The sequence below is a fragment of the Podarcis melisellensis genome (assembly GCF_964234715.1).
Source record: "Podarcis melisellensis genome assembly, chromosome: 14".
NCBI lineage: Eukaryota > Metazoa > Chordata > Lepidosauria > Squamata > Lacertidae > Podarcis > Podarcis melisellensis.
Window position 1 is genome coordinate 17737550 of NC_138546.1, and position 117078 is coordinate 17854627.

Consider the following 117078-nt stretch of genomic DNA (forward strand, 5'->3'; position numbering starts at 1 on the left):
GCCTGACAAGGTAGCTGGGGGCCTTTTAAGTTATTAAGTAGTGTTTTCTTGGTGTGTGTGTGTGGTGTAGCATTAGTAGGAATCAGTTTTTAACCAGCAGGTTTCCCTTTCCCCAGCCCCACAGGCTCACTGAGGAAACTGCAGTTAAAGGACACACTTAAGGGAGCTTAAGATCCGTGTGCACTTCCCTCTCTCTGCCACTTTGCTCAGCAATCTCCAAAATCAATAGCAATTGAATAATTTCCTCACTTGCCTGCGGGTGGTGGGCAGGAGCAGAAATGCTGGTGAGAATCAGCATCACAGCAAAGAAACAAACAGTGCAAGCATCCTGTCCCTCTCCATTGTAGGAGGGCATGTAGAGGAGAAAAGGGATTGGGGTTTTTTGAGTTCATTCAGTGGCAAGCAAGGGAAACCCCCGTGTGATGAGCAACTTTCTGCTCCTACCCACCATTCACGTGTGACAGCTCCTTGGAAGGCTGTGCATGAGATAATGTGGCCCCTGAGCTCAGATAGCTTTTACTCCAGGGATGGGGGACTTACGGCTGACTCCAAAGGAAGCAAAGCTGCTTTCATGGAATTTTTGGAGGCAATATATGGGCTATATACCAGGAACAGAGCCTGCTCCGCTTATTTTTTATGACCTGCAGTTCCTTTGTGTGTGTGTGTGTGTGTGTGTGTGTGTGTGGATTGTTTTTATAAGAAATGCACTATGTTTAAAACACAAATACCTGTAGTATTACTTTCTAAGTATGTAAAATGGACTTAATTCGCTGTTCATATGTCTTGAGACATGTGCGGAAGGTGATTAATAGATGCTAATAAAGTTTCTGTAGCACATTTATCCAACACAGGCCATATTCCAATCATCAAATGTCAGCTTGATACGATGAGATAAAAATGAACTTCATGCACCCATATTCAGCCCCTTTGACCCCATTTTACTCCCCCTTTTTATGAGTGAACAAGACAGGAAGCTGAAGGTAACCACAGCTTCCTGTTACACCCAAACAAGAAGACTGTGGTTGGTGGCTTCCAAAAAAGCCAGGATCTAGAAGGCAACTTTATACCATGGTTTTGTATTCCAGCTTGTTTGAGAGTCACTAACTGGGTTCGGATGTAACAGGAAACCATGGTTAGCTGAAGCCTTCTCCCCTCTCAGTGGCGTAGCGTGGGTTGTCAGCACCCCCTAACCCGTGGATTTGCGCCCCCTAACCCTAACCCCCAGATGTTGCGCCCGGTGAGGCCGGCCCCCCCTGCACCCCCACACTACGCCACTGTCCCCTCTCATGCAAAGGGCAGTGGAGCGGGAGCAAAGGGTTCACATGTGGGTTCATGAAGCTTGTGCATGTTGCAGCTTATTAAGCCAAGATGTGATCACCCAAATGCAGCTCATGTTTGAGTGCTGACTGCAACTCATAAAGTGCCATTTTAGGGAGCGCAGCATAATGCAGTACAATATCGTCGAGGGGAATAATGAATTCTTCCTTCAAGGAGCAGAGACTCTCATAGGAAAAGCATGCTGCTTTAGGAACTGGAACAATACTGAAAGCACAAGCTTAGCAAGAAGCAAAGATTGCATATGGAATTTATTAGATAAAAAAGGAGAGTGTTGGGTTTTTTTTCATGGGGGGAGAGGTATTTCCCCTAACAGAAAAATAAAGAGCATTGGCAAAAAAGTGCAGAATCACCCTGTTTGGTCCAGAACCATGAAGATTAGAGGTGGAGAGGATTCAGGCTGGAGGGGCAGATACACAACACAGAAGGACGGACACACTCATCCCTTTCCTTGACAAAAAGGCTCAGATGGTAAACAGCACAGGCAAAGCAAAGGATGCCAAGGTTTAAATGTAAATCAAGCCAAATCTCTGTTCTTCCAGGCTGCCACTGCAGACAACGGTTTTGTGCCACACAAGGCATTCATGGGCATTCAAGAGAAAGCTTTTAGGTGAGAATATAATAGGCTGCAACCTCCTAGCCTCTGCGCCCAGCATCAATCTCAAACAGCACCATTACCACTGTTGTCTAAAAGTTATCTTGCTGCTAGAGGCGGCGAGTGGCTGACTCCTTTGGCTCTGCGGAGAGTAGCGTCAAAGTTGCAGTGTCCCATCCGTCAGGTTCCCAGGGTCATGTTTCATTTCTCTTTCTTTAATTCTGTAGCCCAGACGCCTGTAAGAGAGAGAGGAGGTTGGAGAAAAACTGAGATGGAATCCAAAGCAAGCAGCTGAAATTGTTGCAAATTTTAAATAACTTGAGAATCAGAATACCTTGTGGATCTACTGTCATTCCTCCAATTTATCTTCTGCTTCCCCCTGCACTGGAGGGGCACATGACAAAAATTCTCACCTGAAGACTGTGGCTTTCTTGACACAAGGACCTTTACAACAGGTGTGGGGGACCTCTGGTTCTCCAGATGTTGCTGAACTACAACTCCCATCATCCCTGGCCATTGGCCATGCTTGCTGAGGCTGATGGGAGTAGTGGTCTGACAACATCTCGAGGGCCAAAGGTTCCCCAAGCCTGCTTTATAGCTATCTAATCAGGGACGTTGCTAGGGGGTAGCCAGGCCCCAGGTCTTCTGTGCTGGGCTCTCTGGATAACCCTGCTCCTCCCTCCCCTTTTATTAAAGGACTATTTCTTTTTTTTTCTCTCCAATTCTTAATGGGCTGTTGAGCATGCTGCAAAGTGTGTTTGCATCCATACAGACACATGAGCATGTACTAATTCAGTGCAAATGTGTGCACTGCAGCACATGCACACCCCCGGCCCGCCATGGCCCCGCAGCCTCTTTATTTTTATTTTATTTTATTTGAGTACCTAGCAACGCCCCTGCTTCCAGTCCCACAGAGGGGGAAAGAAACGTCACCTAGAGCTTAGCAGAGTGTGAGGCAATACCCAACAGTGCGGGGAAGTTGTTCTCAGAGGTCATCCAGGCCCCGCCGTCCACCACCAGGGTTGTGCCGCTCACGTATGAGGCGAGGGGGCTGGCCAGGTACAGGACGCTATGGGCAATCTCCGTCTTGTTCCCCATCCGCTGGAGGGGGATATTCCGAAAGAGGTTTTGTGCTTCCGGGTGAGGCTGAACTAAAAACAAGGAGGAGGAAAGCAACGTCTTTGCTTCAAAATGGCATATATAATTTTTATTTATTGCATTTGCAGTGCACCTTTCCTTCAAAGAGCTCAAAGTGGCCTATGTAGTTCTCCTCCCCCCTCCTCATTTTATCCCCACAACAGCCCTGTGAGGCAGGTTAGGCTTAGAGCGAGCAAATAGCCCGAGATCACCCAGGGAGCTTCAAGGCCGAGAGGGGACTGCTAGGTCCTAGTCCAACACTCCAACCACTGCGCCACACTGGCTCTAAGTGGTGTACATCATAAACAGTATCGTTAAAACAAAAAATGCAACATGAAAACCAGCATACAGTGGTACCTCAGGTTAAGTACTTAATTCGTTCCGGAGGTCCGTTCTGAACCTGAAACTGTTCTTAACCTGAAGCACCATTTTAGCTAATGGGGCCTCCTGCTGCCGCTGCGCCGCCGGAGCACTATTTCTGTTCTCCTCCTGAAGCAAAGTTCTTAACCTGAAGCACTATTTCTGGGTTAGCGGAGTCTGTAACCTGAAGCGTATGTAACCTGAAGCGTATGTAACCCGAGGTACCACTGTAGAAGAATACAAATTGAAACCTGGTCCCAAGTTGTTCAGAGCTTTAAACGTTAACAACAAGGCCTTGTTATTGCAGGTCCCTCAGCACAGATGTGCCATCTAAACCAGGATTCTGTTTTCACAGTGGCAACCAGATTACTCTGGGAAGCCCACAAAAAAGAACAAAGCCCAACATCTCCTGAAGAACTCCTTCACGTTTCCTAAGCACTAAGACCTTATTCCAATGGTGGTGCCTCAAAGGGAGGAGAGTCCCCCCCTTTTAAAAATGGCCTTTCTTTTCTCTCCCTCCCTTTTGTACCTCATTGCTTAGCTGCAAAGGGGGAAAACCCCCATTCTCCTCAGCTGATTGGCTTACAAGCAGAGAGGGGGTAGTCCGAATGTATGTATGTGGTCTGCACCTCTGTTAGCCACCCCTATTGTAAAAGCAACTCCAAATGCTCTGTGATGTTTGAGTATAAATAACATATTGTCCGATTCCCTGCTTGGCACAGAAGATTGTTGGAAGTGTTTCACTACAAGTTCATCGAGACTCAATCTAACAAGTCTTGATTCAAGTCATCTACTGAATTTTATTAATTCTTATGAACCATCCACCCTGGAAATTCTAATGGATAGTATAAGGTAAAGGGACCCCTGACCATTAGGTCCAGTCGTGACCGACTCTGGGGTTGTTGCGCTCATCTCGCTTTATTGGCCGAGGGAGCCGGCGTACAGCTTCCAGGTCATGTGGCCAGCATGACTAAGCCGCTTCTGGCGAACCAGAGCAGTGCACGGAAACGCCGTTTACCTTCCCGTCAGAGCGGTACCTATTTATCTACTTGCACTTTGACGTGCTTTCAAACTGCTAGGTTGGCAGGAGCAGGGACTGAGCAACAGGAGCTCACCCCATCACGGGGATTCGAACTGCTGACTTTCTGATCGGCAAGTCCTAGGCTCTGTGGTTTAACCCACAGCGCCACCCGTGTCCCTAATGGATAGTATAGGCATGCCTATTTACTTAATTTATGCTGTGCTCTTCCCCCAAAGAGGTAAAGATGGCATGCATTCTCCCCCACTTTACTCCTAAAACAACCTTGTGATAGAGGTGACTGGTCCAAGGTTGCCCAGTGACCTTCATAGCTGGGTGGTCTCCCCAGTTGTTGTTTTTCCAGGTAAATCACACAGACAGCACTTCAAATTATATTTAATGCTTTACCTAAGCGGCGGTGACCCTCTGTACCCGAAATAGGACCTGGCGCCAAGCTATTCACTCTGATTCCATTAGGACCCCATTCCACAGCCAGATGTTTTGTCATTGAATCTGTAAGGGAGAAGACAGACAGAGAGGTTCAAGAGCAAATCTTGAAAAGCTAAGAACTACAGCGCTAGAAGGGACTGGAAAGTCATCAAATCTAAATCTGGTTCTTGCCCATTCATAAGGCACGACCCTCCCCGCATCAACTCTGCCCCTGCAAAAGCACGGTCTCTTGGTGATTGAAAGAGGCCCTATCCACAACAAGCTGGAATGGAATTCTCCTTTTGCACAGGGAAGAATTACATTGCATGTATGTGAGTTGAAAATATATATTATTAGGATAATAAACAGAAGCAAAACAAACAGAATTTCTCAAGCCATTCAGCACTTCACAAGAAGAAAAGAAATAGTGAAACCCACCACACAGAAAACAATGAATGAAAGCCAGCTGAATTTGCAAAACCCTTGACAAGACATTGGGCTGATTCAGATGTTAATGGTTAAGTGCAGGCTTCCTCCACCTCGGCCCTCCAGATGTTTTTGGCCTACAACTCCCATGATCCCTAGCTAGCAGGACCAGTGGTCAGGGATGATGGGAATTGTAGTCTCAAAACATCTGGAGGGCTGAGGTTGAGGAAGCCTAGTTTAGTGCCAGGAGAACGAGCCAAGCACTCATACACCTTCCCTTCCTCCTCCAGCACAGTTACAAGTTTGACTTCGGAAGCTTTTGCTTCTGTTTTTGATTAACCATTTTGCTTGAACCTGGACAAACTGTTGCAATGAGCTAATGTCAAACCATAACTGATGAAGCCAGCTTGTTTTCACTAACTGAAGTTAAGGTGAACCACTGTTTGGAGTTCAGACGACATGCTGAACTGCAATTAATCTAGAGCAGAACTTTCCCATAACTTCATTGTTGCCATGCCAGGGAGGGGAATCACTGCTGTAGGCTCACTGTAGTAGTAGTAGTAGTAATAATAATAATAATAATAATTTCATTACTTATACCCCGCCCATCTGACTCGGCTGATCCAGCCACTTTGAGTGGCTTTCAACATAATAAAAACACAGCAAACCATGGCTTAGCATTACATCCAGACACAGTCAATATGATAATACTATATGCATTTGCAGATGGCAACTCTTCTTTTAAAAAATCAGACGGGGGGTGGGCACCCATGGCCTAGAAGTGGTCTTCCCAGGACAAATTATCACTGTGGGCCAGAAGGCTTCTCTGTTGCTCAATCTGGAAGCTGCAACATCTCTTCCAGACTGTAGGTGGTGCCAGAACACCATAACTTGCACTTGGGTGGGAGGGACAGGGAGTGGAATAAGACTCGATTAAGGGTGTAGATGAGAAGGGGAGCCAAATTGCTTACGATACCTATGGCTGCCTTAGCTGTCCCTGCATGCACCTGGAGAGCCTGACCTCTGTAGCTCAGGGTTGCCGAGATATTGACAATGACTCCGCCATGGTCCTAGATCAACAAAATAAAGTCAGCTCTGGGAAAGAATTAACAGCAAATGCAGGAGACACAACCCAAAATGAACATTGCTGGCATAAATAGAAACCTTCCCCCATATTCTTTTCTTGAAGGGAACGTGTCCCTCAGGTGTTAAAAAAAAGCTCCCCTACCCCTGCCCAGGGCAATTGACCCTAGAGCGCAGGAGCTGAGGAACGTCTCTGTCCGCAGGGAGAAAAGGAGAGAAACTTACGCGGAGACACTTCTCATACAGCACTTTGGAGACGTTGAATGTTCCCAAGGTGTCGATCTCAATCACAGTTTTGTAGGCATTGAAGGACAGAGCACTGGCTGGGCACAGGAAGTTTCCAGCAGCATCTGGGGACAAGGGAGAGAGAAGTTGGAGACTGAATCAGCATGGCAAGGCAGGCGTGGCTGGTACAAGGGCATGCCATGGGCCTGCTGTGGCATCAGAAACCACTCCATTCCACTGCTTACTACAGGGGTGGGGAACGTCCAGCCTAGGTTCCTGATGCAACCCTTCAGGACCCCTTTATCCAGCCTCAAGCCACACCCTTCAATGGCCCTGCTTTTGCCTGGATGGGATGTTTTCTTGAACTTCAAGGATACCTCTTGCTTGCCTGGACAAGCAAGAGAGGGGTATGTGCATCGGTGTAGCCAGGATTTGGGGGGGGGCAGTGAAGGGGAAGGACAACCACCTGTCCTGTTCCAGAACTGAGCTATCTGCGACGCAATTGGCCAGTTTGCGGAAGCCACGCCTATTGCTCAGTCAGGTTTCCAGTTGCATTCAGTGGCGTAGCGTGGGTTGTCAGCACCCGGGGCAAGGCAAGTAATTTGTGCCCCCTAACCTGTGGATTTGCACCTCCTAACCCTAACCCCCAGATGTTGCACCCGGTGCGGCCGGCCCCCCCTGCACCCCCCACACTACACCACTGGTTGCATTGCTAGAATGCGCCACATCATTCAAGTGGCCTCAGCGAGCCTTTCAATTTCGAATGTTCTGGTTTTTTTCTACTTTTAGTTAAGTATTTTTTATTTATTTACTTGATTTACCGGGGGGGGGGCGCAGCTGGAGAGAGTGTATGTTTGCAGAGCAACTAGTTTATGTTCATTGCTCTGCCCACTTTTGTCCTTGCCCTCCGCCCCACCAAACACCCCTAGAATATGGCTCTCAGAAGGTTTCTCAGAAGGTCATGTGGCCCTTGGGCTGAAAAATGTTTCCTATTCCTGGCCTCCTACTAAAACAGCCCTGCCAGTACCCTCAAGGATCACCCTCCCAGAGCATGCAACAGTGAGCAGTTTTTTCCAGCTTGCAGACAGGTGGCTAGCAGAACGCCCCATGAATGTCCTCTGCTGACGCAAATAACTTACTGTTGACAAGGATATCAATCCTCTCAAATTCCTTGAGGGCCTCATCCACGGCTGCCATGATCATCTGTGGCTGCCTGACATCCAGAGTGAGGGGCAGGCATCGCTGGCCAGTGGCCCCTGACAGTTTCTTGGCAGCCTATAAAAAAAGGAAAAGAATATTCGGTAATAAATGACCACCCTCTTCTGTCTTTCTGCTGCAGCATGGCGAGCTGGACACACAACAGACTGGGAAAAGGGATTTGTGTCAAGAATTAGGGCAACATTTCCATGTTACGCACCTGCTGTGCTGTTGGATGGGGAAACCCTTCCTGGTTTCAGCAACATCTTGCATTGTTTAGGAAGGTTCTCCAAAGGCTTCTGTGAAACGTTTCAGGTACCTCTTACGTGGAAACAGAGGCTCACCTCTGAGAATCTATGATGTGGTATGCTAAGGGCTGTGCACCCAGGAGCATTTAAGATGACAACAAATATTCATGGGAGGGACCACATCTCAGTTGTAGGTAGACAAGAATGGATCTTGCAGTTTTTGTTCCCTACATTTCTTATTTCCCCCAATCTCAATTCTCTGCATTTCTGCAACGATTTGGGTGGAAGATGGGGAGACCAACAGTAGGTGGCGTCACAGTCAGTGACAGAGCCAACTAGTTTTAGTTTTGTCCTTCTGCCCACCGCTCAATTCTGCCAGGCCAACCCTGAGACTAAGGAGAAGGAAGCTGATTGGCTGTTCCATCCCTAGACTGAATGTAAGAAGGCAGGTAAGTAGGGGCTGGCTGGTGGCAGACTGAGGTTAGTGGGGCAGTTTGTCCTAAGAGAGAAACACAGTTTAGGATTTTCTTCCCTCCGTCCCCAGCTTCCAAGTTTTCTTCAGGCCTCACTCACAAGTTCTCCTATCTACCACCTTTTTCTTAACTTAAAGAAGAAGGAAGCCATTGTCTTGTGAAACTTTTCTTCCTTTGAACAGATCTTGCACAAGAGTGCCCACAGATCAGATCTGTCTTCCGTGTATGCCAGCGCTTGCCAAGGGTGAGGCCACATTGGAGAGGGTGGCAAGTGTGGCAGGAAGATTCAAAGGCAATCAAAGAAACATTTAAGTGAGGTGTGTTTAAACTTCATTTAAGTGAGGTGTGTTTAAACTTGCCAGTGTTGTTTTCCAATGTATTTCTCATCAATAAGAAATTTGGTGTGGAGCGAGCAAATTTTTATTCTGAAAGTGTGGCCCAGAGAAAAAAGTTTTAAGAACCGCTGGTCTATACCATCCTCAACACCTCCCCAATCTGTTGCTTGAGACAGGTGACTCCAGCAGAACTGCCTCTGCCAAGGCCTTGCTTTGCATCTGAAAGGGGTGACAGTCTCCCGTCCACTCACCTCTGTTAGCCTCTGAAGGTTCCTGCTGGCAATGATAGTATGGCAGCCATGCCTGCAAGCAAAACCTTAGATGGTGAGGGTGACACAGAACACCTTGTGCTCATCACTCGCTTGTCTACTCAGACACACCTCTGCTACTAGCCGTGGGGATTCAATATGCTTGTGAGGTCTCCATGTGTACCTGCAATCTGCCATCAGATTGGATAACCCAGAAACCATAAAGCTCAGGTATTAACACTGGCCAATACTGTACAGTTTGGATAGGTTGGCATTTGTACTGTATATTTGTCATTTGTACTGTATATTTAATTTGGTTATGCTTAGTGGGGCTTGTGTTCTTCTCCCAGGATGTGGAGCTGTGCATTCAGATTTTTCACAAGTATGTGTGTGTGTGTGTGTGTTTTGGGGGGACAACTCTCCTTGATAACATCCTGCCACCTTTCCTTCCAACCAGGCTGCTACATGGCAACTGGGCGTTCCATGCAAAGTGCAGAGATACGTCCTGATATATGCAGTGGAGAACCCCAAACGGCTGCAGTTCCATGGCACATCTCACCACATGTTGTAGGACACACATTGCAGAAAAGCTGCAGACAACACAAATGGCACGAAGCACGATGCAGCTGCAAAGGGAAGGAAGGACTTGCTTCCTAGGAACAGGCTGGCGGCTGCTGCAGGAGAATACAGCAGAGACCAAACGCATCGCAAGCTAAGTAAGGCCAAGCTGCTCCCGCACCAGAGTGTCCATACCTCATCAGAATCTCAGCTGTGCGGAACCCAATGCCGGAGCTGCCGCCAGTGATGAATGCAACTTTGCCCCTAGAAAGAAAGAAAGAAGACGTCTGAAACCAGTGGGATCCATATAGACTTTTCATAATGCACATTCAGAAAGAGCAGCATCAGTGAAAATCGTGACACATACAAAAAGGATGGATGAGGGAAATTCAGTCAGGTCAGACCACATCAATCCCAGGCAGACCAGAGGTTTCCTGCATCCTCCACTTAGTAGATGTCACTTGTACAGTGGTACCTCAGGTTACATACACTTCAGGTTACAGACTCTGCTAACCCAGAAATAGTGCTTCAGGTTAAGAACTTTGCTTCAGGACAAGAACAGAAATCGGGCTCCGGTGGCACGGCAGCAGCAGGAGGCCCGATTAGCTAAAGTGGTGCTTCAGGTTAAGAACAGTTTCAGGTTAAGTATGGACCTCCGGAACCAATTAAGTACTTAACCTGAGGTACCACTATACTATGAAATGCATGTCTTAAATGGGAAGACAGTTTACTAATATGCTAAGAGTCAGTCTTGATTTGTCACGCTTGTACTGAAAGTAATTGGGGCCTCACAGGAGTCTCGTGAAGTAGATTAGGCAAAAAGATAACCACTTGCCCAATTCAACTGCATGAGCCCTCAAAAGGCAAAACCATCCAACATTTTCACCTGTTTTGCTACAAGTAGTGGCATAAACACATACCTAATAGGGAATTCTGTTTGAGTGGAAAAATATGAACTCTCAGAAGTAAATAAAAAGCACACTGGATCTGCTGCTGGTAGAGGCTGTGACTAAAAATTGCACCTTTAGAAATCTTTAGAGATGAGAGCAATGTACTTTCAAGCAGGCCTAAGACATGGACATATTTCTACAAAGCAAACAACCATTCCAAGCTTGAAGGAGGCTTATACTAGCAGGGAATGAAGAGGATAGTATGAAAAGATAAACTGAAACTGCACGACATCCATCTTATGATGCATCAGTTTTGCCTCTGGGAGAGATATTTGAGCCCTTCGCCTCTTATGCCACGTGTACCTTATTCTAGTTTAAATGTGTCTCTGACAGTATTTTTAAAATGTTACATTTCCCTATCTTTGACAACATGTAAACTGTTGGTACAAAATCTGAAAGGAGGGCTCAGTAAAGATGATTTCCTGAGCTGTGAAGATGCATCTCACATCTTCCTAATATTTTATTTTATTTTATTACAAAACACACTGTTTTGTGGCTTCTCTGACTCCTACTCCTACTCGCTTTTTTTTTAAAGAACACAAGTTAAAATAAGCAACACACCACTATTAATACGCCAACACCAACTATAAATTGACTAACACCAAAGATCAAGAGGAGCAGATGAGGAGGTAGACATAGCAGAGGTGAGGAATGAAAATCGCACAGGGTAAATTAATCTAGATAAAGGTTTCAAAGCACTGTTTGAGTACTTGGTAGTACTCACTTGAGAATGTCTGGACTGAAGAGGTAGGAGTATTCCGGAAGACAGTCATCAGTGTCAACATCAGGAGGAGGCTGGCAAGCAAAGCCTAGCTGGGACATGACTTCCAAGACAGTTCTGCAGAAAACAAGACACAGCCATCACAAGTCCTGAGAGGGAGAAAGAACCAGCTATATTTCCATACAGCCCCAAATTACGTAATGATCACTATGCCCAGGACATGCTGCCAGCTGACCTGATCTACGAAGAAACAGCTGGGAGGCAAAGAGGCGTACTTCATATCCAAGATTACCCATGGCCAAGCAGCTTCATTCTTGACAGATAGAACTGAAGGCAACTTCAAATTATCATTTCTAGTCTAACATGCACACATACCCTCCAAATAATTAGGGGGAAATGTGAGCTTGTTAATGAAAAGATTGGAACTTAAAGTTATGCACTTAGCTTCTCATAGAAAAATGCTGTTAATAAACTGTAATAAAAACCATGTGCATGGATAAAGCACAACCCAGTGTTTCTCAATCTTTTTCCAACTCCCCCCCATCTTCCAACCTTGTTTCCTTCCTGTGCACCCCCCCATCCTACCAGTAGAAAGGTAGCTATCTAAATGTTTTGTTTGTAAACAGAGCATGTTTTATTTATAATTTATACAAATACAATTACATAAAAATTTATACTTTTAAGTATTTCTATATCAATGTGACCCTTGTGCTTGATGACAAAAAAAAAAAAGCTTTTTTATATCCAGTTCTATTGCCGGGAGGGATAAACAAAGATCACCTCTGTCCGTTATGTTAAGGCGATTCTGCGTTAGACTGAGTAAATAATTCACACGACTGAACCCTTATTCTACTAAATACAAAGTTGGAAATGCCACAAAAAACAATTTTGCTTTTTCCCAAAGTTGTGGAAACTTTTTAGATATTGTACTCTTTATCCAAAAATGGTGTTTTTCTTGAATGAAAGTTACTTTGGCTGCTATGTCGCTCTATGAGCACTTCTTGCAAAGAAACATCAACGTCTTTTTTCTTTTCTTCTTTTTTTCTCAGTCACTTCTCTGTTCTCTTTACTTCTCATTTCCCTCTGTGGCCCCCTAGTCTTGTCCTGTGGCCCCCTTTACACAATTTTCACCTGTGGTCCCCGCTGCTATACACATTCTCTCCCTGCCCCAATTGACTCTTGCACCAACCCCACACATACATTTTTAAAATTTAGGAGTGCTTTTTGTGTCATGCCTTCTAGACCGCAGGTCTGAAAGAGAGTGGCTGTCTTGGTTTCCTTCACTGAAGTATAAGCTGCTCTAGGAACCATATTGGCTGAAGAGTTGGGTAGAAATGCTTTAAATTAATAAACAGAGGACGAATTTGCTTTATCAGATATGTAACAGCCATTCAAATATTTGAAGGCAGCTAATGTATCAACTCTTAATTATCTCTTCCCCTGGCTAAACATTTTCAGCTCCCTCAGCTCTAACAAGCTTTCCCTGCCAAGCTTATCAGAAAATGGTTGGATATTAGCAAATAATGCATTCCAGAAAGCAGTGGCAGGTATATCTTTGGCATCCTTTTTGGTTTATTTGTCTTCCTCCACCACTAAATTATTTAATTTATATACTACCCTCTCATAAAATTCAGGGTTGTGTGCAGCAACACAGAAATATAAGAAACATCCAAAACAACCTCTAATATTGCTGGCTACTCAAAAATAAAAATAAACAATTGCATAGGCTCCTTGGTGTAAAAAACACTTCCAATATTTTTGGAAGTCAAAACTACACCTACCAGCCCATGAGAAAATCCTGCTCTACAAATTACATAAGAAGACTAACTTCCAGTGCATTTATGGAACTCCCCACCAAGCAATAATCACATCTAGAAGTTGAAGGCACAAAGGAGGTGGAAACTTCTCCAATATAGCAATTTTTAATCTGGGACTAAAGCTGAGCATTGACACTCATTTATCCTAATTATTATCTGAGCATGTGAGCCTGAACTCTTTACTACTCGCCAAACAACGGAACATTAGAAAGGAAAATGCTATAACCAGGAGGAAGTTTGGGAGAGACTGTACTGTTTTACCTCAATAATGTGAAAATATCTAATATATAGATTAAAAAAACAAAAGCAAGGATACCTGCCAAATATTTACTGGAAGAATGTACTACAGCATGGGACCAGCAGCCAAACTTCTAGTAGAGGCCAGTTAGCTCTGCAACACAAGGATCAACCCATAGTTTTACTCCAGGCAATTCAAGCCACTGGTCTTCTACTGGGTCACAGCCTGATGCAAGGTGGGTCACAGCAGGAGCACTACCATCATGCAAATATATGGCAAGATATTAAGAAAGGAGTTCCCAAATGCATGTTTGGGTTAAAAGTAAGTCTTGGGTCTGAAAAGGTTGAAGACTACTGATCTAAACAATCCAGCTGGGTTAGAAGGACTCAGGCAATCCTCATCCTTAAGGATGGCGTTGCTTAACTAATAGTAGATAGTTAATGAATTATCCAGCTTAATCTTTATATCACATCTGAAGCACCTCACAGGCTTCATCTAGTTGTGCAATCCTTACACAACAATCCAGTAAGGGCAAGTCAGTATCCTTCCCCCACACACTGCAAATGGGCTGCCTAGTAGTCAATTCATAGCACAGAAGAAATTCAAACTCATAGTTTCATTGCTCAGTATCTCAGCTTCTATGCTACTCCAGCAGATGTAACCAGGTTTTCAGAATGGGTAACTCCCCCATTAGTCTTTCCCCTTCAATGTGAGTCTATAAGCTCTTTGAGGACAGGGCTCTAAGTTTTCTGTCTGCTTTATAAACTTTGTAAGGCACCCATGTGCAGCAACACTGCCTAAGCAAACCCATCAAAACCTTTCTGCTTTTAAGAGTGCTTTTAAAACATTTCCTTTCAGCAAGGCTCTTTAGGATTACAGTGGTATCTCGGGTTACATATGCTTCAGGTTACAGACTCCGCTAACCCAGAAATAGTACCTCGGATTAAGAACTTTGCTTCAGGATGAGAACAGAAATCGCGTGGCGGCAGCAGTGGGAGGCCCCATTAGCTAAAGTGGTGCTTCAGGTTAAGAACAGTTTCAGGTTCAGAACGGACCTCCGGAACGAATTAAGTACGTAACCAGAGGCACCACTGTACTTTAACTTTTATTTTTTTAAAAACATGCATGCTTGCTGGCTTCTATAATAAACCCTTTCTACTGTGCACATTTTATTGTTATACCGTGGACATTATATTGTTATTTTATCTAGATCCCTGGGTAAATAATTTGTGAATCACTTTCTGAGAAGGCTTTCTAAAAGGCTGGGGTATCTAGGTCCATAAAATAAGAATAAAAATATTAATACGGCTTGGCTTTTATAAGAAATCTTTTTCCCCCCTACTCTGTTTTTAGCATGCTACTGTTTTTCTGTACAGATTAAACAATGCAAATCACCTTTTGAGAAGCCTTTCCAAGGGTGTTTGGTGGGGGAAGTCTATAAAACAAACAGTGACAATGCCTTTAAGTGTTACTGCTTTAGGATTAATGCTCCAGGATTACAGAGCATTGAAGCTGGAGCCCCACATGTTGTGGGGGGAAGGGAGCTGAATGGCTTTCTCAAATTTGGGAATCCGGGCCCCCCATAGAAACGCTGCAGGGGCGGCCTCTTCGCCCTCCTTTACTTATCTTCTTCTTTCTCTCTCTATTTTGGGGGCTCATGGCTGTCCTAATACCGCCGCTGCCGAATCCCCTCAGGCGGCTCGGCTCTCACTTACCTGGCCAGCCGCGGACTTCGCACGAACAACAGTATACCTGCGCGCAGCACTCACCCGCAAAGCATGCTGGGAATTGTAGTTCCCGGCCAGGAGGCGCTCGGCCACCCAAGGGCATTGTGGGATGTGTAGTTCCCTTACCCAGCGGCAGCAAAGCCACTCGTCGTCCCCATCCTGGTAAAGCTTTCCTGCCTTGGCATGGTCCTTCCACACAGCTGTGGGAGGACTTCTAGGCCTTGGCCGTTTCCCCCCTTTGTTTTAAAAGCCCCCAACCCTGCTTAAAGCCCGCTGTAAAAGGAGAAGCACATTTCCCGCCGCCCCCTCAAAGAATTCTGAGCAATGTAGTTTATCCTCAGAGGTACAATTCTGAGCAACTCTTAAGAAACTGCGGTGCCCAGGATTCTTTGAGGGGGGGATGGTGCTTTAAAAGTATAGTGTTGTGTACTGAGTTGAATAGGATCCGAAAGGCAGCAGTCTGATTGGTCCTAGAACAATAGGATCCAGAATGCAGCAGTCTGATTGGTCCTAGAACAACAGGATCCAGAATGCAGCCGTCTGATTGGTCCACAGGAGCCACCCAATCCCTCTCCAGGTGGAAGTGAATCCGCAACCTGATTGGCCTACAGGAGAATCCTGGAATTAACCAATCACGTGGGGCCCATTGTGTAAATAATGTATGTAAAGCAGACATTCTGGGGGAACTTCCATTCCTCCTCACCGCTATGAGCTGAATAAAGAGCATGAAATCCACTCTCGACTCCGAGTATATTTCATATAGTGTGAACCATAGCCCAACTAGTTTAATGTTGTCTACATTGGCAACAGCTCAGCCATGTGAAGAAACATATTGGGTGGTCAGGAATTAAGGAATTCTTTTAGAAGGTAACAGTAGGGTGCTTATGGCTGATAGAGGGTAGCCCATTTACTTTTATAAATTCTAACAATTCTAGAAGTATGTTTTTTGCCTTGGTCAGACCCTGAATGGAGTCTTGCATCCAGTTCTGAGCACTACAATTTAAGCAGGATGTTGACAAGCTGGAACGTGTGCAGAGGAGGGCAGCGAAGATAATAAAGGAATTAACAAAGGAATTCCTTATGAGGAATGGTTGAGGGAGCTGAGTATGTTTAGCCAGGATAAGAGGAGATGGAGAGGAGATATGATAGCCATCTTCAAATATCTGAAGGGAGGGAGCATGCTTGTTTTCTCCTGCTCCGGAGGGTAGGACCAAAACCAATGCCTTCAAGAAAGGAGATTCTGATTCAACATCAGGAAGAACTTTCTGACTGTAAGAGCTGTTGGACAGTGGAACGGACTCCCTCAGGACTCACAAGGTTGTGGACTCTTTTTCCCTGGAGGTTCTTAAGCAGATGTTGGGTGACCATCTGTCATGGATGTTTTGAGTTGAGATTCCTGCATTGCAGGGGATTGGACAAGATGACTCTTGGGATCCCTTCGAACTCTACAATTCTAGAATGCCTCTGAGTATGTGAAGAGTGCCTCTCTCACACATGCTTTTAAAAAGGTAATCAAAATGACGAGTCTGCCTAAGGATGCACAGATGTATACGCAAAACGTATTTGAAAACCAAAACCACTCCCACCTTGCTACATTCAAAATAGGTTGGCTGTAAATAAGGCTGCAAACACACAATACATTTAAAGAATCATGTGAACTGTAGTTCGTTAAAGATGCTGGGAATTGTAGCTTTTTGAGGGGTAAACTAGAGTTCCTAGGATTCTTTGTGGGGTGAGCTTTAGATATATTCTGCGTACACGCAGCCTGAAAAATTAGAGGTTTTGTTCTGTGAATGGCATCACTGTTTAAAGTGGTATCATACTGCTATAAATGCAGAATGCAGATGGGGTCTGTGACTCAACAAAAAACGCAACAGTGGTAGGCAACATTTGGTAATTGTGAGAAACAAATACGAGAGGAAAAACGCCACCTTGACAGTGTAGAAAGAGTTTTGATGCTTTTAGGTGTAATTTTATAAAGTAGAGAGTAACATAAGCATACAGGCGTGAAAACACAGTGACGCACGCAGAAAGACCACTCACTGCCCAATGAATTTAAACCCTAAATGTTGACAGTGGATTGGAGAAAAGAGAATGAGGACAACAAGAATGAAAGTAATCTGTAATCACCTAGTCTCAAAATGTATTGAAATTGGACTTCTCTAAGCTGCTACAGAAGCCTCAATTTTTGCCCATTAAGTAACTTTCAAGTGGTACTTGATATTTTGTCATCTGTAGATCAACTCTCAATTCTACCTGTGTCTTTATTATGGCTGAAAATGGTTCCCAATTATTTTACTTGAGTAAAAGACATTCAAGTTAGGTACAAAACCTCTTCAGGTAAGAGGCTCTTAAGCAGTACATTCATACTAGGAAATAATGAATCCCCTTTCTTGCACATCTTATTTTTAATTATGATCTGCCGCATTGAGCTTATATGTGTGTCAAGGTCTATTAACCAGAGAAGCAAAAATAGCTGCATTTATGTAAGCTGATTCTGTTCCATTAACAAGTGCAGAATCTTCTTAATTTAAAGGAGTTACTGACTCGGCAATTTGTGGATCAAGAATGACAGATTATTGTTTTCTCAAATCCTCACTCAGCCATGATGCTCACTGGAAGGCCTTGGAACAGTCACTGCCTCTCCACCTAGCCTACTTCACAGGGCTGCTGGGGGGATTAAATGAAGAGGGAGGAATCATAAGCTCCTTTGAGAAAAAGGTGGGGTGTCAATGCAAGAAATAGATTCCATTGTTTTCCCGGTTATTTATAATTTAGACTATAACGGCATTTTATTGGAAAATTGGAATTGGAAACAAATTAGATTGGAAACAGTCAAGAAATGGCAGCACTGTTTTCATTTCAAACATTAAGACAAATTATTTCACATTCAAAGTGCGAAGTCAGCTTTTAAATTTAGCATTCAGAATTTGCAGGTACAAGTTTGGAATGCTGCCAGGTTTTGAAATATTTGCAAAAGTTTCAGCTCTATCTGGGTCAGTTGGGGCTCCCCCCCCCCCAAGTACTTCATATTGATTGATGCTCCATCTATAATTCGTTCATCTTCAGGGGAGGAAACAGCTGCTTCTGGAGGGTCTCGTGAAAAACACATGTTAATTTGTTTTCTGTCAATTGATCCTTTTGTAGCAAGCGGTGAACAGAGAGTCCTCCCACAACAACCTCCCGACAAATATGTGGTTCTCAACATCCTGTCTGCAGGTTGGTTTGGTGTCATGCCATAGCCTGTGCAGTGCGACAACGCCTTAGAAAAAATGATGATCTAGAATTCTTGGTCCAGACAATGTGATGGGGAGGCCAGGCTGTGTGTGCTCCGCAATTTTATGTTTGCTTGAATTTTACAAATGCAAAATTCGGCATAGTTTGCAAAATTCAATTCCACTCAGCTGTTAAAAACAACAGTAGGTTGTTTTTAAAGTTCAGTGATTACTAGAAATGGGCAGGTCTGTCTCATTTTTTCCAGTCTTAAAATCTGTTTGTGATAGTATATTTTTCAAAGTCCTTTGCAACTGCACCTATACTTTAGTGTGCATTTATCCTATTACACACATTTTTGTATACAATCTTGCCTAATATACACATTTTTTGCAAAACATTCCCTCCTAATAGAATGCATTTCCCCAATATAATGAAACCGATCATTAAAGACATGGATGAGGATTCTGCAGGAGATCTCCTTAATGTACTGTGTCTCAAGTCCCTACCATTAGGCAGAGTGGGGCAGCAGATCTTAGGTGCCAGGAAAAGACAGCAAATTGTTAGTTATGTAGCATCTGCTTTGCATGTCGGAGGTCCCAGAATCCCCAGGTAAGGCTGGGAAAGACTCACTGTCTGAAACCTGGAGACCTGCTGCCTGTCAATGTTGATGCCCTTCAAATGATGTTGGACAACAACTCCCATCAGCCTCTGCTAGCCAGGCCTCTGGTTGAAGGTGATGGGAACTGTAGTCTCAACAACAACAAGAGGGCACCATGTTGGCTACCCCTGATGCAGATAATACCATACCCCTGTATTTCTGTAGCAGGTACAGAGAGAGTTGTTTGTGATATTTATGTATTTATTTTGGTCTGTTGATATATTGCATCTTGAGTTGGGGATAGGGAGGACACCAGGCAGCAAAATGTCTTGGACCAGCCCTGCGCCATGTGAATTAATCATAGGGTGGGGGCGGTGTGGATTTTCCCCTTTGGGTACCAAAATGCCCTGTTGAGCAAGCATGGGAAATTGTTTTCTCTGTGCCTGGTAGCACAATGCCAGACACTCATAACTTTTCTAGTTCCTGGCAAGTGTGGGCTAGGTCTTTTTTTCCTGTAGTGGTCACCCTTCTGCACTGGGTTGTCTTGCAGCTTTTGAAATGAACAGGAAGGAAGATCAAACGAGACCCACAGCACAGGAAGAGGTGAGTAGCATTTTTTAATTTATTTAAAAAAGAATGAGACGGAAAGAAAGCAACTCAACTGAAACAGCAGCAGCAGCAATACAGAGACAAGGAAATCCGTAGTTATCTGCATGGCTCAGTCTTCTTTATAATTCTACTTTCCTTGAACCGAGGGCGTTCAAAAGAGGCTAAAATTCATCTTTGCCTTATGCCAATTGCAAAATGTTTGGAAGGAATCCTAATAGATAGAAGATCTTACTGGAAACGACACATTCTCTTTCAGTTCAGGCCATCAAGACAAGTGCATTCAAGTTACCCAGGAAGCATTCTGGTTCTGACAAGGTAACCTTGAAGCAGGTTGCAGTGGCCTTTGCTGGAAGGCTCAAAATGTGACACCTGTCTTAACAGAAAACCCCGGGGAGTCTGCAAGAAACGGAGGCATTAAAAATATATGTATTTATGAATTTATAAGAGAGCAAAATACAGAACTGAAGAATAAAAAGGAACAAACTGAAAGAAAAGGAAGGGAAAAAAGGAAAACATTACATCAATCCATAATTCTATTCCACCGATTTTCCTTCCATCCTTCCATGGCTCCCTAAAATTTCCCATTCCTGCTGCATTTGTGGAGAAGGTAAGAGGGGGGGGGGGAACGGTGTGATTGATTTTCATAGGGTTGGGATGGGTTCTTGCCAATTTATTAAGGGGAAAAGAAATAAAAATCCTTCTCAGGTCCTTGGGTGGGGTTCATTCTTACATTTCCCTGAAAGTTGCACTTAAAAGATGCAGTCTCCAGCTTTTCATGCAGGTATTATAAATGTTGAAACTTGTTCTATAAACAGCAGACCTAAGAATGCACTTATGTATTGTTGCATTTTTTCATTTACATGATGCTTGCTTTGGTTTTTGTTTTTTTACACTGACCTTTTCTTCCATCCCTCCTCCGCCTCTTCCCCCATAGCTGTCTATTTATACCTAGGTTTTCCCAAAGTGGTTGATGCAGCGCCAAATTTAGGGCCGTGCTGACACTTCCCTTGCAAAGAGTGCTGAGCTGAGGGGGTGCAAAATCGGGGAGATCAATAATTGAGAAGATCCATTTGGGGGTCACCAAATTTTGGCCTTGCGCAGGGCGCCATATTACAAAAGATTACCAAAGCCTGCCCCTGGGTTGATGGATCTGTGCAGGGGGTGAATAAAGACAACGGGGTCAAAAGGGCAGATGGAATGAGCCTGGGGTGGAAAAGAAATTTATAGGGGTTGGTGGGAATTTTTTTATGAGCTTCAGATTGTTTTAAATGTTATTTAAATGTTGTAGCCCTCCCTGGGGCCTTATGGTGAAAGGCAGGTAATAAACAGACAGACAAAGAGACAGACAATATTGATACATTTCCCTTGCCAATGAGGAACCTCTGAATTCCAGCTCATTAGAAAAAACAAAATGCATAGTATCATTATTGATGGAATACTTGTTTTACTTCCTTCTTTTTTATATTTTATGATTCACATTAATCACAGTGATGGATGATTAACAAATGTTGATTATATATTGATATTTCTTCGCTTTATTTCAATTGCACGCCCAAGAATTTGGGTTGGGGGACGCCTCAAGCTTTGTTAGCTTAATAAGCTGATCAAGGGGTCAGTAAATTCCAGGGGTCATATACTCCAACCCCGTGTAATGCAGGAATCTGTGTTTTAATTTGTGTAAGCCAAATTGGTTCCCAGTCTGCAGCGTATATAAACAAATATAATAATAACAGCAGCCACTACTACCACTGGCAAACCGGCACTAAAAAGGCCCTGTCACTCTTATTTTTATTTTATTTATGAATTTCAGATTTATACATTTCAATAATTTTACAGACATTTTAGCATTTCAAAACTTGACTTCCTTCCCCCTCTTTCTGCGGTTCCTTAAATTTATTTTAAATATCTTTTGCATATCCAAATTCACTTAATTTGTTCACTCTTCTAGATACTTCGATTGCAACCCATTTCGGGCTTTCTATGCTAGTACTAACACCTTGAATTTGTCCTAGTAGTTCACTGGCATCCGCAATGCTTCTCGCCCTTTGTGAGAAGCGATTCCCCACACAGCTCCTGCTCTGTTGAACTCCTCTGCATAAACTGTGTAAAGAAAGCAGGGAACACGTCAGGGTCGTTGCCAAAGGAGCCACTTTCCAAATGCAGCCTGCCACACTGGAGCCGCCTGCTCATAGCCACGTTTTTGCAGAGCCATCCACGCCGCCAGTTCCAATTATGAATTGAGTCTGAGATACATAAAAACAAAGTTAAACTGTAGTTTCCCTGAATGAGTAGTAGGAACAAATTATATATAGAACCTATGTAAAGACACACACATTTCTGTGTTTTAAGAATGAGTCTGGATGAGTATATCAAAATTTTGCTGTCTTGCTGCTGATACCGGTATTTGTTTAGTCACTTGATGTGCACATGGCGCCTTTCCAGGCTTCTAAAACTGGGATCTTCTCCTACTCTTCCTGAAGATGCCACGGAATGAACCTGGGGCCTTCTTCATTCAAAGCAGATGCTGTTCTGTAGGGGGCAGGTGCTCCCTTGAGCTAGATAGTCAGGAGCACAGAATGAGGCATAATGGGGCTCAAAACCTGGACAGCTCAGTTGGTTAGAGCCAGGGCTGACTTCAGCAGATGTGGTGCCGGGGTGCAAATGTCCGCCCAGCGCCCCCAAATTACCACGGGTAATGTTGGGGTGGCCATAGCTGTGCACTGCCAGCCATCGGGGGGGGGCACAGCAGAGAATCCAGCAGCATGCAGAAGTGATGAGATTTATGGCTACATCGCTATGCTTTATTTCTTACTACGCAGACAGGAAAGGAAAATACATCCTCTCCCTATGAAAGCAGAGAGCAACTGAACAATAAAGGAACAAAGGAACAGGAAACCAGTAACGTCACATCCGTCTCCTCTCCCATGAGACTTCCAACAGTATGGAATGTGTCTGGAATGTAAACAGAGTCCTGTGACTCTAAGCAGCTGCACAGTGGCAAACAGAAACTAACACAACTCTCCCCCATGCCGCTGCGGGAGAGTGATTCCTGCAGAGGCTTGGGAGGAAAGTTGCGCCCCTCCCAAGCCTCTGCGGCAGGAGAGCGCAGCTTCCCTCCGAAGCCTCCTCAGGAGGAGAGCTATCCCTGCAGAGGCTTGGGAGGGAAGCTGCACGTCTGCCAGCCTTATGGTTGGCGGGGTGCAGCTGGCGGGCGTGCAGGGAAGGAGGAGGTCGCCGGCAAAGCTGCGCAGCTCCCCCACTTGCTGGGGCCCCCCTGAGAGGCCGGCGCCCTGGTGCGAGGCACCACTAAGTCCTATGGGAAAGATGGCTCTGGTTAGAGCGTGGTGCTGATAACACCAAGGTTGCAGGTTCGATCCCCGTCTGGGGCAGCTGAAGATTCCTGCATTGCAGAGGGTTGCACTGGATGATCCTCAGGGTCCCTTCCGACTCTACAATTTTTTTTATTCCCAACCCCCACTGATTTTTTTGTTTTGTTTGGCATTTAAAGGGAAAAATCTGTTGGTGAGAGAGATTGCGCAACAACCACTTTCCCCCCTCAACCCATTTTCTCATCACTGGGCTGGCTGCCAGGTGGGGCTGATAATGTGAACTGCTGGACTTAGATGAGGTCATCTCCAAAGGGGGCAGCCTTAATGCAAATAGGGCGCAGGGGATGTGATAAGTTAATCACATGCCAAGAAAACCCACAGCTTCCTGAACTTTGCAGGAAAGTTCAGTTGCATTTCCAAGCCAGTGGCATTTATAAGAAAGTGTTAAGGGTGTCTGATTATTTAGTTAGGTGATGCCTTGAACGGCATAATCTATTCTCATTTCAGAGGCCAATCACACGAACACTTGAAGGAATTATTTATAAGCAGTGGGGCAGCGTCCGTGGCAGGTAATTCAGCCGAGTCAAGTGTGATAGGTTCCTGAGTCATAAGCTGGGAGGGATGCCAGCCTTGTGCATCCATAGCAGACTCCCTGCAGGTTAGGAAAGCATATGTATTATCTAAGCTATGTGTATCTGAATGACTCAGCTATGCAACTTGCAAAATGCCACTATGAGCCGAAGCTGGATTACTCTGTATTTGTTTAAAAGGATTTTCTTTTTAACCCTGCCTTTCCCTCCATCTGAAACTGAAGACAGTTTAAAAAGAAAAAGGAAAAAAAAAGAATTTATCAGATTTTTAAAAGAATGAAATGACAAACAAACCAGGAAAACTAAGCAAACAAAAACCAACAGCATTTATCATTGCATCTTCCCTGTTCCTTGAAAAGTCTTTGGGTTGTACCCAATGCTAATGCTGCTCAGAGCAGACTCCATCCACCTAACTACTACATTGCCAAATCCCCCCATTTAATACAGATTTAGCCTTTCTGAGGGAAATCTGATAAGTGGGGAAAACCCAGTTGCAACGATCCGCTTGCGATACTTGCATGATCCAATTGCAATATCAAACCATTGTCTGAAGGTACCCAGTCCACTTCTGCTTTCTGTCTCTCTATCCATCACTTGCAAACTATGACCTCCCTTCCTTCTACAGCTGAACCATGGAGAAAGGCTAGCCCAGGGAATCTCCACATGCAGCATGGACAGAGCAGGGTGAAGTAGAATCTCTGACCTGCATCCCCCACATGCAGGTGCTCATTCAGGTGCTCCAGGTGATGGTCAGAGCAAACCCCCCATGGATGGTAAGTGGGCAGTCGGTCCTGCTAGCAAGGTAGGCAGAAACCCCTTTCCCCCAAATTTAGAGAAATTTATTTCCCCTCCTCCTGCTCCTTATTTTTGAGGAGGGTTTCGCTCACCAACTCAATGATAGAAAAAGACTTGATTTCTCTACCTCCAGCATCCTGGGGATCCATGCCTGTGTGAACAATGACATGGATTCAAGTTCCTCCTTTGAAATTTGGTCCCCCTAATTATGTCAACAAAACTGTAACAGAAATCTGCATTTCCCCACAAAAGCCTGTACTGGCACCACTGATTTGCCCTTTGGGGGTTCTGATGAGTTTCTGCACAGTTGTGGCGCCCGTGGTGGGTACTAGCCTGCCCAGTGTGGTATAGTGGTTAGTGAGTTGCACCTGGGAGACCAGGGCTCAGATCCCCACTCAGCCTAACCTACCTCACAGGGTTGTTGTGGAGATTAAATGAGGAGGAGAACCTTGAGCTCCTTGGGTGGGGAAAAGGTAGGATGTGAATACAATAAATATATAAATGATTTAAGGTGTTTGCATCCTGTTCTAATTCCTCTTCCGACTTCTTCCGCCGCAGAGCTGATGGTGCAAAACCATATGGAGACTCTGCAGAGCTGGTGTGGCGCCAGCACAGGAGGGACCTCCTTGGAGAGACTGACTGATCTCCTCCTGGTGGAAGGGCTGACCGATCTCCAGCAGAAGCAACATGATTTTGTGCAGATTGAAACGATCAAAGGAGTGAGGAACATCTCCAAGAAGATCCCCTTGGAGAAACTCTTCCTGCCTTTGTCCAAATTCACCATCCCCCCGCGGATTTCGGTGACCATTGGAGTTGCCGGCATTGGCAAGAGCACTTTGGTCAAGCTGTTTGTCCACACCTGGGCAAAGGGAGAGATTGGCAAGGATTTTACCTTTGTCTTGCCTCTCACCTTCCGGGAACTGAATGCTTACGACAAACTCTCTGCAGAGAAGCTGATCCGGTTGGCAACCCCCCAGTTAGCTGAGCCCAGCTTTCTCTCCATCGACACGGCCAAGACTCTCCTGATCCTGGATGGTCTGGATCAGTTTAAAACTCTGCTGGATTTCTCCAATGCCGTCGTTTGCACAGACCTCCGAAAGGAGGTCCAGGTGGATAACTTGATCACCAACATCATCCGAGGCAATCTGTTGCAAGAGGTTTCTGTCTGGATCACCTCGCGGCCGACGGCAACCACGCAGATCCCAGGAGGTCTAGTGGACCGGATGACTGAAGTGCAGGGCTTTGGAGATGCAGAGATCAAAGACCATTTAGATCACATGTTTGCTGAGAACCAGGGCTTATCCGATAGTGTCTTGCGGCATCTCAAGGCCAGCAGGTCTTTGTACATACTGTGCACAGTGCCAGCTTTCTGCCAGACCTGCGGGTCCTCCATGGGGTACTTTCTAAGGAGCGCCAATCAATCTCCAGAAGCATTGGCTGCTCCTAAAACTTTGTCAGAAATCTATTCCTGTTACTTTAAAATGGCGCTGTGTAGCGACTGGCCAGGGAAACCGAAGGAAGCCCTCAAAATAGACCAGCTGCTGAACAATGGCAAGAAAATGATGAACTGCCTAGGCCGCTTGGCGTTTTACAGCCTAATCAAGAGGAAATATATGTTCCACGAACAGGACATGAAAGCCTATGGCGTAGACCTCTCTTCTCTCCAAGTTAGCTTGTGCAATAGGCTCTTGCTTAAGGAAGAGACACCATTTTCCACCATTTACTACTTCCCCCACTTAACAGTTCAAGAATTCCTGGCAGCCACCTACTATTACACTGCCGCAAAGCGGGCTCTTTTTGACCTCTTTGTGGAGAGTGGCATGTCCTGGCCAAAGTTTGGCTTCCTCAACCACTTTAAAAACGCCTTCCAAAGATCTCTGCAGTCCCAGGATGGGCACCTGGACATCTTTGTGCGCTTCCTCTCCGGCCTCCTCGCCCCACAGGTGAACAAAGTCCTGTCTGATTGGTTCTTGGCGAGAGACGAGCACCACGGTTACCGAAGTCATGTGGTTGGCCTCCTGCAAAACCTCCTGGGAGCAGACCAAGCCGTCTCTTGTAGGTCCGTCAACCTCATGCGGTGTTTACATGAGATTCAGCACGTGGAAGTTGTCGCGAGCCTCGAGGAGGCAATGAAGAGCGAGGCTCTGGCTGGGATGTTGACGCCGGTCAACTGCTCTGCCTTGGCTTATCTCCTGCAGACCTCGGAGGTTTGTGTGGAAGAGGCAAACCTCTCCAACTGCCTCACCTACCATGCTTTCCAGAGCCTTCTCTCTCAGCTCCACTACTGTAGCAATCTCAGGTAGGTCACATTCAGTGCTTGATGGGAGCCAGGACTTGCCAGGACAGGAAGAAGAGGGTGAGGAGAGCTACCTGTGATCCTCTGCATAGGTTTTGCTGGACTGCAGCTGATAGCCATGCTGGTTGAAGGATGAAGTTCAGAGGTAGTACGCCTCTCTGAATAATGGTTATGGAGGGGAAGGGCCATAGCAAACAAATCAGGATGGCGGCTCAAAAAACAGGTTGACTAGGAATGTGAGAGACTTCAGATGGAAATGGAAAGATAACAGAAATCACTGGGTTAAAGCTGACCAAAAGTCCAGAGGTAGCGCTATTATCAATTTACGATGAGGTGGACGGTTCATAGGCTATGAAGGACTTGCTCACAAATTTATTGACAGCTGGAAGTGGAAGGGGCAAGCTGAATATAAAATGGAAGAATGGTATAAAGAGGTGTGGGATATAGCTATTAATGATGAATTAACATGTGCCATTAAGGTAAGACGGGGAATATGCAAGAGAAATGATTCTGAGGAGTTATGGAGGGTGTTTGTAGAATTTGTTCTGTTAAAATGGAAAGGGGTCAAACCATTGCAAGAGGTGTTGAAATTTTGGGAGGTTGGATAGTTACAATGGAATGGTCTTGGTGGTGGGGTGCGCATTTTTATACTTATTTATTTATGATTATTACTTTGTCAAAAATATATATAAAATGTAAATTAATGTGTAAAATATAAATAAACGAATGAATTTAAAAGGGAAGGGAGAAAAATGGAAATGGAAACAGGAGTGGAAGTTGCAGATGTTTGCTTATTTGTCCAGAATGGGAAGTAGATCCAGAGAATGTGATTAGTATTCACAGCTGCTGCTGCTGCTGCTGCTTTTAGGCTGCAAAGATTACTTGGTGGATTATGGGGTTCCTCCCTTTCCCATTCTCACTGTGGTTTCATCGTGATGAAACGAACTGGGTGGAATAGCGTAATGACGACATCATTTACACAGTTAATTAATTAGCCAGTTGCATAAATTTGCCATAGCAGACAGTGGGACAAATAACATTGGCTTTGGGAGGAAGACAAATTGCAGTGGAATGGAAACAGTGCTGCGTGTGAGGAATACAGGGCAGAATGGAAAAGTGTTCCCTCTGACATCCCTAGAAATGGCCTGTTTTTCAGCCACACTCACATGACTCGCCCACCTTTTCTCTCTCCTCTGGTTGTATGTACTAAGAATATGCTTTGTTCTTTCTCCTCCTGGCCCTCCCCACCCCCGGCCACAATTTGGCCCAGGCTAGACTACAACCAGTTTAAAGACAGTGCTATGGACCTGCTGGGCAGCGTGCTGAGTGGAAAGGACTGCCAGATTCAGAAAATCAGGTGATGCAGAATAGCTAAGTGTGCAGTACTTATTTTCTGCACAATGTGTACAGACTTATGGCTTCTTGTGGGACAATTGTGGTTGCCTCAACCTAGGTTGGCTGTTACATTCATGCTTGATTTGCTTGGGAACAACCACAAAAAAGGCAGAAGGGCACATGACTGTAGCAAGTGTATGGGTATAGCCAAGGGGTACGGGGGGATCTCCCCCCCCCATAATCAATAAAAATCAATATGAATCTGAGGTTCTGCCCCCTCCAACAAAAATCCTGGCTACGCCCATGAGCAAGCATATATTGATAAGAAGTTACAATAGAAAGACAAAATATTATTACAATTGCAAAGTGTGCATATCAGCAAAGCTTTCAAAAACAGTTGCAAAAGATATTGTTATTGTGTTGGAGAAAGCTGTAAGGAGCTGACAGCAGGCTTTTGGATAAAGCCCTGCTTCAGAAAATCTTCTTCAGTCATAATTGCAAAACAAAACAAAACAAAATTCCCCATAAGGGTTTACCAAACATTCATAAGCTACCATTATAATTACCAATCCGCATGTGAATAAGACACCACCTCAAAATACATGGTGGTGGACTCTCCTTCATGGAAGGTTCTTAAGCAGAAGTTGAATGGTTATCTGTCATTGATTTTTTAAAGTTGTGATTCCTGCATTGCAGAGGGTACCGTATATGGTCTTTACAGTCATGTGCCCTTCTGCACTTTTGTGGTTGCTATATACAGTGGTACCTCGGGTTACAGACGCTTCAGGTTACATACGCTTCAGGTTACAGACTTCGCTAACCCAGAAATAGTACCTTGGGTAAGAACTTTGCTTCAGGATGAGAACAGAAATCGTGCTCCTGCGGCACAGTGGCAGCGGGAGGTCCCATTAGCTAAAGTGGTGCTTCAGGTTAAGAACAGCTTCAGGTTAAGAACGGGCCTCTGGAACGAATTAAGTACTTAACCCGAGGTACCACTGTACTAGTATTGTGCCTTTGTATGTGATTTTCACTTGCTTGGGAACCAGATCTAGCAGGGTACCTCCAAGCCATCAGTTTGTTGTGGGAGGGATCCAAGTGCTTACTGGGAAATTGAGGTTTGCAAAAGTAAAGTGTATTAAATCGCTCTGCCCCACAAATCTACTTTAAAAAAAAAAACCAAGACAAAACTGACTTTTTGTGCTTGAGAAAGAGAAGGGGAAATGTACCGAAAGGTGTGTGATGGATGAATGATTAATGGGCAGGTGTGAAAACACCTGCAAACAAATCAGGATGAATACTCAATAAAGACTTGACCAAGTCTGACCTCTGTGTGAGCTTTGTGCTAGAAAATCAGGATAAACAAACAGCTCATCTGGAGGAGCTCGCAGTCTGATTAGGAATAAAAGGAGCTACAGTCCTTTTTGTAATATTTATTTTGAAGAGTGGGAGAAACTCTGGAACCAACATATCAAATTTACGGCCTGTGTACTATTAAAGGAGAACTTAATGAAAATGTTTTATCGCTGGTATTTAACCCCTGTAAAATTAGCTAAAATGTACGGATCCGATAACAAATGCTGGAAGTGCAGAGAAAAGGAGGGGACTTTCTACCACATGTGGTGGGAATGCCAAAAGGTTAAAGGGTTTTGGGAAAGCATTTACAATGAAATGAAGAAAATGCTAAAATATACTTTTGGTAAAAGACCGGAGGCGTTCCTGCTGGGTCTGGTAGGTAGAGAGATTAAGAAGAAAGATCACAAGCTGTTTCAATATGCAACAACGGCAGCAAGGGTCCTAATAGCGAAAAACTGGAAATCAGAGGCTATACCGACACGGGAGGAATGGCGATCAAAACTTCTAGATTATGTGGAATTGGACAGGTTGACAGGAAAAATTAGATACATCAAAGATCAGAGGTTTATCAAAGATTGGGAAAGTTTTACAAGATATCTGGAAAGTCTAACAGAGGATCAGATAACTCTGGTGGGTTTTAAAGATGCTCTGTAAAAGATAAAGGGTAATGTTCAAAGGAAATGCATAAATGAGATAGTTTAATGGCATTACAAACAAAGGAATGCAGAAATAATGTTTATTATGAACAAGGACGATTTGTGGTAAGACTGAAGGAAGTCACCATTTCAAAGATAATGTAAAGAAATGTAATAATTTGCTCTTTACTTTGATTTTGTAAACAATAAAGATTATGCATGAAAAAAAAAAGGAATAAAAGGAGCTACAGTTGCAAAGGAAATGCTGTGCACACTCCCCTTTGCAAGGCAGTGAGAGGTCCCCAAGGGTAGCGCTTGCAAGGGTTTTGCTTCCTGTGGTAGGAGAGATCGCCAGAATCTTGTGGCATTTTGCTGCATTTGAATTAATTGCAAATATAAAAGTAGAGCACAGTGGAGGAAAGCAGCTTAAGCGCTTCTACAAGGAGCAAACCTGCTGATCTCAGATCCCCAGACAGAGAGATGTATAGGTGCCCACGAAAGTAGGGAAGGCCATAGATCAGTGGCAGAATATTTGCTTTGCTTGCAGAGGGTCTCAGGTGCATTATAACCAAAACCTTTTGCCCATTTGATCATGCCTTCTTTAACCTTTTCTTCTTCAGGTTCAAATTTCAGCAAGGGTCTATATGTTTTTGCAATAACTATCAGGCCACACCAGACGTAGAGGAGAGCACTATTAAATTACTGCTAAGGCAACTTCCAATAGAGTTACAGGCCCAGTAAATAAGGAAAAGGGTTATATTACTTAGAAAATGCATTTAACCACCTTTGTTTTACATCCCTGGACAGCTTGGTGGAAAACAAGATTGGTGACAAAGGTGCTAAAGCTCTTGCCCGGTCCTTGATGGTCAACAGGAGCCTGATGGCGCTGGAGTAAGTATCTCAGAAGTTCTGCTTTAAAGGGTTTGGCGTTTGCCATGCACTGCAATAGGGATCAGCAACCAGCAGCCAGTGGGATGAACCTGCCCCTGATGGAACTGTGGAACTCACTGCCACTGGAAAGGCTGGTAGCCACCAACTTGGATGGCTTGAAAAGAGGATTAGGCAAATTCATGGAGGGGAAGACTCTCAACAGCTACTAGCCACAGTGGCTATGCTCTGTTTCCACAGTCAAGAGGCAGCAATGCTTCTGAATACCAGTTGCTGGAAGCCACAGAAGGGGAGAGTGCTATTGTGCTTGGGTCCTGTTTGCAGGCTTCCCACAGATGCAGGCAGCCACTGTGAGAACAGGATGCTGGGATAGGTGGTCCATTGGCCTGATCTCGCAAGGCTTTTCATGTTCTTAGCCCACGTATAGCAGATGACAGCCCAGGGACAAGAGATGTGCACAGAGAGACCTGTTGCCTGTGCCCAAGGGGGAATCATGTACAGTGGTATCTCGGGTTACATACGCTTCAGGTTACAGACGCTTCAGGTTGCAGACTCTGCTACCCCAGAAATATTACCTCGGGTTAAGAACTTTGCTTCAGGATGAGAACAGAAATCATGCTCCGGTGGCACGGCGGCAGCAGGAGGCCCCATTAGCTAAAGTGGTGCTTCAGGTTAAGAACAGTTTCAGGTTAAGAACGGACCTCCAGAACGAATTAAGTACTTATCCCAAGGTACCACTGTATGACTGCCTTGATACTGTCATCGTGAATAACATGATGAAAGGGACACTGTATAAAGGAGGTCTTGGTGAGCAATCTATAGGTAACCCCAGCAGCGGAGCTAGCCGCTCGGGTGCCTGGTGCAGGGGCGTGTCCTGCAGCCGGGGGGCGTGTCGATCCATGCCTATGGGGCGGGACGAGCCTCTCCGCCACCTCCCCCTCAGCTGTAGGGCGGCTGAGTGAGGGGCAGTAGGTAGACTCAAGTCCCACACTGCCATTTCAGGCAACGCAGAAACTGCAGGTGCCTAAACCACCAAGTCACTCCTAAAAAGTTTTGTGAGCCCAATTATTATTAATTTTTTTAAAAAACTCATTTTGTCACACACACACACACCCAGTGATGTCACCCGGGGTGGTCACACACCCCACACCCCCTTCTTCCACCACTAGGTAACCCTGGTCTTCTCTCCTTTCTTTACTTGTTTCGGATTCAGTCTTCGGAGTAATTCCATAGGACCCAAAGGAGCGAAGGCCCTGGCTGACTCGCTGAAAATCAACCAGTACTTGCTTTCTCTCAAGTAAGTGCTTGCTTTTCTTGGTCTCTAACCAACAGGGGAAGGCAGATGTCCATGTCGTTCAATATAGCACCATGCCACTGTCTGGTAGTTTGCTGCTTCTTAGCCTATACAAAGGCTCCCTCTAATACCAAACTTGAGTTGGCTGTGCCAATCATGAAGCATGCCCAGATGGGCCTCATCCACACGCACGAAAATAAAGGTCTCTGAATGATTAGGGAAACCCCAGGATTTTCAGCACTCGACAACATGGCACACTGCCAACTCAAAGCAGAAGTGAAAGCTTTCAGACTCCTTAGTAAGATTATGTTTAGCTCATGCAGACTAAGCCTGGCACCCTCCAGATGTTTTCGAGACCCATCAGCCCCCATCAGCATGGCCAATGAACAGAGAGGGGGAGGAGGAGGATGGGAGTTGTAGTCCTGCAGCATCTGGAGAGCCACACTAAACTATAGCAAAACACTCAAGCCAGGCCATTGTGAACTGTTGGCGAGAGACCTGAAAATTGCGGAATGGCGTAAATTTACCAAAGCCCTTGTCCGTGGCAAGGTCGGAACATTTGTCGCTTCCTTCCCCTCAACCGCTGGCTGGAAAAAGTAATGGAGTTCATTTTCCTCTTTCAGCCTCCAGAACAACGCCATCAAGGAAGAAGGTGCCAAATGCCTGGCCGAGGCTCTTACCAGCAACCACAGCCTGAGGACTCTGCAGTGCGTCTCTCTGGTCTTTGCTAAGCAGCATCCTGTTCCTTCCTGGGCGCCTGTTCTTCCAGTCTGTCCAATTGGCTGCTAATACTCTGTTTGGGTTGACATCTCAACTAGAGCTAGATAAGGGCCTGTGTATGCAATTAGCTGGGACGTGGGTGGCGCTGTGGGTTAAAGCACAGAGCCTAGGACTTGCCGATCGGAAGGTCGGCGGTTCGAATCCCCGCGATGGGGTGAGTTCCCATTGCTTGGTCCCTGCTCCTGCCAACCTAGCAGTTCGAAAGCATGTCAAAGTGCAAGCAGATAAATAGGTACCACTCTGGCGGGAAGGTAAACGGCGTTTCCGTGTGCTGCTCTGGTTCGCCAGAAGCGGCTTAGTCATGCTGGCCACATGACCCGGAAGCTGTCTGCGGACAAATGCCGGCTCCCTCGGCCAGTAAAACGAGATGAGTGCTGCAACCCCAGAGTCAGCCACGACTGGACCTAATGGTCAGGGGTCCCTTTACCTTTATGCAATTAGCAGTTAAGCAAGAAAAACTTTTCTCGGGTTGTTACACTGCGGGCTGAAGGTACTGGGGTGGGTGGTTTGGCATGGTTGAAGGCGTCCCTGCTGTTGGGAAGCAACAAACCCTGCATGTAGAAAAGGGGAGTGTCAATGACATGGCTCAGTTAAAAGCCTTCTCTCTGATGTGCTAGGTTTCTGTCTGTAGAGGTTTTCCCTCCCCTAACATTCAGCCCATCAGACCTGCAGTACAATCCAAGAAAAACTATGCCATTTGATTTTTCTCTGATGTACGTACTGATTTCTAAAACCTGTTTGATTGTGTTTCTGGGAAGAACAGGTATAACACCAAATGTGCAATTAGCAATGGTGTGATTGGCTTTTAGTTATTAATAAAAGTATTTGTATACTGCTATTTAAGTAGATATAAATATAGGTATACTGTAGATATGGATATCTCAAAGAAGTTTAGAACAAACATAATATATGCAATAAAAGCCATGCAAAAGTTAGAGCCAGAGCTCAACTAACAGATAGATATCTGTTTTATTGCCTGCAGAAACCTGGTGGGATAGAAATGTTTTCAGCAGGCATTCAAAGGTTAAAACAGAAGGCACCTGCTTAATCTCTGTTGGCAGAGCATTCCATAGGACTGGGCTGATGACACTAAAGACTTGGTTTCTTGTTGCTGTCAGATGAGCTTTGCCAACTCTGCTGATGCTTAACCGTGTTCCTGAATATGATGTCAGTGATCGAGCTGGAGTATAATAATCAAAGACCTGTATTCAAAGAAAGAGCTTTGTACAAATATGTAAAATAATACCAAGCAAAACAAAACGAGAGAGCCATAAACAATAAAAGTAATAGTAACGGTATCAGTAATAGAGAACCGGCATAGAGAACAAAATTATAAATTTGCTAAAATTAGTCCTTGGCAAGTTTTACATGCATAAGCTTTTCTTCTTCCTCCTCCTTGGAAGAGATGGGTCCATTTGGGTCTGAAAGGAATAAAAAAAAAACTATAAAAGGCATATTTTTCCTGGGAATCTCCATGAAAGCACTCAATTAAAATCCTATGTCTATAATGATAAAAGGAGCAGTTCATAAGAACATGAGTTATTGATTCCACATTTCCAGATTCACAGGGATATTTGTGCGATGACAATAAGGGATTATATTTGTTTGCTTAAAGTAGCAGCGCTGCAGCTGCTGATCAAAGGGCTGGGGGACGACCTCCCTCGGCTCACTGCTCATTAAGGATGTCGTCTCCTTTGCAGCCTCCAGAAGAACTCAGTTGGACCCCAAGGTTCAAAGAAAATAGCAGAAGCACTGAAGACTAACTGGGGCCTCAAGGAGCTGATGTAAGAGCCGAGAGAATTGACTCACAGATTTGCATGAGTAGTGAGGCAGTGGCATTGCCCTCACTGTGGGGTCTGCACCTCTTTAGAGAGTGCCCAGTAGCATGGAGGCAAAGGCTGCTCATCAGACGTCTACACCATGGTAAAGCAGAGGGTTGACTCCCCATCCTGCCTCTGCAGTAGGGAGTGGAGGAGACTTCAGATTCAGTTTGCATTTAAAGGCAAACCTACCTAATTTGCCTAATTCACACTTTCTGGCACAGTACAGGAACACAGTTCCATCGAAACCCACACGTCTCCCAAACTTGCAGTGCGGTTCTCCAACCGAGTAATGAGTCAAAAAATGAATAAGCTAGGGTAAAGCATGCCTTAAAAACCACATGCAAAAAATGCATTCTAAAGTTTTTTTAAAGCCCTGGGCATGGTTGCTAATCCTGCTGTTAAAGTAACGTCTAGTGGGCAGTTGCTGGTACACATTACGTTTCCCTTTGTTCCTATTCTAGATTGTCCAGTAACTGTGCTGGAGACACTGGTGCTGCAGCCCTGGCAGAAGGACTGAAGGTGAACCACACCCTTTTAACCCTGGAGTAAGTGACTTCCGCCTCCATTGCCCACATGTGTTTATTTTGCTGCTCCCCCCTTTCCTTGAAAATGACTATCGAGAGAGTTCTCTAAAGCAAAGTGATTCTGGAGAGCAGAGTTCGCCCCCTTCCCTTCCTCAGTCTCTGTTGCCCTGATAGCCTGTGGTGGCGCACAAAGTCTGAGGGACCCTGGGAGGATGCCACAGCCCTCGAGGGAACTGCAACTTCCCCTAGTCCCACATCCTTTGTCCTCCTTCGAGGCAGGCTTTTGTTATGAGCCCCTGAAGCTTGTTTCCAAGGCTGTGCTTGAAGGACTGTGCCAGCATCCTTTCTTTCAACAGTTACAGTCCACACACTTTTAGGTTTTCCTCTCCCTCAACACAAGGTAGGGATGTCAGAAGGCATCGTTGTCCATTCTGCCCTGTATTTGCTGCATGCGGTGCTGTTTCTGTGCTGCTGCAGTTCATCTTCTGCCCAAGCCTACATCATTTGTTTCACTGTCTGCTGGGAGAAAAATACATAAGTTATGCAAGTTACGTCATCGTTAACTTTATGCTGCCCCATTCCTTTTGATACAAATGAAACACAGTCAAAGACTGTAAGATAACCAATGACAATTCTATAACTGATATACTAAGGTAAGTAAAACTAAAATAAAAAAAATAGGAAGGAGAGAAAGAAAGGAAGACAATGCAAATGGTAAGTCACATGTTGTTTGCTGAAAACAACAGCAATCCCAATCCCAATCATATTCGCAAGATTGATTTCTGTTCCAGACAATGGAAAAAAATCAATGAATGTCAGCAAATTCTGCTCCCACTTAAGTTTTATTTGGAGTTCTCTGGCATCCCTCCTCTGAGGGGAAGATACCTGAAGGTGTTTGTTTGGGTTAACTGAAAGCCAAGCCCAGATTGCGTGTAAGAGTAGAATTAAGACGAAATCCAGCGTGCCTCCCTCCCTCACCCATTTCCACTTTTCTGTGTTTGCCTCATCAGTCTCCAGAGCAATTCAATCAGTGACACAGGGGTGACTGCGCTCACTCGAGCCCTCTGCTCTAACCAAGGCCTCATCAGCCTCAAGTAAGTCCAAGCCTATGCTTTGCCACCTCCAAACCCCATCGCCTGCCACAGTTCTTGGAGTAGACTCAGGGAAAGAGAGTATGGGGGCTGCACTGCTATAGAGAGCACAAGAAGAACCCCTGGGTATTCCTAGACTAAATATTTTGGGGTGGGATTGGTTGAATCACATACCAGCAAACAGAGGCGGGGCTAGCTGCTCCAGCACCCACATGCTGTGCGCCTGGGGGCAGGGCGAGCCGCCCACGGGGGCAGGGCAAGCATCCCAGGGGGGTGCCGGCCACGGCGAGCATCCTAGGGGGGCAGGGCAGTGATGTCACACACACCCCAGGGATGACACCCGGGGCAAGCCCTCCTTCCTCTGCCAGTGCCAGCAAAATCAGACTGTGCAATTAAACCTGATTTGGAGCTCTTGTGAAACTTCCCCAGAAGATCTGGTTGATTTATTTTTGTGGTGAGGCAGGTGCACTAGTTTGTGTGGGCTTGACATGAGGTTGCTGAGACTCTGGGTTTTCATTAAAACAGGTTTTGCTTGTTTTGGGTGCCTGCTGGTATTTCCCCCTTTCACATACGTGATTAGGATAAAGTCCTCTGGCAAGCAAACAGAACTATGGAAGTCTGCCCCCCTTCTCTACTATTTTCTATCCACTTGGGGAAGAGCAGTGTGTGAAAAACAACAAAGGCATTGATAAGGATGCAATACTGTAATGACTTTTCTCCATATGCCTGTAGCCTGCGGGAGAACTCTATAAGCAAAGACGGAGCTCAAGAGATTGCCAGTGCCCTTCGAGCTAACAGCACCCTGAGGAATTTGGAGTGAGTCATTTGGCCTTTGGAAAAACAGGGGCTCTGAGAAATATTTTGCACACCCTAAAAGGCTTTATGGCCTGGCAGCATGTCCTTAATTTGGTGCTTTGGGGCTCAGGGTGGTATAGAATCATAGAATTCTGGAGTGGAGAACTTTAGCAAATTCTTCTTCTTCTTCTTCTTCTTCTTCTTCTTCTTCTTCTTCTTCTTCTTCTTCTTCTTCTTCTCCTTCTCCTTCTCCTTCTCCTTCTCCTTCTCCTTCTCCTTCTCCTTCTCCTTCTTCTTCAATTCATCTTATGACTACCATCAGCAGAAGCCCTATGCGAAGACCTTCACCTGCACTACAGGGTTTTCCCTCCTCTCCTCTCTCCACATGCCTCCCATGTCTCCTAGAATTGACTTGGGGGGGGGAACCCCAAAGAAAAGTGTGCAAGGGGAGGAGGGGACACATCATCCCATCTAGCCAGCTTGAAATGTTTACGCTGATGTGGAACATTCAGCAGAGTGATGTCAAATTCCTCCCAGAATGGTGGCTATTGTTTTCCAGGCTCATGCGCTGTAACATTCTCAGGGAGGTGTGTGAGTGCAGGAGAAATGAGGGAAGAAAAGGAGAAAACTCATGAAGGGTCCAGGCAGGGGCAGAGAACATTTCCCACCCTTCCTGGGGCCACATTCCAGGTTATTTATTAGATTTATATACTGCCCTCCATCAAAAGATCTCAGGGCACTTCACGGATTAAAAACATGAGATGAAAGCACAAATAAAGAGTTAAAACACAAACAACAAAACAATAATCCCTCCTCCCACAAACACATTTAAAAAGCTGTAGAATATTAATCAGTAAATGTGGCTTTTTGTACTGTAAGCTAGCTTGTCCCATCAGTCACACATCCCCTGATCTCTCTCCAATCTCCAGGCAACCTAGAAACATGGTGAGAGTCCAAGGGCACATTCTAGCCTGCCAAAACACTGAAGGAGGGTGCATGGCAGGACCAGTTGTGGGCATGGCCTGGTCAGAGTTCCAAGGGCCAGATAGAGAGGTCTGGGGGGGCACCTCAAAGCTGAGGCTCCCTACCATAGAAGCAGGACAAGGCATATGTTGTGGTCAGGCAGAAGGCCTTGGGGGGACTGATGGGGTTGAGGCCAAAGCAGCAGGGCCTGGATTTCATGTATTAATTGGAACCAGCCAACCAGCTCTTGCAACCAGCTCTGCATTGCTTTAACTCTCATTTTCCCTGGGCTTTTTTTTCTAGCTTGGCTGCCAACCTGCTGCATGATGAAGGTGTCCAGGCCATTGCGCTGGCACTGAAGGAGAACCAAGCGCTCACTTCCCTGCAGTGAGTTTCAGCAGATTAGTCTGCATTGCTCGAGCATAAATGTATTCAAGAGGTGAAACAGGATTGTTCAGGCTTTTGCAAAGCGGTGTCTCAAACATTTGGAACTGGCTGCTGTAAACTGAGACTGCTGCCTAGATGTTGGCATTGTTTTTCAGAACGAATATTATGTGTCTGGCACCTGTAACAGCACCAGTTCCACCAATCAAATCAGTCAGATGGGTGTGTATTAGGCAAGGTGATCTTGTAGGTAAACTGGTTCCAAGTTGGCCCCTCCCTGCTTATATGCTGAAGTGGTACAGTCTAGGAAGGGCTGTACCAGGCGGGAATGTGTTGTTGGGTCCTCATTCCTTTTCTCGTTCTCTCTCCTTCTAGCTTGCAGTGGAATTTCATCCAGTCCAAAGCAGCCAAGGCCCTGAGCCAAGCCCTGCAGGTCAACGAGAGTCTCTCTATCTTGGAGTAAGTCCCTGACTTTTGCCTCAATAGTGTGAGCAGTTTTTGTGTTAAAGCAAACAAATCACTTTTGAAATCACTTTAATAATAATAATAATAATAATAATAATAATAATAATAATAATAATAATAATAATAATATATTATTTATACCCTGGTCATCTGGCTGAGTTTCCCCAGCCACTCTGGGCAGCTTCCAACAAAGATTAAAAATATATTAAAATGTCACACATTAAAAACTTCCCTGAACAGGGCTGCCTTCAGATGTCTTCTAAATGTCAGGTCGTTGTTTATCTCTTTGACATCTGGTGGGAGGGTGTTCTGCAGGGCGGGAACTGCCAGAAGGCCCTCAGCGCTGGACCTCAGCGTCCGGGCAGAACAATGGGGGTGGACATGCTCCTTTGGCTTATTTAAGCAGCAGGATGAGAATCTGGAGGTGGTGGGACAGAACTGCATGTTCACCCATATAAACATTTATTTTATTTAGTCTGAGGATCACAGGTAATTTTATCATGCGATGGAAAAGGGAGGCTCCTGCCGCTTCTGAGTGGGGTGTAACTTTTTGCACATAAGTGTAACATTCCTCCAGCTTGTAAAAATAAGTAAGTAAGTAAGTAAGTAAGTAAGTAAGTGTTTATTTGAAGCTACTGGAGACAAAACTACTGAAGAGAGTAACATTGTTAGGGATAATACAAAGTTCTGATCAATTCCTTCTAAGAAGTGTCACATTTGTTACATTCATTCTGCAAATCTAAACTCGTTTCAGACCTGTTTAGCTGCTATAGCTTTTAACCTGGATCTCTGGGAATTACAGAGCTGTGAAACAGTTCCCTGGGAATTTGCCATAAATAATAGTCCATTCCTGACATAACTATAACCCCCAAGATTCGGGGTGGGGAAGTTATAGAAAGGGTTCATTGGAGTCGAGCTCTGTAAGCATTTTCAGGGGGGTGCCCACAAAAATTTAGCTCTCTTGGGGCTTCTTAGAGCTGCACCTTATATGGAATGAGGACTACGCCACTTCAGAATGCAGGTAGGGTGTGTTTGTCATATTTTTTAAATATCCCACCTACACACCCCGGAGCAAATAATCAAAAATTCCCAACATGGAGCTCTTGCTAAACTCTTGCTTCTTCTCAAAGTGTAGGCGAGGTTTTTTAATGTTAAAAATGTGGAAGAGTATTTAAAAAACACACCAAAAGCTTTGCCTCTTCTGTGTTTCAGTTTACAGGAAAATGCAATTGGGGATGAAGGAACAGCTGCTCTGGCTTCTGCTCTGAGGGTGAACTCAACACTCACTGCTCTCTAGTAAGTTTCCATGTTATACACAAGGATGGAATACCTGTTTGGGGATTTATCAAGAGGCAAGACTCATGGAGGGGGTCAGCAACTGCTGGCCTCTTAAGCTATATCTGGCCCAGTGTTGTATACATGGCTGCTTGGGCCACATGCCCTTAGTGACTGTTGGGATGGACTAGGAGGGCTGCAGAGGGTACAAGGGACTTTCTGAACAGCACATTCAGTGGCTGATGCCACCATGGAATCCAGAATGACCATGCAGAGAGGAATGTGGAACCCAGAAAGTAAGCTGTAAATGTAAGAGATGGGGAAGCTGTAGCCCTCTGTATATGAAAGTTGTAGTCCAACAATAATCTGTGACCATTGGCCATGCTGGCTGGGGCTGATGGGAGCTGGAGTTCAGCAAGATCCAGAGGGTCTCAGCCCTGTCTTCCTGCTTGCCTTTTGCTTGGGTGGCTGAGTGGTGCAGGACACCTTCAGAAATGTGAATATACCAGTTCCAGGGGAGGAAAGTCCTCTTGTGCTCGGTTCCTGCTTTTGGACTTCCCACAGGCATCTAGCTGGCCACTGTGAGAACAGGATGCTGGACTAGATGGGCCATTGGCCTGATCCAGAAGGCTCTTCTGATGATCTTAAGATGGGAGCTGAGTCCAAGGCCTGTTCCCTGCTAGAACTTCCTTAAAATTAAAAGCCAACACAAGCCCACCTTCATTTCTCCTGCCTCTCAGAAGCACTTACTACTACTACTACTACTAATAATAATAATTAATAAATAATAATAAATTTTTATTTATACCCTGCCCTTCACAGTTCAACAACTGGGTTCAGGACGGCTAACAACAAATTAAAACACTTAATTAATGCAACAAAAAACAGCATAAAATACAGTATAAAACGAGAATAACAATAAATTCAGAATTCAAAAGTCAATTTAGGGGGGAAATTCATCCAATAAACATTAGATGATCACCAGGGCTAGCTGGCTAAATTAGTCCTATTTGGGCCAGCGTGGAGACCAGGGGAGAATTAGCTGTGGGATCCCAGAACGGGTAATCTTCAAAAAAAGGGGAAGGGGAGGGAAGGAAGGGGAATAAAAGATCAGGCTAAGTTCAAGTTGAAAGCCAGGCGGAATAGCTCTGTCTTACAGTCCTGCAGAAGGAAGTTATATATACCAGCCATTTCAGGTGAAAGGAACACAAGGCAAGGTGGGGGGAGGAAGGCCTTTCAGCACCCAAGGGTGCCCTAAGCTATTTTGCTGCCTGAGGCAGAGAAGCAAAAAGCAGCAGCAACAGCAGCAGCAACAGCACTTGGTCAAGGTACATCAGGGAGAGCCAACATGATGTCCTCCAGTTACTGTTGGATTACAACTCCAGTCATTGCTGGCTGGGATTGATGGGAGCCAACAACATCCAGAGGACACGACACTGGCTATGTCCCTGAAGAACACAACACCCACAGCTAGAGTTACTTTGACATCTGAGGCAGACACCCCCCTTTCCTGGCTGTAAAGATGCAACAATAATAAATTGAATAACTGTTTGCTGTCCTTTCAGAACAGCCAACATCAGCTGCCTGAAGTGGTTGCCTCCTTTTGCCTAATGGTAGGGCTGACCCTTCCAGCCCTGCTCGAGTGTCCTTGGCACAGCTTGGTGGTGCTACCTTGAGTTTGTTCTAAATGTGCCCTGTTTTGTTGCAGCCTCCAGGTGGCGCTGATAGGCGAGAGTGGGGCCAAAGCTCTAGGAGACGCCCTGGTTCTTAACAGGAGCCTCGCGACACTAGAGTAAGTCCTCCTCAGACTCTATGTTCATCCAGGAGGGGGTGGGGGAATTATAAGTTTAATGGTGCCATCACAGAACTAGGCCAGTTGGTGCAGCCAATGGCCCACCTGGAATTCAGCAAGACTCTTCTGGCTTTGTGGAATTGTGGCTTCATTTCAGCATCAAACTGAATAAGGTAAAGGGACCCCTGACCATTAGGTCCAGTCATGGCCGACTCTGGGGTTGCGGCGCTCATCTCGCTTTATTGGCCGAGGGAGCTGGCATACAGCTTCCAGGCCAGCATGACTGAGCTGCTTCTGGTGAACCAGAGCAGTGCATGGAAATGCCATTTACCTTCCCACCAGAGCGGTACCTATTTATCTACTTGCACTTTGATGTGCTTTTGAACTGCTAAGTGGGTAGGAGCAGGGACCGAGCAACGGGAGCTCACCCCATCGCAGGGATTTGAACTGCCGACCTTCTAATCGGCAAGTCCTAGGCTCTGTGGTTTAACCCACAGCGCCACCCACGAACTGAATACCTGGCCTTAATTTATCTTCCTTGTTTCTTTGACAGCTTGAGAGGAAATGCCATTGGTTTGGCAGGGGCCAAGGCAATGGCCAATGCCTTGAAAGTTAACGGCGCCCTACGCAGGCTGAAGTAAGTAAAATGATGGACAGGATACAGATGGGGTCAGTCTGTCATTCAAGAGTATCAAGAGATGGCCTTTGGGTTTGCATAATGGCTGAAAGTGCTTGTTTAATGGCCTCGTGAGGTTGGTGGCCAATTCTGAACCAATAAAAGGTGTGCCACATGTATCTTGCTTCGGTTAGGGCTAAAAGAAATGAGAGTTTTGCAGTGGAATTCCAGGCAGAGCAAATCACCCCCCTCCCCCAAAGCCTGGGTTTTGCACCCAGATGGCAAAAATCACCTTGAAAAGCTGCAAAGGTCTGCTGTTGCTATTGGAGTGACTGATACAAGGCTAGAACCACCTGACTAGGTGCCAGGCTGCTCGTGTAGTGCATTTATAAATAGATACAGCATTGTGAAATCATCACAGATCTCCAGGCATTTCTTCCCATAAGACAGCTGACCCTGTGAAAAGCTCTCCTGAACCCTTCTAATGCTTGGGGAAGCTAGCAATACAAAACAGTATTTGGGGGGGACAACTAGTCTTTTAAGCACTACTTTTGAGTGGGGGACCTTTTTCGGCTTGAGGGCTACAATCTCTTCTGGCTGACTTTCTGGGGGTCAGTGCAAAAGTGGGTGGGCACGACACCCCCCCAATCTACCCATATGCATTCATGCACACGTAACACAGTCATTCATTCTTTCCCCACACAGAAGCAGTTAGACTTGGCTGGGGCAGGGGGAGAGGCACTTTTGTCAAGTTTAATTGTGGGGGCTGAGGAATGTGCTGGTGGAGGTGTCGCAGTGCACAGGCAGGGGAGGGCAGCCGTGATCTCCACGAATAGCCCAAACGATTAGGCTAGAAAATGGTCTCCCCTTGAAGCCAATAGGAGGTATTTTTCCTAGACCGACTGCTACATTTTGACAGGGGGAATCAGAGCTCACAAGGTTTGACCCAGCTATGAACCCCACCAAAAATACCATGTGGCAATTAGTGTTTTATTTTTTAAAAAACTAATTTGCACCAATGGAAGTTATTGTCTAAAAAAAAATCAAAAATCAAGCCTAAACGCTGCATGTTGGAAGGAGGGGGTGGGATGCAGAGGAAATGGCTTTGTGGGCTTCATCTGGGCTGTGGGCTGGAACTTACCCTACCTGTATGGTAGATACTCAATGGCCAGGCAGATGTTACTCTACACTTTTGTGGGGGAAGCGAAACAAAGCTGGAGCAGACACTGTGTGTGCGCCTGTGCATAATGGATTGCATATGCCCATGTTCTCTTGCCCACAGCCTCCAAGAGAACTCCCTGGGCATGGACGGAGCGATCTGCATTGCCACAGCTCTGACTGGAAGCCACAGCCTCACCTACATCAAGTAACTTACTTTTCAATGCTCTTGGTCTAAAAAAGTGTGTGTCAAAGCCATTTCATACCCAGACCCCACAAGATTTGGCAGGAATGGGTGGCCTGGGGTGGAGCAGAACTTGCTACTTAACCACAAACATTGCATTCCATACATTAATGGATGTACCATGGAAGCAGAACTCTTCTTCCCAAGATCCTAAACTTTTTTGAAAAAAAGTTTCCAGCCCATTTATGGCAGATAAGCTTGAAAACATATGGATCAGTATCTGGTTTAATCCTAGAAGCCAGAGTGGAGATGTGCAGGAAGCACAGTGAGGAGAGGGTGCCCTGCCCTAGTTAGGTAAAGGTACCCCTGACCGTTAGGTCCTGTCGCAAACGACTCTGGGGTTGCGTGCTCATCTCGCTCTATAGGCCGAGGGAGCTGGCGTCTGTCTACAGACAGCTTCTGGGCCATGTGGACAGCATGACTAAGCCGCTTCTGGCAAACCAGAGCAGCACATTGAAACGCCGTTTACCTTCTCGCCGGAGCGGTACCTATCGTATTTTTTGCACCATAACACTCACTTTTTTCCTCCTAGAAAGTAAGGGGAAATGTTTGTGCGTGTTATGGAGGAAATGCTTACGGGTGGCATGCCTACGGATTTTCCTCCTCTAAAAACTACGTGCGTGTTATGGTCAGGTGCGTGTTATAGAGCGAAAAATACAGTATTTATCTACTTGCACTTTGACGTGCTTTCAAACTGCTAAGTGGGCAGGAGCAGTGACCAAACAATGGGAGCTCACCCCATCACAGGGATATGAACCACTGACCTTCTGATCAGCAAGCCCTAGGCTCTGTGGTTTAGACCACAGCACCACCCGCGTCCCTCTGCCCTAGTTACTTTTCTTTTATAGCTACCACTCCTTGACCCTTCTCCCGCAGGAGCCAACCTGCCCCTTCCCTCTTTTCCTACTGAAAGAAAAACACGGAGCCAGGGCAGATTCCAGGAGGAGGGGCAGGCATCCTAGGCTGACAGCTGTATGATGGAGCCAAGCAGTTAATTTTACTTCTTCGTTGTAATAGTTATTAGTTCCTGAATATTCAGCCAAGGAGTTAAGAGTTAGCTGCTGTTTCATGGGCCTGGGGGACAATCCCAGCCTAAAAACTTTTCCTGTGGGGTTGAGACTGTCTAAATACTAACCATGGCTTGGCAACCAAAATGCATTAGCTGTCTTCCCTAGCCCCACTGCTTCCCTGTATTCAGCTTTTAGATATTATTTGGTTGGAAAGCACTCTGGTCCAAATCTGTCACAAATCAGGAGTGCCCACCCTCTGCAGCTTCCGCCGTCCGGACTTTTAGGGCACAAGCACAACAGTTACCACTCGATTAAGTTGCCCATTGAGCAAAAGCTCCAACTGGTTCAAGGAACCTAACAAAGTCATGTGTAACAGGGAAAGCCATTCAACCTCTCCCCCAGCTCAGAGCTGCTTCTTCTTTTTTTTTGGGTGATTTTGACATGGGAGAAAATTGCAATTACTGCTCAGACTGTGAGTAGTGCCCAGACAGTGATGCTGCATTAAGAGTCAACCCTTTGTCTTCCCTCCACAGCTTACAGGGAAACAAAATAGGTGAATCAGGAGCCAAGGTGATTGCTGATGCCATCCGTACAAATGCCCCCAGCTGCGTTGTGGAGATGTGAAAGAGAAACTTCTCTGGAGGAGGTGTTCTGGGATTCCAGACATCCTGCGCCCTGGAGACATGTCCCTTCCTCCCAAATGGCTCACTGACAAGGATGTGGTGCAAAGGCAGATCGCCAGGATGCTGCAATGGATGGTACTAAGTGGGGACGTGGCCTGAGCTGAAGGCAGCTGTGGAAGAGGATAACAAACCTTGTCATTTTCATTCTGGATATTTGTTCCTGCTGGTGAAGGTGGTTGGGTGCTTCAGACATTTTGTGGGGGATCTGCAGCAGTGGTTTGTGCCTTCCTCATAGACTGAAAGCAGCTGACACCACAAGAAGAAACAAGACTGTAAAGTCGTTTATTTTGTGAAACGAGGGAATGAATGTAAAAGTCAAAGAGGTTCAGAGCGAGTCTGGAAAATACATACAACTTGCAAGGCATAAGGAACTGAGGAATCCTCAACACAGAACTAGCTCAACAGGTGATACCTGCCACTGTTAGGGGATTGAATCTATAAAATATTTTTCATTTATCCTCTGAAAATAAAATTATACACAGAGGCATTCAGAGACTGGTAGCACTGTGTGGCTTGTGACAAGAGGAAAGTATTCAGTCAAGCCTGTTCAGTGCCTAGAAATTTACTGGCCCAGAATAAGGGGAGAAAAACAAAATAAAACTTGTATTTCTACTAAATGAGGTGTTTTTTAAAAATATATATGAAAAGTTGCTTAGGAAAACCAAACTGATACCTGGTTTTACATTAGCATGGACATGTGTGGCAAGGACTTGGTATTAAATAATGAGGTTGGAGATATTATCATTCCTAGAGCTTATTTTATCCCAATATGACACTGCTTTATATGTGCTCATATAGCAAAGGGGTAAATTAGAGACGAAGCAGAGCCCCAAACTAATTGTGGGCTCCTTTCCTGCCTTGTCAGCTTTGGTAAAAGTGATGGAAACATTTGCTGGGGCTCCAATATTCCTTTGTTCTTGGCAAAAGACAGAATTCATTTTCTTCTGCCACGGTTAGTGAGGCACTTGGGATGATAGTTCAGAATTCAATCTGAAGCCCAGCTGTTAATTCATCCTGAATTGTCCTTTGAAACAATTCCAGATTCATGTTTGTATCAAAAAGATACCAGGAATCTTGTAGGAGTCTAAACTGCTTTGTGTTGCTGGATTGTGTGTGTGTGTGTGTGTTGCTGGGTCTCTTAAAACTTTGGCACCATGGAGCGTGACATGACAGCTCCCCGAATGTAAGTGTTCTTTCCTTGTTCATGAACTGACAACAGCAAAAGAGCTAAGCTACTTTGAGTTCCAAGATAAATTACTACTTTGGTACTCTTTTCACTGGTATCAAGGTTGCCTTACTCTATAGAGTACATCCTGTCAGAGTCATGTGGGTCAATGTTTTAGCTTCTCTGTGCTCCTCAAGGTTTGTCCCTGGAGATGACCCAGCTGCTCAAAAGTCATTATCACTCTCCTCCAGGGGCTCGGGCTTCCTCACCCTCCGACTCGCCTTGTTGGGAGAGAGATCCATGCTGTCGTCTTCCAGGTCGTCGTCGTCATCATCATCATCGTCATCCAAATCAATTTCACTGTCTTCAGTGTCCTCCTGTAAAAATATTTTATTTATTATTTGGTTTTTTTAAAAAAAATAACCTGCCCTGTCTTGAAGGCTCAATGTAAGAAACTCTTAGACTCAAACCACTAAAAGAGCTTATCATTATTAATAACAAGGCTGTTACTCAATTTAAAATATTTGTCAATCAGCTAAAATTGATATGGTTAAGAGCACAAGAAGAGCCTTGCTGGGTCAGGCCAAAGGCCCATCTAGTCCGTCCCCCTGCTCTTGCAGTAGCCAGTCAGATGCCCCAGTGGGAAGTCCTCAAGCAGAAACTGAGGGCAACAGTAACCAGTATTCAGAGACATGCTGCCTCTGACACGGCAGGTTGAACATCCAGCTACCAGGGCCTTCACAACATCTTAGTGGAGCAAATGCCATGAGGTGCTGTGTGAGGAAGGACATCAATTATTGCGTTCCACCGCACAACCTTGGGGAGAGCTGTGGCAGGAAAGGGGATTTGAAGAAAATCATGTGGCAGCAGCTTGCAAGAGTTACTTTTCCATTTTGACCATGCCCCTCCTTTAAAGTAACAGATAGGAATATTGTACAATAAAGTATATATCTGAGCACGCGCAGAGTGTTTTGCTTTCCCCAAAACAAATAGCTCTGCTTAATTCTGGCGTGGCTTCCAACCAAGAACTGTCTTTTTAAATACTGCCCTTGCCTCTCCCTGGATAGAAATCTAAGAACACAAGCCAAAACATTTTTGAGGCTTCTCCTGACTGTGTAAAGTCCATATGCATCTCACCATTATTCACTCTTTTCACTGAGTGCTACCGATGGCTGAAAATTGCTAAAGAAGCTGCAGGGAATGAGGCTGTGCACCACCAGAGCTGTGTGTGGGGGGGCCCTGGCATGTGGAGGGGAAAGAACTGCAGACAGGAGTCACACCCACCTTAGCCTTGGCTCTGGAGACTTTGCGCTTACTGGCTTGGGCTTGGGCTGCCCCGACCTTGGAAGAGGGAGCAGCAACGCGCAGAGGCAACGCGAGATGGAAGCAGAAAGGGGAAAAATTAGGAGAGAGAGAGAAATGAAACCAGCGAATACTGCAAAAATGAATGGGAGTGAAAGAGGCACTGGGGGCAGAGTCTCCAAGGGAAGGAGGGAGGAGAAGACGACAGGTGAATGGCACAACTGGGTGGGGTGGGGCAGCTGCCTGCCTTCCTGCCTGCGGAGAATTCAAGCAGGTCAGGTTGACAAGGTACAGCCCCCTCTCAGTGGCACCAAAGAGACCACACCCACACCGTACATTGAAAGCACTTGTTCCACTTTGACAGCCACGGCGTTCCTCAAAGAATCCCGGGAACGGTAGTCTGTGCTGAGGAAGTACAGTGGTACATCGGGTTAAGAACTTAATTCGTTCCGGAGGTCCGTTGTTAACCTGAAACTGTTCTTAACCTGAAGCACCACTTTAGCTAATGGGGCCTCCCTCTGCTGCTGCGCCACCACAGTGCAATTTCTGTTCTCATCCTGAAGCAAAGTTCTTAACCTGAGGTACTATTTCTGGGTTAGCAGAGTCTGTAACCTGAAGTGTATGTAACCTGAAGCGTATGTAACCCGAGGTACCACTGTAGTTAGGTGTCAGGAGCAGGTCAGCAATAAAACACCCAGTGTCAGTGAAGTTAACTCTTTATTCAAAGACCCCCAAACAGCTCAGGTCTAGTGATCACAGTATCTCTTTCCAGTAGGTCTTGCCCCAATGAAGCAGTTGTGAGTTTCAAATATTTTTTCCGGAGAACATCGTGTTTGTTTAAGTCGTATGAGAGTGCTTTAAATGTGTGGTGTGGATGTGACCCAAGTTTCCTTAGAGGTGCCAGGAATCTGCTTGACTGCAATTCAGGCTGGGAGAAGGGGCTTGTTTAGAATCACTGTAGGATTGGAAGGGACCCCCAAGGGTCATCTAGTCGAGCCCCTAGCAATGCAGGAATCACAGCTAAAAAAATCTCTGGCAGATGACCATCCAATCTCTGCTTAAAAACCTCCAAGGAAGGAGAGTTTGCCACTTTTTGAGGGAATCTGCTCCAAATTATAGCCCAAGCTCTGTGTGGCTGTTATCCTGCCATACACTGTTTAAGGGCAGCTGCTTATTTTGAGGCTAGGGCAGAAATGTTCCAACAGGGTTAGGGGCACATTAGGGTGCCAAGAGAGAACTGCTGGAGTTCTGAGAAAAAACACTCCCCTATGTGGGGTATGTCACTGTCCACTGCTGGCCTTGGCAAATGCAAGACCAATTTCATATCTGCCTTCGCTGCCACCCTGATGCAGTCATAATTAAAAACAACAACAACAACAACAACAGAACAAACCAAGTTGCAACAACACTTTAAACCTAACACCACAATTTAAAACAGCTATCCAAACAAACACAGCCTCTTTGTCTACTTCAAGTGAGCAGCCGCCACCCTGAGCCATTCAAAGGAGCTCCAATTCAGTAAACTTGGTTTTCACACAGGAAGTGCAAAGGCTTTAGTATTTCCTGCATCCGTGCAATGACTTCAGGCTGACCTGAACAATGCATATTTAAAACACAAGCAGCAGTTTCAAGCCAGGGAGGTAGTCTGTCCTAAGAGGAAGAGCCCAGGAGCTTGGCTCCTACATGAATAAAAATGACAGACTTAAGAGAAGCCCAAGCTTTAGTGGCAAATTGCTTTAGAGACAAAAGGCTTTCTTAGTCAGAAAGTACTCAAAAACATTCTGCTGGGAAGAAACACCCTGATATTAAATACACAGAGTGAAATCTTGCAGATCTTAGGGTGGCCAAATCCCACTGAAAGCAGTGGGACATAAAAGAGAGTTAAACTGCAGCTAGATATTTACTTATTTCAATGGGACTCAGGCCTAAGCTACAAATTATTTAATTTTTAGCCCCCACCCCAGGCCAAAGACTCTCATAAGGCAGTTCATAACTAAAATAAAAACAAAACAATTAATTTTAAGTTATAAAAGGAACAGCAGTTTACATGATATAGACAAACAACCAAATTCGTTTGAAAGCAGTTTAAAGCACATTTGAAAATAACTAGAGGGAGATCTTGTGCAAAGAGGGTGAGCAATTCAGCAGGGATAGAGCCACCACCAAAAAGGCCCTGTTTCTTGTGCCTGCCATCCTGATGGGGCTTAATGGTGGGCCCTGATATCACCACAGTAATGCTTAGGTATGAATGACCTGGAACCTATCAGCAAGACAGCTAGGCCTTCCTTGTCCTCTGCAAGTTGCACCAATGACATGGCATGTGAGGGGGGGGAGCAGAAAAGCATTGAGCATGGTGTGGTCATGTCTTTTCTTAGATGTCATTTTCTTTAGCAAAATGTTACTAGGAGGACAGACAGAAAAAACAGAGCTGCCGGCGGCCGCATGCTCCTCGTCACTTTCATCTGTCCCACTGGGGTAGTAGCAGCACAGGTTCCGCAAAGACCAATTAGCACCCCCGTCAATCAAGATCTGTCTTTATCTATTGTAAAGTGCTTAATGCTTTTAGTAACAGTAAAATTATCAGGCACCGTATGATAACTTTTGAAGGCAAAAGAAATGATAGTGATGACATGATCACAAAAGGAGTCTCTGTCCCCAGAGAGAGAGGGGAGGGGGGAGGGAGGGAGGGGAAGAGACAGACCTCTGAGAAGCATCGCTTGCCAGTCTGCTGCTCTGCTTACCTAACTTAATCGCAAGAACAGCAGGAAAAGGCAAAGAAGTGGCTGCACTAGGAAGGAGAGAAAGAGACCTACAGCGAAGAGAATAGATGAGATGGGGAAGATGCAGGAGCTTTTGAGGAAAGTGGGGGAGACAAAAGCAGAAAGTGAAATAAGGCAGGGGGAACTGAAGAGACAGGCTACCTGTTGCGGAATGAAAAGGTATGCCATGGAAAAAGCACCTTTTTGCCAACAGCGTCTTTAGCGACTACTTACATCGTCCTCTGTGTCTCCACCTTGCATCGTTCCTACAATCCGTTTGTTTGGTCTCCCTGGAGCAGAGAAGGAGACAGAATCAATGAGAATGTAGCTGAACACACAACAATGCTGGGTATCTTTCTTTCTAGGGAGCCAAAGGTGGTATAAGAGGCACTTGACGCTCAGACTCATCCTGCCAGTATCCCTGTTCTCAGATTTGGGGTGGGTGGTTGTAGGGTTTTGTGATGGGACGATGAGCTGCTTGTGCGTAAAATGCAAGTCCCTCAGAGTTTGATCAGGTTTTCAAACCTCTGCCTGTGACGGAGCCCCTCCAGCATGGCTGCGTCAATCACTAGTAGAATCCGAAAGTGGCTGCTTTCGGAATCGTTTCCAACATAAAAGCTCTTTAACGGAAACACGTCGTCTGGCCTCTCGGCGTGACAGTTTCCGGCGAGGTGTGGGTGTCCCTATAGGAGGTCCTGAGACCTCCCCACTGTTTTCGCTGGAAGCGTCTCTGAGCCATCCCTCCGACTCACTTTCCCTTGGAGTTCTTGCTCGCCCTCTACTGGTTCCCTCTTCCGCTGCTACTCCTCTCTCAACCTCAGTGAGCCTTTGCGCCCCCGGCGCTTTAGATGGCAGTTCCCTGACATCCACCTCCCCTCCAGGGCCCCCTTCACCCCCTCCCGTCTCCTCCCCTACTGGCGGTGAGGAGGTAAAACCCCTGAAAGAACCTCCTTCGTCTTCCGACGTCGCGAACACTTCCCTCCACTTGTTGCTGTTCCTACTCTCTCGGTAATCTTCGTCATCGGAGTCCACTCCCTCTTCCAACTCCGACTCCGCGAACCCTTCCATTTCCTCTTCCTCATCGGTGGTGCCGAAATACTCCCTCCTAAACCTTGCTATCGGCTGAGGTTTCCTCGGGAACCTTTGGTGGAACGTTTCTGTTAAAACCTCGTCATTGACTTCCTCTGCACTTACCCAGGTGTTTTCTGACTCCGGTTCCCCTTCCCACGCCACCAAATACTCCACCTGATTTCCCTTCCACCTGGAATCGAGGATTTCCGCTACATGGTTGCGGCGTTCCCTCTCTTCCAAGGCTGGTCCCCTGACGTACTCCCCTTCACGTCCCCCCCTGTATGGTGACAGTAACGACCTGTGGAACACTGGGTGCAATTTCATGTGGTTGGGTAATCGGAGTTTGAAAGCTACCGGGTTGACCTGCTGAATGACCTCAAAGGGTCCCAATCTTCTGGGCCTCAATTTCTTACAACCCCCTTTGAACGGCAACCCTTGGGTTGACAACCACACTTGATCCCCCACCCTTATGGTTTCACCTTCCCTTCTGTTCTTGTCTGCCTGCTTCTTATATTGTGCCTTAGCCCTTTCTAAGTTGAGCTGGAGCTGATGATGGATCGCTTCCATCTCTTCTACAAAATGTTCAGCCGCTGGGACGCTCCATCTCTCCCCTCCTTCCCCTGGAAATGCCCTGGGGTGACACCCGTAATTAGCCAAAAAGGGACTCATCCCTGTGGACACATTCTCCGCATTATTGTAGGCAAATTCTGCCAACGCCAACTTTTCGACCCAATCGTTCTCTCTGTCATTGACATAACACCTCAGATATTGTTGAAGAATGCCATTTGCTCTTTCCGCCTGCCCGTTGGTTTCAGGGTGCCGGGCAGTTGAAAAATTGACTTCCACGTGCAGCAAGCTCATGAGCTTCCTCCAGAACCTGGAAGTAAATTGTTTGCCGCGATCTGAGATCACTCTCAAGGGAGCCCCGTGCAACCTAAAGATGTGTTCTACAAACAACTTCGCTGTTTCTTCCGCTGTGACTGCATGTGAGCATGCTACAAAGTGGCACATCTTAGTTAACAGGTCTACTACTACCATGATGGCTGTTTTCCCCTTGGACTTTGGCAGATCCGTCATAAAATCTATTGATATCGCTTCCCAAGGCCGTTCTGGTTTGCGTGAGAGCGCGTCCGCCCTGACGTTTTCTGGTCCTGGCACATAACAAATTTCAAAGTTGAATTTGGAGAATTCCTGTGCCCATCTCACTTGTCGTTGGTTGAGCACTCGAGCTGTTCTCCAATACTCTAAATTCTTGTGGTCGGTGCACACTTGCACCTTGTGTTGTGCCCCAATTAATAAATGTCTCCACCTCCGGAATGCTTCGTGAATGGCAAGTAGTTCCCTGTCATACACCGTGTAATTCCTCTCGGATTTATTCAGCTTCCGCGAGAAGAAGGCACACGGTCTCCACTCCGACGCACTCCTCCCCGGTTGAAGAAGGACCGCCCCTACCGCCCGGTCGGATGCATCGGTTTCCACTCTCATGGGTTTTCGTAAATCCACATGCAGAAGTTGTTCTTCCGAGGCGAAAGCCCTTTTCAGTTCTTCAAAGGCTCGATCCGCCTCTACCGTCCAAACAAATTTCTTCTTGCTGCTGAGGCAGTCGGTGATGGGCGCCGTCAAGTGGGCAAAGTTCTTGATGAACTTCCGATAAAAGTTCCCAAACCCCAAGAATCTTTGCACGTCCTTTTTGGTCTTCGGTGTCTTCCATTCCAGTACCGCTTGGACCTTGCCTGGATCCATGGCCAATCCCTTGTCTGACAAGCGGTACCCCAGGAATTCCACCTCCTTGGTATGAAACTGGCACTTCTCCAGTTTCACCCACAGCTGGTTGGCTTGCAGCCTGCCCAACACTTCTCGAACGTCCCTCACATGCTGTTCCTCATCTTCCGAATACACCAACACGTCGTCTAAAAAGGCCACACAATTCTTGTAGAGCAAAGGTCCCAGAACGTGGTTTATAAAAGCTTGAAAACACGCGGAGCCCCCTTGTAGACCGAAGGGCATAACGAGGTATTCAAAGGCTCCCAAAGGGGTAAACATGGTGGTCTTCCATTCATCTCCCTTCCTTATGCGTATCAGATTGTACGCCCCCCGCAGGTCCAGCTTTGTAAAAATCTTTCCCTTCCTTACTCTGGTCAAAATGTCATCAATTCGGGGCATAGGGAAAGCCAGGGGCTCCGACACTGCATTGAGGGCCCTAAAGTCACACACCAGTCTCGGTTTGTCTGTGTTCTTTTTGTCCACAAAAAACACTGGGCTGCCCCCCACCGCTCGGGACTCTCTGATGAAACCTCGCTTCAGGTTTTTGTCAATGAACTCCCTCAGCTCCTGCATCTCCCTGTCTGACATGGCGTACAGCTTGCCTACTGGGAGTTGGGCCCCAGGGAGTAGGTTGATTTGACAGTCAAAGGGTCTATGCGGTGGCAGTTTGTCTGCTTCCCTTTCGCTGAATACGTTGCTCAGATCTGCGTATTGCGGGGGCACCTTCCCTTTGTCCATTACTTTCATCCCGGCTAGGGTGACTCTGTCTCCTCCCGAAACCTTCCCCTCCTTGCAGTGTTCTAGGCAATGCGCTGACCCAAAGGAGACCACCCTCTGATGCCAGCCCACTAGCGGATCGTGTAGCGCCAGCCAGCTCATCCCCAAAATGATGGGCGCTCCTCCCAGGATGGCCACATTAAACGCTATCTGTTCGGTGTGCCTTGCCACCCTCATTATCATCGGGACAGTCTGTTGGCTAACTTCTCCCCCCAACAGCTCTCTGCCGTCAATCGTAGTCACCTGCAAGGGGTTACTTAAAGGGATGGTCTGTATCTGGTGCTCAGCTGCAAACTCCTTACTCATGAAATTACAGGAGCTGCCTGAATCCAAAAGCGCCTTGATCTTTAGTGGGTGTCCGTTTGGCAGTTCTAGTAACACCTCTATCACTAAAGCGGGTCTGGGCGGTTCCGGCATGGGCACTTTCACTGCTCTTTGGCCTGGCTGCTGTGCCCCGACGGTGGCAGCCAGGCGTTGGCTTTTACTTGCTCCTTGCCTTCCTCTTCCTTTCCCCCAACAGCTCCTGCCATCCCTTGCCATTCCTTTCTTTGTGGGCAGACTCTGGCAAAGTGCCCTGGCTGTTGGCAGAGATAACATCTCTTGGCGCTCTTTCCCTCCTTCTTCCGCCCTTCACTGGGATTTGAAACTGCGCGCGCCCGCGCTGTTCCAACTTCCATCGGCTCTGCCGGCGGGAAAGGTGGCTCTGGAATGTCTGGAATGCGGAACTCCCTCCAACGGTCTCCTTTCCCTTCCCGCTTTTCCAAAGCCCTCGCCTCCTGGCGCGCTCCTATGCACAGCGCAGATTTGGTTAACTGATCCATAGACTCCGCCCTGGGCCCCCGGGAAAGCTCATCTTTGACGGTTGAAGAAAGCCCCTCTTCGAAAAGCATTTGGATGGGCTCCGCCGATAGGTCCCACCCCAATTTATGAATCAGCATAGTAAACTCAGTCCAGTACTCACGGACAGATCTGCTTCCTTGCTGGCAAGCCATTAACTGCCTTCGCACCACCCCCTGCTCAATATCGCTGGAAAACATCAGGTCCATGGCACGAAAAAACTTCCTCGTGTCCTTTAGGATCTCATTATTCGCTGCCATCAGGGGTCTAACCCAATCCTTCGCCCCGGATTCGAGATGGCCAATCACAAAAGCCACTCGCGATTCCTCGTCGGGGAAGTCATCAAACTGCAAGTTTAGAGCGTATTGCATCTCTGTTCTAAAGGCATGATAGTTCCTGGGATCCCCCCCGAATTTCTGCACCAATCCTGGCACCTTTCTGGCGAGCGGGGTGGTTTTCTCCTTTCCCTTTTCTGCATCCTGAGCCCTCCTCTCCTCAAGCCTCGCCGTTTGCAGCGCCAACTGGATCTCCAACGCCCCGTACCTTTCTTCCAGGCTTGGACCCCCTCCAGCTGCTCCTGCTCCTCCGGTTCCGGCTGGGTTGCTCATGATGCTTCTCCCTGCACAAGCTGGCTTTCGGTGACTTTCGGATTGCTGTGATGGGACGATGAGCTGCTTGTGCGTAAAATGCAAGTCCCTCAGAGTTTGATCAGGTTTTCAAACCTCTGCCTGTGACGGAGCCCCTCCAGCATGGCTGCGTCAATCACTAGTAGAATCCGAAAGTGGCTGCTTTCGGAATCGTTTCCAACATAAAAGCTCTTTAACGGAAACACGTCGTCTGGCCTCTCGGCGTGACAGTTTCCGGCGAGGTGTGGGTGTCCCTATAGGAGGTCCTGAGACCTCCCCACTGTTTTCGCTGGAAGCGTCTCTGAGCCATCCCTCCGACTCACTTTCCCTTGGAGTTCTTGCTCGCCCTCTACTGGTTCCCTCTTCCGCTGCTACTCCTCTCTCAACCTCAGTGAGCCTTTGCGCCCCCGGCGCTTTAGATGGCAGTTCCCTGACAGGTTTGTTTGTGTGTTTGTTTGTTGTAGTCTCTTTGACCAGAAATGACAAGAGGGAGATGAGAAAGTGAACATGGACCCAGCAAGAAACAATGCCTCAGGTCACACCTTTCTGATTGTATTAGAAAGAAGATGCTTTGAAAGGCTATGTTGGATTTAGAGAAATAATAAATGAAGTGCTAGAGAGTCCTAAATATGTGGATCTGTTTTCTGCCTGAGAGGCCAAGAGAGGTAAAAGTTCACTGCCTGTCAGAACGGGCCCTTTCTTGACGGTGCTCCTGTCCTTCCAAAAGCTGTAGGACAATCCACTTCCCACCTGTGAGCGAAACCATTTTTCAAATAAGTCCAGAGCTCCACTTACTGTAAGGGCCATGCTAGAAGTGACAGGACAATTCTGTGTATTTAAACATAAAAAGGCCCCAATTATGTGAAAAATGTGGCAGGGGGAGGAGGATTTGATTCGAAAAACAAACCGGATGCATGGATCTCTCCTGCCCACCCACAGCTTAGCCCCCTGCAATAGGGAGATGCTTTTCCAATTCTGAAAGTGAACCTACATGGAGAGAAGTTCTTTAGGAGAGGAACTGCGAGATAGAAAGTATGCAGCTTGCCTGTCAGCCATAAAAAAAAATCACCTCATAGCTCCTAACTTCTAAATGCCTGAGGCAGTATCATATTCAGTAAACACATAATTGTTCCTATAAATGTGCAGCTCGGCCAGAAATGCAACTCCAGAAAGCGGCTTGAGAAAGAATATATTTTAGACTCCCAACCTCATTTTGTTGGCCAGCCCTTCCCAGAGCTGAGAAAGTATTTCAAAATTGTAGGTGGCACCATCAAGTTTCTAGGCACTTGCTGTTTCCCACCGCCCTGCAGGACAAACCACTCAGCCCCTTGGGTCCCTTTCATCTGCAATGAAGCGTCCACCAGGTGGATGGGCACAGGTACCTTGCATCAGCATCTCCATGGCCGTATGCTGCTTCATTAGCTGCCTGTCTTCCATGTCACTGTCAGATCCCTCATCCTCATGGATCTCTATGTCCGAGTCGTCATTGTCTAAATAAAAACAAGAATGCCCACCAAAGACGGTTATTAGGACATCAGCTCCATCTCTTTCTGTTCTTTGCTTCAGCTTGAAGGAATGATTGTGGGCTGACAGGCAGACCACAGCTCAGCAACAGAGTAATTGCTCTGTGTGCAAAAGAGATCTCCGGTTAAGACTCGGGAAATAACTTTGCTTCAGGCATGGCACTGGGGAATCCACAGTCAAGAGCACACAACTTTAAATAGCAATAAAAACCCAGTTGAGGTGAGGAATGACCTTTTAATTGAGATGGCAGAGAAGAGGTGCTCCAAGCTTCCCCTCAGTGCTGCTGCTTCTGTCAAAATTATTCCCTTCTGGGACTACTATTAGCATCGTTTGATAGGGGTGGAGAGGATAGGGGGATAGGCTCTTGGTTGTCATCTCCCTCACACTGTAGGTGTTTAAATCCTACTGCCATTTAAGCAGTCTGAACAATGTGCAGGATTGCAGTGCAAGAAGACGGCACTGCTTCTGTCCAGAAAACTCACATATTGATATGAATGGAAAAAAAGAAGACCGTCCACTAAAGGAGACCCTCCCTTTATTGATTTCAGATCTTTTACTCTCAGAGATCTAATTCTACAGTGTGTGAAGGTCAGGAGTAGCTACGTGGTTACAGCCATTAGATTTTTCATGTGGTCTCTGCAATGATCACACTTAAGAGAATCAGCTTGGAAATTTGATAACATTGCTCATTCCTTCATGCCGGCCAGCTATTCCCAACAGAACACAAGATGAGCGGTGATAAATATAGGGTGCATTTGCTGTCAAGCTGCGTGAGCCCGCTCACAGATAACTATTTACCCCTGTTCATAACACTGGAACCTGCAGCTCAGTTCAATGGAGCTAGCCGGACTTTGAAATATGCTAGAAACAGCTCCCCAAGCTGCCTTCCATCTCATCTCCTGCAGATAAATGACGCAATTGATTTCCATGCCCTTCTCAAACACAGTTAAAGGATCCAGAGAAATTGGACGCCTATCAGAACACACAGAGACACAAATACCCATAGGCTTGCATGGGGAAGATAGTGGCTAATCAGAGCGTTTCAGAAGTTACAAATGTAAGGGTGGAGAACACTTTGAAATTTGATTGTTGCCTACACATTCATCACAAACAAGGTTTTGGAAGTTTCTCTCTTTTTTCTTTTTACTGTGATCTTTTCTAAAGAGAATCAGCGCCATCCAAAACCACCAGGAAGCAGGGAGGTGCCTCACTTAGGGGAAAGAAAGATCAATATGTTCTCAATTCAAGAAGATTTGTAGAAAATTAAGGATCTCTCGCCCAAGTGAAATTAACAAACTGACGTAGTAATAATTATTGTAACAACAACAACAGGGACAAAATGGGCTGCAGATTAATTACAAAATGCTCTTCTCTACATTCCAAACTTCTATTAGTTTTTGGTCCTGGTTCAATGGTTATGGCTTCCCCCAGAGAATCTTGGGGACTGTAGTTCAGGAACTTCTAACAGAAGATTCTCAGCACCCTCACCCAAGTCCCCTGCAGAGAGGACAGACTATTTCATCAGTTTAGAACTGAACGTTAATGGGGTGGAGGAAACTGTGCTGCACACCATCAGCCATGGCATGTCACCTGCCCTTCCTACAATAATGCAAAGTGGGAACAGAAAGGATGCAGTTCTAAGGGGGAAGGCTTCCTCTCAGAGGCAGTGGAGTGATGGTTGCCTGCCTGACATACTGCTGCCACCGCCACCTTCTTTCCTCCAGGCAGGGAGTGGGGGACGTCCAACCCACAGGCCAATCCTGGCCCACAAAGGGATCCAATTGGCCACCGGGCCATTTCCCCCCAAACCACACCCACCCCCTCATCAGCTGAGGTCACAGGTGATGTCAGCTGATGGCTGGGAGGGTAGAGCATGGGCGTAGCCAATGGAGGGGGCAGGAAGGGGCAGCTGCCCCCCAATCAATAAAAATACATAGCTGAGGTTCTGCCCCCCCAACAAAAGTCCTGGCTATGCCCATGATTGGCTGCACCACCCCATTCCCAGCAAGGACCAGGATCATGCAGCCTAGGCAGCAGGATTTAATCCCAACTCACCAGCTGCCTTCTCCTATAAGGGGGCAGGGATGGCGGCTGGCAGATGGAGGACTCCCTCACGCCACTGCTGCCACCCATCCCCTTTAAAAAGGAAGCAAAGTACCATTTGAAATTGCCTCTCCCCACCACTTTAAAGGAACCCATGCTGTGGTTCCATAAAGCAGCTATTAACTAAAAATACAAATGACTTCCCTAAAATATAATAATAATAATAATAATAATAATAATAATAATAATAATAATAATAATTTATTATTTGTACCCCGCCCATCTGGCTGGGTTTCCCCAGCCACTCTGGGCGGCTTCCAACAAAGATGAAAGATACACTAAAATGTCACATATTAAAAACCTAAATATCCTAACATGTAGATGGAATCAGATGAAAAGGTAGTACAAATTGTGTCTTTGTATGCCACTAATTTCAGATGAAAAGCAAAACTGAAGAAGGAAAGAACGACCCACACCAAACCCCAAATGTGTTTAATAAATCTTTCACTGATCATACTTTGTTTCCACCTTAGCTGCAGGCAGAACCCACCAATAGATGTGTCACTTTCTCAATAAAGCTTTGTTCAAGTCAAGAACAATATGTGCTTCATGTTCACTGTGGGAACTCAGATTTCCCCACGGATCAAAGCTGCTCTTGTTTGCCCCAGTTGCTTCAAATCTTTGTAAACAAAAGCAAATATGTGATATACTCCATTTGAGCGGCTAAGCCCCAGGAGCTCATCCATTGCTTCCCCAAACAGAATTTTGCCAATACTGTAACAACAAACAACTGAGTTTGTAAAACAGAGGCAGTTTTATGACTGAGAAGGAATTATGCTCCAAAGGAAAGCTCTGTCATTGAAAGTCCAGTCCTGTGTACTTCAGCAGACAAGCCTCTGGGATGAGGATCCTGGTTCAAATCTCATCTTACCTATACACTCACTGAGATGGCCTTCGGCAAATCTCAAAGCCTCAGTACGCCATCAGCATATGGTGATCACTGAGAGTATGTCCATGAACTGCTCTGAACGTTCTAAGAATTACGTATCTGAGCAAGTGTATTTATTCTCCTTCAGACTTCTCTAAATTCATTTTTTAAAGTCCTTCGGCTTCATGTTCAAGTTTGATTATGCTCAGCTTTGCTCATAGCCATCTTTTCAGAGAACCATCTAATTGTAGACTTGGAAGGGGCCTTGGAGATCATCTGGTTCAACCTCCTGCTCAATGCAGAATCAAGTTCCAGGGTAAAAATCAGCTGGGGGAAGGCCCTTTCAAGTCTCCTTCTAGAAGACAGCTGCAAGATGGAAAAAAATTCAGGATCCACAACAGGCATGGGGAAACTTTGGGCCTCCAGATGCTGCTAACTACAACTCCCACCAGCCCCAACAAGCATGGCCAATGAGCAGGGAATATGGGAGTTGTAGTTCATCAACTTCTGGAGCACCAAAGTTTCCTCATGCCTGATCTACAAAGACCCAGCAAGCCAGAACACTAGTCCTCAGCAGAACCAACAGTGCTCTGCTACTTAAAGCCTGCTGCCACATACAAAAGGACAAAGACAAGGAAGGTTGAGATAAAACTATTAACAAGCTGGAACTATCAAATGTGACTTGAAAAGCTTCAGGCAGTCTCAGTCAAAAGCAAAAATTCCCTTAACTGATCCACAAGAGAAAACCTTCTGGGTTTCTCCCTCACATGCCCCCTGCCTCCCAATAAATGTTCAAGGCATACAAAGCAATATTAAAATAACTGGGATGATTCACCTAAGGGTCTCTGCTGACGTCTTAGTTAAGAATAAGCCAAAACTGAAATAACAACATCAGGATAAAATTGCTCCTTCCGATCTGTCACTGATCCAAATTTTCTGTCAAAAGTTAGCATGTGGGCAACCTTATTAATTATAGTTCCCTTAGTATTAAAAGCAGGCCTAAATACTCCCTCCAACCGAGAGATTTGACCTAGAGTAAAAAGAGAGGAAACATTGACTGGAATTGCTTATCAGATGAAGAGCAGCATCTTTGGCTAATTAAATAGAGTTACTTATTTTCATATGGCTTAAACAGGACCCAATACTATAAGACCCGGTTTTAGTTCAATGTAATCCGCAAATCGGTGAATTAATCCAGTTTTGCATATTCATCTGCAAAAGTTACTAGCTCATAGAAAGTTTTCCGCTTGCCTCTTGCATGCCTGTAACTTATATTAGCCATTTATACCCTAAAGGAGGAATATGTTGTTGCTCCTTGCCTGGTTGTAGGTTTTCTTAGCTAGTACAGGTGCCCAGGTGAGTTGCAATTTACAGCTTTGAATTAATAGTCAGGTGGATAATAAAAAAACCAAAACCTGTTTTTTGTTGGATAGGCCATCCATCAGTTTCTTTCACTCCATTGCTGTCCATTCATTCCCCATAGTTGCATGAGCTGGAGAGGTGAGGCAGTGAGGCCCCTTCCACCAGACCAGTTACCATTTGGCTCTTCCACTCCACTAACAGGCAATGCACCGGCCACATCAGAGAAAAGAATGTGAGAGTGTAAGGCCCCCTTCTATGGGACCAACTATTGTTTGGTTCCTCCAAGATGATGTGTGTCAGGCGCATTCCACCCAAATCATTATGCAACCTTATTATGGATGAACTGGTATCTGAATTTACTCTTTACCGCCTTCTATTATCACCCTTTCCTTTTTGTAGCCAATGGACTGGTGGCCATTATTTTACACAGTAAAGTGTCTTGAGCAAATGGGCGGCGGCGGGGGGGCGGGGAGAAGTGGCATATAAATGCGGTCAATAAATAATACAACAAATTCCCTATTATTAGCACACAGCATGGCAAAACTGCTTCATAGAATTGTAGAATTGGAAGGGACCATGAGTTGTATAATTGGAAGGGACCATAATCCAACCCTTCTGCAGCTAAGGGGTTTGATACTACATTGTTAAAGTGAAAGTGACTCACCTCTGTTCCTAACAATAATAGGGCTTACCCACCATGCTACCCATAATGCAGGTGATTTGGGGCTCAGAGATAGATATTTAGACAGTAAGCAGCCATGACTTACCCAAAGCTCCCAACAGACAACATACAGCCTTGACTTCCCATTCTGCCTTGAAAATAGTAAATAGAGTGACAGGACAATCAAGCAGAAAGAGAAAACTGCTGTAGCTCCATATGCCTCTCTGCCTGCCTGGTGTTTAGTTTCCACCTCAAATGACCATGGTGACATGCAAACGGAAAGGGCCAAACTGCATGGGACCCTGGGTCTGCAGACACCCGAAAAAGTTAACAAACAGAGCTCACTTCCACTCTTCAGCAAGCGCTTCTCTTCCTCCTTCAGCTTGTTCTGCATCAAGCGCAAAGTGTTCTCTGCTTCCTGCAGGGAAGGGAAAACATCAAAATCAGAAAGGCAGCTGCACCATGCTTCCGCTCAGGAGGGTAACAAGACATAAGCTGTTGCTTGGGTTAATATCAAAGGCTTTGCAGCCAGCTTAGTTCCATAGAATGGGACTTAAAAAAAAAGTGACTGTAAGCTTCTCTCTAAATTAGATCAACTCTAGCTGTTCAAAAGTGCTGCAAACCTTTGAATCTGGGCACACTCCTGTTTGATTCGTGCCAGAAGATGATTCCATGAGGTTCAGTAGACTAAAACGCTTTTTATGTAACTTGTTGGTTCAATAAAAGAACATCTACAAATGTTAATCAACTGTCTATGAGAATCTATACAATTTTTGTGTGTGCTAGCCGTGAGGGAAGTAAAGCCACTTTCCCTGCAACCAGTATGAAAGCTAACTGGGCTAACTTTGGTCCTTATCCCTAGCCTGCTTAGAAGAAGCACCACCTGAGCTCGTTCCAGTCATGTCTTCCAACTTCATTGAAGATGGAGCCAGCTCAGAGGTGCTGCCTTGTGGCTCAGCAAAGCACAATGGTAAATGTTAACGGGAAGGGTAAGGACCCCTTTTTAGTGCTGTCACCCATAAAGGGAGTGGGGGAGAAGAGCAGAATGACAAGGGCAGAGGAGAAAGTGCTTCTAGCCTCCATTTTTATTTACTAGTCTGCTTTTTTAAAGCCAGCAAGTAAAAATTCAGATATGCACTGCCAGTTGTGTTGGTTTTACACTTCTTTGTACGGCAGAATGAAACAAAGAGCTATATCCTAAAGCCATGCACAACACTTGAAAATGTATTCCAAGTGCTTCTGTGACTTCTTGTACACCTGCACATGGGTTTATGCAATTAATCTAGGAAGGGAAATATCCTTCAAAGGTCAAAAACTTAAAGCAATTTCATCACTATTATGCTGACAACAATATGGCAAAGCAGCCAGTTCTATGAACTTTCCTGCTTTCTTTGCCTAAGGTAGAATACATGCTCCAGAGCGATGCACATAGGCTCATGTTTCTTACCATAACACATTTTCTTACATTGCTTACTCCTTGATTCCAACTATGGTCGAGAGAAGCAAACTTATGTGAGCTCTAGCCCACAAACACCGTTCAGGACCTTGAGGGTAGCTCACCGACATACAGAGGGATGTGGTGGGTGGGGGAGATGTGCCATTAACGAATGAGAACAGGAGTGCAAGATCTGCCACCCTCCTGCTTCCTCTGTGCCCGCCACCTCTTCTCTCTCACTGGGTGACGAACAGGAAGGAGGCAGAGACCCAACAGGACGAGACCCTTCTCCTGCCAGGATCCCAGCAGGGCTCAATTTATTTGTTAGATGATTTATAAGCCACCACTCATCAAAACAGATTGGAGGGATTTCATAATTTATTATGTTTGTTTTCATAAATAGTTTGTTGTTTTTTAAAAAAAGAAGTTTCCTTTTAGAATTGTATGATACAATTAAAGCAACAAACAAAAAATAAAAAGGAAAGTCAACTTAGGAAAGGAGGACACAAAGGCTTCCTATGGGCACCTAGTTGGCCACTGTGGGAACAGAACGCTATATACCAAAGGGGTCTTTGTCCTGATCCTGCAGGCCTCTTCATATGCCTACCCTTCCTGTCCACTGGACCAGCTTGGACAGAAAGGGCTATCAAAAGGTACCCTTTGGGGCCAGGACCTTGCCTAAGCCACACCATCTTCTTGGCTTTGGGACATTTCTTGGCATCCCTTGGCTCATCTCACCTTGGACAGCTACCAGTGGCTGACCCCTGCCACAGAGGGAGAGAGGAAAGGGAAGAGGAATGTTCTGCATTATCAGGGGGTGGGACTAGATGACCCTTGAAGTCCCTTCCAACTCTGCAATTCTATAATTTGCATCTAATGGGTATTGCCTCTGCAAGCAATCCTGGAATGACAACATAAGAAGGAGCTTGCTGGATCAAGCCAGCAGCACATCGATTCCAGCCTCCTGTTTTCACAGTAGCCAACCAGATGCCCCCCTCCTATAGGAAGCCCACAAACAGGACCCAAACAACACTCTCCCCCCTTGTGAGTCCCAGCAACTGGTTTCCAGATGCATAATGCCTCTGGAGGTGGAGGTAGAGCATAGCTATCATGGTTAGCAGCCTCTGTGAATTTGTCTAATCCTCTTTTAAAGCCACCAAAAGAAATCCATCTAGTTACACTAGCCCACTAGCTACAGTTGCTCTGAACTGAACTAATTGCAAACCTTAAGATGATTTCCTTGTATCTCACTCCTGCTCCAATAGGCACAACAGATTGCCCGATAGCATGACAGAGAGTGTCTCCAGCGAGAAAGTGTTAGACATAGCATTTGGGAGCCCTGTCTACCACAATAGTAAATGCATCCATTTATTTCCCATTGTCACAGATACTAATTAATAGTTTTCCAAATGTCATCCCTGGGGGCAGAGTGGGGAGAGTACAGGACCCAGAGGCAATCAATCATTTTGCAAAAAGCTATAAAAGGAGGGTATTGATCTTAGAAGCAGAATGGAACTGAGCGTCTGCAAAGCTATTTCCAAAGAGTCTAATAGCAGCTGCTATGGAAGGTTGCTGTGAAAAACATGCCATCAGTTAGCAGGAGGCTGATGATCTATTGCTAAACAAGCTCTGAAAGGCACAGCATTGTTTAACCAATGATATTCCCAGTGAAGCCTCTGCTGCCTTGGACATCCACAACCTGCTCAGGTCCACATTGAAAGCATTCTGCTTACCACAAAGCAATCTGACTTCTATAGGCAGAATTAAAATACAATTAGAATGTAAACCATTTACTGCCTTTATTCCAAATTCTATCTTGTCGGCAGGACTTTGGATGCCAGTTTTCTACCCTTCCCTGAGTCTTCTCTATTCCTGGATGTAAAAACTGCTGTAGAATCTATATGGCATGTTTCTTTTGACTGATTCTGCAAAAAAAAACCCTATTTTGGGTATACTGGACTTCACAGCAGCTCTGTATGAAGGGGTTGTCTAAGCCAGATGCATTTTGGAGGTGTAATGCTAGAAATGTCTCATTGAGGCATATGATGTGGGCTTCCCCTGAAATGCCCTGTTTGGTCTGAAGTTGCTATCTGTATAAATTTTGTACTGGCAAAATATCTGCAGATGTTTGTGTACTTTAAGTTATATTCCTGCAAAATAAGGACTAACAACTGGACAACAAAAATGGAATTTATGAGCCCTTGCAGTTGCTAAGAGACATATACCTTGAGCGTGGAAGGATAAAAAATCACCATCTATTACGCAACAGTTTAAAGTCCTTAATGCCCTTGCTGCAGTTGAATGCACTTTCTTGAAACACCAACTTCCTTTGGATATCTGTTTTGACATTTGGAGGGCATTTATGAATCTGTATGTGTATCTTAAGATGGACGTATTGGTGTTTATTTTATTGTGAATGTGAGATGACAATTGTGCTTTTGCTTTCTTTAATAAATATGCAGTAAAAAAGAAATGTAAATTTCTTGGAGCAAGAAATGTAAATCTTATCTTTTCTCAGTAGACTGTTTTCTACATATCCTTTCCTAGCCTCCCTCCAGGCTTTGTGGAAGGGTTTTTATGGTTCTTTGTTTTGTTTTACTATGCATTTGGTATGCTTTATTTTCTATTTTTCTGTTGTGAACCACTCTGGAATCTTTGAATAAAGGACAGTATACAAATGTAATAAATAAATAAATAAATAATAATAATACTTCAAACTCAATATTCACAAGTCAGAGAAAGCTACCCTTTCAGAAGGCATCAGGGAAGCTATGTGATTCCCCCCCCCTCCCCAGATACTTGGCTATATGTACTAACAGTTTGGCTTAGTAAAAGGTAGCTTCTGAGGAGCTGCGTTTTCTCAAATCATACATGACACATGACTTTAAGTTGCCAAGAAAACGTCCCTGGACCTTTTTTGCTAGCAATAAAATAATAATAATAATAATAATAATAATAATTTTATTATTTATACCCTACCCATCTGACTGGGTTTCCCCAGCCACTCTGTGCGACTTACAGAACATAAAAATTGCAAAACGTTAGACATTAAAATTTTCCTGATACAGGGAAATGTATGACTGATGGGGAGTTGCAGTCCAAAATATATGGAGCAATATATTTATATGCCCAATATAAATATATGCCCAGCAAAGGGCCTTTTAGAAAGACAACTGGCTCAACACTTGCACAGCATCCTGTCCCCTGACTGATCATGACTTACGCTATTAAAAAATCATTACAAATCAGTCTTTAATTTTAAAATGATATTTCCTAGCCTGTAGTTGAACTTTCTCCCCCCCCCCATGTGTTCTTGAAGGAATTAATGAGCATCGTGACTGATTGCTTCATCTGGCAGTCAACAACCCTGTCAACTTTTAAAAAGATATAACTAAATGAATTTTGACAAGCAGCTGGCAGAAAAAAGTGAAACTTCTGTAACATACTGGAGAAATTCCCAACACAGGTGCGCAACCATTTTCAAGCTCTCTTCACCATTAGCCAAGGTAAAGCAGCCCACCTCAGGCAGCAGATTTGAGAGCACATTAAAAAAAAGCAGCAAGTTCTCATTTAATTCTTATATTTTCCAACCTTTGGAACTTATTTGCATCATCTGCCTCAGGCATCAGGCCATATCCACCAGAGAGAAAAACCTTCCCGCAATTATTCGTGCTCTGGTAATATTGCTGTTGGTTATTGCAATATGTCATTACAGCCATCCCATCAGGCCATAGCAGAGGGAGAGAGACGGGACTGTGGGGCATTTTCTTGCCCTCTGCTGAAAGAACAGCAACATTTGCCCCCTCATCTCCTTGAAATCGTTTCATTTCAGTGATCATTACAAGATTAAGTGTTTGTGTCTATGTTTCTTTTTCTCCTTTTCCCTCCCTAATGTCTGCTCCTATTGCATCATATTTTTTCTTAGATTGTATGTCTGAAGGGCTCAGTTAGTTCTCTGGGAGCATTTCTCAGCTGAGGAGCAAAATAAAAATGTTTGAAATAAATATGAAGACTAGGTGTTACCTTAAGAGAATTGGTTCAGAACCTGACAGCAACATTTTAAAAGCCTTTCTCCACCCCCACCCTCCAGTATTTTATTTTTAAGCAAAGAAGAATTTGAGACAAATCTGATACATCTATCTAAGCTTAGTGGCCAGTTCCTTAACATTTGCTTTTTCAAGTTTAGGAATGTGAGCCACTGACTTCGGTCCCAGAACGTTGCCACCCCAGTGATGACAAATCTCACCATATCTCTCATTGTAGTTCCTGCGAGGCAGTAGAAAAGAGGGAAAGATGGGAAGCAAATCCCACTTCTCCAGCTTTGCACTGAATTTTCAGTTTCATTATGAAAATGCTGACCCAGTGAGCATCTGATACCGATTGCCCTGTTTCCAAGCATCCCTTGGGCACCTGGCTGGCCACTTTGAGAATAGGATGCTGACCTAGGTGGTCCTTTTGGTCTGACCCAGCAGGGGTTCTTCTTATGCCCTTAAATAAAGCATTGCGTTTTTCGTCTAAACTGCGTCTATATTCCTCATTCTTAATAATGTTGTAAACTGGAACTCCCACCCTTTCATGTTACGTAAGTCACAAAATGTCTGCTCATTCTAAGGAGGGGGTACACACTTCAGTTAAAATATTAAAAAACTGAGATCCTGAGCTAGGTGGAGCACAGTAACTGAAAAAAAGGGATGGGCAAAGGCTTCTTGAATCCCAGCAACAAAGATGTGTGCCTTGGGTATCTTCACAAGGCTATATTCGGAAAGACAGGTGAGCCAGAAGCTCTGTGACCTTCCAAGTATTGTTGGACTCCAATGCCTGCCAACCCCAGCCAGCATGTTATCCCAGAAGGGATGCTGGAGTTTTATTACAGCAACTTCTGGAGGACCACAGGTTCCCATCTCAGCTCTAAACCTATGTGTTTCTTGCAGCCTTTCATTCCCTAAAGTCCTGGGCACAATGGCACAAGAAGAGTCCTTGACCGTGCAGGATCCTTATGATGCTATCAACAGGAACTTCAAGTTTCAACAGTCCCTTCTTTATGTCAGCAGTTCCAGAGCAGGAGACATTAATCCTGCCTGGTATCTTGTCCTAACAGCTTGCAGATAAGCACAATGTCCAGGGGGAAATGCCAATTTCCTACTAACAGGAGCTCAAAATCTTCACACTTGAGCACAATGCACAATCAATAGAAAAGAGACTGAAATTCAAAATTATGGCTGAGAGGGAGATTAAGGAAGGAAGAAACAAAGTGACAACATAGGGCAAAAGAAAAGAAAGGCCCCTCAAGAGATTAACAGAGTACTCTTCAAACAATGAGTCCCCCATTTTCAATGACCAAAAAACAAAGCCACCAATCTGGGACATCTCCAATTAACTCAACCGTGCCTATATTGTAATAGAAATTGCCTCAACTGCTCTCATATTTATTTGCTTACTTCTCTCTCTGGACCTAGGGAAAGTACAAATTGTAATGATTCAATAAAAGCTCATTTGCTACTCTCCTGGCATATTATAGTTCTGTTGTATTGGCTTATTTGGTGTGTTGGTTTCCATGCATGGTCTTTATGTAAATATGTGGATGAGTCCATGGTGTGAACGCCATGATCAGTGTACATGGTTTATCAAATTATGTCAGATGAAGAAATTACTAGAGCAGCTGGGGCCTCTCATAGCCTTATAAAAAAATATTTTACCAGCAAGGAATATCACAATTTACTCTTGTATATTCTGCTATTGTTTAAGGCGCACCTGCGCAATCGCAAGCTGCACCTTGGTTTACAAACTTTTCAGAAGTCGAATGGATTCTGTTTGACTTCTGAAGTACGTCTGTAATTTATACTGAAAGCAGGGGTTTGGAGGGGACCCCAAATTTCAGGGCCCGTAGTTAATGAAGCTCTTCACATGGTGTTAAGGGGACAGTGCTGGTGGCTGCTCACACCTACAGCATCAGTTAGCCTTAACAAGGACTGAAAGAGGCCACCTTTATAAAAGCACTCAAAAATCAAGCACAATAAAAAATAATTGCGAGTGTAGCATGGCTTAACAAGTTTTTGTTTCCCCTCCTCCGTCTCGGCTAACTTGACCGCAGGCCAGCTGGTGCTTCGATATCAGAATGCTTCACTAGCAGACCATAATGACGAGCTGGGATTTAAACTCTTCTCAGCAGTTAAGATATGTCACGATTGCATAATGAATGGTAACTCAGATACCAATAGGCAGCACACGCAAGCTTTCCCAAGCCAAGCTTCTGCAGGAACAATTTGTACACAAAAATTTAATTGTAATGAATTCTCCTCAATAGAAGCGTCACAAAGGAGAGTTAATCATTTCAGGATTGATTGCGCTACATGGAAATTTAAATTACAGCTCCTGCTGCCTCCTTGAAGGAGAATGGCAGCGCTCGGCATGCGTCGCAGATGGTCAGGGGCCTTCAGGGAAATGCGGGAGATGACTGGCATTTCTGGGCCTCTGTTGTCCCCAGGAGCATAAGAAGAGTCCTGCTGGACCAGAGCAAAAGGTCTTCTGGCCCAGCAGCCTGTTTCCAAAAGTGTCCAGCCAAATGCTTATGGGAAACCCACAGAGCCTTCCCCTTGCAAACCCTGTGTCCTGCCCCCACCTCACCACCAGAAATGGAGATTCAGAGAACCAAGTGGGATCTGGGGGGTGGGGGTTGCAGTGTATTCCCTCTCCTAGAGGGAGTGCTCCTAATCAGGTTTCCAACTACTTACTCCCTCCAAAGCAAGGCATTCCTTATTATTCCGATTTTCTTTTACAGTTGATGTTCAACATCCTGAAGCTACTGGGCTTCCTCAGTCTCCCTTAGACTGCCTTTTTTGAGTTTTCATGAGATATTTTCTTTTTGTACTTCTACCTACTTCTTGCTTCACCCAAGCATGCAGATACTACCCTCATTTTCATTGCCTCTGTTTTGGCTGCATGGCCCAAGATAGCTATTAGAGATAGGCTTACTACTACTGGGCAAGCTAGGCTGCCACTTCCACTCAAGGGATACGGTAGCACAGCACTACCCTGTGTTCTTCATCTGATGCCCTTCTCTCTGTGTGTGAGGAAGGTAGCGAAAAGAGAATGGGATGTCAGAGTAGTGGCTCCCCAGTTGTGAAATGCTCTCCCCAGGGAGGCACGCCGGGCTCCTTCACTATCTGCTTTTATTCAGCCAGGCCTTTGGAGTTTAATTCTCTGCATATTTTTAGTGGAGTGGCACTGAGTTGGATTTGCACTTTTATGCATATTGTTGTATTTTAAAGGTAAAAAGGTAAAGGACCCCTGACAGCCAAGTCCAGTCGCAGACAACTCTGGGGTTGCGGCACTCATCTTGCTTTACAGACCGAGGGAGCTGGCGTTTGTCAGCAGACAGTTTTCTGGGTCATGTGGCCAGCATGAATAAGCCGCTTTTGGTGCAACAGAACACGGAAACCAGAGCAGCGCATGGAAATGCCGTTTACCTTCCCGCAGGAGCGGTACCTATTTATCTACTTGCACTTTTTGGCGTACTTTCGAACTGCTAGGTTGGCAGGAGCTGGGACTGAGCAACGGGAGCTGACCCTGTTGCGGGGATTCGAACCGCCAACCTTCTGATCGGCAAGCCCAAGAGGCTCAGTGGTTTAGACCACAGTGCCAGCCGCGTCCTTTGTTGTATTTTAGGTTGTTTTTATTCTTGTTTTTCTTAACAACAACATGGATAGACATGCATATTTCCCTCCAAGGACTATGCTAGTGCTTGTATAAGAGCAGGAATCTTGAGGACAAAGATCTGCTATATTACATAGACTTGTAGGCCTTCTGTCTTTTGGGGATGTAGGGAAGAGGGGGTAGTTTTAAGAGACTGCATCATGGCATCCACAGTGCTGCACTAATTAAAATGTGAAAACCTTTCTTCAGCCTTTAAATCACTTTTCCAATTATGAAACGCAACCTACCCGATGTCATTAGTTGTAAAACAACAGCAGAGAACACAAGCCGCTGCATCTGCCAAGTGTTCCAGAGATTACAGGCCAATTACTCAATGATGCTCTTTAGGCTGGAACACAGTTTCACTTGATAAATATTCATTTGTCCACCAGCTCATTCCTCAATACCCAAAGAACCCAGGGAAGCAGATTAACCTAACCACACAGTCATTGCCATTGTCTTAGCATGCTGTTGAGTGAAATTCTGGAAAAGGCGGCACAAAGCATACCATTTCCTCTGCACAATAATTGCAAAAGACATATTAACTGGAACGAAGGCAAGTCAGTATACAAAGATCAATGAGCCATCTGATTGTTTAGATGAATGGGTGTTGCAAATATTGGAATTCAATTATTTATGATTTCAAGTCCTATTTTTCTTTGACTCCCAGCAAGCGGCACATATTCCAAAGGGGCAGGGCTTATCTGGCACCAAATTGTCCTGGCAAACATGATGAAAGGACAGTCAGGAAGAAGAGGAAAGGAAGAGAGAAACAGCCCTTTTAGAACTGTGCCTTGATCTCCCATTGTGTACAGCACTAAATCATAAATCTGCAGTGGTTCAGAAAGTGGGGTGAGACAGGCGAGGATTTTTTAAGTCCATGGTTCTTCTTTTGTTATGACACACTACTTAAAAACAACAACACCTGTCAATGGGCAGGTTTTCAATGTTGCAGGCCCTAAATGGGGAAGAGCTACCTGTGAACAGTGCCTATTGGCTCATGCATACAAAGTCATCAACCCATTATAACCACACACACTTGTGTCCCCTGAGCATTTCTGAAATTTTAAAACCAATGTTTGAAGTTATTATTAAAATAAAATTAATAAATGACAGACAAGTCAATCAAAATACATGTGGCAGACCATACTGGGCAGACCATCTGAAGCAAGGAAGCAAGATGACTCAACTAGTATTCAAGGCACTGCCATGTATACCTTTCATGCAAATTACACAGACAGGAGGAAACTGTTCAGTGCATGACTGAACAACCCACTTATCTTTTTAAAATTACACCCGTCTTCACCCAGAGTTTTAAATTTGTTTATTTATAACTATGTTTTATTTTTCTTGGTCTTTGTATGCCTCCTTTCAAAAAGAGCAACCCTGGGCAGATGGGTAACAGCAGTCGGATTCTACCATAAGCAAATGGGTCAAGCCCCCAAAATAGTGACAGAAAACAAGAAAGCAAGCCTCAAAGTTTAGAAAAATTTTGTACTGGAACCTGGGTTGGTGCCATAGCTGTCAACTTACAGATTTGAAAATAAGGTACCAGCAGTCTTGAAAATAAGGGATCAGCCCCCAAAATAAGGGATTTTAGTCAACCAGCTGAAATGCGAAGTTAAAAGGGACCAGATAATTTGGGAGAGCAGCGCCAGTTTTTAGCCCTTTGTTTCTAGAGGTTGCTGCTCAAGACACCAGCTGATGAAGCACTGCAATTAAATAACTACAAGCAGCAACCACCTTTCGCGCAAAACGAAGTCCAAGCTACGAAGATGCTGATGCAGTTCTGTATCTTTTCTCTCGTGCTCCATCTGCAGCTCTCAGTTCCATCAGGTGGGGTGGGAGGAAGGAAGGGGGGGGGGTAGAAATAAAGACTAAAGGAGTTCATGTAATATTTGAGAACCTTCACCTCAAATCTCTCCTGCTCCATTCGGTGCTGGTCATCCAGTTGCTGTTCCAGATATGTAAGGTTACGGAATTTTTCCAGGTAACAGCTATATTGTTTCTGCAGTTCCTCCTCAATCTTCTCATATTCATCCATAAAAGCTGGGCTAGTGGGGACACAAGAAAAAAGGAACATGGAAGAATCTGTGAGTTTTGTTTTTTTAGCTGTGTGGTGAACTGAGGGATTTCAAGCACTACCTTATCTCCCACCCAGCTCCCAAATATTTTATGGGAACATTTAGAACATTCTATCAGGTTAAACCAATTCTAGAATATGCTCAACTACTCTTTTTCCAATATCTTTCAAGTTAGAAATACAGTTAATCCATTATTATGGATTCATGGTTCATTAAGAGAGCCAACAACATTTAAAGTCCTAATTACATCTGAAAACTATGTCAAGGGAGTCCTAAGTAAGATTTGATTGATTTTGAACCATCTGGACATAAATATCTAGTTAACTGGCAACAAAGTACGGTGATAATAATTCTAGAAGATAAATGAGTATGGATTTGGAAAAAAAATTCTTGCTTCACTTTAATTTTTTTAAAATATACATTCATTGATTTTTGGCTCCAGTGAGATTGAACAAAATATACCCAGAGACTACAGGTGATTGTTGCATATCTAAAACACTTGAGGCAAACATATTCCACATTATGTGGTGATATACAAAAATCCAGATATTTTGGAATCTAGTATTATCAGAAATAAAAGCTTCTAGGTTATGATATCCCAAGAGATCCAAAGGTAATATTATTTCCTTATCTAAAGGGCAGTATACCAGAAGATGATTTAGAAATGACAGCTTATTTGTTAACTGCAGCCAGAATGATAATCTGGCAGAATTGGAACAGTATCACCCTTCCTTCTGTAGATTCTTGGCTAGCTAACATCTGGGATGTTGCATGTATGGTAAAGCTAATAAATCTGGTCAAAGCAGGAGAGGGCAGACAGTGAGAGAATCTGAGTACAACCACTAAATAGGCCTGCTCTCTTGTCTCACCCAACTGTGATTCCATCCTAAGTGGGCCAAGGAGAAGGTTCTCTCCTTCTGTTCTTAGGAAGTAGGCAGGATGGTATGAGAGGAGGTATCCTAACATGCATAAAACTTTTAAAGGAGAAACTGGCTCACTTGTCTTTTAATGATCCATAGTTCAAAGAAGCCTGATAGGAAAGGCTTATTGGCCTGCATAAAGTCCCACAGATCCTTGACTATAACACATTAGAAACCAGCTTTCATTTTATCATTTAAATATCTAGCCCATGAGTCTGCAGCTGCATTTGATGAAGTCACAGTCAAAAACACAAAAGCACAGAAATACTCAAAGTCCCAGAAAAAAAGGCACCAAGCAAAAACAAACACCTTTCCCCCATTCTTTATGATTTTTCACTCTTATATATGCATCTGGGATATGCCATGCAGGATCACAATTTTTAAAAAACTAAAATCAGCTATATGGTCACTACAGACTGACCTCTCCAATATGAACCCGTTTCTTTTAAAAACAAAGAGTCAAATGTCACAGATTCAATCTCATTTTAACAACTTGGTTTTTGTGCATTTTTAAAACAAATCATTTTTTAAAACACAATTATCAAGTGATGCTCAGAGTAGGAAAATGTTGAGCAGTTTTCAAAAGGTCAAATGACTGGAAAAATGGATAATTACATAATTGCAATTAGAGAGTGTACATTAGCAGGTAGCAAGTAATTCTACTGCAGAGAGTGCTGTTGGGAATGACCTTGGATTGGCAGGCTCTAATGCAGGAGGAGGAGGAGGAAACAGAGGAGAGGACTGAATGGGGGAAAACTGGGCTGGAGTAGATCTCCTCTTTCTGCCCAAACATCAGCCACTTTGAATGCGAGAGCAGGGATGCTGGCTTTCCCCACTGACCTTCCCTTAGAACAGAGAGCCTCAGTGGAAGATGGAAAAAGATCTGTTCAGCCAAGGGAAGGAAGCGAAAGAGGAGGCAGCAGTGACTGAACAAGAGCAGGGTGCAGTCTTGTTATCTAGAACCACATGGTAGCAGAACCCATCTACTCTGACGGAATGTGTGTTTGCAGTGCCAACATTCTCACAAGGCAAAAGAATCTTGAGAGTGAGTGCACCACGCCTCTTCTTTAAAAACTTTGTGGGAAGGACATGGAAACTTGTCGAGACATCTTTGTCACTTTTGAACTTCCTGCGTTGCTCCTGAATCGTGCCTCTTGCACCCTGTGTCTGCTGCTGACCCTGTTCCACTGCTTGCCTGAATAAATATCTGTTTCTTACTTACAAGTAAGAGCCTCTGCTTGTGTGTTTGGGGCCTCAATACTTATAGCACTTCTTGGACAAGAGAGTTTCTTAGGCTCATTGCAGGCTCTTCACTCTCCACTGCACTAGGCATTAAGCATGCACATTAACACTCTGCATATTTATTTCTCATGGGACAAACAGTACGCCAGTAGTTACCGAACACTCTGAAGGGTCTGTAGCCGCTTGCGGTTTCTTTCCAGCTCCAATTTCCTCTTTTCAATCTTGGCCTCCAAACTGGTTTCATCTGATGCCACGTTGCTCAGCATGTCTTTGGTTTTCTGGACCTGCTCCTAAAAGAGATACTGCAAAGATGAGTGACAGTTGCGGGCAGAATCACCAGATGACATTTTTAGTTACTAGCTCTGTTCTGGTCACATTTTCTGATGCTGTCTGGCTGTCTGTGCTAAAGAACCACTGGACTAGGATCAGGGAGATCCATGTTCAAATCTCCACTCAGCCACTAAGCTCACTGGGTAAGTCACAGCTACTCTCCCTCTCTTCACCTACCTCACAGAATTGTTGTGAACATGAAATACAGAAGTGAGGTAGGGGTGGGGGAGGAAAAACATGCATATCACCTAGGAAGCTACCTTATACTGAGTCAGACCATTGGTCATTCTGGCCCAATAACGTCTACACTGATTGGCAGCGGCTCTCTGGGTTTTGAGGCAGGGGACCTTCCCAGTCCTACCTGGGATCTTCTGCATGCAAAGCAGATGCTTGAAGGATAGGTGGGATTAAAATGTAAAACGATTATAAACAAAAATTATACACCAAAGCAGCACACGTTCTGCACCACTATAAATGCATATAAACAATGAGAACAGGAACTGTTTGCATAGTTTATTATGCATTTATTCTCATTTTTCTTGTCATGAGAAGGGGGAATTTTATGCATCTGCTCTTCTGACTTTTTCCAAGTCATGCTGAAGGGTTTTTGTTTTTGGGTTGCGTGTGTGTGTGTGTGAGAGAGAGAGAGAGAGAGAGAGCGTGCTACAACTCACAAACAGGACAAGAACTTACTAGGATAAGGATGAGTAATTTTGAGAAAAGTTTGGGCTAGCGCACAAATGCCTTAAGAATCTAGACGTGATAGCCAGGATAATTCAAAGGAACATGCCAGGCTTGGATGTGGAATATTTCAGAGCAGGACCAGTCCCATTTAGGAGGAAGGCAGAGTCCACTTCTGCTTGCTTCGAACTGCACACAAATAAACATTCCACAGCTCTTTGGTTCTAAGCATTTTAGCAAAACAGAACCTTCATATGTTCAGACGCAGTACACCTCTGAATACCAAATGCTGGAGGCAATTAATAGGGAGGGTTGTAACCTTCATCCCTTCCTTATGAGCTTCCCAGAATCGTCTGGTTAGCCAGTCATGCACCTGTTTTGTACCGGGTCCTTGTCTGCTTGTGACTCTCTTGATGCCTGTTTCCAAGTGCAGGCTGACACCTGGTTTGGAGTCTTTGCACTAGGGATGGGGGACTTGTGGTCCTCCTGATGTTTTTGGACGACAACCCCATCATTCCTGCACATTTGCTATGCTGGCTGGGGATAGTGGGAGCTGGAGGCCAGCAACATCTGGGAGGTTCCTCACCCCTGCTCCATCCCTAAAAGCTGGCAAACTAGTAACACCATGATTCAGAAACCTGTTGTGCAGCCAGGACTTTTATAATCAAAGAGAATACCCAGACCCGTTCTTTCTGTTATCTGTACTAAGTCATGCTTTATGTACCGTAAACAGGCTTGATGGTTCTGTCTCAAACTCCTGATTCTCTGCGTGCATTTTTAATCTGAGGTGGAGGCCACTGGCATCAATTAGACCCCCATTAAAGTGAGCAAGGCAAATTGTTGATGGTACAAATCCAAGGTACTTGGGTCCTAAATGATCCCAACATGGGAAAAACTCCCCTTTTAACAATGCACAGGCTACTTTATACTGATGCAGCTGCTAAAACACAGCAGTACTAACCATTCAGCTTTATTTTTGTTTAACCAAGGAGCTGTAGGAAGCCTGATCTCACCGCTGCATAGTTGTACCCCAGTACTATCAACAAAAATGCTTAAGGAAATTTTATAATTACTTTTACATTAAATTGACATCATTGTCCAAGTGCAACCCTGTTATCAGATTAATAATGTGCTTTCTACCAAACATACAAAGAAGCAAGAGCTCCCTGGTGGACACCTGAGAAGGAAAATAGGAAAGATCAGCTCTGGGGAGTGCTGTCTGCAAATACAAAAGCAAAGGAACAACTGTTTGCAGGTTTTAATCCTCTGCCAATGTTTATAGCTGCTTAGGATAAATCTTCATTCAGGAGTACTGCGTGTAAGGGAACATGCAGACCGCTTGGGCCTTGTTAAAAAGCCTCACTTATAGCCATTTCTCTCCCACACAAACCCAAATGTAATCAAAAGGATGAAAGGAAATCAAGAAAACAGGGAGGGAAGGGGAGAAAGGAAATACAAAAATGTGCTGCACAGAATCAAAGTACTGATGACCTTGAAAACCTTGCTCTTTCAGAATTATTAATTGGCAAAGAAGGAATATTTTGACATTTAAGCACCAATTGGGATTGCTCTAGCAGATGGCTACTATTGATTGGACTCACTAGTTCAGGCAGCTATGAAAGCAGGGCCCCATCTGCACTACGCATTTGAAGCAGTATCATATTACTTCAAGCAGTTACGACTTCTCCTAAAGAATCCTAAGGACTGTAGTTGTTAAGAGTGCTGAGAGTTGTTTGGAGACCCCATTGTCTGCACAGAGCTATAATTAAAGCAGAGTGGTTTAACAGCCAATCCCTCTTCCCAGGGAACTCTGAAAAATGGGGCCAGAGTGGTTTCTTGAAACTGTGCTTTATGGCGGAGTGGGTGTGGGGTGGGAGAACAGAGAGAGAGAGCGAGAGCAGTGCAGTTCTGCTCAGGTCCAATTTGCAGGTTTCCCACAGGCACTTAGTGGACCACTATGAGAACTGGATGCTGGACTAGGTGGGTCACTGGCCTGATCCAGCAGGGCTCTTCTGATGTACATATCAAATTTTTATTAAAATATATTTCAAGTTATAGTCATGAAACAGGGCCTCTCTTCCTAGTTATACATGTATAGTCCACTAGGTGCCTTTAGGCAAGCTATTGTCATTCAGCCAAAGGTCAACACCTGTAAAATATGGGTAGAAGAATATGCTAACCTATTTTCACAGGGATGTTGCAAAGATTACTGGGGGCTAACCACACGTGGGATGTGGGTGGCGCTGTGGGTTAAACCAAAGCCTAGGACTTGCCGATCAGAAGGTCGGCGGTTCAAATCCCTGCGACGGTGTAAGCTCCCGTTGCTTGGTCCCTGTTCCTGCCAACCTAGCAGTTTGAAAGCACATCAAAGTGCAAGTATTTCCGGCGGGAAGGTAAACAGCGTTTCTGTGTGCTGCTCCAGTTCGCCAGAAGCGGCTTAGTCATGCTGGCCACATGACCCAGAAACTGTATGCTGGCTCCCTCGGCCAATAAAGCAAGATGAGCACTGCAACCCCAGAGTCATCTGCGACTGGACCTAATGGTCAGGGGTCCCTTTACCTTTACCTAACCACACATTACATAAAACGCATGTAACAGACTCTAGCAGATTTTAAATGGGAAACTGTGGGAAGGAAGGATGAACTGAAAGAAGCAGGTATGGAAAGGCTGATGCACTCCTTCCCTGCTCCAAAACACCCTCCAAGCCACACATTTGCCATAGGTTCTGATCTGTGGCACACAGAATCTAAAGAGGTTTTAGGAATAAAAAAAGAACATGAAAACTGAGTAAGATAGTATTGAACAAGATAACCGATTCAAAATAAAGCCACAGAATAAAACATTTTTTTAAAAAGACCACCTTCCTTACCAAAATGTCTTTGATGGCAACTCTCATCACTTTTTCAGTCTCATTTATCTCCAGAGGTCTGGCAATTGCTTCTGTTCTTATTTCCTGAAAGACAAAAACCCACAAGAAATAGTTCCAGGTTTGAGTCTCTCATTAATATTCATTGAATGGCAGGCAGCTGAACCGCTTTGGCAAAGTGATTTGCATAACAAATGGAGTGTAGTCTAATATTTATGCACCAACAGCTTAAAGGCCTTCACAGAACTGGAGCCCATTAAGAAGGTTAACAAAGGTCCAGTGTTAAAATGTTTTCTGACTTGGCAGCCATTAAAGATGCCAACTAAGCAGCAAGTTTCATTAAAATTAAGGGTATTTATGACAAAATGTTGACTGGATGCTGAGAGCTCCTCTTAGCTCCCTTCCCTCCCCAGACAACAGCCTGTAGATCAGTAGTCTTCTTATCATTAACTCCTTTTTAATAGATTCAGGTAGGTAGCCGTGTTGGTCTGACGAAGTCGGAAAATATATATATATATAAATTGTCCAGTAGCACCTTAGAGACCAACTAAGTTTGTTCTTGGTACAGTGGACGCTCGGGTTGCGAATGTGACCTGTGTGGGAAGCACGTTCGCAGCCCACAGCTTTTGCAACCTGCAGCACCGCATGTGCGGGTTGCAATCCGGCGCTTCTGCGCATGCACAAAGTGCGATTTAGTACTTCTCTGTTCCAGTACTTCCAGGTTTCAGCACATCCGTAACCCAAAAAAACGCAACCTGAAGCGTCATGGAGGAGAGAGGTCTATTTTGGCCAGGATAGCTAAAACAGAACTTCACAATCCAGGGGCAATTCACCTTTGAATACCAACAGATAAGAGGCAATAGCAGGGAAGGAATGTTGCCTTCATTCCCTGCTTGAGAGTTCCTAGAGGCTTTTGATTAATCACTGTGGAAAAGGGGATGCTAGACTAGATGGACCTTTATTCTGGTCCAGCAGGGCTTTCCTTTTATATTCTTTAATATGGCTACAATCTGATTAAATAATTGAATTGATGAAGTTCTAGCTGACTAATCCTTCAACTAAATTTGGATAGGTGTAAAAGCAAGACTACTGAAGCCTAACATGTACTTTCCCCCCCAGAAGATGCCACACTGGCCTGAGCAAGCAGCATCTTAGAAGAGACCTGGTGGTGGTACAGTGGTTGGAGTGTCAGATGAGGACATAGAAGACCAACTGTGAAGCTCACTAGGTGTCCTCAGGCCAGTCAGTGTCTCTCATTCCCTTCTGCAGCTTTTATAAGTATTTGTATTAAAACAATTATATATATTCAAAAATGCTTCCAATTAAATCAGGCGCATCTTTAAGCTATTAAAGTTGCAACCTCTAGCTGCTAGATCTTGAATGTACTCAAGTCTAAACCTTGTGTCCTGAGGAGCAGCTCTCCTCCAACTCTGGCAGGTCTAAACTTCAAAGCCAACTTTTCTTTGCTATTTGTCAAAGCAATGACTACAGCCCATTACTCATCACAAGCGGTCAAACTTGGTTGCACATATGGCATCCAAAAGCCTCAGTGCCTCATTCAATTTCAGCAAGTGATTTGGCCAAGGAAGAAATGTAGACTGCAATGACAGGAAATGCAGGATTCCCCACCCCCGCCGCCAGGAGTCTGCACTAATGTACTCAATCATTTCACGTAAAATACCCAAGGATTCTTAGAAAGAACTACCAGCACACAAGAAGGAAATGTGCTGAACGCAGGGAGAGAAATCTATTTTGTGGCCAGCAGGGAGAAGGAAGAAGCAGATAACAGCTCTGCATTTACAAACAACAGGACTTTTCCTACATCAGGTTGTCTTGCAAAACTCCTTGAAACAACACAAAAGTATTTATAAGTGCAGTTCATATTACAATGCGAAGAGGTGGCAAGTTTCAGACAAACTGGCATTTCAAGCAGACACAGGAACTATTATTAAATAATGCATATTGCACTTTTAATACACAACATGGAGTGCAATTTTAAAACTTTTCCCCAGATGCACAAAACAACAGATAGCCACTGTGGTAGGGTGGCTTAAGCTCAGGGATAAGATCACATGCTTTGCATACAAAAGGTCCCAGGTTCAATCCCTATCATTTCCAGATAGGGCATGGGAGGAATCAATTGTAGAGTTGGAAGGGACCACAAGGGTCATCTAGTCCAACCTCCTGTAATTCAGGAATCTTTTGCCAAATGTGGGGTTCGAACCCACAACTCTGAGATTAAGAGTCTCATGTTCTACCAACTGAGCTATTCCATCTGATGTCTGAAACTCTGGAGACCCACTGAAAGTCTGTCTCGGTAGTACTGAGCTAGATGTGCCAATGTGTCTGACAATATAATTTCCTATGTTCATTGAATGACTATCAAGGAACCATAGTGTTTTTTTGGATGTGTCCACAGCTCAGCAGCAGAACACAGGCTTTCCATGCAAAAAGTCCCAGGTTCCATTAACTGGTACCTCTGCATAAGGCTGGGAAGAATCATGGCCAGTCAATGTGGACAATACCGCACAAAGTGAAACAGTGATTTTGTCTGGGATAAGGCAGCTTGATGTGTATGTGTTGTGTTCATCAGAATTTTTGGGTGATTTTCTCTCAATAGACACCTTTTTGTATGCATTTTCCCTAATATACATGTTTTTCTAAAGCAATTTCCCCTAATATAGTGCACTTTTGTATGTTATTTTCACAAATAGATACATAGACTCATGCACACTTTACTCCGAGTATATGTATTTTTGTACACATTACTTGGCTGGAGAACTGCATTGCGATATTTGGAGAAGTGCAAAGAATGACTACGTTTCGGTTCTTGTATTGTTTTGGGAAGTGTACATTTTAATACGTTCACCTTTAGATGCAAACTGAATGGAATTTAACCTCATTCCTAGTTGCAAGCCACCTTGGAGGCGACTGGGAAGTGACAGCGTAAACAAAGCTGTTTTCCCTTGGCAAGTGTTCACAGTTTCACAGAGAAAAAGAAAATGGCATGTGAATGGACACATTTAGTCCAAGACAGCAAGAGATGGAATACTTATCGCTACAGCCAGGACATGCTATTCCAGTATAACTAGCCTGAGATTACAGTCTCTGCATTTTGATTGGGCTAAGCAGCCCACAAGTGGACAGAATGCCCTTTTAAAATATGGAATGTTCTATATCCCTTGAGCATTACCAAGGGAGCACAGGACAATGAGAACATCTTTCTCAGCATGAAATGCACACAGGCAGTCAGATCAAGGGGGGAAATAGTAGTGATTAAGTCTTGAAGGAACCCTCTGTGGAGATTACAGAAACGACAGTACAATGAAGCTACCCTAGAAATATGATCGTAAATCAAAACTTGATGAGTTTAAGACATAAGTGAATAACATTTAAGAAAATATGTTTAAAACTCAGCCTCCCTTCATGCAGCAGTTGTGGATACTAGCAGAATCTAAGGCTGCAATGCTATATATACAAACTTAAAAGTAAGTGGCACCAAAGGGATAGGATTTACTTTTGAGAAAGCCTGCAAAAGAACAGGCTGTAAAGCTGTTGTCCTATGCACAAACCTACCTGGGAATAACCTCTGCTGAATGAAAATTTACTTCTGCAAAAATGTGCATTGGATTTGTCTTACAGTACACCATAGCTTTCTTTTTGTAGTTTAACATCCTAAAGAAGAAAGTTGGTGTGGGGAGTTTAAGAACATATGGTCTGACTTGCAAGATCAGACACAAGGGAGAATGACAACTGGAGAACAGCTATGAGATGGGAACAATTATGAATATTATAATTGAAAGATATATCTTATGAATATTAAATTGATTAACAGAAAGGAAGTACTTGCAAAAAATTGTTGCTTACTGTTTACTAGGACCATGATGTTGTGAAACAACTGCTAATTAGAAATCAGGGGAGCAGAGTGTAAAATTAACGTTGATGAGCAAAGGAGGAAAATCATTTTAAAACAATTAACATGTACACAATCCCACAGAGATGCTATTAGCAGGTGTTATTAATACTGCCAGTGTTGAATCACACTGCAAGCAAAGGAAGGATACAACAGAAAAGAAGTCCCCCAAAAGTTGAAGGGAAAAGATTCAAAAATTAAGCCGATTTATCTCTTTTTACATCTTGGCCGAGGAGAACAGTGGAAGGAACATAGCTTTAGGTCCTGTGATTAGAAATGGCAGTCTCAAGCATGCTTTCTCCTTGCTTTTCACCCTGTGTCAGTGGTGGTTTCTGCATAGGAGCAAGCAGCTATTATCTACTATATAAATAATGATTCATTTCTGACTCTCTCTCAGTTCAGAAACTATCAGATGCCAAGAAGAAGAAGAAGAAGAAGGGGGGGGGAGGAGGAGGAGAAAGAAAAAGGAGCACTTTAAGAGTATAGTAAGCCTGCAACATAAAGCACGTAAGTTGCAAGATTGCTGTATTTACAAGGATGTGATGAAGCATTATCTGCCTAGAGATTAGGAAGATGAGGTCCTTGTCTCAAAAGAAGTATGATGTTTTAGTATGGTTGGGGCAGTTTGTCTTAAGTGTGCAAACTGAAATCATTCTACCCTTGTCTAATTTGTGCACATCAGGTGTTGGCAAACTACGGCCCCTGGGCCTAAATCTGGCCTGTGCCGTGAAGCAGAGACTCCCGGCGATGGCGACGGGAGGAAGAGGCTGAGCAGCCGGCGGCTCTGCCACTCAAACGCCGCACCTGGTTTACCTCAGCGGTGTTTGATTCGCAGAGACATCCCTGTGCTGCGCTGAGGTAAAACAGGTGCGGCGTTTGAGTGCTCGGCCTCTTCTTCCCGTCACCGGCAAAGCCGCCAATGCTTGGCCTCTTCTTCCGTTGCCACTCGGCCTCTTCCTCCCATTGCCGCCCTGATGCTCCTGTGGGCCAGAGAGTGCAGCAGACGAGCTCGCTCTGCCCACCCATGAGAAGCAGCAGCAGCAGTGGCGGTGGTGGTGCTGTGGCAGCTCCTGGGAAGGTAAGCACAGTGGCTGGGGCTGGGGGCTGCGGAGGACTCGCCTCTTCTTCCAGCTGCCCCCCTCCAGTGCCCCTTCTCTGGCCTGCCACAAGGTCTGAGGGACAGTGGACTGGCCCACTGCTAAAAAAAATTGCTGACCCCTGATGTACATGCTATCCCTGACATTGCCTGTCATTTATGCGCTTAATAAACACATACACTTAACGTGTCTAATTTCACCCCACTGTTCAGAATGCATGTTATTAGCTTTCCAGCTGCAAACCATGTTTTTCAACTTCACATTTTTAGTCCACTGCATACTAAAGAAACAAAACACCCCTAACCCTTGTCTTCAAATCAGAAAGCTAAAGGGTTTTTCATCATCTTCCCCTCCTTGGAGGGACTATAACTTTTTTCCACCCTTTTCATTTTTGCTGCCCATAAAACTAATGTGAAAACCACCCCTTTCAAAAGTAAAAACATCATGATTAAAAAAAAAAAGACCTGAGAGATCCCTGACCTAAACATGTCATGAACTCCATCCACCCCTGACACCCTACAGAAGCAAAGGCCACATCTTGCATAAAGTACTAACACCAAAGTAGTTCACTGTTGTCCTCCTCATCTAATTTGGGGCTTTCCGATTTGGAAAACACACCCAAGAGCTTCTTGCGGATTTAGTTTTGGACAAAGATAAAGAAACAGCAGCAGTGAGCAGCTCAGTTTGGGAGTGTCTGTGCTGTTGCAGAAAGAATGGACATACAGCAAGAGAATGAATAACTACAGACGTCCTTTGTAAGTGAAGCACAGGGGTCATTTCACATTTTTTCTTTTCTATAACCAAAAAAAAAAAAAGGTGGGGAGAAAGCTCAAATCGAGAGTACAATAGGATGTTGCATAAGACATCCAGTTTCTCTGCTCCTTGATAAATTGCTAGAGATGCAGATATATTTGCTTTCAGCAGCGGTCATCTTCCATTTTATGGTCACTCAGTGATGAGTGGGGATGAGGAAGAAATTCATTTCAGTTTGCATCTAAAGGCAAAATCTAATTTGCACTTTCCAAAACAATATGAGAACCAAAACACAGTTTTCCTTCAAAAATTGCACTTCTCTATATATTGCAATGCAGCTTTTCAGCCAAGTAAAATGCATATACTGGGGGTGTCTGTGTATGTGCTATAAAATGTGTATGTTAGAGAAAATAACATACCAAGACGTGTGTGCTTATCCTACATAATAGAAGTGCAACTTGGAGTATCTTCATGGAATGGGGATAAGCCAAATTTTCCTGGCTTGGTGTCAGACTATCTTGGCACAACTCTTCCTGGCTTCCCTCTTAATAGCTGTCTATAGCTCCATCCTAACACTGTACAGTGGCACCTCGGGTTAAGTACTTAATTTGTTCCAGAAGTCCATTCTTAACCTGAAACTGTACTTAATCTGAAGCCTCCTGCTGCCGCCGTGCCGCCGGAGCACGATTTCTGTTCTCATCCTGAAGCAAAGTTCTGAACCTGAAGCACTATTTCTGGGTTAGCGGAGTCTGTAACCTGAAGTGTATGTAACCTAAAGCGTATGTAACCTGAGGTACCACTGTACAACATCCAAGATGGGACCACATCCCCACTTTGCATGTATGTACCTAAGATCTTGTAAGGATACTCCAATGAATGCAATGTGTGAAGTGGTCCATGCGCTTGTGAAATTGTTTCAGGAACAAAAGGAGCTTTCCCAATACCTTTTCTGATATATTGTAAAATTCAGTCTCATTAATTAAGATGTTCAAAGAAGATGTAGTCAAGCATGTTTTTCATGTTTTTTTAAAAGGTCATTCCACTATAGAAGATGTTTTGGGAATTTTTTTTTATGCCTGCTGAGCGTAAGATCTTACCATGTCAAAGCAAGGCCATTTCTTGACAGGCTCCCGCTTACCCATCTATGACTTGACAGATGGGAGAGCGCCAAGAAGAGCTGTGGAAGACAACCAGCTGAGCTGGAGACATTTAAACACACACTTCCAAAGCAGGGAGGGGGAGCTATAGGATACTGGCCCCCAAAGGACCTGAGTCTTTGCTCAACGCTTCAATCAATCAGTTCAGAACAAATCCTACAGGTGTACAGGTCTGACCACCTCATTTCAAAAAGGATATCACAGAGATGGAAGCTGTTCAAAACAGGGCAACCAAAATGATCAAGGGGTTGGCACAACTTCCCTATGAGGAAATGTTACAACATTTGGAGCTCTTTAATTTAGAACAAAAGATGGGTAAGGGACATGATAGAGGCGTATAAGATTATGGGTGGAAAGTTTTTCTACTTCTTTCATAATACTAGATGGAAGCCATCCAGTGAAGCTGAATGTTGGAAAATTCAGGACAGGCAAAAGTGCACTGTTAAAACTATGGAACTTGCTCCCCCAAAATTTAGAGATAGCTAGCAACTTGCATGGCTTTAAAAAGGATTAGATAATGATTAGACTACCAATGGCAATGTACTTTGTTCTCTACTGGAGGCAGCATAACTTTGAATGCCAGTTTCTGGGAATCACAAGTGGGAAAAGCACTGTTGCACTTTGGTCCTGCCTGCTGGCTTCCCATAGGTATTTGGTTGGCCGTTGTAAGAATAGGATGCTGGACTAGATGGAACTTTGGCCTGATCCAGAAGACTCTTCTTAGTGAAGTAGGAAAATACTGGGTTTTTAAAACTTCGTGCAAATCAACAGTGTTCATGAAATCTCAGCACTTTTAACATGGGGGGAAATGTTGCAATGTACTTATTCTAAATGACCTGGATCCTTTCCCTCGAACCATCCTCTGACAGATCCAATGCACACCAGAGGAACTTCAATGCACTGACAGCACCCACAAATGAAGGTAAGCACTGGAGCTTGTCTCCCACCTGCTAGGTTGGGTATTATAAGATGCTCTTCCAGTGGTCTATAATTGGCATCTTTCCACCACTTCAAAATTGCTCAAATGGTAAGAAGTGTTTTTTCTATATAACAGCTATTTCGACCCCTAACTGAAAGGGCTCATTTACACCTGCCTTGCAATGATGGGAAAAGAAATTTCATTTCAGCTCTCAACTAATATAGCAAGTCTAAAGTATGCAATCTATAATCCTTAAGAAGAAAAAGAACACCTTCAACCTGTACAATGGAAAAATAATGGAAAAGAGACAGACAGATTTAAAACTCAAAGAAGCATCTCATAATGACAAACCCAAGCGCCTTTTGTTATAGTAAGGTCAGAGAGATACCAAGTTGAGTTTTTAAGAGAGCAATTCTTACACCTAACTTTCTTTAGCAAAAGTATACAAATATGTTATATGAGAACTTTCAATATATGTTCCCCACCCTTGCCTGCCAACATTTCTATCAGTAATAAGGAGTTAATCGTACAGACCTACTTTACAGGGTTGGTTGTAAGAATTACTGAGGCAACATATGAAACACACTTTGACAGCTCAAAAAAGGGTAATCTATGTGATGTTGTTGGCAAAAGGTTTGTATCTGAATGGGGAAATCTGGATACAAAACCCTATTCTACCATGAATTTTTTGGGGTGACCTCAGGCCTGACACACACTCATCTGCTTCATAGGGCTAGCATGCTAACAAAATAGGGAAATGTCACATAAACAGTCCTTTGAGGAAGGGAAGGAAGCAACTGTGATAAAGTATTTACTATCAGCAATTTCTAATTATTGGTTACAGGGTTTCCTGGCATCAGTTTTAAAAACAACACATATATACAAATACATCCATAGATAAAACACAAAATTTCCCACCTCAATCTTTATTGTTGTATATTGATCTGGAATCTGTTTTGATGAAATATTTCAAATATATAAATGTAATTTATTGCCCATAAAACCTAGCTATTAAGATTTAGCAAACATATCAAAGTAGACCCCCAACATTTCCTTACACTACGGTGTGAGTGGCATATAAGCAAAGCACAGGCAAACTACATGTAACCTTGAGTTCCCTAGAGGAGGAAGGGTAGGATTAAAATCAGATATAGGAAATAAAGGAAAGACAAAGATTCTGGGGAGGGAGGGTGCACTGCAGAAGCCCTTGATATTTATATCAAGGGAGGATTTGTAAATATTAAGTTCACCCATAATTAATGGCTTCAATTTGGCCAGTATAATTACCATAAAGTTCAGCTTCCCAGCAGCAAAAATGGATATCAATACACTGTTTCAATAAGAGACTAACGCTAATGTATTTCAGAACATGCCATGGGCCCAGATCCCAGAGAGAGCAGAGAGAGTTCAGCTTAACTATCCAGCCTTGGGCTGGAATTGCATTTCACAGTTTTAATTAATTGCTCAGAACAAAAAAACCAGACACATATCATTAGGAAGGATACCGGAAAGCGCTACTTGTTACTTTCTTGAAGGTTTTTCACTCAACTGGTCTTTTGCAAAGGCTTTGTACCTTACACTAACAATGTCATACCAACTCTAATGAGGCAGAGTCATTTCTCCCGAGACAGGATATGGCAAGTTCAGTCTGATAACTATTTTTGGCTTAACATTATGTATGCATTATGTATGCATTAGAGCACTGCCTTTGAGGGACAGCTCAATACAGCACTGACCAAGCCTGCTAAATCTCTAAAAAAAAAGGGATGGGGAAGCCCCAGGCCAAATTTGGACCACCAGGCCTCCCTGTGTGGCCCACAACGATGTTTTCACCAAACTATGCCCACCTGCCTCACACCTCATACACGACTTCAGGTGCAGGGCAAGTAGAGAAACAGCTGAATCCCACAGATGGAAAGTAGGATTGAACCATGCAACAGCTGTTCAATCCTGCTTAGTTTGGGTGTATGAGCATTGACCTCGCTGGTGTACCTGAACCCCGCAGCAAGCAAGACGGAACTGCTTGCGCATCATTATAATGTCAGATGATTGGAAGGGGGGAAATAAAGATCTGCCCTGCTTGGCTGAAAATTTGCCCCCCTCTTGCCTGAAAGATCAAAATTATTTGACCAGAATACTGCAAAACAGAAGCCTTTACAAGGCTGGATCAGGAAACAAGCAGTGTGTTTCGGAGCACAATTCGAAGTATTGGTGCTGACTTTTAAAGCCCTAAATGGCCTCGGCCCAGTATACCTCAAGGAGCATCTCCACCCCCATCATTCTGCTCACTGAGAGAAGTGAAGCTACAGGGAATCAGGCAGAGGGTCTTCTCAGTAGTGGCGCCCACCCTGTAGAACACCCTCCCATCAAATGTCAAGGAAATAAACAACTAACTGACTTTTAGAAGACATCTGAAGGCAGCCCTGTTTAGGGAAGTTTATAATGTTTGATGTTTTGTTGCTTTTTTATATATTCTGCTGGGAGCCACCCAGAGTGGCTGGGGAAACCCAGCCAGATGGGCAGGGTATAAATACTGTAATAAATTATTATTATTATTATTATTATTATTATTATTATTATTATTATTATTACTACTATTATAGCTGTCACCTGTCACAAAGACACCAGCCTACTGCCTTAAGTGTTAAAAATAATTAAATTGCCGCAATCCCAAAGTTCTACACATAGAGCCTTGCACATCCCAGGGCTGCCTTGTGCCTTGCCCTATGTCAAAGAATATTCTGTGTGCACAACGAGGAAACTGCTACTCACAGAGAACACTCTGACATAGAAAACAGGAGAGTATTCCCTATGTGTGCAGTTGCTGGCTAAGCTATCCTAATGTTCCAGTGGGTCTAGCCAGGCAGACAAGCCTCTAGATGCCAAAGACTAAATTGCTCCGTCTGATCCATCTTCTCTAAGAGTTGCATCAAATTAGCTTTTACTCAGAGTAGACCCACTGAAATTAACAGTTACTCATGAATTTGAATGGACCTATGCTAAGTAGGACTAACACTACACAGAACCTTAAGTTTAGAGCACCTCCTTTAATGGCACTTGTCTTTATGCGTGGATCAAACAGGTCTAGAGAAAGAGGAGACAATTGGCCAAAAGAAAAGAGCAAAGGTGGATGAAAAGGACTGGAAGAAGCAATTCCTGAGATGGAAAGCAGGGAGGAGAACAGGAAGAAATCTGAGAAGGGATAGAAAACTGAGTGAGAAAATAAGCAGAGGAGAACTGTTATCATGACCAGGAACTGACAACTAAAGGAGAGCTGAAATCCACAACTGGTTGATTTGAAATAACCCAATTTTGGGTTTCAGGATTCTAGAAATGTTACAGCACAAAGATGGATTACTTCAAGTATGATAGCTGAAGAATTCTATTGTTTTTTCCCCAGAGCTTGCAAGTTCTTTTTACCAACTCACCCTCAGCTCTACTTCTTTGCCCAGTAAATCAAAGAGAGATGCTCCTTTGGAAGTGATTTCTGAAGCAAGCTGCCTGGCCGTCTTCAAATCGCTGATCTAGATAAACATCAGAAAAAGAAGAGTTTTACCTTCATGAAAATTCCAGGGGTGGGGGGAAGATAAGGATATTTCTAGTGAAACCACCATATCTGGTCAGTTCTGCAACTGGAAGGGCATGTCTCAAAACATATAAAAAGAAGAGATCATATCTATACCAGCTATGGTGGAAACAAATCATGCTTTAAAGGGACAAGCTGCATATCATGTTATTTAGACCTAAGGGTATAGGGTGGTATACAATATCATCATCATCATCATCAAGTTGTCCACTTTTATTCAGAAAAAAGAGCAGTCATGTGAGACCCCAATCCAGATTGGAGACCTGACTGTTCCCCATCAACAATCCTCCAATTTTCTCTCTGCTGTTTGCCGTGAACAACATCTCTGTGAACAAATAGCAACCGGGGGTGGGGGGTGGCTGTGATGTTCAGCTACAAACTGATGTGGAACTGAAATCTGCATCGGGAGCACATTTTGCATTAGGCCCTCCCATGGATACCTTTCCTTTAAAAAAGAAGCAGTTAGTTTAAGCACACTTTTAAATAAGTGTGAACAATCTGAAATGTGTATTCCAGCCTAAAGATACTTTTAAACAAGTAAATGAAATCATACCCGTAAATGAATTTTTTACATTGCCAAAAAAAGAACATTTCCTGAGTAGGAGGAGGTCATCTTAAATTAATGAGCTGCAGCTTCCATACAAAAGAGTCATTTTCTCAAGACGCTTATAGTTAGTATATTTTTGCACAAAAGTTGGGAAAGGATGAGAGAGATAAACGAATTAAGCGGATTGGCACAACCTTAAAACCTGCAGTTCTTCCGGTCTCCAATGGCAACTACCAATTATCGTACAAAGACTAGATATGCCATGATGGGGTGTACACACAACCTACTGCAGTCTCTTTGTTGCCTTGGGGCTCCTGGCCCTTTTTAGGAGGAGAGAGGCAGCCTGAGATGGCAGAGAGCCACAAGGTTTTCACATCAAAGGAAATTAGCCTTCCCGCTGTGGGGCAACAAATCACACAGGTGTCTGTCACCTTGGATGAAGATCAGCACAGCCAAAGCATCAGGATGGTGGCCCACCTTGTCCAGCATCCCGTTCACACAGTGGTCGACTAGATGCCTCTTCTGGGAAGGATGCAAGCAGGCCCTGAGCACAATGGCATTCTCCCCTACTGCAGTTTCCAGCAACTGGTATTCAAAAGCACACTCTTTCAATGGAGGTAGGACATAGTCATTCTGGCTAGTAGCTGTTGTTGTTGTTGTTGTTTTAGTCGTGTCCGACTCTTCGTGACCCCATGGACCAGAGAACGCCAGGCACCTCTGTCCTCCACTGCCTCCTGCAGTTTGGTCAGACTCATGCTGGTAACCTCAAAAACACTATCCAACCATCTCGTCCTCTGTCGCCCCCTTCTCCTTGTGCCCTCCATCTTTCCCAACATCAGGGTCTTCTCCAGGGAGTCTTCTCTTCTCATGAGGTGGCCAAAGTACTGGAGCCTCAGCTTCACAATCTGTCCTTCCAGTGAGCACTCAGGGCTGATTTCCTTCAGTATGGAGAGGTTTGATCTTCTTGTAGTCCATGGGACTCTCAAGAGTCTCCTCCAGCACCATAATTCAAAAGCATCAATTCTTCGGCGATCAGCCTTCTTTATGGTCCAGCTCTCACTTCCATACATCACTACTGGGAAAACCATAGCTTTAACTATACGAACCTTTGTTGGCAAGGTGATGTCTCTACTTCTCAAGTGCTGTCTAGGCCTGTCATTGCCCTTCTCCCAAGAAGCAAGAAGCAGTTAGTTTAGCTAGTAGCTACTGACAGCCTTATCCTACATGAATCTGTCTAGTCCTCTCTTAAAGCAATCAAAACTGCTGGCTATCACTACCACTTGTGGGAGCAAATTCCCATTCAACTATGTGCTGTGTGAAGAAGTTACTTCTTTTTATCTGTCCTGAATCTTCTGGCATCCAGCTTCATTGGATTTTTATTCATCTGAGAGAAACGACAGCTGTGGAAGAAGGCGAAGCAAGAGAAGAGACGGTGGGGGTGGGCAACCTCCCCGCTCCATCACAGTTGGCGTGACCCATTTACAGATTCATAATTACTAATACTCTTACAAAACATTGTTTTTTTGTATGCAATGTGCAGACTCATTGACAGGCCAGGAAGAAAGGCCAGACACACTAAGTAATGGGAGGGCAGAAAAGTATAAAAACAGCTGGAAGCCAGAATGTGAACATATTCTTGGTGATAGTGATACTTTTTCTGAAAACCTGGGAGATGGAAGACTAATGGGTTGGAAATTGGGGCAATCTCACAGTAAATTTGGGCCGCAATCCTCAGGTCACATCCTCCAGACAAGCCTATGGATGATAGATGCGAAGAATGTAGGGACAAAACAGTCAGCTTATTATTTGTATGTATACTTTGCCTTTTTGCCAAATCTTTTCTGAAGAGGATGGCAGTGATAAAAGAAGCCACAGTTAACACATACAATAGTAAGAAAATTAATAAAAATGAAAATATAAATAAATATATAAAGTACAGTAACCTCAACAAAAAACCTAGCAAAAAAGAATTTGCAACCACACCGTGAAATGTAGGTGTTTGAGATACACTTGTAAACCTCAGTGGGTCTCACTGGAGAGAAAGTTCCATAACACCAGAACCACTGCTGAATTGGTCTTAGAGCCAATACTCAAAGGATATTCATCTGCGATTCTCTTATGAGTACTGGCTCCCAGTCTCAAATACAGGAACAAACATTTAAAAATTAGTGAATAGTGAGAAATACTGCTATTGTCTTCACTAACACATCCCAGGCCTAAAGCTTTATCTGGACTATACCACTTCAGACTGTAAGGGGAGCTTCAAAGGAATGACTGCTCCTCCATACCATTATTAAAAAATAAATAAATCATTGCATATGGAAAAATAGCATGTCAGGAAGAAGGCTAGTTTATTATATACAGGAATATATTATATGCTGTATGGAGGAACACCCCATTATATGATCCCCCATCAGTGGTACGGGCCAGAGACAAGCAGACCACCTCCATAAGGACTAGCTCCAAACCACTGCTGATCAAATCAAACTTTGCATTAAATCAGGGACCAATCCCCAGAATTCCCCATGCCAACTGTTTTAATCAACTAGGGTTGAATGTGTGGTTAACACATCTCTAGATTGTACACATTACTTCAAAACAACAACACAGGGCTTCTACAGCTAGCGTGAATTGGCTAGGTGGCCCTTTGTCTCAACTTAATCTGGTTGACAGAGAAGTTGTGAGGCTAAAATAATACTCTAGCGTTCCTGAAAAGAAGAACAGGGCGCAAATGTAATAAATCTTGATAAGAAAATGAAAGAGAAAGAGAAAGAGAAAGAAGCACAAAGCTCCTTACTTTTGAGCCAAGGTCAAATTTGAATTTGCTTGTGTCTTCTTCACCCACAGCAGTGGCTTCCATTCCTTTGGTCTTCATAGCATTGTAAAGAACAGAGGTGATCTTTAAGAGCTCCTTCACTGCATAGCCATCTGCTTGGTAGAGCTTCTTGGTGTTGAGCTTGATGTGAGCTTTTGTCGCCTATTAGAAAGCCAAAAATAAATGCCGATTTGTTTTACTGTATTTTCTGTCCCACCTTTCTTCCATGACTGAACTTAAGACGATATACATAGCGTTCACAAGCAGACTCCCATCCAGATCTGGATCTGCTTTGGCTTTCATAAAGCTGCTTCATCATGCTTTTGGCCATGCTCTGGGATCGCCAGACTCTGAAGAGGCAGATCTCAAACACCTTCTCCAAGAACACAACTTATATATCTTAGCAAGTGTTTCCATTTTTAAAAGGCGCTTTTGCCCATGCAATAGTTGTAACACAGTAATTCAGATTGCAAAAAGACAGCTCAAGCCGTTCCCTGATGCTGTCAGGATAAAAATGACCCTTATACAGCAAACACCCTTGGAATCAAGTGGTTCCTTAATTAGCCAAAAGAGAAAATTCAGCACAGCAAACTTTGTTGATCTACTTCGCCAGGGGTAGAACTGCAGCTGATCAGACCTTTGCTTAATTGACACTTAAGTGCTGCCCACCCATGCCCACCTTCCACACAGAGGTCAGTGGCTTCCCAACCCCACTGTGAATTGCATTAATGAGATCATTTACTTTAATGAATTCTTCCCTTTCAATGATTCTTGTGGACAGGCAATTCAACATTTATCTATTAAATTACTCTGTTTTGATTTCTCTCCCTGGTATGTGCCATGAAATCAATCCAACACTTCTCCGTGAACACACATAAACATTTACCATCTGGAAATTAAAAGGAAGGGTGTTGAGGAGGGGAGGGAGTTCCACAGTGGGGATCACCAGGAGAATGGAAGGTGCTGGCAGGGAACTGTATGTAGCAATTCAGAGCATGGAAACAAAGCCAGAAGGGTTTCAAAATGGAAAATATTTATAAGTAGCGAAAGACTGAAGGTATTGAAAAACAAGTAATAATAAAGTAGCAGGTTTGCATTTCAATATATTTACCCCTTGCCAAAGAACTGAAAACTCTTCACTTTTGGATCACACTTCTTGGAGTAACAACCCTCTAACCAAGAGTGTTGTTACTCAAATGCCTGGGTGCGTGTAGCAGAATCACAGTTTACAGGAATAGCAAACTAATGAAAGGAAGAAAATAGGGGGGGGGGATATTGGGGCTGCCATCTATGGATAATTCTCCAATTTGTTTCTGAACAAGTATGAAGTGAGATACAATCCTGAGGTCTTGTCTATCTTCATCTATTTTATTTCCACAACTTTGTTGCTGTTTATACAGTGGTCACAGCTCGGGTGACTCGCATTTTGTATTGTGTACACATATATTTGCATATGCTGACATGTTTATGTTTCAATAATCACTTCTGTTTTGTTACTTGGGTTCCTGTGACTTTGTCTTTTAGCTACTCATAGTTCACTCCATGACATGAATGGATACTCAAGGAACTAAAATCGTAGATGGGGATGGTGTGGGCCAGGGTGGTGGAAGAAAGGTTTGCCTTGAGAGGCTCTTGGCAGAAAGGTGACATATCCCCCTGCTAAGCAAGATGGAAATATTTTCACACCGCAAACATCAGTGCCTGCAGACAACACAATTTGCTTTGGACAAACCAGTAGGGAGAAAAAGCAGGGAAAGTGCACAGCAGGAGGGGAGACCTGCAAGGAGGAGGTTTCAACAGCCCAGGTGAAGTTTAGCCCAGACAGTGATAAAAGCTTCAGCAGGGAGGTACAACAAGGAATGGCTACTTTAGAAATGCTGAAACCGAAGAAGAGGAAAGATCAAGTGATTGCCTGATGTGAGGATTACATGAAACAACCTCAGCAAGAATAGAGAAAATGTAATTGCTAGACTAAAAATGGCAATTCTTTATAGACACTGAAAAGACCTAAGCAATTTTTGAGCAGCCCAGAAAAGGAAGAAGTGGTCAGCACGCATTGGCAAGAAAAAGAATCATGGGCAATTGTTTAAAAACAACAACAAGCAAAGTGTTTTTCCTTCTGTTTCTTTCAGCCAGAAGATTGTGAAGAGTTGCTTCATGACGGCATTGAGTGCAAAGTTTTGAAAGAATAATTTCTATATTGGTAGCACCTACAATGTCAGTTTCACTGGGAGGCTGATGGAAAGCAATCTGAAGGTATTGTTAAAAACTGAAGTGCTACAGATCCATTTAAAAAATGAAGAGGAAAAATCAATAATTGTTATGGAAACAGAGACCAAAGTTAGTAATGAGAAAAATAATGTACTTTCTGTATTTCTCAAAATAGCAATAACAATGCCAGTCCTATAAGTTTAGAAATCAAACACTTGAGCGATATTCACATCTGCTACCAGCAAAACATTTGCAAAGGTCAACAGTTCTTCCTAGTCTATCGCTTTAAGATTGACTCAATTACACCAGCAACATTTCAGAACCTTCATCTTATTCTGGTACCCACTCTTGTTGGTTTTAATTTCTACTGGATGTGCTCCACACAACAGCAGGAAAATAAAACTATCCAATATGGACAGCAGAAGCAGTGTGTAAGACTCACTTCCAAGGAAATTTATTTTCAATAGTAGTAAATGAGTGCCTTGACCTTGCTTGGTGATGTCTCTGCTTTTTAAGATGCTGTCTAGGTTTCTCATTGCTTTCTCCCAAGAAGCAGACGTCTTTTAATTTCCTGACTGCTGTTACCATCTGCAGTGATCATGGAGCCCAAGAAAGTAGCCGGGGAGAAATGTTCAAGAAGTGCACAAACAGGACATCTAAGGCAACAGAGCTCTGCTGGTCCTGCTGCCCATCAACTGCCTCCTAACTGGAATGTTTCATTTAGCTAATGGCCAGTGACTGGCACATCCTTCTCTTAATGTTACCTCAGCCAGAGGCCATCACCCATCTTGCAGCAGATCATTCCATTAATTTAATTATGCTAGATATATGGATGTGCTTTTTGTGATTTGTCCTGACCCTACGGTAACCAATTTCATTGGATGACCCAGTTCTAGTGTTACAAAAGACAGAGAAATTTCTATCTATGCATGATATGGAGAAAGTGGATAATTTGACAACTTTGTATCATGTGGCCCTTAGTCATCTTTTTCTAACATAAAAAGCTCCAAATGCCTCATACCTTTCCTTGCAGGAAAAATGCTCCATTAACCTGATCATTTTGCTACCATTTTCTGTACCTCTGTATCTCTACAGTTTCCTTTTTTGAGATGAAATGACTGGAACTGGGTTGAGTACAATACTGGGATTTTTAAATTTTCAGTCCCTTTACTAGTAATCCCCAGTATGGAATATGCCCTTTTCACAGTTGATACTCACAGAGTTGACAATATTGTTGAGCCCCAAGATCTCTTTCCTGGTTAGTCATCATCAGTTCAGAGGATGGCTGAATATGTCACCATATATGTGAAGTTATGGTGGTTTGTACTTTACACTTAATTATACTGTATCACATTTGTCATTTTGCTGCCTATTCACCTAGTTGGAGAAATCCTTTAGGAGCTCTTCACAGTCTACCTGAGTTATCACCATCACCAAGTCCTATATATTTTAGAATATGGTTCTCTATGCATTCTGATGTCTCTTGAAATATCATCACCAAGGTGGGGGTAGGAGTTTTTGTCAACACTGGGATGCCAAACACCATTGTGAATTAAGATGGCAGTCCAAAATATTACTTTAGTGTGCCTTCACCTCATTTTTGGCTCATTTCAAACTTGGCACGAGGGTTTGTGGAGTGGGGCAGTAGTTTTATTGGGGGGGGTGTATTTATTGAAGATTTTCTTAGGTTACAAAAGTACATATATCGTCTCTGTTTTCAGATCATAAAGTCCTTTTTTCAGATCATTTATAGTCAATGTGAGACTTTAATATTGTATACAGTATAAAGTTGGGAGGGAGACATAAGGGGGGTTGAAAGAAGGGGGTGGCAGCAGTTTTTGTTGACAATGTGCCATTGGCCACCATTTTGAATCAAGATGAAGGACCAAAACATGACTATGGTGTGACTGCCTGATTTTTTGGCAGCCATTTTGGATGCTGCTGAAGAAATAGTTGCCCTGCTTTTCAACATTGTACCTAGTAATTTATTTTTTTCTTCTTCCAGGACCACAGCTACATTTTCCCAATGCCAATGGCGCTGATGTGTACCACAAGTCCAACCTTATCAAGCAGACAACGCTTCACGAGCCCATCTATTACAGAGCCATAGTTCTATGAGTCATCACATTACACCAATAGAAGGATATTTATAAAGACCAAATCATCCGCTGTCAAGAAAGTCTTTAATATTTTCAGTCTCAGGATCTATATTTAGCCTCCACTTGCAACACAAGACCAATTCTCCTTAGTGTATTCCTGGGCAGTTATTTTAAACCTATAGGAACCTTATTTTACATTGTTTTCATTTGGAATTAAAGTCACAGTGGAAAGGATGTGTCAATCAATAAAATGCTAGCAAGACTCGGCAAGGCAAGAGGAGACCTGCTGGTCTCTCCCCCTCACTTCATGGTAAAGTGTAAAATAAATAGACTCACCATAAATTGAGCAACTGCTTTAATGAAAAAGACCCGATCCTGCTCCGTATCAACATCTGAAGGAATATCAGTCTGAGGCTCATACCTGCAAAATGAAACAGCTCTAACAGTTTAAAAGGTATGCTGCTAGAACATATTATTTTACCCAAATGTTTCAAACTGACAAAGAACTTTTAAAAAGAAAAACACACACTGAATACATAAAAATCAACACAGGCAGTGAACAAAAGGCAGTGAACATCAAGAAGCAAGAAACAGATCCCAGGACAGTGCAACCACTCACTGGGAAGTACAAATGCCCTCTGAAACAAGACAGTCCTAGCTTGACCCTAGAAAACCAGCAGCAAGAAGGGATTTGTAGAGCCAGTTTTTTGCAGTCTTGGAGGACCACTACAATAAGGTCCCACGTGAAGATGAACTTTGTATTTGTGGTCAACCTCAGGTGGAAGACATTCTGAAACCTTCATTCACAAAAGCAAGCATGTACACCCTAGCAGAAATGGTCATGTTTCTTTTGAGTGACAACAATAACATAGAAGTGGTCTTCTATGTACTAGCCGCAAAAGGAAAAATCAGGAAAAGGGATTTAGATGAAATCGTTATAAATTGTTGTGGTGATATGGAGGCTTAATTTGAAATCAAGCTGCATATGAGTTTGTTAGTGTCTCTGGTAACCTCTCTCTTATATCTTCGCTCATGTTATGGATGTATTACTATTATTATTATTTATTAAATTTGTATAGCACCCTATACCTGTAGCTCACCTGCAGTGTGTCACTAGAGTGGATGTATGATCTGTATTGTTCTATTGGTACAGTTGCTGCAGCTTTGTCATGGCCTTTGGTTAGAACAATAAACTTACATTGTGTTTGATTTGGGAAAACAGTGTGAGGCTATTTTAATCTCAGGAACATGTATGACTTTGAACTGAGGAAGAGTCAAGGGTTTAAGTTGCTCAAGTATGAAAGAAAGCTTCAAAGATGTTCTAGAAGCAGAACCGATGCTATTTTTTGTGGGCTTGAGATCTTGTAGAAAAAAACGGCATCTAAAGTTCATCTATAAGCCTGTTCTTTTCCAAAGATCCAAGTATTCCTCTGGTAATTATCACATTTTATCTGATATTTGCTTTCAAATGAGGATAAAGTACCAACCTTTTCACCAGCCAAATGAGTATCTCTGAAACCAGCATGAAGTTTGGAGTGCGAAAGTTCTCCATCGAGATGAGCCGGGGATAGCCTAGAGCCCTCATCATCTCAGTAAAATCTTAAGAAACAAATATGCAATTTTTTAATGTATACAGCATCATGATCTTCGGTCCTTACATCTTGATCTCAAGGGCAAAACAGCTTTTCCAATTATAAATGGGAAAGGTATCTTGTAGATCATACATATATTCCCTAACTCACTAGTCATCAACTAATGGATAATGACCTAATACTAGGCCTATGGTGGGTAGCAGCAACAACAAAACTTTCTTTCTAAGAAGAGAAAAACAGCAGACTGTGATAAAGAAAATGGCTTCTGTGCTGCATTTAAATGTTGATCCAGTGTCTGTGAAGTCTGCACTAAAGCTCTTCTAGTGCGAACTATTATTCTCAAATAGTTGTACCCTGCAATGGTCAACCCTTCCTTGGCCTTTTCTCATGGCTTTCCTGTGAGAACTACCAGTGTGGGCAAAGGCTGGGCAGCAATTTCAGAAACAGAGTTAATTCCAGTTGAGTTTATGGGCACTGGACATGCATAATGGCAAAGGACAGGAGTTTTCAAGGGTGCTGCTGAATCTGTACACCACGTTTCAGAGCAGGAAGTGCCAGCAAATTAAAACAAATTGGCTGTCATCCTGTTGCTTTCCATAGTTCATTAACTAGAAGGACAGTGTTTATTGTTTGGCAACTGGGGAAATTTGACAGGAAATTAGTAACTAACTGATGTTAACAAGTCAGTCACAAGTCTGAGAAGAACAAACTGAATTCAGTTGTGCATAAAAGGTAAAGGGACCCCTGACCATTAGGTCCAGTCATGGCCGACTCTGGGGTTGTGGCGCTCCATCTCGCTTTATTGGCCGAGGGAGCCGGCGTACAGCTTCCGGGTCATGTGGCCAGCATGACTAAGCCGCTTCTGGTGAACCAGAGCAGCACACATGTCAGGGAACTGACATCGGAGCCAGGAGTGGAGGCAGGGCGCCCAAGCGATGCCGGAGAAGGGCCAAGCAAGGAGAGAGGGAACTCATCTGCTGGGGAAGGAAATCAGCGTAACACCAGGGATAAAGGGGGGGCGAATGGGGGAATCGGAGAGGGGGCTCCAGGACTCTTCGCTGGAGACCAGCAGGGAGAGCACAGGTCCGCCGCTGCCCACACCCACCCTGCGCAGAAGACTTCCGCGCAGGGAAAGTAGGCGTAGACTTGGCGTCAAAGAGCTTCTTTGCTGGAAGAAGTTTAAGAAACGCCCACTGACGGATTCTGCTAGCGACTGAACAGCCACAAAGTGAAGGGCTGTCCAGCCAGGAAAGGTTTAACCAGGCTACCTAGTCAGTAGTGGCGGCAACTTACGCACGAGCAACCCATATAACTATTACAACACAGAAACGCCGTTTACCTTCCTGCCGGAGCAGTACCTATTTACCGGTATCTACTTGCACTTTGATGTGTTTTCGAACTGCAAGGTTGTCAGAAGCAGGGACCGAGCAACGGGAGCTCACCCCATCACGGGGATTCAAACCACCGACCTTCTGATCGGCAAGTCCTAGGCTCTATGGTTTAACCCACAACGCCACCCGCGTCCCTTTCAGTTGTGCATAGATATCAATTTTTTTTAAAAAACTACCAAAGAGAACTACAGCACAATTTCTGATCTTAATACATGAGCCATAAATAATTATGTGTACCTATGATGATGGTGCCTGGGACTGCCTCTCTTCAGAGCTCAAACTACCAAAGGGACCAGCCCCTGTAATTTTTGTGTGCCAGCTTGTTCATCAAATGCAGGGATAGCCAATGCTGAGCATTTCAGAAGTGCTGGACTACAGCTCCCTTAATCCCTCACCACTGACAATGCTGGTCGATGAGTTGTAGTTCAAAATTTTAGCTATTGTTTTTGATTATGGTCTTATTGGATTTTATGTTGCAAGCAGCCACCTTTCAAGGAGGAAGGGCAAGATATAAGTAAACCCATATGCTTCTCCTGTTTACTTCCCTGCTCCAGTCAATCTTCCTTCCCTCCATATTTTGCAACTGTTGTGCTTAAATTTGTAATTTCCTTGGGGAAAGGACACCATCTTCTTATTACACAGGAAATTCCATGCACATTATTAATATATTAATAACAATTATTTACACATCACCCTCAATATACATGGCATTTTGCAGAGGTTATTGTGCCCATGTGAGATCTGTACACAAAGCTTTTGCAATTTAAACTTTGACAGGCAGAAACGTTAAATGTAAGTTGTGGCCAGGTTTTGAAAAGAAGGGTAGAAAATGCAATTACATGTTTTAAGGCTTGCACAGATCTGAGGATGAGTATTGGTGGATTAAGCCAGAGGATTCCAACCTTTTTGAATCCATGGCTCCTTTGACCAACTACATTCTTTCTGCGGCACCCTTGTGGGGCTCAGGAGCCCAGTTATGTCACCCCTTGCTTGCAGAGCTGGCAGCCTCTCACTCTTTTTCAAACACCATCCCTTGTGGAGTGTTCCCTCAGCCTCCTCTCCTTTCCCCTCATCTTGGGAGTCCTCAGGGCAGCCGCTGCCACCGCCCCTGGTTTCTAAGATGCCCCCCCCCAAAGAGAGGTGCCTCCTCACACTGCCCCACAGGAGCCTTGGAAGATGATGCCCCCAATGGAGTCCGGTAAATGTGAGGCCAGCACTTACTTTGGGAGGCAGCAGTGGCAGCAGAGGACAACGCAAGGCCTGCATGACAGAAAGGCTCCCTTCTGGTGCCGGGCACTCAGCTCCCAGGCAGGGATTGTATACAGCAAGCACAAGAAAAGCCAGGACAGTGCCTGCCCGGCCTCCCACTTTTCTGTCCAGACTGGCTGGCTGGGCTCTCTCACCCACTGGCTTGCTGATTCCGAGGCTGCCTCAGTTCCTGGCAGCCAGCACCCCTCGGCCAGCCCCAGAGGCACCATTCACCTGCAGAACCTGTAGCCAGGGCTGCTGCAACAAACAGCTGTGCAAGCCTTTGGGTGGCAGAAACGTGAGAAGGCATCAGAGGCAGCACCCCTGACCATCCTTCAAGGCACCCAGAGTGCCGCAGCACACTGGTTGAAAACCACTGGGTTAAGCAATAGGCTTCATAGCAAAGGCAAGGTTTGAAGGGTCTGGTAAAAGTGTGACCCAATAGGATTTAATATAGATCCTCCTGAACGACCACAATACCTGGGGTATGTTGGCATCCCATGTAACTTAAGACCCCGTAAGAACCACATTTCTGCGAAGATGTGATTTTTAGCATGCAGTGGGGTGGATCACGTGTAAAATTATGCAGATTTAAGAGGATTACAAGGGACGCGGGTGGCACTACCACAGAGCCTAGGGCGGACAAAAGCCGGCTCCCTTGGCCAGTAAACCGAAATGAGCGCTGCAACCCCAGAGTCGTCCGCGACTGGACCTAACGGTCAGGGGTACCTTTACCTTTACCTAAGAGGATTACAGACATGGTCAACAACAGGTTCGGTGCCTGAGGCCTGATCAACTTTGGGAGCCAACTTGAGCAAGCGCGCACTGGACTGCGGTCAGGAAGCTCAGATTCAAATCCCCCTTTAGCTATGAAGCTAACTAAGCCTTGCTCACAGGGTTGTTGCAATGATGAAACGAGAGCGCGGGATGGGGGCATGTACGCTGCCCCTCAGCTCCTTAGGAAAGGTGGAATCATAACAATGATTAGTAATTAACCCCCACATTGGTGGTCGATCAGCGGGAACAGATCGGATGTTGCCCATCTTTGTGGGCAGCCGTTCCTTCAGGCACATCGGGAAGACAGAGGACGGGGAGGCGGGGGGGGGGCTCTAAAATAAAGGCCACTCGACTCACTCCGGAGGTCGCGAAAAGACATGGTGGCTCCAGGAAATATCCTCTGCTGTTTTGACTCACTCGGCCAACGCTACACTCGCCGAGGCTTCCCCGCGCAGCTTTTCGAGACCAGGCCGCGGCGCTTTGGTCGCTATGACAACAAGGCTACGGCGCACCGCCGGGCTCAAACCGCGCAGGAAGACGAAGAAACGCCTTTGAAAGAAACGAGCGATATGTAAATCGAATGCGAGGCTCAAACGCGGGAATGGGCGGGGCTAGGCTGGAATCCCAGCTGCTTCTGAGGCCCTGTGACAAGAGAGGGGCGTGGCTTAGCTGGTCGTCGGAGACAGCCATACAAGCAGAGTTTTTTATTTGTAGGCGGGGGGTGGGCAGGGAGGGGCAGCTGCCCAACCCTAAATCAACAAATATACATAGCAAACTGAGGTTCTGCCCTCACCAACAAAAGGCCTGCCCCCTAACAAAATCCTGGCTACGGCCATGGTGTACGTTTTATTTTATCTGCATTTATTTATTTATTTTTAATCTCTACCAGATGTGCAATATTTACTTTATGTGCAATATTTCTAGGCTGCCTTTCAAAAAAAATTATAAAAACTTTACCAGTCAATCCCTCTTCCTACAGAACTCTGGGAATTGTAGCCATGTGAGGGGACCCGTAACAAACTACAATTCCCAGCATTGTTTGACAGCGGCTATAAAGCTATTAGGGACGCGGGTGGCGCTGTGGGTAAAACCTCAGCGCCTAGGACTTGCCGATCGCAGGGTCGGCGGTTTGAATCCCCGCGGCGGGGTGCGCTCCCGTCGTTCAGTCCCAGCGCCTGCCAACCTAGCAGTTCGAAAGCACCTCCGGGTGCAAGTAGATAAATAGGGACCGCTTAACAGCGGGAAGGTAAACGGCGTTCCGTGTGCTGTGCTGGCTCGCCAGATGCAGCTTGTCACGCTGGCCACGTGACCCGGAAGTGTCTGCGGACAGCGCTGGCTCCTGGCCTCTAGAGTGAGATGAACGCACAACCCTAGAGTCTGTCAAGACTGGCCCGTACGGGCAGGGGTACCTTTACCTTTACCTATAAAGCTATAAAGTGGTATGATACTATTTTAAATGCATGGGAGCCTTATTCTGAGCCCCAGCTGCTGACACATTCACTATCAAAGTACACATTGACACCTACATGCAACATAGAATGAATCACATTCGTTTTGTGCCAGAGTAGCCTTGATGGTCATCTTTGCAAAGGAACAAGTGTGTGTTTGCACTACTGTATAGTTTCAGCATCAGAAGCATTTATGTACTTAAGCACCGGAAATTATGTTCCTAGTCCCCTGCTGCTCTGCACACCATTCCTCCTTACCTTCAGTAATCTAATGAAAGTGACAGCTCACATCATCACAGTTTCATAACAGATGCCTTTGACTAACCTCTTCTGAGATTCTTTTGTTGGAGTGATGGAGGGAAGCTGCTAATCTGAATGATGACAGGATACTTTCCGAATTTCTTCAATGATTTATTTCCAAATTGTGTGCCATGACACATTAATGTGTCGGCTGCAGTGTGTATGTATGTCGTGTGAACACTCCCCGCACTCCTCCTGGGGCTGGAAAGGGGTTAGTTTAACCTCTGGTTGGCTAGTAAAACTTTGAAATGAAGCATGTCTAAGAAGTGTGTCACCAACATGAAAAGTTTGGAAAGCTCTGATGTACACAATTCCTCTACATATGCTCAGTTGGGATATTTTAAAGGATGGAAGTTGGGGTGTGTGTGTGTGGTGGCAGCAAGGGAGTCTACCTACTTATTTTAAAGGAGGGTTGCCTAACTAGTTATTACCTTGGGCTTCCATACTGAACTTTTACTTACTGAATTATTTATAAAATGCTTGGTGGCCATGTTGGTATACTAGAATAAAAAGAAATAAAAACATTCATAAGGTGATATCTTAATTGGGATGTTAAAAGCCAGCAAGCTGTGTATGACTTTTCTTAAGGCTATATATTGTGTTAAACAGCAACAGGAGCAGAAAACACCCAGCGAGCAATTTCACAAATGCGGAAAATGCAATTTCAGAATAAAAATACTATAGAAACCCCCACCCCATGACTTATGAGATGATGTGTATGGGATGGGATCACAGTAGGTATGAGTACAAAAGCTTCCGTAACCATTCAGATTTATCTTATTTTATTTTTTTGCTATTAGGTTCACCTCTTAGCCTGGGTGCTTAGCACTGAATATTGGCCTGTGAGGAGACACAGTTTGACATAATCTGTGAGGGGGCTGTGAATGGAAATGAATGCAAATCTTATAAAGCACCAATAGACCTCTGGTGACCATTCTTCCCATGGAAGACAAACCTGGGTAAATGTGGCACTTCAGGGACAAACTACTACTCAGAAAAAGCAGGAGGGCTATTATTATAATTAATATAATTATACTAATTTATTTAATTATACTAACATTAGGCAATTGTCCAATTTCTGTTTCCTCCCAAAACGCTCTTCGCAGAAGAAAGAAGTGATGGGATCCTTTTTCATCCTGGCCTCAAACTCATGCACCCACCCCGCCAGGACCAAAATAATGATCAACACCTGCCCAGCATTTACGTCTTGACACTAAAGGAGAGAAGAGCTCGTTGTGAGGCGCCGCCGCAGCCTCTGCTCATAAATGAAACATTTCCCTCCTCATGTCAGCAGCAGCTCTAACTAGATATAATGAAGGCACTGGTTTGCCAAGTCTTCCTCCAGAGCGCTTTGGCTGTCAACCTTAAACCTGTCTGCAATTCCATCATGGAAGCCTTGCAAAATTCTGGCCTTAGAGGGACAATCAGTGGCTGGTTTTTCGGTTATGAGTCGAACTGAGGGGCCATTTTGGTCATCAGAGGTTTGCATCATCAGGCACCTGCCCCACAGTTCCTTCTGTCTGTCCACTTGCTTTGCGGCCTTCACTTGTCTCTTCTTCTCCTCTCTGGGCAGTGGTGTGGATAGAGCCCAGAGGGGAACCCTCTCCCGACCCTGGCTCTCTGCCGATTTGTGCCAAGTCCTGTCTATATAAAGTGAAGAGCCTGGAGTGCACAAATGAACAACTGGGAAATGGGGGGAATATGCACCCCTTTAGCCATTTCTTAACCTTATTGAGATTGCCAGTTGGACCCAAAAGGAACTGAGGCTGGAGGAACAACATAGGCAATTTGCGTGAGTGGTTTCTTGGAAGGAGGAGGGGAGGACTTCTTGGAGCTGCCTGGATGGGGTCTTGTGCCACTAGAAAACAACAAATAAATCTCCTTCCCTGGAATCTCTTTCCCTGAATTCTTTTGCTTGGCTGACAGATATGTTAGGTGGGGTGATCTGATGCAAAGGTAGTGTGCTCTTAAAATTAATAATTATGTAGGTGAAAGAATATCAGCAGATGCAGCTTTTCATACAAGGTGCGAAGAAAACCAGCTAAAATTCTACACAACAGTTTGAGACACAGGAGTCCTGCCTTCCTTTATATTGGGCCACAAATGGGTAGTCTTGTGGCCCTCCAGGGCTCCCTGTCTGGCCCTTGAGACCCTCCTCAGGTCACACAACCTCCCAAGCCACACCCTTCACCAACCCTGCTTTGCAGCCTAATTGAGGGGTTTTGCAAGGCTGGAGTGTATCTTTAAACTGTGGTGATGCCTCTTGCTTGTCTGGATGGAGAACACAGGTGTGGGTGTGGGTGTGTGTAGAAGCTAGCCTACTGTAAAAATAGGGATGTGGGTGGCACTGTGGTCTAAACCACTGAGCCTCTTGGGCTTGCTGATCGGAAGATCGGCGGTTCAAATCCATGCGACAGGGTGAGCTCCCGCTGCTCGGTCCCTGCTCCTGCCAACCTAGCAGTTTGAAAGCACACCAGTGCAAGTAGATAAATAGGTACCGCTGTGGCAGAAAGGTAAACAGCGTTTTCGTGTGCTCCGGCTTCTGTCATGGTCCTTCATGCGCCAAAAGTGGTTTAGTCATGCTGCCCACGTGACCCAGAAAGCTGTCTGTGGACAAACGCCGGCTCCCTCAACCTGAAAAGCGAGATGAGAGCCACAACCCCATAGTCGCCTTTGACTGGACTTAACCATCCAGGGGTCCTTTACCTTTTACCTTTACTGTACAAATGTAAAATACACACCTTTTTCTCCACCCACTTTTGCCCCTAGCTCCACCCACCATTGGCATGTGGTCCCCAGAAAGCTGCTATAAATGGAACACGGCCCTCGGACTGACAAATGGTTCCCACTCCTGCATCTGGTCATCATCATCATCATTCCTGCATTGCAGGGCTTGGATTGGATGGCCTTTGGGATCCCTTCCAAATCTACTAATTCTGTGATTCTAAGGGAAAGTATCATGGCAAAGAGTGTGAGGAGACTAACTCTGACTTACAGCCCTTGCCCAAAGAACGAGCAGCAGCAGGGATCTTTCTTCCACTTTCCCTGTGTGAAACAACATTACAATAACTTTATAGCAGGAGCCAGTGCTGGAGTTTGCTTTTCTTCCCTCCAGCCCCCTCCCAGTCGCTTTTGTGCTGTGCCTTTTAGATTGGAAGCCTGAGGGCAAGGAGTTTATTATTGATTGTTGTGAGCCTCTCTGGGAGACTTTTGTGGCTGAAGTTCCCTCTCAAAGTGCTTTTAAGAAATAAATGTTCCAGTTCCAGGCAGACCAATGGACTACTAGGGCTGTCTACACATTTAAAGCCCTCCCTCCTCCCCGAATCCAGGGAACTGTAGTCCAGGGAACTCAGAGCTACAGTTCCCAACAGCCTTAACAAACTGCAGTTCCCAGTATTCTTGAAATGTGGTGGTGGAATAAACTTTAAATGTGCTTTAAATGTATGGCTTGTATGCAGCCCTGGTCCTTCGATGTGCCCTGAACACCCAATTTCTAAAAGCATTTTGAGTGTGCTTTGAATGTGTTTTAAATATATGGTGTATATGCAGCCTGGGTGGTGCAAGGAATGTGTTGCATAGGTCAAGTGTTCCCTTTTACTATATGTTTAATTCTACCATAGGACGCTTCCAGAGGACCCACTGTCCCGATGTATTTTGGGGGATGTTAGATAATGTTGGCCGCTTAATGAGCATTCATCCTGATTTGTTTGCCGGGAGAGTAGATGATGCGGCATCAAAGCGAGTGTTATGTCATACTTTCCAGTGCATTTCCCTTGTCCCCTTTCCTTATCACAAAATGGTCAGATATTTTGGGGAAGCGGGATTTTTGTGCAAGAAGAAAGATAAGCAGGGTGGAGCGCTCCTGTTTTGGATTCTAGCCAGCCAGCCAGCCACAACCTTCTCCAGGTTACTCCATTCTGTTCTACCTCCCTCCTTGGTTGCCCCCCTTCAACATTCTTCCAACACTCTTCATTCCCATTGCAGTGTTTCCAGAGTATCCCCTCCCCTTCATTCACCCGCAACAATGATCTTTTGCACTTTATAAACCTCGTGGTTCCTCTCAACCTTGCTAATATCTCCCTCTTATGCATGTGTGCATTGCTAAATAAGGTACCACACTCATAGAACGACTTTGCTATTAGCATATGGAATAGCCAGGAATTTGCAGAGCTTAACATGGAAGCAGCTAAGCCTAGAGAACACAGAATCTCCCTGCCCACAGACTGAATATCAAATACTAGGCAGACTAGTATTCTGGGTCTCCCAGAAGCATCTGACTGGCCATGATTGGAAACAGGATACTGGTCCAAGGGTGAAAAGCACACGTTTCATCAGCAAACACAAGTTCCGAAGCTTGTGGTTGCCAAATAATATCAACGTGGGAAGGCAGCATTTTTCAGCAGGGAAGCAGTGGTGGGGAAGGGGAGGTGTTTAACCTACTTGTCAAAGTGGCCTGTCAGGATTGGGTGAACCCAGGATCCAGCCCACCAACAGTAACAGCAGCAGAAATTGCCAGTGTTTATGTCCGGAGTGGAAATCAGTCCAGAGAATTCAATCCATATTTACTGTTGTTGTTGCTTTCAGTCCACAAATGATACATAAATGATTAAGTCAACACCCCCATTTGCACAGTTTTCTTTGTAGTGAAATGAATGCAGCAGAATAACATAATGGCAATGTAAGTTATGTAATGAATTACATAAATTATGTAAGGTACGTAAGTTCACTACAGCAAACAGCACTCATTCATTGCATGTATATCCTACCTTTTTCCTCTGTGGAGCTCAAAGTGGCATACGTACTTCTCTTCATTTTACCCACACTCTAACCACTACACCACACTGACAGAAGACAAACTGCAGTGGAATCAAAACACGGTTGCATGTGACAGGGTGGAATGGAAAATGGGGGTGTTTTTTTAAACATCCATATCTATAAGGACTTTTCAAATCTGTGATTCATTTTCTCCCCAGGGAACCCTGTTTTGTTAATTTTCCTGCAAGGGTGGAAACAACAGTTGTGTTGTTCTTCCCTGTTCAAGCCAGTTGTGAGGGGCTTTGCCCTCTTCCTTGCTCAGAGTTCAGAAGCTGGAGAAACTTCAGTTCATTATGGAAGTCTATCACGTTGCTCTGACTCCCAAGAGCAGCAAAGGTTACCTTCATGTCCCACATCCCCCATGCGTTCCTAGCCTATAGCTCATTGTTAAGACTTCTTGGTGTTAGAATGGATTAAGATTTTCAAGAGCATTCAAATCTCCACGGTGTCTTCTTTTTTGAAGAGTTTATCCTCAGCTGAAAATTTCCACTTGAGCTGTGAAAGAGGCGTAGGGAGGGCTGCTTTTTCTGCGGATGTGAAGCTTGTTGAATGAGGGCCTCCTCTGTTTAGGATAACTTACTGAACATGAAACATTGATGGAGAGCTTTGCATATAATAGAAGCCCTAACCTTTTGTCTTCGTTTAGGGAAATTACAATCCAAACAATTATCTGCATGCAGGGAATTACTCATCCCCATGTTAGCTGCATTCTGAAGATCATGGTATTTAGGTTGCTGAATAAGAGCCTATTGTTGTTGTTGTTTAGTCGTTTAGTCGTGTCCGACTCTTCATGACCCCATGGACCAGAGCAAGCCAGGCCCTCCTGTCTTCCACTGCCTCCCGCAGTTTGGTCAAACTCATGTTTGTAGATTCGAGAACACTGTCCAACCATCTAGTCCTCTGTCGTGCCCTTCTCCTTGTGCCCTCAATCTTTCCCAACATCAGGGTATTTTCCAGGGAGTCTTTTCTTCTCATGAGGTGGTCAAAGTATTGGCGCTGTTATGCTCACTCAAATTGGCCATGAAAACTACAGGAGCACGGGATGCATCAGCTCAGCTCAGCTACAGCATTTTATTCTAGAATCAATGGAGACTTATTTCCCCCCACGTAGTTCCACCCTTCTATAGTTTCCAGCACCTGTTGTTCAGAAGCATTACTGACTCTGACCAGGCAAGATTCCAAAATGTCTGGGTTCACATGTAAGGGGTATTATAGTTAAAGATCGGTAAGCCAACAATAAGCCATGGCTGTGATTTTCACTAGCAAATCATAGTTAAGGTGCCAGTTAGGGTTCCCCCATGGTGGTTTCTTAACTAAGATTTGTTTAAACCATGGTTCAACATGGGTAAACCAAGCTATTGTTTTTATTATGCCCAATGCATGTTTCCAGGTTGTCCCTAACAAATGAATTCCTTAATTCTGAAACAGCTCAGTTTATTTCCCATTTTTTCAAAATGCCATTCTACATTTCTGTTCCCTACTCTGTGGATCCCTAACCTTATTCAGTCTTATTAAGGTGACACGGCAAGTATAAGGATACCTACACAGAGGGGACTAGGGACCAGATCTCACTTTTTTGCCCCTAATTCCTAATGCAGCATTTTCATCCAAAATGGCCCTGTATCTACTTTTATAGGGTTTCAGTACTTACACACACACACACACACACACACACACACACACTCTTTGCATTATGCAGGAGAGCTTAAGTGAACCCAATATATAGGATTTTTTTCCCCTTCTGTGTCTGCTGAGCTTCTCAGACATTTCTGGGCTTTTTCCACTTTTCTTTCAGAAGCGCCTGTGGCTACATGGATTGCAGTGTCAACTTTTCTGCACTCAATGGTCTTGTCAGCCTATCCAAAGGAACAAGAACAATTGAGTTTCCCAACTGCCTGGCTAACTTTTGAGCTGAACAATACATCAAGTTGCCAGGCCAGGATCTTGAAATGCGGGTTGCCACGAGGGATGGAAAAATTTGTCCATTTCAGTTTCTTACTTTTCCAATCTAAAGTTCAGTTCTCCATACTTCCATAGCAATGTGCAATTTAAAAACCAAAAACCAGTCCTCATGAAAATTCATCAGCATTTTAGCGTACATTTCTCCTAATATATGCAAGTACTTCCCCCAAATTTAATGCATTCTTGTATGTTATTTTCACTAATATATGCATTTTATGCACTTATTATCCTAGTACAGTGGTACCTTGGCTTAAGTACTTAATTCGTTCCGGAGTCCGTTCTTAACCTGAAGCACCACTTTAGCTAATGGGGCCTCCTGCTGCCGCCGCGTCGCCAGAGCACGATTTCTGTTCTCATCCTGAAGCAAAGTTCTTAACCTGAAGCACTATTTCTGGGTTAGCGGGGTCTGTAACCTGAAGCGTATGTAACCTGAAGCGTATGTAACCTGAGGTACCACTGTATATGCATTTTTGAACACATTACATTACTGAAGAACTGCATTGCAAAATTCAGAGACATGCAGAATTCAGAGGATGGTTGTGTTTGGGTTCACATACTGTTTCAGAAAGTGAAAATTGGTAGGTTCACCTGTAAATGTGAGCTGAACCAAATCCCTGCCCCCCAATTCCCGGCTGCCATCAAATGTGTAAAAAGCGAGGGATAGGTGACTTCAAGTAGCAATGCTATGGGCACAAAGGGGCTGCTGAATCCTCTCTCTGACCAATGGTTTTGCCCCCCACCTCAGCCTCCTCTACAAGGGTAGAGCTTTGAGTGATGGAGGAAGACCATGATCAGGAAAGCAGCGCAGGATGGAAAGAGTTAAGCTCCCCTCCTAAAGCAGCATCGTCCCATTCTAGATAGCACCCCCAGCTGCTACTTACCAAAATGTAAAGCAATCCAGCCACAGTTCTCCATTGTCCATTTGCCTAAATAGTTTTACGTGTGCCTCGCTATTGCTCCAGAATTCACAGGCTCCTACGTTCATTATTTTGGCAATTCTCCATGTGAGCTTTTTGAATCTTTGAAATGTTTCAGCTTTGATTTTTCTCCTGATTTGCTTCCACCACCTGATTTTCCTGCGCCACCTGCCACCAGCATTCATTTTGGCATCTTGTGAAAGGTGTTCTGAATAAATGAGAGCAGGGAGGGCTGGGAGCCCAGCTTCAATCAGAACACCTGAAGGAAACTTTGCAAGCAGCGGAAAGAAAATGTTCAAAGCATCCAGAAGAGCTTGGGATCGATTCCTTGGAGACGTCATTTTCGGCTCAATGCACTTGAAGGATGCAGCATTATCATATGCATCAGAGCATTAACTTACACATCATGATTAAGGTTGTGATAAACTTTTAAAGCTCCGAGTCCAGTTACACATTTGATTATTCTCGGGGGGTGGCGTGGGGGTGCTAATCCTGTACACGAAAATGGTATGAGATAAAGGGCAGGTAAAGCATCAGCTGGAGAGACGTTTGGAGCCCTGAAGGGCAATGCAAAGCAGATGGAAATTTGAACAAGGGAAGCAAAACCCTTTAAAGGACCAGCTAATGTAGAACACAAAGGATGTATTCTTCATTGGCCCAAGACTCAGGAGTGAGGTGTAATGGTCAGAGTGCTGGACTATGGCCAGGGAGACCCAGGTTCAAATATTCAATCAGCCACAAATCTCATTAGGTATCCTTGAACTAGTCACATGCTTGCAACTGAAACAACCTCACAGGGTTATTGGGAAGATAAAATGGAGGGTGGTGGTGGTGGGCAGCCATTTTGGATGCCCTGAGTTCCCTGGGGACTCATTTACAGGATATAAATGTTGCAAATAGTCATGAGAATGAGGTCCGCTTAAACATTGGTATGGGTTTCCTACGAGATTTCAAGGTGGATTATCATGAGGCAATACCCAGACTTGACAGAGTAACGTTAATAGCCTGGCAATGGGAAATAATTGTTAGACCGTTTTTTTCTGAATAGCTAAGAAATAACCAAAAGAGGGCAAAATGCAAACCCTGACCCCTCCCAGATAAGGATGCTGTACAGTGGTACCTTGGTTCTCAAACTTAATCTGTTCCAGCAGTCTGTTTGACTCCCGAAACCGTTAGAAAACCAAGGTGCGGCTTCCGATTGGCTGCAGGAGCTTCCTGCACTCAAGTAGAAGCTGCTTTGGACGTTCGGCTTCTGAAAATGGTTTGCAAACTGGAACACTTACTTCTGGGTTTGTGGCGTTCAGGAGTCAATTTATTCAGGAGCCAAGCAGTTCAACTACCAAGGTACCACTGTATTCCAGATGTCACTCTATAAGGAGAGGCTGCAATGGAAACAAGAGGGGTGGGCATCTCAGGGAAGGCTGTCTGTTTCCCTAGTAGCTTGTTGATGGAGCAGTGGACTTTAGCTGTCTGGTGGGGAAATTTCCACTGTTTGCTCTTTGTCACCTCTTCACATACTGTATATATGTAATGCAAGTTTTACAAAATGCCTATAAGCCTCCAGTGACCTCCTTCCAAAGGAAATCAACCCCTGGAATATCTCACTGTTTGGAGAAGTGGGGAGAATTTAACAGTGTGAAGCCGATCAAAGGCTCATTTCCTATTACAGTACTTTCTAGTCTGGCTGAAAGCTGCTTTTCAAGGACTCCAGATCATGTATCCTGCAGCTCTTTCTGTAAGACCCTTGTTAGCTGGAGATGCTGAGGAGTGACTCCAGGACCTTCTGCTCCAGCTCACAGTAGTTCTCCAATGTGACGGGCAAAAGTTCATTCCTAGTTGGAGAGTTTCTAACCAGAGAGGTGCCAGGCATCAAGCCTTCTGCATGTGCGGCACACACTTTCCCAAGTAAGCACAACAAGGGAAAACATGGCTAACTTGGGGCCACGGGGCCATTTGCGATGTGATGCCCCATGCAGCAACACCATGTGAAACCTTGAGGGAATCAAGCAATGGGTGAAGGAGAACATGCAATGCAACCACTGGTGGCTGATGCCCAGTGGAGCTGGCGGAAGACAGGAAAGCCAAAGGTAGTCGGAGCTTAATCCAATGACAGGCACAGCCAGAGCCAATGACAGGTGGAGCCAACTCAGTCTAGTTCTGTCCCCACCCCCTACCCCACTGAGTTCTCTTTTTAAAAATCATTTTTATTTGATTTTACCAATACAGTGGTACCTCGGGTTACATACGCTTCAGGTTACAGACGCTTCAGGTTACAGGTTAGGTTCTGCTAACCCAGAAATAGTACCTTGGGTTAAGAACTTTGCTTTAGGATGAGAACAGAAATTGTGCTCCGGCTGCGTGGCGGCAGCAGGAGGCCCCATTAGCTAAAGTGGTGCTTCAGGTTAAGAGCAGTTTCAGGTTAAGAACAGACCTCCAGAATGAATTAAGTACTTAACCCGAGGTAACACTGTACAAAGTTATAAAAACTCAAATATATATCTATATACAGAGATTTCTTCAAATCTCAGGACTCCGCCCACCCTGTCCACGGAGTTCCATTTTAAGCATTTAAAACTGCATCTTCTTCCAAACTCTCAATTTTGTATCAATCCATATTGTCCATGGTAATTGTTAGTCTACAAGTGAAATCAAAATCCTGCCAATGTTTCCATCTGCTTACAGTGGTCTCTTAGATAACCTATAATCCCCCCCCCCATTCTTTGGTAAAGCTTTGGTCCTCTTGGTTCCTGAGTCTTCCAGTCAGCTTCGCCATTTCGGCATAGTCCATCAGCTTGGTTTGCCATTCCTCTCTGGTAGGGACCTTGTCTTCTTTCCATCTCTGGGCTAATAGCATCCAGGCGGCTGTTGTTCCGTACATAGAGAGTCTTTTCTGGTCCTTTGGAATGTCGGTACCTGTAATTCCTAATAAAAAAGCTTCTGGTTTTTTAAACAAAAGTTATTTTAAACATTTTGTTCATTTTGTTAAATATCATACCCCAGAAAGCTTTTATCACCTTACAGTTCCATCACATATGATGAAAGGTAGCTTCTGAGTTCTACAAGGGAAGCCAAGGCTGAGGAAAGTGACAGTCAGGGCCACTCCTGGACTGCTTGTAAGGATGAGGACAGGCAGGCAGGTGTCTGGTTCTGGGCAGACGGAGCAGTCGATGGGGCAGTCCCTCACTCATCCTAGTGGAGCAGCCTCCATTGTGCTTCACCACACCACCTCTCTGGCTCTCAGTTCAGACATTCAGCTGCCACCAGTGACCAAGAGTTGACGATGTTCACAATCAAGTCATTCAAAAAAGCTACGTGCAAGCCCTGCAAGGAAGCTGTCTTGTTTTGTACGCACTGGGATGCAGGACATGAAATTCACAAACTGATACCATTTTCTGAACTTTTATTTTTCAGTACAGAAAACCCGTATAAGCTCTCTCTGGTCCTGTAGACCAAACAACATGATTCTTATCACCCTTTATCACATCCTCGTGCAACCCATGTCTCTTCTTAATAGCATTACGCTTAAACCCACCCCCCACCCCCACAAAACTGTTCTCTGATCACATTATCAGAAAGGTATACCTGGAGCACAGCAATTTTTCCTGCTGTCATTTATAATGTTCAGAGTTCAAGGAGTTTTCTAACGTGCGCTACGTGAGCCACTCGCGTCCAAGCTGGCTGCTCCCAGATTTGAGGTACACATCTTCTCGACACCAATACCAGCATCGGGATTTGTAGAGGAAATCAAAGATTTCATTCACAATTTTGTCCATTTGTTCATTAGAACACACGGGATGCATT

At 44.6% G+C, this 117078-nt stretch overlaps 3 protein-coding genes across 8 annotated transcripts; 1 reads left to right on the plus strand and 2 right to left on the minus strand.

The window, feature by feature from the left end:
- Positions 1–1568: 1568 nt before the first annotated feature.
- Positions 1569–15254, minus strand: DECR2 (2,4-dienoyl-CoA reductase 2). Of its 5 annotated transcripts, none has more exons than XM_081888070.1 (10): positions 15109–15254; positions 11342–11455; positions 9863–9931; positions 9113–9164; positions 7748–7883; positions 6609–6733; positions 6277–6370; positions 4854–4958; positions 2893–3081; positions 1569–2166 (listed from the first exon to the last, which is right to left on the minus strand). In XM_081888070.1, exons 2-10 carry the CDS (start codon positions 11437–11439, stop codon positions 2132–2134), a joined length of 903 nt encoding a protein of 300 aa, XP_081744196.1. In that variant the 5' UTR covers positions 11440–11455; positions 15109–15254; the 3' UTR covers positions 1569–2131. The 5 variants fall into 5 exon arrangements, with proteins under 5 accessions (XP_081744196.1, XP_081744194.1, XP_081744195.1 ...); XM_081888068.1 differs by having other exon boundaries at positions 15163–15188; XM_081888069.1 differs by having other exon boundaries at positions 2864–3081; positions 15163–15188.
- An 8712-nt stretch (positions 15255–23966) lies between these two features.
- Positions 23967–46288, plus strand: NLRC3 (NLR family CARD domain containing 3). The gene is made up of 17 exons (XM_081887962.1): positions 23967–24235; positions 24816–26556; positions 27824–27910; positions 30684–30767; positions 31978–32061; positions 32682–32765; positions 34539–34622; positions 35123–35206; positions 36196–36279; positions 37009–37092; positions 38338–38421; positions 38794–38877; positions 40096–40179; positions 41867–41950; positions 42504–42587; positions 43849–43932; positions 45512–46288. The coding sequence occupies exons 1-17, from the start codon at positions 24229–24231 to the stop codon at positions 45600–45602; spliced, it is 3018 nt and encodes a 1005-aa protein (XP_081744088.1). The 5' UTR covers positions 23967–24228; the 3' UTR covers positions 45603–46288.
- CLUAP1 (clusterin associated protein 1) lies at positions 45927–104370 on the minus strand. 2 transcript variants are annotated; one of them, XM_081888033.1, is made up of 13 exons: positions 104193–104370; positions 100315–100426; positions 99164–99248; positions 94500–94679; positions 90998–91093; positions 79734–79817; positions 76010–76143; positions 73520–73661; positions 62826–62898; positions 57345–57452; positions 51122–51177; positions 48111–48167; positions 45927–47203 (listed from the first exon to the last, which is right to left on the minus strand). In XM_081888033.1, the coding sequence occupies exons 1-13, from the start codon at positions 104212–104214 to the stop codon at positions 47051–47053; spliced, it is 1302 nt and encodes a 433-aa protein (XP_081744159.1). In that variant the 5' UTR covers positions 104215–104370; the 3' UTR covers positions 45927–47050. The 2 variants fall into 2 exon arrangements, with proteins under 2 accessions (XP_081744159.1, XP_081744160.1); XM_081888034.1 differs by lacking the exon at positions 48111–48167 and having other exon boundaries at positions 104193–104364.
- Positions 104371–117078: the final 12708 nt, after the last annotated feature.

What these genes read in the sequence shown, in the direction of transcription:
- DECR2 (XM_081888068.1), bottom strand. An exon ending in GACAGCTAAGGCAGCCATAG is followed by an intron (nt 4,959 to 6,276) that starts GTATCGTAAGCA and finishes TCTCCCTTACAG; the next exon opens with ATTCAATGACAAAACATCTG. An exon ending in AGAGGGTCACCGCCGCTTAG is followed by an intron (nt 3,082 to 4,853) that starts GTAAAGCATTAA and finishes CCTTGTTTTTAG; the next exon opens with TTCAGCCTCACCCGGAAGCA.
- NLRC3 (XM_081887962.1), top strand. An exon ending in TGGGGCCTCAAGGAGCTGAT is followed by an intron (nt 34,623 to 35,122) that starts GTAAGAGCCGAG and finishes TTCCTATTCTAG; the next exon opens with ATTGTCCAGTAACTGTGCTG. An exon ending in GGCGCCCTACGCAGGCTGAA is followed by an intron (nt 42,588 to 43,848) that starts GTAAGTAAAATG and finishes TCTTGCCCACAG; the next exon opens with CCTCCAAGAGAACTCCCTGG.
- CLUAP1 (XM_081888033.1), bottom strand. Translation starts at nt 104,214, where the DNA reads ATGTCTTTTCGCGACCTCCGGA. An exon ending in GTCTTTTCGCGACCTCCGGA is followed by an intron (nt 100,427 to 104,192) that starts GTGAGTCGAGTG and finishes TTGTTTCTTAAG; the next exon opens with ATTTTACTGAGATGATGAGG. An exon ending in GTGGAGACACAGAGGACGAT is followed by an intron (nt 48,168 to 51,121) that starts GTAAGTAGTCGC and finishes CCCTCTTCCAAG; the next exon opens with GTCGGGGCAGCCCAAGCCCA.